This window comes from Bolinopsis microptera, chromosome 1 (assembly GCF_026151205.1).
Source record: "Bolinopsis microptera isolate Bmic1 chromosome 1, MBARI_Bmic_1.0, whole genome shotgun sequence".
Lineage (NCBI taxonomy): Eukaryota > Metazoa > Ctenophora > Tentaculata > Lobata > Bolinopsidae > Bolinopsis > Bolinopsis microptera.
Window position 1 is genome coordinate 13,096,109 of NC_087072.1, and position 116,651 is coordinate 13,212,759.

The window sequence follows — 116,651 nt, forward strand, 5'->3', positions numbered from 1 at the left end:
GGCCCAGTTCGTAGAGAAGATGGATTTGCTGTATTTTAAAACAAGTAACTCGGGCCCAGTTCGTAGAGAAGATGGATTTGCTGTATTTTAAAACAAGTAACTCGGGCCCAGTTCGTAGAGAAGATGGATTTGCTGTATTTTAAAACAAGTAACTCGGGCCCAGTTCGTAGAGAAGATGGATTTGCTGTATTTTAAAACAAGTAACTCGGGCCCAGTTCGTAGAGAAGATGGATTTGCTGTATTTTAAAACAAGTAACTCGGGCCCAGTTCGTAGAGAAGATGGATTTACTGTATTTTAAAACAAGTAACTCGGCCCCAGTTCGTAGAGAAGATGGATTTGCTGTATTTTAAAACAAGTAACTCGGGCCCAGTTCGTAGAGAAGATGGATTTGCTGTATTTTAAAACAATTAACTCGGGCCCAGTTCGTAGAGAAGATGGATTTGCTGTATTTTAAAACAAGTAACTCGGGCCCAGTTCGTAGAGAAGATGGATTTGCTGTATTTTAAAACAAGTAACTCGGGCCCAGTTCGTAGAGAAGATGGATTTGCTGTATTTTAAAACAAGTAACTCTGGCCCAGTTCGTAGAGAAGATGGATTTGCTGTATTTTAAAACAAGTAACTCGGGCCCAGTTCGTAGAGAAGATGGATTTGCTGTATTTTAAAACAAGTAACTCGGGCCCAGTTCGTAGAGAAGATGGATTTGCTGTATTTTAAAACAAGTAACTCGGGCCCAGTTCGTAGAGAAGATGGATTTGCTGTATTTTAAAACAAGTAACTCGGGCCCAGTTCGTAGAGAAGATGGATTTGCTGTATTTTAAAACAAGTAACTCGGCCCCAGTTCGTAGAGAAGATGGATTTGCTGTATTTTAAAACAAGTAACTTGGGCCCAGTTCGTAGAGAAGATGGATTTGCTGTATTTTAAAACAAGTAACTCGGGCCCAGTTCGTAGAGAAGATGGATTTGCTGTATTTTAAAACAAGTAACTCGGGCCCAGTTCGTAGAGAAGATGGATTTGCTGTATTTTAAAACAAGTAACTCGGGCCCAGTTCGTAGAGAAGATGGATTTGCTGTATTTTAAAACAAGTAACTCGGGCCCAGTTCGTAGAGAAGATGGATTTGCTGTATTTTAAAACAAGTAACTCGGGCCCAGTTCGTAGAGAAGATGGATTTGCTGTATTTTAAAACAAGTAACTCGGGCCCAGTTCGTAGAGAAGATGGATTTACTGTATTTTAAAACAAGTAACTCGGCCCCAGTTCGTAGAGAAGATGGATTTGCTGTATTTTAAAACAAGTAACTCGGGCCCAGTTCGTAGAGAAGATGGATTTGCTGTATTTTAAAACAATTAACTCGGGCCCAGTTCGTAGAGAAGATGGATTTGCTGTATTTTAAAACAAGTAACTCGGGCCCAGTTCGTAGAGAAGATGGATTTGCTGTATTTTAAAACAAGTAACTCGGGCCCAGTTCGTAGAGAAGATGGATTTGCTGTATTTTAAAACAAGTAACTCTGGCCCAGTTCGTAGAGAAGATGGATTTGCTGTATTTTAAAACAAGTAACTCGGGCCCAGTTCGTAGAGAAGATGGATTTGCTGTAGTTGTCAGTTTACGGACAAATAAAGTCGAAAAGCATTAATCAGAATATGTTTTAGGCTGTCCCAAAATTTCGGATTCTTTTTCTGGAGTTTGAAATTGGCGGGAATTTTAAAACTCTCGTTGTGATACCAAACCAATATTTTCAGCGCAGAGTTTTAGCGCGCGCCAAGAGCACACACGTATTTTTGCATTGAAGCTGCGCGTTATTTGCACGTGCACTTCTACAGATTAAAATTAGGAGAGGGCCCTTACTGCTTACATTACTAAGTTGTTATGTAGTAATATTGTGAATTTGTCCAAAACTGGAAACAAATCTTGTAAAATTTTACGAATAGAAGTTATAGTATTACTTGACTGTAAAAATTTACTGAGTTTCACTTCCATATTTCAGGATCCGACCGCTGATATTAAAATTGAAGAGTTAGATTTCATTGGAACATGGAATTACTGTAATGGAAAATAAAACAGGTCTTGCTGAGGATGAAGAAATGTTATATGGGGAGAAAATGGGCTACTGGAAGTGGACCTTCTTAAACAAAGACGACTTTCACAAAATGTTTAAAAGATCACGGTCGCGGCATCGAACCTTGGACGCTTCCCCTGCCACTGTCAGACACTCTAGAATAGTACTAGTAGTGTGCGCTACTCGAGCTGTTGATATATGAGTTCTTTGGTGTTATTTATATAATTGTAATATGTAGTGACTGACAGTGCGAGATATCTTTTTTTGTTTCTATTTGATGTGTTTAGTGTTTGTGTTGCATTCTAATATAAACCGCGTATTAGTTTCGTGTCAATTTTAAATTTGATAAGTTTATCTTTAAACTGTATTTATTAGCAGTAATAGTTACATTTTGGTATTTACCTATATTTATTATTGTAATACTGTTGTATAATGCTGTTTCTACCTCATTGTAGCTTACACATAGGATAGCATACTTTGCTATGATCTTTAATCACAGTTGACAATACTTGATTAGAGTTAATGATTGTACGCGTTTGAAATCTTGATTTGATATCATTATAACCTTTACTAATGTTCAGATGAATGAATTTGATGTTTTATTTTTCCTCGGCACTATTGAAAATCCTTTAAGGGATAGAATCGGCACTGTCAAATATCTTTAAAAGGTTCGTAAATGGAATTACAGTCGATCTCCTGACAAATTTATGCCGAAAATTTGTTTTAACACGCGCAGCAATATGAAGCCCGCGGCATTCGCCGGGGTGGTAAGAATAATTATTGAGTCCGCGGCGCGGCCGGCCCAGTAACACATTGTGCTACACTCGAGACCCTTTTAGAAAAATTTCTAAAATCGACTGTAATGATTTAGCACGCTCGAAATTTTTCCTTGTCACACAAATTGTTGATCATTGTTAATGATTTGGTCCGGCGCGCGCTAATTCGTAGCTCGTGCCACATTTCGAGAAGAAAGCGGCGCGCGCTACTTCGAAGAAATTTAGACGAGTAACATCCGTCAAACAAATTGGTGTTATTTTATTTGGTGTTATTTTATTTATCACGTATATTACTTTGGTCAAAATTATTATAATAACAAGACAAAAGGATTAAAAGTCCTAATTACTAATATATAAATAAACGCTATTCACTAAAAATAAAAAATAATGCATTTTTTGGGATGCCATAAGTACCCTTTTGTATCACGTTTTGTTGTATGTAGCGCGATGCACTACTGGGCCGCGCCGTGCATCAAATAATTCTTCGGTAGATCGGCGAGATGCACCACTGGGCCTCGCCGAGCTGCGAAGGATTGACATCGTGAATCAATATCACGTCGTGACCCCACGGTCGTTTCACTATGGTGAAACGTCCTGACGATACAGGGGGAGCTGCGCACTCGTGCGCGGCGGGTCATACAGCGTATGACAAGTACAACATTTGCAAGAACTTGATTTTGCCGTACCTTTGTTTTGTCCACAAAATAAAGCAATAACCCAGCCTCCAAAAGTTTAGTGAGAATAACGTGCCATGTATCTAAAACATGTCCAGAGAAAGATTTAATGTGTAGACAAGACACATTTGTTTTGCAGATAGAATCTAAGGCATGACACAACATTAGTAGTGAACACCATGCCTGTAAAAAGTTTAATTTGCAATGGAAGATGAAAGTCTGAAATTGAGGGGACACCTCGCATTCCACATTAGAGTGTGGGAGACTCACCTTTTGTTCCACACCAATGTGAGAGAGACACCTTGTGTTCCACATCAAAGTTAACATTCACATGCCACATTAAAGTGTGGGAGACACAGTGACGTAACGTTGCCTGTTACCCCCCCCCCCCCCGCTGAAATAGCGCCCCCTCCCATTTTGGAGCCCCTCCTTAAACTTGACCAAATTAAATGATTTCAAAGGATACGCCGGTAAAATCTCTAAAAAAGTGTGTTTCTAGAGCAAAACGTGCAGTTTTGCTAGTACCGTAGTTAAGTTTTTCGAAATTGTCCCACATTCAAAACGACGATTTGGCGCCCCCCTAAGATTGCGGGGTCAGCGGGGCTCTTCGTTACGCCACTGGGGAGATACCCCTGGAAAAATCGCTAATAAATTCATCCCACTTTTGGAAGAAATGCTGATCTGCACTAATGAATTTTATACATACATACATGTTACATGGCGAGATCTCCATCCAAAAGGATTAGTCTGCGTCATCTGCGTCATTACTTTGTATTATACAACTTCGGCGGGTAATATTTTTCCATCCTTTTCGATCTGAAAGCTGAAAAAGAAAAAGATTTTGCAGCAGAGAGACTCAGAATAGAAAACGCAATAAGTTCTCCAGCAAAGAAAAGATCGTTTTCACTGGCTACACAAAAAGGCAGTTCATCCTGGCTGTCAGCCCTCCCAATGCAGTCTTATTTTTTTATTTCAAAATTCAATTAATCATTATATATAAATCAAGCGTTACATTTCAGCCATGCAAAATTACAATGACATATTTTGATATACTAAATGATAAATGGTACTGCAATATAAGTTGCTTAATGTTTGGCCGGATGACAACTAACGAGAAAAATAAACTTGATTATATAATAATTAATTCGGCTGAACCAACACATAGCAAGATCCACATTAACGTTGGGGCCGTCTACCAAATTTGAATGACAAACATTAACAAGAAATCAAACATATCATAAATAATTATAAGGATTTTGTTCATTACAATTCCGTCACAACTGATAAAGAAAAAAGAAAAGGACAAGCAGATAGGAAATTGGACGGACAGAATTGTAACCAACAAAAACAAATTTCTGAGACTCATAAGACTGATGAGCTAATCTGGCCAGACTGTATCGGCAGCCCAGAGGTACTTGATCAGTTTGGCCTTAAAAGTAGAAATCCGCTCTGACTGCCGGATACATACTGGTAGACTATTCCATTTCAGCATAGATCTATGAAAAAAGCTATTTCGGTTCAAGGCATCCGAGCAGGGCACAGTGGTACTCATGTAAGTTGAAGTATCCGACATATCAATTATTTGAGCATTGTGCCTAGTGTATCGGGTGCCCTCTGGACGGCATAGGACTATATATGTAGGGAGCGAAACTGGAATTATGCTATTCACTATTTTATAGAAGGTCATAAGATCGTTATAAATAAACTTCTGTTTAACAGGGAGAATATTTAGTTTCTTTTGCTCTGTAGCAAGTTTATCGTCATTATAACTGGAGTAAGGTTCACCATTGATCCATTTAACAGCCCTCTTTTGGATAGCAACAAACTGTTGAAGATGAGTTGCAGATTGAGGGGACCATATGACAGAACAATGTTCAAATATAGACCTAATTAACGCTAAATAGAACGATCTTTTCTGCCTTTTATCAGTAGTGAAATGACATGTTCTCTTAAGTAGTCCAAGTCTAGAGGTAGCTTTGGAAACAAGCGCTTTACATTGTGCACCCCAATTAAACCTGGAGTTTATTGCGACTCCTAAATCTGACTGAGAGGGCACAAAGTCAATATCACTTCCAGAAAGTTTATAAAAGAAGGTATTGAATGGCAAGTTATCCAGCACGTTTCTTTGCAGGGACACAGAGAGGGCTTTGCACTTTTGTGGGTGGAACTTCATTCGATTTCTCACTGACCAATCATATAATCTGTTGATGTCATTTTGGATTATGTGATGGTCAGGGTAACCAAGGATCTCCCTCCAAATTTTAGTGTCATCTGCATAAAGGGCGATATTGGTGCCTTCAGAGACACAGGAGAACATGTCATTTATAAATATTACAAACAATAAAGGGCCAAGTATAGAACCTTGAGGGACACCAGACCGAACTGGTAGAGAAGAAGACGTTTGGCCTCCTATCACTACTTGTTGTTGTCGCCCCTCAAGATAGGACTTAATAAATTTAAGCATTAGTCCATCGACATTAAAAATATTCTTTAATTTACTTAAAATGAGGTCATGCGAAACGCTATCAAAAGCTTTCGCAAAATCAAAATATATTATATCAGTCCTGGACCTGTTATTCAATGCAAGTGCAAGATTGTCCGTGAAAGGTATCATTTGGGTTGTGCATGAACGTTCATTAACAAAACCGTGTTGTCGGTCATCCAACAGATCAGAACATGCAGCGTATAATGCAGTCTTTATGCACCTTTCAAAGACTTTCATTACAAGAGATGTTAACGAGATAGGCCTGTAGTTCTCAACCGAAGACTTATCGCCCTTTTTGTGCACTGGTACTACAAGTGCCAGCTTCCAATCAGGGGGTATGCATCCGCTCGAGAAAGACAGGTTAAATAAAACACTAAGTGGGTATGCAAGGCTTTGGGCACAGTTTTTGAGGACTCTCCCATGAATCCCATCAGGGCCAGGGGCCTTGTTGGGATTTAACTTTTTAAGAATCAACAGAACATCTTCTCTACTAAACACAAGACTTGAAAAACAATCATCACGAAAATCTATGTCAATGCCATAATCGCTCTCTTGAGAAAACTGCTCATAAAAATATTCGTTAAAAAGGGCAGCTTGATCAGATGGATTGTTTCGAAAGCGATTATGATATTTGACAGTTTCAGGGATCCTGGTTGACTTTGATTTAGATTTAACGTAGGTCCAGAATTTCTTGGAGATAAGAGCATCATCGGAGTCATCCTCAACACTGAGTCTCATTCTTTCGTCCATCAAATTTTTAAATTTTGTGCGAAATGCACGAAACTTTTGTTTATGAGACTCAGAGTTGCTCCCATTATGCCTTATTCTCCATTTCTCCTTATTTCGTAGGAGACGATCACATTCGGAGTCATACCATGGGGGCTGGAACTGAGACTTAATGGTCTTTTTAGGGATCCATCGGTCACAGGCTGCACCGAGAACTCCTCTGAATCGACTCCAGGCAAGATAAGGATCATTACACTCAAATATACTATCCCAATCGATGCTAAATAACTCAGAATTCAGGCCCCTAAAATTACCTTTACTATAATTAAAGATCTTTCTTTTAGGTTGCTTAATATACTTGGTCTTAATATCAATGTCAAATGTGATACAAAAGTGGTCGGACATACACATTTCGTTTTGATCTAAAACTTTAACATTCTTAATAAGGTTTTGAATGTTAGTGAACACAAGATCTAAGGTGTTGCCTGACTTGTGAGTAGGGGAGCTAATAAGTTGTGTATGTCCGAGGTCATCAGTGAGAAAATTTACAAAGCTAGAATGTAGCTGGCAAGATGACTGACCATCTGGCCAGGAAATCGAAGCCAAATTAAAGTCACCTACCAGAATGTGCCTTTGCAATTTTCTGGCAGATGCTAAAGTAACAAAATGTTTCTTGAAAGATTCAAAATTATCTAAGCCAAGCGTTCCTACTCTATAAAATGTTGATATACAAAAGTTTCTTCCACACTGAGTCTTAATTATGATGGATAATAATTCAGCTTGAACACTAACTTTAGAGAACTTTAGACTCGAGATATCAATGTCTGTTCTATGGGCAATCAGAACACCACCACCGTTTTTTCTGAATTTCTTGGGCTGGGTTGCATCCACTGGATGCGATCTTAAGGATCGGTCAAGCCTAAATACTTTGTATTTGTCAGGGAGCACCTCATTACTGAGAATGGAATTTTTTCAGCCATGTCTCGTTTAGAATAATGATGTGAGGCTTATGTTTGTAGATATAACCATGGAATTCATGTATGGTGGTTACTGCTTGAACAAGAAGGACTTTAGAGATGGTATATGTTTGCGATATGGCTGGCCTATACAAGATATTGCTAAACACTGTGCGTGTAGAGAAAGAAACTCCGTCGATCATGCCCTTTCTTGTAAAAAAGGAGGGTATGTTTCCTTTAGACATACAGTGCTTGTAGAAACCGAAGCAGATCTACTACGTGAGGCTAAATGTAGAAACGTTTATACTGAGCCAGCTCTCTTACCAACGTCTCCAGAACTTCATCCCAAAGGAACTACTACTGACAGCGGAGCAAGGCTAGATATTGTTGCAACTGGATTATATGGCAGGAATGCCAGGACTTTCATGGATGTAAGAATAACACACCCAAATGCACCATCAAACCTTAATGTTCCCCTGGACAAGTTGTACAAGAGAAATGAGGAAGAAAAAAAAACTAAGTATAACTCACGAGTCATCAACACTGAAAGAGCGTCTTTCATTCCTCTAGTGTTTTCTACAGTAGGGACTACAGCACCAGAATGTGACAGATTTCACAAACGTCTTGCTAGATTGATATCAAAGAAGAGAAAGGAGAGCTACACAGATGTTATCAACTACATCAGGACCAAGATATGCTTTGCTATGCTTAAAAGCATAGTGGTATCAGTTCATGGTGTGAGGAGTCAAGAAGAAAAGAAAGTAACAAAAACGGTTGCTGACACAGCATTTGGACTTATACCTAGTATGACCTCTTATGAGTGCCGTTAAATTATTAACAGGAAAATTGTCTTAATTTTGGTTGATCAAATGTTTTATATCAGATGTTGATTTCTTAAAGATAGGTGTATATTTTTGCTATTATTTCTATGAAAGGGGAGGTACAGATAAAGTACCAAACCTTATTGTGTATATTTGGTTGCAACTCCGGTAAATGATGAAACAAGTCTCTTATGAGAGTGATACCGTGAGTTGCTTCCTTTTTTTTTTTTTTCCTTTTCGATCTGCAGCCAATCTTCTCATACAATCAATCGTGAGTCCATTACGATCCAATCTCTGCTCAGCATCTTCAATAAATACATCATTTAAGCTCTTCCTAGGCCTGCCTCTTGATCGTTTCCCATGCTTGGGTTTCCATTCAAGTAGATAGTTAGGTAACCGATCTTCAGGCATTATACTGACATGTCCAAACCAACGTAGCCGTTTTGTTGCTATTATGTCAGTAGGAGCAGTTATTGAAGCCCTTCTTAAAACATCTTCATTTCTTACTCGATGGAACCACCTCACTCTCAGGATTCTGCGTAAGCAGTACTGATGGAAAGACTCTAATCTTCTTGTCTGCACTTGAGTCGTGTTCCATATCTCACTTCCATAGGTCAGAATGGTAAGAACAGCTGCGATGTAGATTCGCACTTTGTTGTTAATGCTTATGTTCTTATTCTTCCAAATGTTAGGAAAGAAAAATTTTTTTAGGAAAGAAAAATTTATTGAGTTGGTTAAAAGCTCCGGTTGCTTTTCCAATCCTGACACTTATTTCTTTATCGATCTTGCCATCCGATGTAATTTTGGCACCCAAATAAGTGAATTGAGTGACCTGCTTTGCAGAGTTTCCATCGACAGTAATATCTATGGTCCTATTCTCTGGGAGTGGGTGCTGCGACGTATCTTTCCCAATTACCATGATCTCTGTTTTCTTTGCGTTCATCTTTAAACCCCCAAGCCCACAGTATTTCGCAATATTGTCCGTTGTTTCTTGCAGTCCCTCGACAGTGTCATCCATGCCTGCTATGTCATCAGCATAGTCCAAATCAATGACACATTTTTCCGGTTGTCTGGAACTTTGTCTGTACTGAAGAGTAAAACCACGCGATATATTTTTAAACTTCTCGGCAAGTTCTAATCCCCAGTTAAGTACAAGGTTGAAAATGGGAGGCCCTTGCACATCACCTTGTCCAGTCCCCGAATCGACATCAAACCATCTTGTCAATTCCCCATTGACACGAACTGCACTTTCAGTTGCTCTAAAGAACGCTTTGAAAACATTGATGTATTTTGTTGGAAGACCATAATGTTCAAAATGAACTTTATACTCTTTTCTAATAAGTGGCACTGGTAATTTTGATTGGGTTGTTAAAGGCAGAGCATATTAGGGCAACATTAACTCTCATTTTAAACTTATTCTCTTCTCTGCTTCTCCAATCATGGAAATCAAGGATGGATCTATTTTGATTTGATTCTTTAAATATTTAACCTCATCAAGGAGCTTGTTTTTTATGGTTTAAACGGCACTGCTTAGACGATTAAATATTTTTAAAAGATAGTAATATATTTTAGCATGCGGATAAAGGAGGTTGTAAGAACCAGCAATCTTTCATGGAGTCCTGGACAGGTTCATCCTTTGTATATTGCTGCTGGGACAAGCGCAAAGCAGCTTGATGCATCCTTCAGGTAACAAGCTTTGTTAAAAACTATCATTTCTTTATTCTCAATAACGTAAGATTATTTAGAACTAATAATGATATAATATGTCTCCATTTCAGTTCATCGTCAGTGTTAGAGATCCTTGAGGTTGAAACTGCTTCCAAAGGATGGGACATGCCAGTTAGAGGGACTCTGTCTGTTGCCTCCAGGTAATTTTATCAACTGTGACTTTGGTGAACTTTCTTTTGATGAAATCTACCGCGAGCTTGACTTTAACATGAAACACCCGGGGGGCCGTTCAACGTCATATTTTGGCTCGGTACCTTACAGTTATGGCAGAACCAACCACCGTGCAACCCATGATAAGCCCTTGCCACCTGTCCTACAGCGCATTTTTGATTGTTTGCATAAATCCGATCCTGACATTACTCCCACGAACTACACCTGCCTCTGTACTTACTATAAGGACGGGTCAGTTGGTATTCCATTGCATAGTGACAGCGAATCTAGCATTGTAGAAGATAGTCTGATTTACACTGCATCATTTGGCTCTACCAGAATTATGAGAATGTCAACGTCGACAGGCCCTTTCGTTGAGCATAACATCCCGCTCGAGCACGGCTCTGTCTTTGCAATGTCTCGATCTGATCAGAACCACTGGCAGCACGGCATTGAACGTGATCCTATGTTAAGGCAGCCACGAATCTCGTTCACTCTTCGCAAGTTGAAACAGCCTGATCCCACGGCCTTGCCAGCACCTGCAGCACCTACTCGGGTCCCGCCTGTTGCACCACCTACACAGATACAGTCACCAACGTCCCGTCACTCCAGAGTCCTCTTCATTCACGACTCAATACACCGAGAAACACCAGAATGGCTGTTCGACCAGATACCTGGCCACCGATGTCAAAAGCGCCTTAACTATCAACTAGTGAACTCACTGGAACATCAACATGAGTTCAAACATTCTAAAGCAGTCGTACTTTCCTGCGGCATTAATGACCTAGCTAGGTATGGGCAGTCGGCCAGGAGTCTTGCGGACAATTTCTGTCCCCGTTTTATAGACTCTTGTAACAATAACAAGAATACCGAGTTTATGTTTTGTGCTTTATCTATGACTAAATTTAACTGGTTGAATGCAGAGATTGACGCTTTTAATATCATAATGTTGAACCTGGCTAAGGATATTCCAAATCTGAGTTTTTTCGATGCCCATGCCGTGATCAAGCGTGTTAACTCATACTACGTATGGGACCGCAACGACAGACATGGCATCCACTTATATCACGAGGTGCAAAGGGTAATGGCACATGAACTTGTTAACTGCGTTGGCAAGTTATGTGGATCTGAACAGAGACGTCACAGGAACTGTGAGTGGCTCTATCACCACAAGCCTAACAGTCTCTCCAGATATAACCGAAGCTGAGCGCTTTACAAATCATTGATACCATTCTGATTAAAAAATACGATTCAATTTTTTCTCAACTTCCAGTCCACCTTTAACAGATCGTTACCAAGATAGATCATATAATGAAATGATCTGATTGGTGGAATTTTTCTCATTATCTGATAAGCTCATCCATTATCAGTATCTCTTATCACCCGATCGCACACAAAACATTTTACTCTACAAATCTGTATCATCCTTAAATCAATGAGATTTCATAACTCTATACAACATTCAAAATTCACATACAAATCTATAAATAATCAAGTGCGTTCTCTTCAGTATTACTTAAGTTCAGTGCGATAGTCCCTTATTACGTAAACGCTACAAACAAATCAAATACAAATAACACCTCACAAAACTACACAACACAAAAGCAACCACTTTATTCGATTTCTATTTTTTAGCCAAATCAGTTATTTAAATCATACTGATAAGGCCCTAGATAAAGACACTTTATTTCACTTAATTATCCGATGTTAATATAATTTACTTTTAAATCATATCACGATTCTGTAGCATACAGGACCTCCGGTTCTCGTGAAAGAATCTGATTTGAACTATAGTTTTATATACTATCAGTATCATAATCATAATATTTAGTTATAAATGGAACCCACTGTTACATCTGAAAACAAAGTCAAGATCAAATGTTCAAGCTGCAGCGGCTGGTGTTACTCTATTAGAAATATTCGCACATGCTCATGGTGTCAAAGTAATGTCCATGTCAAATGTTTTAAGGATAATTTAGGCTGTACGAGTTGCTGTGAAAGTATCATTCCTGGATTTCACGCAACCTACTATGAAATCTATGACGACTACAGTAAACTTAATAGTGACATATTTAATCCGTACGATCAGAATAGTCGATTTAATCTTATTGGCGACGCCATGACCAACGAAGAGCATCAAGATTCAACTTGGAGCAATATTTCATCTTTCCTAACTAGTTGTCAGTATAAACAACAACGTAACGTGAAAAAATCTACCTGCTCTCAACTTAAAACATTTTCTATGAACATAAGATCCCTTATTAAGAATATAGATCAACTACGTGATGATATTGAGACTTATGATAAGTATGATATATTGTGTTTTAACGAAACTAATTGCACTTTAGGGAAATTACCGAACGGAATAAACGACGTTACCTTAGATGGATTTCATGAACCATTTATCCAGGATCCAATTCGCCCATCTGGAAAAGGTGGGGGGCTAGCCACTTATGTACACAAACGTGTAGTCGATTATGATAAAATTGATATTTTCACTCCAAACCCTGAACCAACTAATACTAGTGGCGAATTCCAATTTATCAAGCTCCATCAGTGCAAAGGATACAACAGAACGAAAATAATTGGCAATGTTTACCGTTCTCCCGCTAGGAGACCTGAAGCGTTTCTAGAAATTTTCAAAAATACGCTGCACAACCTAGGGAGACACACCCGTAAACATATGACGCTTCATGGAGATTTCAACCTTGATTTACTGAAGCACAGCAGCGACCAAGCATGTCAGAACATTATAGATATTGCGTCCTCTTACGGTTTTATTCAAATTGTATCACGCCCAACTCGCCTAACGGACCATAGTGCCACGCTTATTGACCACATCTACACAAACAATCTTGAGGATACAATAAGCTGTAACGTCTTAACGACAGATATGTCTGATCACTTAGCAATAGTCACTACAATAAATCTTGATAACACGCCAACCAGCAGCTACCGCTCTGCGTCTAACTCACAAAATGTATCTCAAACTGAAACACGTAGATTTAACGACACCAACAATCAAAAATTCAGAGACTTAATTACAGATGAAAGTTGGTCAGAAATTTTTAACAATACCAATGATGCCAACGAACAGTTCAATAATTTAAATACGGCTTATAATAAGATTTACGAGTCTGCCTATCCCACAAAAAGACAATCACGAAGACAAAATGAACGTGTTAATCCGAAACCATGGATGCTGCCCTGGCTCGAAGAAGCTATAGAACGTAAAAATGAGTCATATTATGATTTTGTTAAGGAACCATCTGATAGTAACCGCAGTAAATATGACCGTCTGAAGAAGTTTTGTAATAAACACATCGATAAAGCTAAAAACAAGCACTTCAAAAAATTTTTTGAGCAAAACAAAGAAAATTCTAAGAAGCAGTGGCAAATGATAAACAGTCTTCTTAATAGGAAAAAATCTAAACCTACTTCAATTAAACTGACTGACGAAGACGGCTCAATCAGCACTCCGGCAGCTGTAGCAGAAAAATTTAACGATTACTTCTCAAACATCGCTCCTAAAATCAAGTCTGAAATTAGTAGTAGGACCACTTTTGATCCTGGTGGAACCCATAGCACACTTCGCAACGCCACTCCAAGTAGTATTTACTTAAAGCCAGTCACTGCCACAGAAATTCAGGACGTCATAAACCTGCTTAAGAATAAAGCCACACTAGACACTAAAATTGAACCTCTAAAAATCGCTAACAGCTGTCCCAGTTTTACTAGTGTACTAGCCCACGTTGTCAACAGTTCTTTTGAACAGGGGATCTTTCCACAGGCTTTGAAAGAAGCGAAGGTGGTCCCAATTCACAAAGGTGGATCTAAATCTGACATAAAAAATTACAGGCCAATATCTCTTCTTGCTTCTTTCTCTAAAGTATTTGAAAAGCTAATGCATAACCGAGTTATAAGTTTTTTAGATAAATACAGCATACTATGTGAAAACCAATACGGTTTTCGCCCGGGTAGGTCTTGTGAACATGCTCTTCTCAACGCAAAAGACACCATTCTTAATTCAATGTCTAAAAAGCAGGTAACTTTACTTCTTTTAATCGACTTCAGCAAAGCTTTCGACCTTGTGGATCATTCCATACTCTTGCGCAAGCTGGACCATTACGGCATAAGGGGTCAAGCCTTAAACTGGTTTAAGTCATATCTCACTAACAGGAAACAGTTTGTATCAATTGGCTCGTCAAAATCTTCAACCAACCAAATTTTATACGGCGTGCCTCAAGGGTCAATATTAGGACCTTTACTTTTTATAATCTACATAAACGACCTACCTCAAATATCAGATATAGCAAATTTCATTATGTACGCAGATGATGCCAACATCTTCCTGATAGGAGAAAATCTTAATGAAGTTTACGATAAACTAATAACTCTTAGCGATGCTTTAGTTAAATGGGTAGATAATAATGGTTTAGCTCTCAACCTTAAGAAAACAAATTATATGATCTTCTCTCGACAAAGAAATCTTAATTATCGTGATGTGGCAATTTCTGGTGTCACAATTGAGAGAAAAACAGAAGCCCGTTTTTTAGGAGTTATAATAGATGATAAACTAAACTGGTCCCATCATATTTCTGCCATGAAAATGAAAATGTCCAGATACATAGGAGTCATGTACAAACTTAAAAAATATCTGCCTCTCGAAGCACGTCTTCAAATTTATCAAAGTTTTGTGCAGTCACACCTTAATTATTGCAGCCTTGTATGGGGTTTTGCTGCCAAGTCTCATATTGAATCGCTTTTTGTAAAACAGAAAATGGGCCTTCGAGCAGTATTACCTGGTTTCGTCAATTACTGGTACAAGGACGGTATCCCCCCAGCAAGTACCAAGTCTGGCTTTTATTCACATAAAATATTGACAGTACACAGTATCATTGTAAAGAACGCACTCATTTTAATGCATAAATTGAAAAACTTTCCTAATCTAGTACCATTGTCTCTCAAGAAAACAATTCCCAAAAGTGCACCATTATTTAATACTAACCTGGATTCTATTCTCACTACACAATGGTCAGAAAAGTATGGTCAACACCCTTACAACAACTCAGTATTTTTTAAAGGTCCATTATTAGCAATAAACCGATATAATGTTGCAGCAACTTCCCCGCCTAGTCTACTTAACCTTAACATTTACAAAACTTGTATAAAAACTATGCTCATCGATCAGCAAAATGAAAACATCGAAGACGATTGGCCTAATTTCATGTTATATTGTATAACAGGACTAAGAAAATCAAAGCGTAACATAAACCAAAATGCCGATAATAACCTTGTCTCTACATCTTAGATTATATGCACACACTTATGCATCACTCAATAAACGTCGCATATCTCATCAATTACACTGCCAACATAGGACATTCTTTTTTATCGCCGCGATTTCAAATCAAGTTACAAATTCTACAAATTTTGAAGTGCTCAGTCTTGTTTTACTTTTCTTATCTTTACCTATTAACCATTGGAAAATAAAACTTTAAATTATAAACCTTCATTGCATACTTTACCGGTAGAATCTAAATTGAATAGTTTGAGATTTCCTTTACATTTTATATTTATGCATGTGCCCCACGGGGATGAATTTCTTATTACCATTGATATTATATATATTTTTTGAGTAAACATTGGCTGGTACCACGGGCCAGTCCCCAACAAAAAAACACCATATTGACTCACACACTAAATTTCATGAGAATTCAATATAAAGTTTCTTCAGAATTTATCTTTTAATTTTATATTTATACTTCTTTCATTTTTATGTTTCCTTGTTTATGATCATGGATTCAATATTAGATTTTCACTGTTCATCTTTTCAGGTTTAATGTTATTGAGTGGGGAAGTGTCGAGAGGGAGATGGGTTTGATAGCTGGTGGTGGCGACAATGGAGTTATTTCTCTCTGGGACCCCGTTAAAATTCTAAGGTACTGTACACGATGTTCAGTCATTTTGCATCATGGGGAAATTTCTAAATCGTTCATTTCAATCTGAGCTCGTTAACACTAATACTTTAGAAATAATTTTATTTTATTCCACAGTGGAGAAGAAGATGCCTTGGAATGTGAGCTCCCAAAACATTGTGGTCCTGTACGCTCAATGGATTTCAATCCTGCCAAGAAATGTTTGTTGGCATCTGGAGCTAGTGCTAGTGAGATTCATATTGTTGACATCAACAAACCTGATGTTCTCATGACACCTGGCCCAAAAGCACAGGTAAGCTCATCTTTGCTATGATACCTAACATTTGTGACAATAGTATTTTATACTGGGGCTCTTTGTCGACAATTTAAGAAGCAACTATTAATGTATCATCTGATGCAGCTATAAATTTCTGTTTTAAGAGTATCATCGAATCTTATGTTTTCCGGACATGTATTCATATATATATTCCCAACGTTACTCAGCCAGAAGATGATGTGGTAGCTCTAGCATGGAACCAGCAAGTGGAGCACATCCTAGCATCTGCACACCCCAACTCAGCGCGCTCCATTGTATGGGACCTCAGGAAGAACGAGCCTATAATCCAAGTAACTGATGCCTCAAACCGTGTGAGATGCAGCTGCATTGCCTGGCACCCTGACGTAGCCACACAACTCCTAACTTGTTCAGACGAGGACAGATATCCTGTTATTCAGATGTGGGATCTCAGATTCGCTTCTGCTCCTACTATGGTTAGTTTGTCATCCGGCTCCTTTGTACAAAGTGATAATTAACGAAAAATAGGAAATATTGCCAAATCAAATATCTGAATTTTTAGCATTTTTAAAATTTTTACCATCAGGTATTTGAAGGACATGGTCGAGGTATCCAGACATTGGCTTGGTGTGGATGTGACAGCAGTATGTTACTTTCCAGCAGTAGAGATGATCACATGATCTGTTGGAATCCTAACAATACTAGTGTTCCTGGAGGAGAGGTGAGTTTTTGTCGGAATACAAAACGATTTAAGTACATAAGGGGTCGTTCACATATTACGTAATCAATATTTTAGAAATTTTTACCCCCTTCCCCCCTTCCGTAATCAACCGTAATCAAGACCCAACCCCCCCCCCCCCCCCCCCCCCCCCCTTGACTTTTTTCCTAGAAAACACTTTTCTCTACGTTTCATGCTACCCTGATCATGCTATCATGATGAGCCGAAATCATTGTTATAATATCCGGCCAAGCACCTTCTAAATTACTTATTATTATAGCAGGATATTCGATAAATTTCTAAATTTTATCACTATCAGAGTGAAATTGAGTGGAATTTGAATTAAAATATTGTCAAATTGTTATTATTCTAGAGAGTAAAAAAGAAAATTTTGATTACGTAATCAACGACCGAAACCCCCCCCCCCCCCCCACCCGTAATCAACCGTAAGCATTTGGAAACCCCCCTCCCCCCTCGGCTGATTACGTAATATGTGAACGACCCCTAATTGATAATTATTAATTATGTATGTAAAGGATATAATTATGTAAAGATCTGAATACTGGTTGCAGGAGGTGAGTCATAATTGTCTCAACCTGGATAAAGTTGTTTAATAAGTAACTATTCATCAACTTATTAAAATGAAAGTTATAATATTATTGACCAACTATTCTTTTCAGAAACTGGTAGAGTTCAATGCTCCAAGTCAGTGGACGTTTGATATGGGCTGGTGTGAAAGAAACCCTTATCTTGTTGCTTCCTCTGCGTTCTCTGGTAAACTTTCCGTGTTTTCTCTCTTTGGAGGACAAGAGGACATTCCTGAACAACCACAACGTGTAAGTGTGTTGCTTAATAAAGTGTTCTTCTGTCTGCTAGTTAGGTGTAAAGCACACCGAGATATTACTTTGTCCATTTTTATTTATTATTTCAGAACGTTGTAAATAACTTATTAATTAACAACTAATTATCCACATGCCAGGTGCGAGTTAGCAGTGACCCATTTGCCCCTGGTCCACCCCCACCGTCTCTGCCAATGCACATTCCACTCCTTTCTCAGGCGCCCAAGTGGCTGATGAAACCTTGTGGTGGCTCGTTCGGTTTCGGTGGAAAACTCATCTCTTTTGACTCCAACTCTAATGAGGTAACTTACCACAAAAATTCCATATTTGCAATAGTTCGTGTGTCTTCTGAACTAACAACTCAAATATTTAGTTTATTTCATAATAGAAATTTCAGATAACAGTGATGCAAGTTACAACGGAATCAGAGTTGCTAGAAAGATCCGAGAAGTTAGAACAAGCTCTGCAGGAGAATACACTGCTTCAGTTCTGTAGTGAGAAAGCTGACGCTACTAACGATACAAATGATAAACAGATATGGAGCTTTTTGAAGGTATGAGTTGTTGACTGTATAATGTATATTATTATAATCAGCTACTAGTGCTGGTTATACAACAGGCGCAAGGTTCCTGTACTATATTTCTGCAACACTATATTTAACAGGCGCAAGGTTCCTGCACTATATTTCTGCAACACTATATTTAACAGGCGCAAGGTTCCTGCACTATATTTCTGCAACACTATATTTAACAGGCGCAAGGTTCCTGCACTATATTTCTGCAACACTATATATAACAGACGCAAGGTTCCTGCACTATATTTCTGCAACACTATATACAACAGGCGCAAGGTTCCTGCACTATATTTCTGCAACACTATATATAACAGGCGCAAGGTTCCTGCACTATATTTCTGCAACACTATATATAATTGCGACACGCATATATCACAATGTTATATCTTTGTCTTAATATATCTCTGTCACAATATAGTGCGGTAAGCTAATTAGTAATTACTTTAACATTTTATTTTCTCATCAGTCTACATTTGACGGTAAGCCGAGACAGCGATATCTAGAACTTCTTGGTTACAAAGCTGGAGACTTGAAGGAAATGGTAGAAAACTTAGCTGAGAGCGCTCCCACCTTATCAGAAAGTGTTGGTGAACTAACACTTGACAGTGACACCGCTATCATCAACAAGAGCGATGCTGAATCTAGTTCCAGTTCCGAGAAGGTATGATTTTACGTGTGTCTGTTTGTCAGTCAGCTCGTGACACTGACAGAAACGTGCTAGCTTTTCATGTGGTAAAGCACTTAACACGTGCTCAACACGTGCTCAACACGTGCTTAACACGTGCTTAACACGTGTTTAACACGTGCTTAACATGTGTCCGCTCTTGACTCCCTTACTTGGCGGTCTCATGTATTCAGTACTATCTAGATGTTGTGGCCCCTAATCCTTGCCCATTAGTTGAGTCAAGAGCAAGCATGTCTGTTAGCAAGCATCTATCTTTAATGTTTCTCATTCCATCCTGTAAAAATGGTTATTATCTATCCATTGATGTGGCTAGATTACCATTTTATTTGGTATTCTTTTCTCTTGGGGCCATGATTTATATCTAATTTTGGGTCTGACATGTTGAAATGGAAATTATATTTTGGGTAAACCTTTTGTAGGATTCAGACAAAGAAGAAGTATCTTCTGAAACTGAAGATGATGTTGTTAAGGTAACGCAAATGGATCTGTTTAATATTCTGTACAGGCATCATGATCTTGGGGCTTTACTTTGTATTTTCTTTTAAATAATATTGTAATCCAGCTGTAGTGACTTGCTATCATGGAATACAAGTTTCCTGCTTGGTCTTATTTCTTATTTTCGTTGCATGGAGTTATAAGCCTGAAACTAATTGTACTTTCAGCTGGTGTTCAATGTGTGTGTGCTGTTTACTAATTTTCATAGCTTAAAATCTGTAACGCTGTAATGCTGACTGCTGTAGAGTATTACAGTAACTGGATAGTAACAATAACCATTGTAACCATAGTAGAGCCGGGTTATATACTACACAGTGCAATATATTCAAACGCTGAATACAACTGAAAGTTCATGCAGTTTACGTTTAAGGTTTTGTGTGTGATACTGAGTAATATATAATCTACAGTCAGTAATATACCTGTTTTCGTAATCATAATCATTGTTATCTAATTTTATTTTATTCACTATATAATAATTTAATAGCAAGTAGTTCGAGGTATCGTCAGAGCTTAGTGATTATTTAATTTGGTTGACTAATGTTTCTGTTTCAGGTGACGGCGCCGAAACCGTTAGTAATAGACACCAGCATTGGAGTTGACGGTCTCATCTGCCGTGCAATGCTTCTAGGTAATCTTATTTCTTATCTATTGCTTGTTTTGTTATGTGTGTGTTTGTTGGTGTTTCAGTTTGATTGACCTGGTATATTTATAATTGGTTGTGTGATCCATGGCACTGCACGCGAATAACAATTCAATTTGCTAAGCAACATAAAACTATTTTATTCTTTTATTGATAAAATGAGACCTCTTAAACCCAACTAAGAATCATCGAGAGTTTTAATTTACATCTCAATTTCAAGATCCAGCGTGTAGCCTGGTTGAGGGAAGGACTCAGCCTCCATTGACACGTAGATAGCATAGTTACCGTACACTGGTCCGTTCTTGTACTTGTGCCCGTGGTCCTTACCCTGAACTTTAACATCATCTTCTCTGCAGCCATTCTTCCAGCTGCAATCCTGGATGACAGAGGCGTCAGCTGTCCTGCTAGTACTGAATCTGTTGTTGGTTATTGGGTTGCAGTAGTAGTTGTTTCCAAGTCCGTGAGTGTTATCGTCATTTTCATTAGCTCCAGAGAGGTGTCCTCCAGTGAGGACTATTCTGCAGCCGTTATCACCAAACGCCCAGTTGAAAGCCAAGTCTCCGTCCACAGAGAAGATTGGGTCATCTTCCAAGTTTGTGGCGTTTACTGAGATAGATTCCTGGATAGGTCCTCCTTTTGTTACTATCTGTCTGCCAGGGTTCTGGTTCTTGGTTCCGAACCTGTATTAAAATATTGAGTAACATTGTTGTACAAAAGTGGTTGTGTCAGTCTGATATTATTCATATAGAATGCAATAATAACAAGAACAATATTTCATCTTGAAGCAGAGTTTACCTGGTATAAAGAGAAGCGCCCCAGTATCTGAACTTGAAGACCTTGACAGCGTCCAGGACGCCCTGTTGATGTCTGACAATAGCGATGTATTTAGCTGGTTCATCCCAAACTCCTCCACTCAGATAGTCCTTAGTCAGGGCTTCTTCCTCACTTCCAATGTTGTCTCCTGTTGCCCACCCTGAGAAGTTATGAATGTTGAATGTCACTGTGTTGTGATTAGTTTATAATTTAGATTCATTTTCAAGGAAATATGTCAGAATATTGTCATAACTCTCTAATTTACTTACCAACAGTGTATCCAAATATGTGTCCATCAGATGGATTTATGTTCATTCCCAGACGCCATGTTCCACCATTTTCATTGTCCTTGTCTGCTTCAAGTTCTCCAATTCGTTTCTCCAATTTGACTTGGGTTTCTTCGAGTGCTTCTAGTTTGTTCTCCAACTCCACAAGTTCTCCCTCATAATGTTCTTGAACCTTTTCGAACTTGTCCTCCATATCTTCTTGAAGTTCCTCCACTACGCCATCAAGATTAGTCAGGTTTTTGTTGATTGCCTGTAGATTGTTATCGAGTGCCTCATATTTCTTCTCCAAGTTCTCTTCAACAAGACCTACTTTCATGTGTAGCTGTGTGATAGTCGTGTTCAGTTCCTTTTTTATATCGTCAACTTTTTCCTCCAGTTTCAAATGATTTTCTGCATTTGATGCAATCTCGTCTGTCACTGCGTCATACTTTTGCTCCAACTGTTCCGAAACTGTAGTTATGCTGCCGTTCAGTTTCTTTTCTACATTCTCTAAATTCGTCTGCACTTGTTTCACATCTACTTCCAGTTGACTAGAAGTACTGTTCAGAACATTCACATCATTTCTTAGATCCTCCAAAATGCAGCCCAAGCAACTGCTCGCTAGAAATACCAGGGCAATTCCACCGTGACGGACACCACGATTATGCCATTTTTTAAAGTTCAAACGAATGTTGTGCTCAGGATGTTGCTTCTTTATCAGCTTAAACTATTTATTAGTCCACAGTTAACCTTTCTATAGGTTGTGTGAAAATTTCAGACCCCTACCATTATTACTTTCTGAGATAGCACCCCTGTGACGGACGCGACTTAAATATGACACTTTTTTTGGGTGTCTACTCAGAAGGTACCCAAATCTATCTCAAAACGTTATCTATTATCTCTAATTTGGACATGCAGTGATAGAAAAAGGTTTAGGGATTTCTGAGATACCATTTTTTTGGAGATTGCTCAGTTTTTGTTTGCGTGGCGCCATTTTCAAATTGTGACGGACGTGACTGTGACGGACACACGTTTTTTTTTCAATTTCTCCAAATCTTCTATTTGACACTATTATCTTGTTCAGTGACCTTCATTCTATATTTATGCCAATTTTTAGGCCGCTAGTACTTCCACGAGGTCTGCAAAAGCCAAAATCGTCCATTTTGGGCATACGCGAGGGTATCAATCTAGGGGCAGCAATTATTTCTCTACTTGAACAAATTTATAACTCTGGTAAAACATTCATCTCTGTTCAACACATCACACTGTTGAGACCATCTCCCAAAAGTTTCATTACTTTAGTGTTTAAAATGTGGAAGATATTGAATTTTTACTTCAAAAATATGCGAAAATAGGGTTAAGTCCATTTTTTGTGCCTTTTACCCCTGAAAAAGGTTAAGGCAAATAAAATGGCAAAACTCAGTAAATTTAATTATTGAATTGCATATGATGTTATTTGATAGTCTAGTCAACATAGTCAAACCTTATTTGACTTCAATTTGTCTTGGTTTTAGTCAAAATAATGGAAATATGGATAAAAATGGCTAAAAGTGAGCCGTACGCCCATATATGGGCATATACAAAATTATACATAACTCAGTCATTTTCTGTCCAATTTTCGATTTGACAACATCGTTTTGTTAAGAACGGTCTCAGCTTTAACAAAAATGCATTTAAAGTCTGTTAAAAGATTTTTTGGAGCATTTTCAAAAAAATGTGACGGACGCGACAAGTTGGGACCCCCCTTCCAAAAATTTTTTCTTAAAAGATAGAAGCCTGATAATTTCTACGGTACTCCCTTACCTTCAGAAGGGATAGGTTACAGTGGTTTTTTGAATATAAATAGCACTATGTGGCTCTGAAAAAACTTTTTTGCTTAATTTTGTGACGGACGCGACACCATCTTTGTGGAAATTTTTTAGAAAAATTATTTGAGTAACGGTTTTGAAACTTTGCATGGCTCTCATTCTTATGCCTATGCTTAAGTGTATGGAATTTCATAGAGAAATATTCCTGCATACCCAAACTATGGCCCTTTGAAAATTTGAATGATTTTTTTCATTTCCGAGTAATGTTCCTTTGAATGAGAAAAATCAAAAGTTAATGCAATATGAAACAAAAAACTTTTGTTGACCTGTAAGGTTAAGAGTCTAATGAACATATTTTAACCAAAATTAGGTGCCTATCTTAACATTTTTCATTTTCACCAAGTGGAACCTTACCGTGGAATTGCCCACCAGACATACAGCAACTCTCATTCTGTACTAATAACTGAAATAGTGGATTAGTTTTTTTCTTTCTAATAACAGCCAAGAAGATGGTCGTGCCTAAACAGCTTAATCTGAAACATTTTAGCATCTTAACATGCTATTATGATTGACAACAAATCTATTAAATCAGTTAATAAGTACTTTAGCTGAGTTCAAATATGATGAAAATATTTTTAACAAGATTCTAGTCTTGACATCTTTTCTTCTTCTTCTTCTGGGGTCACGAGTTTCCGGCCTCCAACATCAATCGTATCACTTAGTGTTTTATTAAAGGCAATTCCTTTACATCTCAATTTCAAGATCCAGCTTGTAGCCTGGTTGAGGGAAGGACTCAGCCTCCATTGACACGTAGATAGCATAGTTACCGTACACTGGTCCGTCTGAGAACTGGATCCCGTGATCTGTACCCTGGATCTTTACATTCTTGTCTGTGCAGCCCTTCTTCCAGCTGCAATCTTGGATGTTGGACACATCGTGATTTCTATATTTGCTGAACGGGATATTTGTTCTTGGGTTGCAATGGAAGTCATTACCCAGTCCGTGGGTGTTATCGTCATTTTCATTAGCTCCAGAGAGGTGTCCTCCAGTGAGGACTATTCTGCAGCCGTTATCACCAAACGCCCAGTTGAAGGCCAAGTCTCCGTCCACAGAGAAGATTGGATCATCTTCCAAGTTTGTGGCGTTTACTGAGATAGATTCCTGGATAGGTCCTCCTTTTGTTACTATCTGTCTGCCAGGGTTCTGGTTCTTGGTACTGAATCTGTATTAAAATATTGAGTAAATAAGGAAAGTAAGATTGTTGTACAAAAGTGGTTGTGTCAGTCTGATATTATTCATATAGAATGCAATAATAACAAGAACAATATTTCATCTTGAAGCCATATTTGTAACCTGCGGAATTGAATTGTTTATTTGAATTTATCTGAAACTTATTTAACTTTTGACCTTCCGTTATTATAAAGTTTACCTGGTATAAAGAGAAGCTCCCCAGTATCTGAACTTGAAGACCTTGACAGCGTCCAGGACGCCTTGTTGATGTCTGACAATAGCGATGTATTTAGCTGGTTCATCCCAAACTCCTCCACTCAGATAGTCCTTAGTCAGGGCTTCTTCCTCACTTCCAATGTTGTCTCCTGTTGCCCACCCTGAGAAGTTATGAATGTTTAATGTCACTGTGTTGTGACTTGTGACACAGTTAATTGCTTCTTATGGAAATATTGAATATTGTTAAATTCTTCTTCTCAACTAAAATAATTTGCCTCTAAACTTACCAACAGTATATCCGAATATGTGTCCATCTGATGGATTAATGTTCATGCCTAAGTGCCATGTGCCACTATTTTCATTATCATTATGTGCTTCAAGTTCTTCTGTTATTTGCTCCAGCTTGACTAGAGTTTCTTCGATTGCCTCTATTTGTACTTCCAGTTCATCAAGTTCTTCCTCAAAATGTTCTTGAACTTTTCGAACTTGTCCTCCATGTCTTCGTGAAGTTCCTCCGCTTTGCCATCAAGATTAGTCAGGTTTTTGTTGATTGCCTGTAGATTGTTCTCGAGTGCTTCATATTTCTTCTCCAAGTTCTCTTCAACAAGACCTACTTTCATGTGTAGCTGTGTGATAGTGGTGTTCAGTTCCTTTTTTATATCGTCAACTTTTTCCTCCAGTTTCAAATGATTTTCTGCATTTGATGCAATCTCGTCTGTCGCTGCATCATACTTTTGCTCCAATTGTTCCGAAACTGAAGTTATGCTGCCGTTCAGTTTCTTTTCTACATTTTCTAAATTCATCTGCACTTGTTTCAAATCTATTTCCAGTTGACTAGAAGTACTGTTCAGAACATTCACATCATTTCTTAGATCCTCCAAAATGCAGCCCAAGCAACTGCTCGCTAGAAATACCAGACATACAGCAACTCTCATCCTGTACTAATAACTGAAATAGTGGATTAGTTTTTTTAATAGCAGCCAAGAAGATTGTAAGCATCCTAACATAATAATATAATCGACTACAAATCTAATCTGAAGTGAAATCTCTAAGTAGTTAATTGTCGAAGGTGTCTGTCTTGACACTGTGTTTGACTAGTGGACCCTAATTCATTGCACTAAATTCTGGCTTCCCAAACTGTCAATGACCCAGATCTTACAATATATTTAATGTCCTAGTAGGTGCATAGTAAGGGCTCGGCTGCAGCTGGAGTCAAAAGCAGAGTCAAAATCAAAGCATAAGCGTTCATGGACTTCTGCTGGTTACTAAATTCAAACTAATATCAATGTGCTGGTTTAACTCTGAACTACATATTTGCAGATGTGAGCAAAACTCTAATGTGAACATACGTATACCTCTAATGTTAGCTTATCCTATTGCTAATATTGTTATACACTATTTCTGACTAGGAGTAGGAATAATATCCTTAATTTTTACAATGGCTAAAATTTGTTCACAAAAAATGTGTTATAAAATTTCGCGAATAATCAACAAGATTCTAGTCTTGAAATCTTTTCCTCTTCTTCTTCTGGGGTCACGAGTTTCCGACCTCCAACATCAATCTTATCACTTAGTGTTTTATAAGACAATTCCTTTACATCTCAATTTCAAGATCCAGCTTGTAGCCTGGTTGAGGGAAGGACTCAGCCTCCATTGACACGTAGATAGCATAGTTACCGTACACTGGTCCGTTCCTGTACTTGTGTCCGTGATCCTTACCCTGAACTTTAACATTCCAACAGCCCCTCTTCCAGCTGCAATCCTGGATGTTGGACACATCATTATTCCAACTGTTGCCGAAGCCTATCTTAATGTTGCTTGTTGGGTTGCAAAAGTAGTCATTACCCAGTCCGTGGGTGTTATCGTCATTGTCATCAGCTCCAGAGAGGTGTCCTCCAGTGAGGACTATTCTGCAGCCGTTATCACCAAACGCCCAGTTGAAGGCCAAGTCTCCGTCCACAGAGAAGATTGGGTCATCTTCCAAGTTTGTGGCGTTTACTGAGATAGATTCCTGGATAGGTCCTCCTTTTGTTACTATCTGTCTGCCAGGGTTCTGGTTCTTGGTTCCGAACCTGTATTTAAGCATAATGTTTGACAAATATCAGATTAAAAAATATTAACGTAGTTGCTCGCAAATTTACATTTTATCAGGGTTTATCTGAATTTTAGGTTCTAAAACAAAGTTTACCTGGTATAAAGAGAAGCGCCCCAGTGTTTGAACTTGAAGACCTTGACAGCGTCCAGGACGCCCTGTTGATGTCTGACAATAGCGATGTATTTAGCTGGTTCATCCCAAACTCCTCCACTCAGATAGTCCTTAGTCAGGGCTTCTTCCTCACTTCCAATGTTGTCTCCTGTTGCCCACCCTGAGAAGTTATGAATGTTGAATATCACTGTGTTGGTACTAGTCTGTATCGATTGAGTATCGTTCTAATTTCGGAAGTAAATTAAGTTTCTGTTCTCTACTTACCCTCAGTGTACCCGAATATGTGTCCATCTGATGGATTGATGTTCATCCCCAGGTGCCATGTGCCACGAACTTCTTTTTCCTTATTTGCTTGAATTAGTTTATCCACATCATCTCTGAGATCGTCCAATATACACCCCAAACAACCGCTACTCAGTAAAATCAAGCAAACGGAAAGTTTCATCCTGTCCTGATTTCTTCAATTGTTTCAGTCATAATTCAGAATAAGATCAAAGTTTTCAAATATTTAAACAGAATATTGTCGAAATTGAAGTCTGCAAAATAATCCCATTATTTTGGACGCGAAAAGGAATCAACAACGGAACTAGTTAGGGTCTAGTTAGACTAATTAGGGTCTAGTTGTGGTTCTGACCAGTTCCTGGAGTGACAGGTGTTTATAAGGGTGGCTGAGGAGTGCGGTAACAGCTTTCTGTAAAGGAACCTGTCCTTGAAGTGGCCCGTCAAAGAGGTGGTTATACTTAGACCGCCGTTTAGTTTCTTTTGTTCCCCCAGTTCACAGCTTCTGTGAACGGTATGGCCGATTGTTTGCAGTCTGGTACGAGGTCGTCTCTTTCACGCCAACTCGTTTCTCACTGACATGTCAGTGAATTGACTGCATCTGTTCTTAATAACTTTGCTAATTTAAATTAACGTCCCCTTGGAATAACACACAGTCTCGTACAAACGACACCATGTGTTGTTAGCCACTGTGAAACTCTACTACCGGACAGGGACTGTCCGGTAGTAGAGTTTCACAGTGGAGAGGAAATTAGAGCAAGCATTGTGATGGAGAATTTTAAAAACACGTACAATATTTCACGTACAGTAATTCTACTGATGATATTCGAACACGAAACACGTACGTCGTATCGAATTATCGAATTATTCTCCTAATATATATATATAACAGTAAGTTAGTAAGAAAGTAACATTAACTAGATAATATCTCATAACATTAACTAGATAATATCTCGTAGCATTAACTAGATAATATCTCCTAACAGGTCAGTTTGAAGTGGTGGTAGATCTGTGCCTGAAAGCTGGTAGGATGGCTGATGCTCTGGCTGTGGCTATGGCTGGGGGGAGAGAGTTGTTCCAGAAAACTCAACAGGAATACTTCAGACAAGCAACTTCGCCTTCCGCAGCTGTGAGTCAGAATTTTACTTTCTCTTTCTTTCATCTTGTTTTAAAACAAGACCTATATATATTTAACCGGACAAAAAGCGGCCCAATTTTTATGTTTTATTTTGATAAAGAACTGGAAACAAATTGATAATGTACGGAATAGATTTGGGAAAATTTTTAATGTCATTCAACATCAAATTTGGTATTTTCAACATCAGTTTTCTTCTTCAGAACGTAGTAAGAATATTCCTCGAGTCTGTTTAATTTCATCGCAAAATTTTAAAAGTAAACAGCTCAGACTTTCTTCCCGGCCGGTGCTCCTACCTAGCCAATATCCATTCGGTTTCACGGTACCTGCTTATCTTAGCAGTTAGCACAGTCGATAAGAGAGTCAGAAAACGAATACATTTATAGTATATTACGCACAATCAAAGTAATTTAAGAATATGCAATCAAAATAATATTAAAATAATGATACCCATCAATTCATAACATACAAGTTATTCAACCAAGAGTCTCATAATATTCTGGTGCCGAGCTGCAAACATTCCTCCAGATACCAACAGAATATCTGACAACCCTGCTGAATCTATCTCTGTATTTGTGTCTGAGTGAAGGTTTCCTTAGTATGATGATGAGAGGGTACACTGCTGCGTTTATCAGAGGGAATGTGTACTGAGATAGGAGAGCCGGGACTGTGGATTGGTAGGGGTCCAGATTATCATCTGAGGAATTTAGAAAATGTGAGATCACATTGTTCAACAACAGAAAATTAAATTAGATTTAGTTTGCAACGAATTCGGGTAAAGAATTTCAAAAAAGTTGACTGAATATTGTCAATGATAGCAATTAAGCTCACACTACCTTGGCCAGCAGCGCGAGCCAGTAAGAAAGCGATGTCCGGCGAATGAAAGAAAGTGCAGATGACAAACAACATGGACACTAAAAACACAGTCACGTTCACGTGATTGGACTCTGCTGACAGCTCAGCTCGTCCGTTTGAAAGAGATTTCTTGATATAGTGCATTTGAATCACCATACAAACCAACACAGCTACACAGGGCAACATAAACGCCACTATCTCAACTATTGATCGCAATATTACGGGATTATCATGGTGAATAGATCTAATAAAGAATATTCTAGCAAATCCGTATGCTATAAATGTCGAAGTACCTTCCATCAACTTGAACCATTGGGCTGGACAATGTCCCCTATCATCAATAAAGGCAGGTGAATTAGATAGAGCATCAGCGAACCCCACGACAGCGGTCACAGCCCAAATACAGGCTCCAAACATCATGGCAGAGTTCACTGCAGTACGGTTGATTCTAAAAAACGGGTTTTTAATGTTGATAGTCTTTGTAACTGATAGTACAACGTTGAAAAAGACGGAGCAAACGTAGCTAGTACCTGCGAGGGGAAAATGAAAGATATTGGACCATTTTGGCACAAAAGCTTGGCTGTTGAAAAGGCAGATAAGAGCTGGGATTGCCTCGAATATGGAGCCGAATGCTTGGACCATGTCAAATGCTGCTATCAGCATGAAAATAGAGGTAACAAACTTCCTTCTGTCTGGGAAGTAATCCACTACAATTATAGAGTTTTGAAGGAGGATGAAGGCAGAGAGAAGGAGGTTTCCTGGAAGCATGTATTTGAAAGTCGTTGAGATTGTTGCGTTTCCATCCTCAGTCATGGCCATCGTACTTGGGTGATAACTAAGTTTAATGATCAGTGGATCCCACTAAAATTAACTTATGGAAAGACTGGTTTATGTGGACGTGATTATCGAAAAGGTTTGCAAGCCACGATTTTAGCCATCAAAATCACGAGTTCAAAGCAGACACGCTCAAATGTATATTACCAATAATTCTTACAGCTTATTTCCTATTTGCTGTCATGACGTATGCGCGTAAGATGAAACCAAAGATAAGTCAACCAGCGTACGTTGCATAATTTCTGGGTACCATCGAGCTAGACCTGGAGGGGGATATTTAAAACATATAAGTGATACGAAAGGATTTTATAAGCAGGAGCTTTCAAAATACTTGTGTAAATCGTCTTCAGCTGGAGCTAGATGTTCAATGTTCATATTATGTTGATTTAAAATACCGGAGGGTAGAAGAAATTGCAAATATCTCACTAATTCTGGCAACCTCACAGCTGCTCTCATGCATCATCTCTCAACGTTGGGCTAACCTGGTAGAGACGGTAGAGTTGTCGAACTGGAAAGAAGCGCTGGCTATCCTCCTCTCTTACGCTAAACCAACCGAGTTCAATGGTCTTTGTGGTAAGTACGGCAGTCTAAAGTTGTGTCTTATATTATACATGTTATAGCTTTTATAAGGTGGTGTTATAGCGTTTATGATTTATTTATTTTATTATTATTTATTATTATTTTGCGTTATTGGTTTTTGAAGATTTCTGAAAGAGAAGATAGGCGAACTGTGGCTAATTTCTAACAACTGACAATAAGTTTGATACTGTAATGTAAGGGGTAATGATATATTGTATTGCTTAATATAGCCTCAGCACTCCTGCCTTTTGTTCGCCGCCTGAGATTTCCGGTAGCGAGAAAGTCCTTGTCCCTAATTGCTTTGTGCCCAGTTGATAATAACATTGTTTCAGATACACTTGCTGACAGATTGAGTGCAGATCCCAACTACACTTTGGAAGCTACGTTGTGTTATATTTGTAGTGGAAATGTGGCGGAACTGTTGGAATGTTGGCAGAGCGCCAATTCTGATGATACTTCCAGCCCTCTTCAACTTCAGGTTCACATTTTTTTAACGCGCTACTTGCTAACACTTACCTTGTAATAATTTCCATCAATTTATGATTTAGAATGATATAAGATCCTAGGTTTTTGTTCAAAGTTTGTCTCTAATTAGACACAACTTGACACCACACATGCCAGGAGTTGATAGAGAAAGTGATGTGTCTCCAGAGCACTAACAGCACTAACAGACCCCTGGAGGGGGAGAGGGTTGTAGCTAACCTCCTCAAGTACTCCCAACTTCTAGCTGAACAGGGCAAACTGTCCAATGCTCTCACTTACATCAGCGCTACCCCCACTGTAAGTACCCTGACCCTATAGTACACACTAAGTTTAAATTAAATCTGGGATTCACTTTTCTCCGAGTAAATATTATCTGTAACATTAATTGAAAGAAAACTCGTGTCAAGATTATCTTCTCTTTACTGCTGATTCTAATTACAATGAATATTGAATAATCTGTGATACTCAGTACTCTCTATAAAGTTTATTCTCGTAGGATGCAGCTGCAGAGTTCAAGTACAAGTTACATATGGCTATAAACGACCCCTCCCTACCCCGGCCCCCTGTACCCTACACTCGGGCCAGACTACCTTCTGCCGCCTCTAGTGTCACACCCAGTGTAAGTTATTATCGTGTGATTGTCATGTGATGATAATGTTATAATCATGCAATTGGTTTCTGTACTGTTTTTAAGTTAGAAGAATATCACTTTCACACCCTCTGATTTCAGTCTCCAGCAGCCAGCACATACACCGGTTACTCACACTCCACATATAACCCCTCGTCCTACGCGCCAACTAGCTATGCTCCTAGCTCTGTAGGAGGCCCTCCTAGCTCTGTTGGAGCTCCTCCTAGCTCTGTTGGAGCTCCTCCTAGCTCTTATACTCCTGCTGCTAGCATCGTGTCTGGTAACTCCTCCTTCGCTCCTCCGGCCAAGGTAATACGGCGGGCGCCAAATCATGCTGAACATTTGCAATCTGACGAAAACGGCTAATTAAAAGTTTCTTGTGAGATTTTTGACTATGACAGGTTGTTTAAACTGTTCATTCTGTTTTCAGATCGCATACCAACCTCCGACCTACAAAGCCCCAGAGCCGCAAGCTCCTACCCCAGCCCCTGCTCCAGATCCAGCTCCTGGTCCCCCTACCCAGCCTCCATTCTCCCAACCTCCTCCAGGCAGCTTCTCCCAACCCCCTCCGGGCAGCCTCTCCCAACCCCCTCCGGGCAGCCTCTCCCAACCCCCTCCAGGCAGTTTCTCCCAACCCCCTCCAGGCAGTTTCTCCCAACCCCCGGCCCCACCAACTAGTTATGCGCAACCTCCGACCAGTTACACTCCCCCTGCGCCAGGATCATACACTGGTTCCTCCGTATCTACATTTACTCCGTACATACCTGCCCCGGGAACTGAACCTTCTCCTCCTCCTGCTAGTAAGTCTTGTTTATGTCTTGTCAATTTAGATAACATCTTCTATTTTGTTTTCTGTAATCTAATTAAGTCGATATAATATGGTCAAACATACTGAATTGTTTTCATTGATGATATCTAAACAATTAACAATGTATATGTTTTAGAGCTTGCAGCGAGACCTAAGAGTGCATGGAACGATCCTCCGATGTTAAAAAAGAAGACCGCATCCAATGCTCCTGTAGCTACTCAAAAGATAACAACGCCGGTGGTCGGTCCTGTCAAAACAGGTAAAAATACTGCTGGAAAATTTGCTGACGTGACATAATGTACTTTTAGCAGCGCGCGTTGACAAGTTGTTTGGAATTCAGCACTCATTACACGAGCGAGTAACGTACGCGCACTGTAGAATTCTCATGTAGTACTATTTTCAGTGGACCTGGATCCTAATTCTGCAGCGAACTATGCCGGACAACCGCAGCCTGGCCCTGGAGCGTACAATGCACCCCAGCCTGTCCAGCAGCCTTACAATCCTAACAGTTACGCTGCAGCTCCGCCAGAGCCAGCCCCTGCACCGGTAAATATATTCAATATCCATTCATTGTCCTTACTGTTGAAAATGGGTGATTTGCTATTGAAATGGGAATTAAAAACAATCTCATGCTCACCAGGCTCCAGTCGAAAAACCCTCAGTTCCTGATCATTACCTCCCGATGTTAAATGCTCTCGAATCTGCTACCAACGATTGTAAAAACGTCTCGCAAAACCCTGTGAGTAGCCATTTAATACACGTCTATCTTAAAGTCAGTGGAAATAACACCGGGTTAAATTGAAACTCTGCTCGTCTACTACAGTACATCTGTAAACCTGACAACTCCCAATATTCACTTCAGACGCACCGTAGAAAATTGGAAGAAGTAACAGCGAAGCTAGAAGCGCTGAAGGATAGGCTGAGATACGACTGTGTTTCTGGTGCAGTAGTGGAGAATCTCAACAACATTGCTAGTGGTTCGTTACACCATTTGTACAGACATTACTTCTGTACTATGACGGATGCAATACTTCTTAAATAAACGGACTGTTTTCGAGTTATTTATTGTCTTACCAAATTGACGGCTGAATGATCTTATACCGCTAATGACACGTGTAACATGACATCTTGCTCAATGTCGACCGTCTCATTCGGTCAACTTATTCTAGAAATTAAGAGTCAAAGTATGGAAAACATTTAGATATCAACATTTTTCTCGTATTTCAGCTATAAGTGTGAAAGATTACAACCAAGCGCTGTACATCCACTCCCATGTTGCACAAACTGCAAACTTCAGCGAGGTTGGCTCATTCTTACCCGGCATCAAAGTACTGCTTCAGGTCTGTATAAATTAGTTGCTATTAGTTAAATGGTACTTTACATTCTTTGTGCTAATTTGGTAACCATCTTTGTTTTTACCATTAGAATTAGTTCCAATAAATTTAACATCCTCACACTTTGGCTATAAACTGACTGATGAGTTTCATCTCAATAATTTATCTTCTTTTCAGATTGGGGCTCAGTTGCACACAGTACACCACTACTAAAACCTGAGCTTGTCACTTGGGCTGTTCTTAACAATCTCACGAGCGGTCCTCTGTATTGTAGTGTTTTAATAACTTTTTCTAGCTGGTTTAGTGTATAATGTTAGATCTAATAATTTTTATAAACACAGAACGAATTTCTGATATCTATAAAATTTTACAGTTGACTTGTTAAAATTGCACCGTCATGATGATATGTAGCTAATAATGAATCAATTTTAACTGAATATTATGCAATTTGAACGAATGTGTGTTACATTATCTTTGAAATGTACATTTTTGACTAATGAGCAATAAAGTAAGTAAGTTTACAGTAATATGTACTATGTTTTACGGTTATGTACAATGTTTGCAGTAATGTACAAAGTTTCGGTAACTCGCGATGTGCAGAATTGTACAGTTGTGTAGCGAATGAAATACATTGCAGCGCTTTCTGCAGAATTTAGATTCAGTATATGCCGATGTGATTTATATAAAGTGCTAATTGTGATACGAAAAGCGGTTTAACTCATTTTTCAGTATAACTTTCAGAGTCTAATTTCGACAGAATTAACAAGTAAAACTCTTAAATTACGCGAATTCATCAGAAACCTGATGTAAAAGGAAATAATACAGAACTTTTGGTTAAACATTGTTATTCAAATCATGTTCTGGAGACCAGATAGATGGCCTTTAGGTCCTTTATTTCCAATAATAGACAAATCTGATGTCGCTGATTTATCACGTTTAAACAACTGGCAGCAGCAAGCTCCAATGGTCAAAGCAGAGGCTCGAATACCAGAAATAGGGGTGGGAGAATTATGTCGTCCTGTCTTCTGAAACTAGGTTAAAGGTCCTGATAGTAGGTCCAAAAGTTAAGAACTGACGACGATATTTCCCGGTGTTATTCTACTGCAAGGGAATACAGCTGTGTTAAGTAGTCCACTAAGTGAGGGTCACCGGACCCACTGTTTGCCGGTAGAATTGGCAAGTGGACTCCATTACGCAGGAGTTCCCCATATTATATAACTCATTCTCTTCACCGGCAGTGCATCATTTCATACACACAGCAGCTTCTTCTTCATAAATTAAGCATAACTAGGGGCTATTTAATATCAATTACTTAAAACCTATTTCCATACAAATTCGTTTGTGAACGAAAAAATCAGTGCTTTAATCAAGATAAAGGTGTCACAGTAAGTAAGCACGATTCTATTCCTCTAGGTCAGTAAAATCAATCCTTTCAATTGCGAACAGTCGGTCGGCTTATATAAATACATAGCGTGTTGTTAATTTGCCGGTGTAAGTGGAAACTTAATTAGAAATTACGTTGGCTTGCTGGTTTTATGGCGACCGACTGTTGCAGCTAATTCTGACTACAAAAAACATCAACCAAATTACACTCAATCTTAGCAATTCATCTCACATCAATAAATATATATGATATAAAAATTCCATAATTTACCCATACATTTGCATTCCGTAGAACAGAATCACAACACTTTGTTCAGTGAACAATGTTCACAAAAATAGTTCCATAATTTTTAATATCCCTAGTCTAACTAAAGAAATATAATGTCGTGATTTTGCTCCTGTTGACTCTTATGTGAAACATTTCACCAGCAACAAGCACCGTTTTAGCACGAACAATCTACTTAATATAAATGGTTTGTTCGTTTAAGGCGGAGTAAATAACAAAGTTTAACTAACTTGAAATAAGATGCAATAAATTAAAAATAAGGTGCTTGTTGCGTTATCAGTAGCAGTCCACTCTGGGACTAGCTGAACTCAGTGTAAAACATGTCACGAATCAACTAACTAGGAAGCTTCTCCTAAAATGTGTCGTTGGTTAATTTGTACATAGTACAATTGAGACAATCTCGATCTTGTCCTAAAATACGTGTAACATTTTTAAAACCTATTTATAGGATATCTGACCAGGTTGAGCAAGTATATATCTTTAAAGAAATAATTTAATCATTCTAGATCGAGATTACCTCATGACTCAAAAATCTCTCATTAATGGGAATTCCTGGGAAGCACTACACGTATTGAATATTTTAAGTTTAATCCTCACGTTCCTAGATAATATTTTATTAACTTATATTATATAATAGTAGTGGAAGGCATTTTTAATTGGGTCTTTTTACCTAGCATTTTAGTTTATAGTTTATTAATCTTTATAGGAATATTTATGATGACGTGTGATTTGATTTGATTTCCTTTTGATTTAGGAAAGGTGGCGCCGAATAGAACGAAACAGGACTTTTCAAGGTTATGATTTGGTGCGTGATAATGCAGCGAGTTTAAAGTGGGCCTAGGTTTTATCTATACCAAAATTCTTATCGGTAGGTCAGGCTTATCTTCATATAAATTCAGTTCCAAAGAATTACGAAATTATGGCCACTTCCCAGCAATTCCTTCAACTCATAAATTAAATCACAGCGGTTAAATGAGCTGCCTCCATATCAGAACACCATATCTTCAAGAACAAGCTACACCAACGAGGACTTATTATCAGGTACTATTATTGTAATAAGATAAACCAGAATCAAGGCACTGTAATCAGGACAGGCTCACTGAACTGATCAAGAGAACAGACTTGATCCCGGGTCGGATATATTCTTATACTTCAAATACTACAAAATCTACAAAAAAACTAAGTTAACATACTTAAAATATTAATTATCAGACAAGCTAAACTTGAACATTTCATAAATCCACCAACATATGGCGGTTGAGGGTGCGATTGTTAACACTCGGGGAGCCCAGCCCTTGAAATAACCGGTAGGACCGGCCACACGGTATATCGTCGTTAGACCGTTTGTTAATCCTCTTATGGCCGGTTGTTTGGTGTCCGATATCTGAAAAAGATAAGGCTGTTTTTAGGTTCAGGATGTGAATATTACGAGGATATCGCATATAATTTCGTTATATATTGATAAAACTAGTGTAAGGCTAGGTTGGATATTAGTATCATTGAATCACAATGTAAGATGTGTGATATACACGAATAATATGGCTGAAGTTAGGTAACAGTAAACAGTTACAAGTACTGTTAGTTAAACTCCAAAGTAACAGCTCCATACCGTGGGTTGGGTGTTGAGAAGGGTTTTACACACGTCCAGTGGTGTGGTGATAACAGCAGCTAAGCCACCAGCCATCCCCCCGCTTACAATGTGTATCAGTGGTCTGAGAGGGTTTCTGTTATCTGATGATTGGCAAAAATGCAAAACAGAAAGTCCGGAATATAAGAACTGAATTAGGTTATCTGTTCCAGTTTAATTACAGAAATTATCAACCTGTATTCGTTGCTAGGATTGAGGTATCGCTTTATCCGCTCGTACGCCATGAAATGTACGCACTGCTGAGGTACATTCATACAAATCTGCGTACCGTACGATCTGTAAAACGAACGGACACCCTCATCCTTCCACATCGACTTGGAACACTGCCAGCTCGACTTGTAGGTTGACTTTAACTTCTGCATCCTCTGCTTAACGGCTGTAATTAATGTACTTTAGTTCTTGTGGTATTTTTAGAAACCAGATATTGATTCAGCAGCCGTTATTCGAGTTAGAATAGGAAATACAAGTTGAGAAATTGCGGAGAAGCATAGCAATGCTTGTTTCTACAAAGTTAAAATAGGTACGTACGTAGCGCGCACGCAATTTTCGTGGGAAAATACCACGAAATAGCCAAAATCGGTAGACCGTCAATAAAAGTGTGACTGAATTGCCATTACGTGCAGTGACGCAATTAGGTTTCAGTTTCTAGTTTCTACGCCCATAATTTTTAAACAACATAACTGAGCGTTGCAGGGAAAAGCTTTGGAGTGCTTCGTTCGTACAAAAATTACGTAAAGTCTCTTGAGGGTATTAAAGAATTCGCCCTGAAACTTCCACGTGCCAAAAAAGTCAACGTTACTCGAAAAAGTGAACTGCTTGCCACGAACACAGTGATCACAAAATCTATACTAATATTAAACATAATTAATAACTCACCATCAACTGGGGTCATAACTGCATCGTGAACAAGCGAGGCTCCTCCGCCAGCAATCACTGAAAATTGTGATATAAAGAAAATGTCATGGTATGACGGATTTAACGGATCAAGTGGATGTGAAATTATTGTCAAGATCATAACGAATAATTTCTGCCTAAAAGCCGTCATTTTCATCGCCTACATATATATATATGTAATATGTATGTAGATATTAGTTTTCCTCATAGTACAAAATGACAAGAAATTAGATACATTTAGTCTAGCACCCTGTACATTTAGTCTAGCACCCTGTACATTTAGTCTAGCACCCTGTACATTTAGTCTAGCACCCTGTACATTTAGTCTAGCGCCCTGTACATTTAGTCTAGCGCCCTGTACATTTAGTCTAGCACCCTGTACATTTAATAGACAACTTCCAGATTACTTCTACCGAACTTCTTGGAACTATCACTAAACATATCACCCGCTGGGGACTAGCAGGACAGTAATCTGGACAGCCAACCGAGCTTGACAGCCAAGTTGCCAGCCATTCGGGGAAGGCAGCGGCACCATGCCAGCAATTCGGGGAGTCACCACAATTTGAAGGTAGAAATCGTTTATATTGTAAGCTAAGGATATTTCTTGGCTGTTGGATACTGAGCTGTGGGGGGAGGGGGGGGGGGGGCAGCCCCATTTTTGCTTATGCCCATTTAACTAAAAGTTGAGGAATTAATTGGTCGATACCAATCAATACCCATGCACATTGCACATTTGACTAAAAATTTGGGAATAAATTGGCATGAGTTTGCCCCCCCCCCCCCCCCGGCCCCACCCCCAAAGAAAAAAAAAGACAAATCCATATATTGGAAAACTTACTGTGTCCCATCATGTTATTCCGTCCCAACTTAGTGCCCATATATCTCTTGGAAGCCTCGTAAGAAGCGAAGTAAGCTCCGTGAGCAGGTCCCGCACAGGTAAACACCACGGGCATCCCGCGCCACAAACTCCGCATACCCTCAGTTGCCAGGATGGACCGGAACGCGTTGAGCATTGAAGTGTAGCGCATTTCTATCGGCGTGGTGACTGCCATCATACGAGTCTGTAAATAAACAAGGAGATGTTATAATTATGTTACTTCTGCTAGATATGTCAACTTACACAGCTTTAAACCAGGATCAAATCCTCGCATCATGCCTTGACCACCATTTCTCAAAAGTCACACTTTCTGTGGTACACCCTGTATAGTGTATACACACATTGTACCATGTTAGCTGGTAATATTTAACTGGCAAAGTTACCATCAAATGTAAATGTACACACCACATGACATGAGACAAGCACGATATTTATACAATCTCCTATAAAACCTGTCTAAAACGGGTCCCACCGCTAAATTATCATGTTTTCAGTATTTCGTAAGATTTGAGTTGCATACCTTGATGAGATCGACAGGGTACATGGCACAGTGTTCAGCGATACCGGCTGTACACCCAGCTGCTACGTGTACCATACTGTTCTCTGTTGGTAAATCCTCGTACTGGTCATCCGACTCTACAAACTTCTCTGTGGACAGGTGTGTTAATGTGTGTACTGTGTAGAGTGCTGTGTGTACTGTGTAGTGTATATACAATATGTATATATGTTATGTATAGCATAGTACTGTCATTATGTAACTTTTATTACTGTTTATGTGCAACAAATTTGATCAAATTCAACATATTATGGTTAACTCAGGTTAACAAGAAGCTAACTTCTGGTTATTGACGTGTACTATTGTTATAAATAGTTAAATCTCACCTATGAAGCTGTGGACAGTGTCGGGTATCTGGAACTGGTGAGGATGGTGATTTGTTTGATTGAGGGAATGTTGGATGGAATTGTCTGTTCGGTTGTCGGCTGTTTTGCTTCTGTCCGCTGCTGTGTGTAGCTGTATGTTCTCCGGTGATAAGGACATGGACACTCGCGAAACTGCCATAACTAGCAAGGAATTAGGTTATTAGGGTAACTAACAAGGAAATCAATTTAATATGATCAATAGAGTCCAATTATATAATGTGTATTATATTGTATATGTTAAAAAATGAATTGTAACTAGCATTTAGAAATTGAACAGTGTAATACGGTGAGACATGACACAGCAAATCCCGGATAAAATACTAGTCGAATAAACTTAATTTCAGAAATTACAAATTTCAGAGATTCACAAAATATAATACCATAATACCTTCACTCATGATGACTGCGTACGGAAACGCATGAACACAGCGAGGGCTAGTCTAGAGTGCAGCACGAAATTTAAGGTAAGCTATCATGTATTTGCCGAGGGTATCATGTATTCTGGAAGTAAGTTGACATTTCAACTGTTGAAAACCTCTTTTCTCATTTAGTCACGTGGTCAATCTGTCACGTGAGGGGGGGGGAGGTCACGTGACATTATATTGAGTTTGTACTGGGATATAATATCTTGGACGTGTGCCCACGCCCACACGTATTATTGTGAAATTTTCATTATCTAAAAACCTCCGTGCGTGACAGTTATCGGAAAACGGAATAACTTTTAATTGACAGTTCAGTATGAAGGTATTATGTGATATTATATGGTGCATTTAATGGTGCATGGTACTATGTCATACAGTGAAGAAGGACAGGAGCTGAGTTTGATAAATTTCTTCGGAGACTAATCAAGAGTTATCATGTCGGAAGTGTCCGGGATCTCGCACAAATAATTCCCGGAAGATATTATAATACGTACAGTGTACACATAAAACTTTACTCCATGCCGGTCTTGAACCAGTTATTCCTTTTGTTTGATTTGCATGATCGTATTATTATATCAAAAGATAATTATTTATATGAACTGTTTAAAAAAAAAGAAATTAAGTATGTCATTGAATTAATTTTATTTTCAAAAATTGTCATTCTAAAATAAACGGCATGAACTAAAATAAACTTCAAAATTTGTCCAGAATATGTATTTGATCGTTTCTTATTAATAAAAACAGCAAAATGTTTTATGAAATACTTCAAAAATAAAAAACCTCAACTACGACAAAGTTACAATGTGTAGTTAAATCACGAAGGCGATAAACCGGTATCTATTATCATCAACTAATTTTATCCAGGAATTCCACAAAATAAGTTCGTCATTTCCCCTCACTAAGTTTTCAAAATTAGTCTCCCTACTTTCAGTACAACATCCGTAATACATACAGCCCCAAAACCACGCTGATCTCGATGGTTCACAAGTGGGTTTACCTGACCATGTAATAGGAAATATGTTGGACACATCGCCATTCGGCTTCCTTCTTTCGATAGCGAAATGTAATTTGGGCAGTTGATCTAAAGGTTCTTTTAAGGAAGCCCATTTCATGGTGAAGGAGTCAGGGTTCTGCCCTCTCATCGCTGTAGTGGACAAGAGACACTGCAGATCAGCAAATTTAGGGTCGTTGATCGTAAACACAACATTCATATCTTTTTTAAATATCTCCTCAACGAACTCAGAGCCAAAGTATTCTCTTGTCAAAGCATGCGAAGTCCCTACACCTTTGATAACAAGTTTGTTGCAGTTTTTTAAAAGCTCACAAAATTTTGTACATCCCGGAGAACCTGAATTCACAAAGAGTTTATTGACATATTTATAATCAACATTTTTCCATCTTTTTTGTTCTTTGATTATAACCAACTTTTCAATAACTGACTCGTTAACAATATCACCTATGGAGTTGAAGGTTCTGAACCAGATACCATCAATTAGTTTGTAAAGGTTGTCAACCGTTTCACTTGCAACTAACATATCAATCGCACCATTCAACTGAGTGGGACCCAAAAACGGCGCAAAACAAGCCATGGTAACTGGAGTCATGGTAACTGTAGCCATGGTAACTGGAGACAACTCTCCCACTCCAATCGCTTTGTTGCGAGATGTATTTTGTTTAAGCTTCCCTAAAATAACCTGATAATCCTCTTTTTTAACATGATCTACATTTTCCAGCAAAGAGAATAGTTTCCTGTGTATATCTGGTCTCATTTCGTGACAAGAGCTCATATCCAAATTCGCGAACAAGTATCTGCTATTCTCATCAAGGACCAACTTCTCTTCTTTCTCAAAATGAGCAATCAGAATCTCAACTAAGACATGGACATCTGTCTTTACAATATCTATACAAGCATCAATCTGTATTAAAGTGGAAGCAGATAAATCAGACAAGTACTGGTTTATGAAGTTATCTCGTATTGTAACTGAGATAATGTTCATTTTCTTTACCACCAAGTTCAGGAAATCTCTTTTCTTCAGAGCAGATAGCAGGTACACAGCCTCCTCTACAGCAAACAACATATCAGGGTAGCTACTCTCACTGTCTAGTTTATCCAGATAGGATACAAAATACTCCTCACATCTGGCAACAAGCCAGCTCACATTGAACACAACACTCATTTTGTTCACATCTCTGAAGTTACCCAGGTTCAAAGCCTCCACTTCTCCCGTGTAGGAAGCCTCAATAAAACAGTCCACTGCCTCCCTGCTGAAGTCATTAGCTTCAAGTGACGTCAGGTGAAGGTCTGTGGTCAGGTCATCAATAACAGGGCTGTTCAGGGAGAGTATGATAGAGTTAGCCTTGATCTGCAGTCCTTGTTGGAGGTTGAAGGTGAGGTTACCGTGACTTGGTGCTCCGATGTGGTGTCTACCAAAATCTGCTGGTACACAAACTTTGGGGGCCATTGCTGAGCAGTTTAAACATTAGATAATTCACTTCTCATATGTTTTGAAGAGATCAGATAATTTTAGTGTAAATAAAGAACTGTAAGACATCAAATTCTAAGCCATGATTCTGAGTATTATTGCTCGCTTTCGAGAGCTTCTTAAATTGTTTGATATGAATTTTACCTTTCATGAATATTGAAACCTAGATGAATTTGATGTTTTACTGTTTCAGAGTATATACAAATTATGATATACCTAAGAGTTTGGGTGCCATTGATGAGTAATTCAAATATCTATACCCTATAGGAAAGTGTACTATTTTATTAAACTTTAATGCATCAGAAAGCAGTTAAGATATCGAATGACCATAGTTTATATACTTATACAGATAATTAATAATGTAATAAAATCCGAAATAGATTCAATGAATTATTATCAAAGCATTTAAAAACAATAAAAAAATTCATGTAAATATGACTTTATTATAAAACAAATGTTTATAACTCAAAAAAAAAAACAATCAGTTGAAGGATCCTACTATAATTCCGACCAATGTCTTCCTCATTTTCAAATTGTTTTTATCACTCCAAACATAACCCACCACCATCTCATGGTCACAAGTGGTTACCGACATGATGAAATGTACTCCATCTCTCAAGCAATGAATTTGGCTTACAGCTTTAGAGCCCATTCATGAAGGATAGTGTACTTATGGCAACATAGCACAAATTGGACTAAACAACTTTACTTTAAACCTAAAACAATATTCTGAAAGATCAAGTCCAATGTCATTCGTTTAAATCAAAATTGTCAGGATATCAATATGATATTTTATCATTTTGTCTTTACACTCAACCCTACAACTAGATTAAGTTAAAACCATTATGAAAGACCGTTCATTGACAATATTGAAAAGAGACAAAAAGGAAAGTGTCTGGTTTATGTATGTACGGATCTCCCCGCTTTAAATTTAGCAATATATATCTTTTTAATATATTCCAGGATATTTTGGTATGTCTTCACAAGTATATCAACCAAAAGTATGTTCGCCCTCAATGAAGCACAGATGACACCTATTCAAAGCAAACATAGTGCAAATGCATGTTATACTAAATAGTTATTTTAACAGTAATTTTTCTTCGGCAAAGAGCCACCTCTACAGCAACACTTGGTGCCTTCTGTTATTATGAGATAGGATAAAAATTAATCAACAAGCCATTAACACAACACATTGTCAATTTAGACTAAACCATGGACCAAAATCCATGTCTGGTTATATGACAGTAGTTATACAATAGGAGAGTATGTAAAGCTATGCTCTGTTGTGAAGTGGGTTCGGACTTCCATTGTGCACATGTGGACAAACTTGGGCATTAGCATTTAAACATATAATCATTCAATTTAGTCAATAATTATTAATAAGCTGTACACAAATCTAACTTCATTATGCCTTTCGATAAATTTAAGATTCCTTCATAATTGAATAATAATGTTTTATTGGTAAACAATTATACATTTGCCTTTTAACAATATTAACCCTAATACATTATTAAATTGCACAGTTAAATGAACCTGTAAATAACAAAATATATTATAATCGAGATATTCACCTTATCAATTAACCACCATAGATACAAATACCCATGTTAAAATTTGATATTTATATAATCATTAGATACTCATAAAAAACATATTCATGAGGTTAACCAAAATGGTTTTAACCACATGTGGCACAATACCACACAATTCCTACCGACACAGTTTTTCGCACCAATGATAAACATACTCAACATCAATTTAATCTCCAATCAAAATAATTTAGAAAGTAACATTTCAATTCTTGATAAAAGTCAATCAAAAGAGAACAGATTTGCTTCTGCATAATTGAGAGGGTGTAACTAATATCAACAAAGTCAAGATTATCAATCCGGAACTTAAGGTCGCTATCTTTCTTGAAAATCTCTCGATGAACTCCTCTGCCGAGTTATACTCTCTACTGGAAGCATGAAATGTGTTACCTCTTCTTGTAACAAGTCTCTTGCAGTTCTTCAGAAGGTTTAAAAACTTATCACATTGAGGAAGTTCTGATACAACAAATAACCTATCGACATATTCGTAATCAACATTTTTCCATCCATTCCGTTCTTTGATTTTAGCCAATTGTTCCAAAGTTGACTCGTTAACAGTATCGCCATGGCATAGCCGTAGTCTTAACCAAATGCCATCAATAAGTTTGTACAGATTATCAACCATTTGGCTGGAACTCAATATCTCAATCACATCTCCCAATGTTTCCCTAGGTTTTACATAGGGACTGAACGAGGCCAAGGCAACTGTTGAGAAAGGTCCCAGATGTGTTGCCTGATTTACAAGGGTCGACCGAGGGCAGGATTTACCACCGAGGCCGAGGAAATTTTGCTTCGGTAAAACCGAAGCCGAGGTCGAGGACTCGGTCGACCCTTGCTGATTTAGGGCAGTATTTTGTTCGAGTTTCCCCAAAAGAAGGTTGTAATCCTCTTTTTTAATATTATCAACACTTTCCAGCACAGAGAAGAGCTTCCTGTGAATTTCAGGTTTTTTTTCATAACAGAAGCTCAAATTCAAATTCTTGAAAAGGAGTCGGCTATTCTCATCTAGGTTCACCATATCTTTCTTCTTTAAATGAGCAATCAGTATCTCAACTAAAACATGGACATCTGTCTTTACAATATCTATACAAGCATCAATCTGTATTGAAGTAGAAGCAGATAAATCAGACAAGTACTGGTTCATGAAGTTATCTCGTATTATAACTGAGATAATGCTCATTTTCTTTACCACCAAGTTCAGGAAATCTCTTTTCTTCAGAGCAGATAGCAGGTACACAGCCTCCTCTACAGCAAACAACATATCAGGGTAGCTACTCTCACTGTCTAGTTTATCCAGATAGGATACAAAATACTTCTCACATCTGGCAACAAGCCAGCTCACATTGAACACAACACTCATTTTGTTCACATCTCTGAAGTTGCCCAGGTTCAAAGCCTCCACCTCCCCCGTGTAGGAAGCCTCAATAAAACAGTCCACTGCCTCCCTGCTAAAGTCCTCAGCTTCAAGTGAGGTCAGGTGAAGGTTTGTGGTCAGGTCATCAATAACAGGGCTGTTCAGGGACAGTATGATAGAGTTAGCCTTGATCTGCAGTCCTTGTTGGAGGTTGAAGGTGAGGTTACCGTGACTTGGTGCTCCAATGTGGTGTCTGCCAAAATCTGCTGGTACACAAACTTTGGGGGCCATTGCTGAGCAGTTTAAACATTAGATAATTCACTTCTCATATGTTTTGAAGAGATCGGACAATATTAGTGTAAATAAAGAACTGTAAGACATCAAATTGTAAGCCATGATTCTCAGTATTATTGCTCGCTTTCGAGAGCTACATAAATTGTTTAATATGAATTTTACCTTTCATGAATATTGAAACCTATATGAATTTGGCCAGCGAATTTGATGTTTTACTGTTTCAGAGTATATAACAATTGTGATATACCTAAGATTTTGGGTGCCATTGATGAGTAATTCAATTATCTATAGGAAAGTGTATTATTTTATCAAACTTTAATGCATCAGAAAGCAGTTAAGATTTAAGATATCGAATGATCACATGCACAGTTTATATACTTATACAGATAATTAATAATGTCCGAAGTATAATTTCAAGCACTGTATTCAATGAATCAAAACAGCCCAAATTTAGAATATTTTAAACAGAATATACAGAAATTACCATTGAAATGAAATAGAGCATTTATATCCCGCTTATATCAACAACCAATATTATTAAAAATAAAAATTGCCGACTTCAAAGCGGCTGGCGGTGTGACAAAAGTGATAATTTAAACTCCAGAATGCATGTATATTCCCAATAAATGTAAAGTATAAGAGTTCATACAAAAGGCCAAAAAAATATGTAATATCTATTTTATTAAATAAGAAATAAACTATTAATATTATATCTCACTCATCTTTCTCACAAATTTTACCAGTCCTGATAAAATAATGTTTATTAGGATTTTCCGTGACCTTCCTCTTCAAATCTAGAACCAACTGTTTATGTACTGCACGCTTCTCTGGCGACCGATCCGGTGAAACAAAGACAGTTTTGAAACACTGAGACAGTCTGAGTTCTTTAGCTTTAACCAGTATCTGATGAACGGTGCTAGAGCTTCCAAATGATACTTTGACAGCTCTATGTTTTTCAGCAGCTTTATTCCCAATTCGAGCAGCTTCGAAGCGTGGCTTCTCTGCCATTTGTTCAAACACATCACAAATTTTATCACCAAGTTTCTCTCCTGCATCCTCCTTGAGACCAAAAATCAACACATTTCTGCTGCGATCCTCTTCAGCTACCACATTCTGAACAACTTTCTTAAAATTCTCTGCCGTGAAAGTGGAGGCAGAGCTGGGGGAATTTTTTGACACAGCAGCACTGTAAGACTTAATCTCAGCTTGAACATTATTTTCTACAGCGGTTTTAACAGTTCTCTGGACTGATTCTAGATCTTTAGTCTTAATGTCCAAGAGTTCCCCTTGCAACTGAATAACTGATTTCTGAGCTTTAATCATGTCACTTTTCATTTCTTCAAGTTTTGTTTTCGCTTTTAGAAAGACTTCCTTATATGCAACAATACCCTTAAACCCATCAAAAAGGTGCTTTACCACAACGTCCTTGTATGGTTTCTTAAACTTGTCTAATGTTATATGACTATCTTCATCACAGTCTATTGTCTTCATCACTTCCTCAACCCAACAACCAAGATCATTAGCAACATCAGTAAACATGTCCAAATATTTATATGACCACATTGTAGAGTCAAAGTCCACATTTCCCATAATGTATTCAGAATTGTATAGCAGCAGACACAAACTAGCAGCTAAGTCGTCGTTAAATTGTAGCGATAAGAGATGAGATAAGAGAGCTCAATAATGAACACGTAACAAAACTATACACTACACACATTGCATAAAATTAAGTGAACAATATTTGATTACTTAAAATTATCGTATTGGTTTATCAAACTACAAATAAAACAAAACGATATTTACAGCCTTGATGGCTGCCAACACAAGGATGCCAATCGATCAATCTGTCATTTCCCTTGATCAAGTTTTCAAAATTTGAATCTTTGTATGTATGTAATGCTGCAAACCAAATATATCCCCAACACCAAGATTCTCTACTAGGTACACAAGTTGGTTTACCGCACCAAGTGATAGGTAATATACTCCATTTACCATCTCTCCATCTCTCCAAAGCAAAATGCAATTTAGGTACTTCATTCAGCACTTCCTTCGACGAAGCAGCCCATCTCATAGAAGAGGAGTCAGGATTGTTACCTTTCATAGCTGTAATCGAGAGGATGAAACTAATAATATCAACGAAGTCAGGATTATCAATCCAGAATTTAAGGTCGCTATCTTTCTTGAAAATATTCTCGACGAACTCCTCTGCCGAATTATACTCTGTGCAGGAAGCGTGAAATGTGTAACCTCTTCTTGTAACAAGTCTGTTGCAGTTCTTCAGAAGGTTTACAAACTTAGCGCCTATAGGATTGTGTGAACTTACCACAAATAGTCTATCGACATATTCGTAATCCACACTTTTCCATCCATTCCGTTCTTTGATTCTAACCAATTGTTCTAAAGTTGACTCGTTAACATTATCGACATTTTTCCGTAGTCTTAACCAAATGCCATCAATGAGTTTGTACAGGTTATCAACCATTTGGCTGGAAGTCAATACCTCAATCACATCTTCCAAATCTTCCATAGGATTTACATAGGGTATGAACGAGGCCAAGGCAACTGTTGAGAAAGGTCCCAGATGTATTGCCTGATTGAGGGCAGTATTTTGTTCGAGTTTCCCCAAAAGAAGCTTCAAATCCTCTTTTTTTATATTATCAATACTTTCCAGCACAGAGAAGAGCTTCCTGTGAATTTCAGGTTTCTTTTTATAGCAGAAGCTCAAATTCAAATTCTTGAAAAGGAGTCGGCTATTCTCATCTAGGTTCACCTTATCTTTCTTCTTTAAATGAGCAATCAGTATCTCAACCAGAACATGAACATCTGTCTTTACAATATCTATACAAGCATCAATCTGTATTGAAGTGGAAGTAGATAAATCAGACAGGTACTGGTTTATGAAGTTATCTCGTATTATAACTGAGATAATGTTCATTTTCTTTACCACCAAGTTCAGGAAATCTCTTTTCTTTAGAGCAGATAGCAGGTACACAGCCTCCTCTACAGCAAACAACATATCAGGGTAGCTACTCTCACTGTCTAGTTTATCCAGATAGGATACAAAATACTTCTCACATCTGGCAACAAGCCAGCTCACATTGAACACAACACTCATTTTGTTCACATCTCTGAAGTTGCCCAGGTTCAAAGCCTCCACTTCTCCCGTGTAGGAAGCCTCAATAAAACAGTCCACTGCCTCCCTACTAAAGTCCTCAGCTTCTAGTGAGGTCAGATGAAGGTCTGTGGTCAGGTCATCAATAACAGGGCTGTTCAGGGAGAGTATGATAGAGTTAGCTTTGATCTGCAGTCCTTGTTGGAGGTTGAAGGTGAGGTTACCGTGACTTGGTGATCCGATGTGGTGTCTGCCAAAATCTGCTGGTACACAAACTTTGGGGGCCATTGCTGAGCAGTTCAAACATTAGATAACTTATAACCCGTCTAACTTTTAATACAATGTAAAACATCAAATTCTGAACTTGTTTATTTTAGGCTGGCTTATTCGATTTAATTAAGGTGACATTTGACTCATAATAACGCTTTATTTGTTAACCGCTTAGGCCGTATAAGCGACCAAAGTCCCAAAAATGGGGTTGATACTGGCCAACAAAGCGGTGCAGATAATTATAGCTTAGTGGGGGGGGGTGTCATGTCCGTCTATGTCCGCCTATGTCCTGTCCTTTTTGGATTCTATGAGACAACGGACGTGTTTTTTGGGACATTGGCGGACACGGACGGACATTGGCGGACTCGGACGGACATTGGCGGACTCGGACGGACATTGCCGGACTCGGACGGACATTGGCGGACCCGGACGGACATTGGCGGACTTGGATGGACATTGGTGGACATTAGCAGACATTGGTGGACATTAGCGGACAAACATTTTGAGGACTGAAGAGTACTGAATAGTACTGAAGAGTACTGAGGAGGATGGCTGAGGAGGATGGCTGAGGAGGATGGCTGAGGAGGAGAACTGAGGAGGATGACTGAGGAGGAGGAGGACTGAGGAGGAGGACTGAGGAGGACTGAGAAGGAGGAGGACTGAGAAGGATGGCTGAGGAGGATGGCTGAGGAGGATGACTGAGAGGGAGGAGGAGCAGGAAGAGGAGGAAGAGGACTGAGGAGGAGGACTGAGGAGGAGAAGGACTGAGGAGGAGAAGGAGGACCCAGGAGGAGGAGGACTGGGGAGGAGGACCCAGGAAAAGGCCCCAGGAGGAGGAGGAGGACTGGGGAGGAGGAGAACTGTTGAGGACTGATGAGGAGGACTGAGGACGAGGAGGAGGAGTAGGAGGAGGACTGAGGAGGGGAGGAGGAAGAGGACTGGGGAGGATCAGGAAGACCCAGGAGGACCCAGGAGGAGGAGGAGGAGGAGGACCCAGGAGGAGGAGGAGGACTGAGGAGGACTGAGGAGGAGGACTGACGATGACTGAGAAGGAGGAGGACTGAGGAGGACTGAGGAGGATGGCTGGGGAGGATGGCTGAGGAGGATGACTGAGGAGGATGACTGAGAGGGAGGAGGAGGAGGACTCAGGAGGAGGACTCAGAAGGAAGAGGAGGAGGACTCAGGAGGAGGACTTAGGAGAAATGAGAAGGAGGACTGAGGAGAACTGAGGAGGAGGAGGAGGAGGACTGAATAGGAGGAGGAGAAGGAGGGGGACTGGGAGAGGACTGGGTAGGAGGACTGATGAGAAGGATGAGGAGGAGGACCCAGGAGGAGGAGGACTCAGGAGGAGGACTCAGAAGGAAGAGGAGAAGGACTCAGGAGGAGGACTTAGGAGAAATGAGAAGGAGGACTGAGGAGAACTGAGGAGAACTGAGGAGGAGGAGGAGGAGGAGGACTGAATAGGAGGAGGAGAAGGAGGGGGACTGGGAGAGGACTGGGGAGGATCAGGAAGACCCAGGAGGACCCAGGAGGAGGAGGAGGAGGAGGACCCAGGAGGAGGAGGAGGACTGAGGAGGACTGAGGAGGAGGACTGACGATGACTGAGAAGGAGGAGGACTGAGGAGGACTGAGGAGGATGGCTGGGGAGGATGGCTGAGGAGAAGGAGGAGCAGGAAGAGGAGGAAGAGGACTGAGGAGGAGGAGGAGAAGGACTGAGGAGGAGAAGGAGGACCCAGGAGGAGGAGGACTGGGGAGGAGGACCCAGGAAAAGGCCCCAGGAGGAGGAGGACTGGGGAGGAGGAGAACTGTTGAGGACTGATGAGGAGGACTGAGGACGAGGAGGAGGAGTAGGAGGAGGACTGAGGAGGGGAGGAGGAAGAGGACTGGGGAGGATCAGGAAGACCCAGGAGGACCCAGGAGGAGGAGGAGGAGGAGGACCCAGGAGGAGGAGGAGGACTGAGGAGGACTGAGGAGGAGGACTGACGATGACTGAGAAGGATGAGGACTGAGGAGGACTGAGGAGGATGGCTGGGGAGGATGGCTGAGGAGGATGACTGAGGAGGATGACTGAGAGGGAGGAGGAGGAGGACTCAGGAGGAGGACTCAGAAGGAAGAGGAGGAGGACTCAGGAGGAGGACTTAGGAGAAATGAGAAGGAGGACTGAGGAGAACTGAGGAGGAGGAGGAGGAGGAGGACTGAATAGGAGGAGGAGAAGGAGGGGGACTGGGAGAGGACTGGGGAGGAGGACTGATGAGAAGGATGAGGAGGAGGAGGAGGACTCAGGAGAAGGATGAGGAGGAGGACTGAGGACTGAGGAGGAAGAGGAGGAGGATGAAGAGGAGGAGGAGGACCCAGGAGGAGGACCCAGGAGGAGGACTCAGGAGGAGGAGGAGGACTGGGGAGGAGGAGGACTGATGAGGAGGACTGAGGACGAGGAGGAGGAGTAGGAGGAGGACTGAGGAGGGGAGGAGGAAGAGAACTGAGGAAGATCAGGAAGACCCAGGGGTAGGAGGAGGAAGAGTAGGAGGAGGAAGCATCTAAAAGTTATTTCCATTTTTGTCCGTTTTTGTCCATTTTTGTCCGTTTTTGTCCGCTCTATTTTTGTCTGTTTTGAAAATATAGGGTACCGAACGGACAAAAAACATGATCCCCCTATAACAGCAAAAATTGAACATTTTATTTAGCAATTTAGGTGTCCATTAATGTCCGCCTATGTCCGCCTATGTCCGTCTATGTCCGTCTATGTCCGCCTATGTCCGCCTATGTCCGTCTATGTCCGCCTATGTCCTGTCCTTTTTGGATTCTATGAGACAAGCGGACATAGACGGACGTGACACCCCCCCCCCCCCCCCCCCCCCCTTAGTAGTCCCATTTCTAATCAAAATTCAAATTTATAAATTGTAGATCGAACTTAAATATTTAAACTTATATTATTAGATGAATTTGGCCAGCGAATTTGATGTTTTACTGTTTCAGAGTATTATATTGGGGGGATCATACATGGTCAGAATCGTACGTGAAGGAAACTGCTCATTTCCCAGCAAAACAGTTAGTACATGGTACTAAGGTGTTCAACCCCAAAAAAACCCAATTACCCTCAAATTTCAATTTTGGAAATGGGTTTTGAGGTTTCTTTAAGTTTTTTTTTGGGTTTTTTGTAATTTTTTAAATTTGGTTTGTAACTTTTTATCTAATTCGACTACATTGAAAACAAAACCCCTACTAAATAGTGGGTATAATTTGCCCATTTCCAATGTTTAATGAGCGGTTTAAAGCAATTTATGGGTGAGTGTAATCATGATACAATTATGATATACCTAAGATTTTGGGTGCCATTGATGAGTAATTCAAATATCTTTAGGAAAGTGTATTATTTTATCAAACTTTATTGCATCAGAAAGCAGTTAAGATATAGAATGACCTCAGTTTATATACTTCTACAGATAATTAATAATGTCCGAAGTATAATTTCAAACACTGTATTCAATGAATCAAAACAGCCCAAATTTAGAATATTTATTAAAGGACCAGTTAACTGAAAAAAAAGTTATCCTCATATTTTGACAGATTGTGACAAATAGCAAACTAAGCAACGAGTCGAAATTCCTAAATCTCTAACTGCTCTCTAACGCGTGTAATTAGCGTTTGTATTATTTTGGCGATGACGTCATAAAGTCCCTTGCGCGCACAGAGTAGCTCGTGAGACTGTATTTTACAGGTAGAAAATGGACATAATACAATGTTTCTCCCCCAAATAACTCGAAAAGTAAGTATTTTAGGGTACATGTTGCTTCATAAGTTGTATATAAACATGGCAATTCTGCACAATTTGCACTCATTCAAAAATCTGTAGGGCCTTCATAGCCCAAGTAACGAGATGCCCATATTTTAGCATGATTTCTGGAACCGAAAATCAGTTTTTCGCCAATAACTGAAAAAAAAGACTCTATCACGATCCTATCGAAAATGGGCTCAGCACCACGCCCAAAATGGTTTTTGGCAAATTTCTCGAAAAGTAAGGATTTTAGGCCATGTGTTGCTCAGTAACTCCTATATAAACATGCATATGCCGCTTGGTCTAAGCCTATTTAGAAGTCTCTACGACCTTCAGAAGCAAGGGGTCGGTTACGTTATTGGGTCAATATGGGCGTGGCCCTCTTGGGTTTTCTCCACGGTCAAAAAATGTCTCCAAACGAAAATCGTTTATTCATACCTTCAGGAAGGTCTGTGCAAAGTTTCGTGAGTATTTGAACATTTGCAGGTTCATTTCCATAAATGTCCATAAATGACTGGACTACACAACTTTAGAGAAACTCATAAGTCATTCATCTCAAATTAAGCTGTTAGTGTCCATGATCAACCTGTGGCGACAATGTTTAACGTGAAATGTAAAAATCAGGAGTAATATAAAAAGTGTATTTTTAGATTAAAGTGCTAGGCGCTAGCTCATAGTTTTAGAATTGTATAGATTAACGTTGGTCGTTTAGCCATTTAACAATCGATCGTGCCGTAATATATGGCCAGAGAATAATAGGGTCTTGGAAATTCTATAGTTTTTCAGTGGGTCGATTGACTGAACACGTTTGCACTTGGTATTTAAACTTACCAGTAGTTTATTTATGTTATGTACCGATGATAATGCAATTAGGATAACAACTAGGTAAGCCGTAAGTCTAATTCAAAACACACCGCACACCGTACACACCAATCAGTATTACTATTTGGTAGACCGGGTATTTTGGCGGGAATTCTGTTCCCACGGCACTGTTCTGATAATAATAATAATAAGTAGGAATTTATACATCGCTTTATAGCCATAAAGAACTCAAAACCCAAAGATTCAGTTCAAACCATCTAAAGCGACTCATGAGTAACATGTACATAAGAACTTATTTTTATGAAGTATGGATTTTATGAGAAAGGTAATACATGATACTTATACAAATACGTTTTCAAAGAGATGACAGCAATAGCAGCAAATCTGGGGAAACTTGGTGGACATTGACTTTTTTCACATAATTTGAGTATGTTGACTTCAACATTATGTTGCAGCTCATTGTGGTTAATCTCAATGTTGGAGTGATGTTTTTCTGGTGCACAAAACACTACAGTATGGTTATGTTGAATAATTGTGGTTAATGGGTCATCTATGTGGCCACTATGGTGGTTAAAATACCAGTTTTAGGGTTAACCACCATTTCTAGATATGATATTATGAACTGAGTAGTCATTATATTGAGATCATATCATGGTGCAACTATCACAAAAGTTTTCAAACCTCATGGGGGGCATTTTGTGGTCCTAATGGTGGTTAAATTTAAGATGAACGGTGAGCTATAAATATTGCTCCGATTATAGATGTATAGTGGTGGTTGTTCATTTGTGCATGGATGATAATTTTTTATCACAAATGTGCAATTTAATAGTATGGTTGATTAGAGGTGGTTAATATTCGTAAAAAGTGCTAAAAAGATGGTTAAAATGTCAAAATTTGTTGTTAACCACCAATCAAAACATTATTAATGATTTTAGTCAACATTTTCTGGTCAACAAAGGACATTTGAAGGGTCTTGATAAAATTTTTCAAGAAATGTTGTCATAAAAGTGGTTAAAAGGGCTATATTACTTGCTAGGCTGTTGAACAAGGCATCTATTAAAGTGAAAATTAACCACAATATGAACTTCAGATAATGGTTTGCTATCCAAATGAGTGTATATTTGTTTGCAAATCCATAATTGACCCCAAGTTCATGCATTATGATCAATGTGCAGCTATGGTGGTTAAAATGTCTCGAAAATACCCTATATTTGCACTAATTAACCATTTTTAGAGCACATATTAGCTTTGTAAAGCTATAGCTGGCCATGCTACATTATCTAGATATAACTACCTGCTCATTTATATGACCAGAAACATTGCTGAGTCCTATGTTGTGTCCATCATGGTTAATAAAGGTCTAAAATTGACCAAAATCAGTGTTTTTGGTCGTTTTAACCACCATACGGCCACACATTTTGTTGCATTATCTTTAAAATCACTTATTATCCTCCAGCTATCTCTCATAATCAAATATCAAAACAAAATAAGGCACAAAAAGTTCGGAGGTTGCTGAATAATGGTTAATTTGTGATGGCTTCTGTTGACCGAAAGTCCAAAATAAACATGTTTTAACCACATTGAGGCCACATCTAAGGTTTTATGGTATTGGGACCATAGTCAAAAGTTTTGGGCACCTGAATGGTGACCTCTGCTTTTGAAATTATGGTGATATTTCAATGCTGTGCCATACCAGGTGGTTAAGTACGCGCTAGCGCGCGCACGCGTACAAACATGGTTTTTTTGATATACCACAGTTGGTGGTTAACTGTTCTACATCAAACCTTCACTAAAAGTATTGGGCACCATAGTGGTGACATAATATATAAAGAATTTAAGCCTAGACTAAATATGTTGGCCTACAGATGGTTAAGTACGCGCTAGCGCGCGCGCACGCGTACACTATAACATAAACAAATAAACCACTCCACAGACCACATTTATTAATTTTTTTAATTTCCTTCTTCAACTATGTGTCAATGAACCATTTTTGTTCAATAATGACCATCAATATTAACTGTAGTACTTATATCTTCACTGTAGTAAGGGTTTGGGTGTTAGAGGTATAAAAAATGTCCACTAACAAATCAGTCATTTTTCGACTACTTAACCACCTAACTCAGCACCATAATGTTCTGAGATTTTTTTCGTTGCACTATCATGAAGCTATGACATTTTTGGACCTATGTAAATAATCAGATTACTAAAATTCATAATCTTAGATTTTTAAGGGGGGGTTAAATGCTTCAAATTGGTGTATTTCAAAGTTTCCCCAGATTTGCTGCTATTGCTGATGAGTTTTTAGTTTCTTTTTAAATAAGACGATATCGGTTAGTGTTCTCAATTGATAAGGAAGCTTATTCCAAACAGAGGGTCCGCAGTAGCTGAAACTTCTCTCGGTTTTACTATAGTTTGAAATAGGAGAAACATTTAGGAGGAAATAGTCTTCTTCAGTTCTTAGTACACGTACAGGTTGACTTTTGATGTCAATACATTTGATGATATACTCCGGGGCTATGTTGTTAACGCATTTGAACACGGTTAGAGCAATCTTATACTCTATTCGTTGTCGTATCGGAAGAAAATGGGCTTTTTTCAGGAATGGAGTGACACTGTCCCATTTTTTGATAGCTTTCCAACCAAACAAGAATCGAACACAGGAATTTTGTACCTTCTGGAGTTTCTTTATTAGAAGATCAGGTAAACCGTATAAGAGTCCATTGCAGTAGTCTAGTTTTGAAAAGATCAAGCAGTGAATGAGCTGTCTTTTTAGATCATAGTTAAGCTTTGAGCCTATAACTCGAAGGTTTCTCAGATGGATGTTGCAGCAACTGATAATTGAATTTATTTGGTCTTCAAATGTTAGGAATTGATCAAATAGGACACCTAAACTTTTCACTGTGCGGGATGCATCCACAGGGTCAGCTGCATTGTCAAGTTGTATTGAATCGACTGGACATGAAGAGTAACTGTTCTTGGTCTGTACTACAAGAGCTTCTGTTTTGTTTTGGTTCAGTTTGAGTTTATTTTGGGTCATCCAGGTCTTAATATCTTCAAAACAATTTGTTATTCTCTCTTCGATTGTTGAGAGATCTCGAAATAGTGGGTTAAACTCAATGTACAGTTGAGTGTCATCTGCGTACATGTGGATGTTAAATCCATGTCTCTTTGCGATCTGATTGAGCTCCTTTGTGTAAAGTATAAACAGAATTGGACCTAGAATTGAACCTTGCGGGACTCCAATTCTAAGGAAGCATCTCTTTGATCTTGATTTATCAATAGTTACTGTGAAGGATCTGTTATTAAGGTATGATGTAAACCATTCGAGAACAGTACCTTCAAAACCAAAGTCCTTTTTTAGTTTTTTTAGGAGCAAGTGATGATTTACAGTATCAAAAGCAGCACTGAGGTCCAAAAGGAGGAGGATAACCTTACTTTTCATGTCACTGATACAAAGAAGATCATTGTAGATGGTAAGGGTCGCAGTTTCGCAGCTATGATTTGACCTATAACCACTTTGATGCTCAGCATGAAGATTGTGATAGTCAAGATGTTTGGTCATCTGTTTCTGGACGCTCTTTTCAATGAGTTTCGAGAGGAAAGGTAAGTTACTAATCGGTCTATAGTTGTTGAAGCTATTGACATCTCCTTTATCATCTTTGATGGCTGGTCTGACAAGAGCACTCTTTAGGACTGACGGAAATTTTCCAGTGACAAGTGAGTCATTGATAATAAATGACACAATTGGTTTAACTTCATTAAAACACTGCATTAGAAGTTTTAGAGGGATGGGATCCTCTTCACATTCTTTTTTGTTAAGGTCAGAAAGAATCTTTTTGAGATCATTGTCGCTTATGGTTTCAAATTGGCTCCAGGCTTCACCTTGAAATGGTTCAGAGTGGTCAAGAAGAATGTCAGCTGCAGTATCATTGTTAATGGCAGAGTAAATCTTTTCCACTTTATCATTGAAAAACTCTTTCATCTCCTCACATAGAGTTTCAGCAGGTTTGTTATTAGGCTTCAAGTTTTTAGATATGTCCCGATCCATCAGCTGATTGACTATTTTGTAGGTATCTTTTTTATTGTCCTCACAGCTTTGCAGACGATTTTCATAGTATAGCTGTCTAGTGGTGTTTATAACTGCCTCGGCATGCTTAACAGCTTTTTTATAGTCTAATTTTGAATCTGCAGTTTTAAGTCTCCTGTTGTCACGTTCAGCTTTTCTTCGTTTCCTTCTGGCAGTTTGACATTTTGTGTCCACCCACTTGCTTTGATCAGGATTAATGCTAAAACAGATAAGGGGAGCATGTTTATCAAGAATTCTGCGAAGTTCTTTGTTATAGAGTTCCGTGGCAGAGTTGCAGTCAATAAACTTGTTGGGGTCATTTATGTCAGATAGCAACAGATCATCCTTAAAAAGATTTATGTCTATATCTGATATCTTTCTGCCCACCATATCTTCTTTGTTGCTTCCTTTGGGGTGAGGAAAGGCAATAGAGAAATTTACGAAGTAGTGATCTGATGTTGTTACTGTTTTAGCTACATCTATATCTTTTATGTTCAACATATCACACGCATTGCTTCTAGTAAGAACAAGGTCTAAGATTCCACCCCCAATGTGTGTTGAACTGGAAATATGCTGGATGAGGCCATAGTTTGATATGAGATGGATAAAATTTATCGTATCAGGATCAGTGAGGTCTTCGACATGGATATTGAAGTCTCCAGCAATGATCAGTCTACCTGGAAGGTGAGTTAGACTGTCAAGATATTCATCAAATTCCCGTAAAAAGTCTGTCATTTTGGACATTTTAGCCGTACAAGATCGATAGACACAGCAGAAACGAAGAAGGTCATTGGAACTTGACTTCAGCACACTCTCAACATGTTCAAAGGATTTATGGGTCTTTGTAGGGCGTTTATTGAAGCTAAGATCTTTCTTAAAGGCAATAGCGACACCACCTCCTCTACCAGCTCTAGATTGGTGAACAATATTATAGCCTAGGTCTTTAATTTCCGCTATTTTTGACGTATCTCCCTTACGTAGCCAAGTTTCTGTCAGGAAACAGGCATTGATATTGGAGTCAGACAGTTGCTCAAATACTTGTGCAGTTTTATTACATAGTGACCTCGTGTTAAACAGTCCGACATTTAGGTTGAGAAGCGTAGATAGAAGCTACTTCTACTAATGGTCCCAGAGGAACGGCCGTAAAGTAGCCAGACTTCTTGTCTCCTGTACTGGCTGACACATGTGGATTAAAGTTAGAAATTCCGCTATGATATAAATATAATTGCTCTCGGAATTGAACAAACTCCTACTTATCTAGATCCTTTCTAAATTCGTTAGAGTTTCATGGACTGGGGAAAAATAATCGGTACAGTCTCCCTGCTTGTGTAATTAAGCAATGAAAACAATCCAAAATTATCACATTATATGACATAAGTTGTAATAGCAGAAACTTTCTAACCGTTATACATTCACCCGCCACTGTTCAAGAAATTATGTCACTGTTTAAAATCATGACGTGAGCACTGTACATACAATCAGCTATTCCTTTAGTTAGGATGATAGCCAAAACTATAAGGATTTTGGAGAACTTGGGTAATAGTCATAATTCTAAAATTTGAGTGAGTTACACGTGTTTTATTGACGATGATAAACATTTGCAATGTATTACGCTATGCAAGCGCGCACTGAGGGACTTTATGACGTCACGACGCCACAGCTTATTATTGCAATAACACTTGTTACACGTACGCTAGAGAATTGGTTCTTTCGGCGATACGATTCTTTACCAGTTTGTCACAGCTGATTTAAATCTTAGCCAAATTGGAGACTACAAATTTTTCAGTTAACTGGTCCTTTAAAACAAAATATACAAAAATTACCATTGTATAAAATTAAGTGAACAATATTTTATTACTTAAAATCATCATATTGGTGTAATCAAACTACAAATAAAACAAAACGATATTTACAGCCTTGATGGATGCCAACACAAGGATGCCAATTGGTCAATCTGTCATTTCCCTTGATCAAGTTTTCAAAATTTGAATCATTGTATACTCCAAACCAAATATATCCCCAACACCAAGTTTCTCTACTAGGTATACAAGTTGGTTTACCGCACCAAGTGATAGGTAATATACCCCATTTACCATCTTTCCATCTCTCCAAAGCAAAATGCAATTTAGGTACTTCATTCAGCACTTCCTTGGATGAAGCAGCCCATCTCATAGAAGAGGAGTCAGGATTGCTACCTTTCATGGCAGTAATCGAGAGGATGTAACTAATATTAACAAAGTCAGGATTATCAATCCAGAACTTAAGGTCGCTATCTTTTTTGAAAATCTCCTTGACGAACTCCTCTGCCGAACTATACTCTCTACTGGAAGCATGAAATGTGTTACCTCTTCTTGTAACAAGTCTCTTGCAGTTCTTCAGAAGGTTTAAAAACTTAGCACATTTACGATTATTGGTAACAAATAGTCTATCGACATATTCGTAATCAACACTTTTCCATCCATTCCGTTCTTTGATTCCAACCAATTTTTCTAAAGTTGATTCGTTAACAGTATCGTCATCGCATTGCCGTAGTCTTAACCAAATACCATCAATAAGTTTGTACAGATTATTAACCATTTGGCTGGTACTCAATATCTCAATTATATATCCCAAAGTGTACCTAGGACCTACATAAGGACTGAACGAAGCCAAGGCAACTGTTGAGAAAGGTCCCAGATGTGTTGCCTGAGGTTTCATTTTGTTGGCTGAGGCCGAGGAAAAGTCGCTATTCCCCGGTAAAACCGAGGCCGAGGACTCGGTCGATCCTTGATGATTTAGAGTAATATTTTGTTCGAGTTTCCCCAAAAGAAGTTTGTAATCCTCTTTTTTAATATTATCAACACTTTCCAGCACAGAGAAGAGCTTCCTGTGAATTTCAGGTTTCTTTTTATAACAGAAGCTCAAATTCAAATTCTTGAAAAGGAGTCGGCTATTCTCATCTAGGTTCACCGTATCTTTCTTCTTTAAATGAGCAATCAGTATCTCAACCAGAACATGGACATCTGTCTTTACAATATCTATACAAGCATCAATCTGTATTGAAGTGGAAGTAGATAAATCAGACAGGTACTGGTTTATGAAGTTATCTCGTATTATAACTGAGATAATGTTCATTTTCTTTACCACCAAGTTCAGGAAATCTTTTTTCTTCAGAGCAGATAGCAGGTACACAGCCTCCTCTACAGCAAACAACATATCAGGGTAGCTACTCTCACTGTCTAGTTTATCCAGATAGGATACAAAATACTTCTCACATCTGGCAACAAGCCAGCTCACATTGAACACAACACTCATTTTGTTCACATCTCTGAAGTTGCCCAGGTTCAAAGCCTCCACTTCTCCCGTGTAGGAAGCCTCAATAAAACAGTCCACTGCCTCCCTGCTAAAGTCCTCAGCTTCAAGTGACGTCAGGTGAAGGTCTGTGGTCAGGTCATCAATAACAGGGCTGTTCAGGGACATTATGATAGAGTTAGCTTTGATCTGCAGTCCTTGTTGGAGATTGAAGGTGAGGGGGGGGGGGTCAACCTCATTTTACCTCATTTTACCTCATCCCAATTTTGCCTTTTTTGGCTGGCCTCATGAGGTAAAATGAGGTAAATTTCGGCAAAAATTTTTAACAGGTAAAATTCTCTAAATCGTCAATTTAGTCACGAAGGAGTATGGAAGGAGTTCTAAATGTGTGCTCCTCTAATATAAACAGTAGGAAATGGTTAACTTTAGTCGAGGTCTCAGGTCTCTACAACGTCAGAAAGTTCCTGCAGGAATTTGCGCATTGCGCTTGAAGCGCAAGATTCACAGCGCCAAAAGCGAAGGTCGTAGAGACATGAGACCTTGACTAAAGTTAACCATTTCATACCATTGCTATAAGAGTACGCCACTTTCAGAGTCCTAAACACACTCCCATATCTCTTAATCGTCAATTGTATGAATTTTACCTGTTAAAATATATCATCTTTTACTAATATCAATTTATTTTAACACTGTTAGTTTTAAAAATGAAAATAATACTTCACACCAAACTAACACACAATATGAGAATATAAAGAGGAAGGTTTTCTTGGAGACCTGGACCATCAAAATAGTGTACATTGCTGCTGTCATTGTCAAGACTCCAGAATAAGAGGGTCTAGTTGTGGGATTACCTATGCTGGATAACAGATATATGATAAGTGGTAACATCCTACAAAAGAATGTTAGCTTACTAAGGAATTTTCCTCTTACCGAATTATACAAGAAGTTAACTAAGTTCCTCCTAGTCCAAAGCATTATATTGTTTCAGAGGGAATGAGTGATTTAAAAAGATGAGGCCAAAGAGTTATTAGTTGTGTCACTAAGTTGTTAAGAAGGCATTTGTACTCTGTAATTTCTAAGCTAATTTTTTTCGATATTTATAGCTATTTACTGATCTTGTTTTGACGTATCAGCAAGAGATCACTGGACCTCGTTAGTTGTTAGTCATGTTATGCTGATCCAGTTAGTGACAAGCTATGAAGTAATCATTCAACCTCATTTAATACTGATCCTATCAATGACGAGCTATGAAGTAATCAGTGGATCTCGTCAATGCTCATCCTGTCCGGACTGTCAGTGACGAGTTATGAAGAAATAAATGAAGACCTCATTAATTCCTTGTTCCAAGAAGATATTCCTCTGGTAACAACCCCTTCTGGCCTGCTTCTGAACATAATATGAAGATTCGAAAACCTAGTCTACCTAAATTTGAACTTGCTGACTGCATTGGAAAATGGAGAACAATCGAGAAATGATAATCAGTGCGAGGATATACTGATAGGTAATCAAAGTTGAATTCGGAATCCAAGGAAAACCTTCCTTTTTTATATTATCATATTGTGCGTTAGTTTGGTGTGAAGTAATATGTTCTTTTTTAAAACTAACAGTGTTTTAAACTAAATTGATATCAGTTAAAGATGATATATTTTAACAGGTAAAATTCATATAATTGACGATTAAGAGCTGTAGGAGTGTGTTCAGGACTCTGAAAGTGGCGTACTCTTATAGCAATGGTATGAAATGGTTAACTTTAGTCAAGGTCTCATGTCTCTACGACCTTCGCTTTTGGCGCTGTGAATCTTGCGCTTCAACTTTCTGACATTGTAGAGACCTGAGACCTCGACTAAAGTTAACCATTTCCTACTGTTTATATTAGAGGAGCACACATTTAGAACTCCTTCCAAACTCCTTCGTGACTAAATTGACGATTTAGATAATTTTACCTGTTAAAAATTGGTGAAAAATATGGGCGTGGCCCAAGTCAGTATTATACGAAACCGTAGACACAAAAATTGTTGGGTTGTTCCTGATCCTATAAAGCAACTAATTAGAGGTGATATCTAATTATTTGAACGAAAAGTGGTTTTGTGAACCGCCCTTTATTCTACAGCGAATCATGAACATTGAACATGTACATAAGAACTTAGAATTGTATGAAGTATGAGTTTATATGAGTAATTTGTTATGAAATGACCTTTCACTATGAATTTTCGACTAAATTCATGTAGAAATCCAATCCAATTCCATGCACAACTGTTGTTTACATTTGGTCTAGTTAGACACAATTTGTTTCAGAGTGACTCGATAATCGCAATATCAAACTAAGATATTATTTAAATGGTCCATGTCATGCAATGCGGAAATATCCCCATAAATTGGCAACTGCCAAAGTGACAGTAAAGTTATTGCTAATTCCTTTACAAAACTTAGCAAGTGCTATCAACAATTTCCTAATGGATCATGGAAATTGAAATGTTCAATTTTCTTTTCATAAATAATAATTATAATGCGAAGTTTTATTTACCCCAAGTTTGGAGAGTAAGTAGGTTAAACTGGGAATGCCCCTTCCACATCACCCCTAATAAACCATTAAATATCATGGGAGACCATGCACAGCCTCGAATTATAGTATAATGACTTCGAATAAACCTTTTTTGTCTCTAAAAAAAGGCTTAGAAAACTAGATTTATTTACCTCATTTTACCTCATTTTACCTCATCCCAATTTTGCCTTTTTTGGCTGGCCTCATGAGGTAAAATGAGGTTGACCCCCCCCGTGAGGTTACCGTGACTTGGTGCTCCAATGTGGTGTCTGCCAAAATCTGCTGGTACACAAACTTTGGGGGCCATTGCTGAGCAGTTTAAACATTAGATAACTTATAACCCGTCTAACTTTTAATACAATTTAAAACATCAAATCCTGAACTTATTTATTTTAGGCTGGCTTATTTGATTGAATTAAGGTGACATTTGACCTTTCTTGAATATTAAAACCTAGATGAATTTGGTCAGCGAATTTGATGTTTTACTGTTTCAGAGCATAATATTATAAGAATTATAAGATACCTAAGATTCTGAATGATGTCATCTTATCATTGAAAAGGCAAGGTTAAAAGAAATGTCCACAATGTACAGGAGATAATTATATTGTACAATGTACATGACTATGAGTGGGCTGACATCTGAGTCTATACATGTGAAATGAAATTTGTTTGGTTAAGCTATAAAAGGCTTAAATGTTTACATACACCATTTGTATTTCACATTAAATCTGTACGTGATAGATTTTGGAGGAAACCGAAAGAATACAATTTTTCACTGGAACAGGAAATATTCAAAATCTAATTTCGTGTTTCACGCTGTATTTTACATTGTAGGAGGTTCTGGACCAGGGTTCAGGTTTCAAATAGAAAATATAATAAAGGTGAACACTGTACAGCATGCAATTCCAAGAGATAACCTGAACTTGGATTACAGTTCTAGGCTTACAACGAGTAAAAAGAACTGTGAAATGAACTGTCAGATTTGTAATATAAGAGTTGGAAATATAAATGGAGAACAGTTCTTAGTTCAGTGCATTACACGCATGCTTGGTTACTGGTTACTAGGTTACTAGCTGGTTACTAGGTTACACGCATGAACTCATACATTTATTTTGTGCAATGAGTAATCAATCCAATAAAACAAACTACACTATTTTGGGAATTGTTTAATCATCAACGAAATTTATAAATAGCTCTACATATTGAATAAATTATAAAATCTTTTGTCATAAAATGTAAAAAAGGATTACAAATTCACGTTCCAGCGCGATTAGTTAAATTATTAACTAACAATTAAATCATACCTTAGTGGTATCTAGTTCCTTCTTATAGTCACCAGATCAATTAACTAAGAATAACCCTCATAACGAAACAGGTAAATCTAGGCGTACCATATGGGAGTAGTCACTTCAAACAGGTAAATCTAGGCGTACCATATGGGAGTAGTCACTTCAAACAGGTAAATCTAGGCGTACCAGATGGGAGTAGTCACTTCAAACAGGTAAATCTAGGCGTACCAGATGGGAGTAGTCACTTCAAACAGGTAAATCTAGGTGTACCATATGGGAGTTGTCACTTCAAACATGTAAATCTAGGCGTACCAGAGGGGAGTAGTCACTTCAAACAGGTAAATCTAGGCGTACCAGATGGGAGTTGTCACTTCAAACAGGTAAATCTAGGCGTACCAGATGGGAGTAGTCACTTCAAACAGGTAAATCTAGGTGTACCAGATGGGAGTAGTCACTTCAAACAGGTGAAGTCATGTCATTGCTCAAGAGGGCGTGGTCACGTCAGGAACAAATCTAACATCTCCATTTTCACAGCAAATACACAGTACCCCTCCCTGGAATGGCGAAGTGTTTAAATATATAAACCGTCTCTGAAACCAGACATTGAGCTGTCTTATCAATTGTGGATAGTTTAGATAAGAAGCCCTTATCCCGACTTTAGTGTGCTCTGCTATAATTAGATACAAATACGAGGTTTTTATCATCAACATCTAACAAACAAATATTGTAAATTATTTTCTAACGTTAGATTTATCAGCTTTTACAATAAATGTTTAACTTAATTTCATCTTCCTAGCGGCTAACTGAATATTTATCAAATATTCATACTTTCAAAATCAAAATTAGCGGGCCAGCGGCTTGTTCTTTGGACTGATTCCAAAAAATTAATTTAATTACATGTGAATATATAATAAGGCACAATGAATACCTCGACAAACAGACGTGATCCAGTCATGTTCTAGCTCGGTCAGGCAAGTTTATATATTATGTTTAGAAAGATAACCTTAAGATATCAGAGATTTCTTGGCACTAGCACGTTTCCGCTAGCTTACAACCAACCTGTTTGTTATTGCGTTGATAAAGTACACAGGTCGGATTAAGTGACTCTCCTATCACCTCGGACTCAAACACGGCCGTAGGTCGCAGAGTTATGCCGAATGTGAACACTTTAGATATCCCTGTAGTTTCGTCACGTGCGAGGAGGGCTAACTTTGTTCCTGTATCGTTCATACTCATATCTTCTGTTATCCAGTTCTCATCCTGGTAATAGATATCATGTTGCTTCAAAAGTCTTATTGAAATGCGGATAATGCTGTTTTAGGCGCTCTAAACTAACAATAATCTCCCCGCAATTTCTGGGATAAAACAGATGTACTACTGATGATGACGAGACAGGTGGCAGTATAAAAGCGCTATGCTAAATAGTATGTATGTACATTGTACATGGTCGCATATTATCTAACACTACCGTCTGGACCAATGCCAACATTTATAATGTTAAGAATTATCGACTTTAGAAAGTGTTTAAAATAACATCTTGCTTGACTAAAATAGCAAAATGTAATACATAAAACATCCGTCTGTTTCAACCGTTCTTAAAGTATAAAACATCTCACCTCATTATGTGACAAAGTCTTGTTTAAGTCTATTAATATTTCAGTTTCAGAAGCGATCTTGCTGTAAACTTCTCTGGGGTTGAATATCTCCAAAGTAAGAACTAGACTGGATCCTGCCATGGAGAAGAAGAGATGAGATGCAGTGGGGGACCAAGCAGCACACGTTACCGGGGACTGGAGTCGTGTGTACGAATCTTTACCCTCTGTTATTCCTCTCAGGATATGGAACCTGGTGTTGATTTCATTATACTACTGGACATTGTAAGCTCAGTAAACAGCCCTGAGTTGAAAACTCTCAGCGAAGAATTTGATAGTCCAGCACCATGACCATTCCCATTCCACACACTTACATATTTCTCATGTTTCATATTCAGTTACTTTTCACTGGTTATACTAACCACTGGAATATGTATATGCGGGGGGTATGCAACGACCATTAATGACCATTAATGACCATTAATGACCATTAATGACCATTAATGACCATTAATGACAATGTCAGTTTTGTCAAAATTTCATCTACTGACATTAATGGTCATGTTTTTTCCGGCACTTCTTAGAGCGAAAAGGACGGACGCCTGCATCACTTAGACCCTACCTAGTTAACTAACTACAAGTATATGTTATTATTTTACATTTACAATTAGAGATTCGAAAGAGAAAACTTAGAATAGAATCTTCCGTGGTTAGGCAGACCTTCCAGAATATCACTTGAGTGGATTCCAGAGTGAGTTAGGGATTACATTTATTAAGTTCGAATGTAATGAAGAACAAATTTTGCGGCCACGGGATTTAAACCAGATAACAGTTGGTGACTTATAGTTATCAATAATAATAATTCAAAGGGCAATTTAGGAGTATCAGATCGTATCAATAGTAAAATAACAATCAATAATAAAATAATAATAACACGGGTATTAAAATTAAATACTTCGTTCCCGTTCTTATATCATATCAAGATTTATATTTTAGCCAAATCATTATGCTAGTCGATTATATAGTAATTACACAGTAGATGAACTTATTCAACTTTAGCACTTCATGAAATACATCGTCATCAGTCTGAATCGGACAACAAAAAAGCTGATCTTTTTCTAGGATTAGATAGAACAATTCGTTTACAGTTCAATACTCTGCCTTTGGCAGTTTAAAGTTTTGACCCAAAATCGAGCACTGTCATCATGATAGGGACAAATTGATGCGGCAGGAATTCGTCTAGATCTGCAGTTGCCCTTTTTTGAAGCAGAGACACTCATTGATAAGATGGTACCGAGGCAACGAAGGGGACGTTTAGAATTTTTTGGAACGAAGGCCAAGGTAGCACTTAATGAGTCGCCCTTTCGAATTGTTCGACGTTGACAGGGCTTAGAAGAATTTTTGCAGCCCGGTTGGTATGGCACAGAACCCTCGAAACAGCCGCGCCGGTACCAAAAAATTTCGATCTCCGACTTTTATTTCCAAATATCGTCTTACGATGGCATAGAAGGTACTGTGAGGAGGTATTGAAAATCCAAATTATCAAAAGCAATCAACACAAATAAAGGAAATCAATGCAATTCAAATCCACGCAAACTGCAAACAAGCATGTATACTTAGTCAACTGCAAACAAGCATTTATACTAAGTCAACTGTAAACAAGCTTTTATACTAAGTCAACTGTAAACAAGCATTTATACTAAGTCAAATGCAAACAAGCAAACAGACAAGACAAGTTACCAACGTATAACAGAATGGTGCTTGGCACTCATTCCGAAACCGAGGTCCGAGCCTCTATTAAGCGAATATTAATTCGTTTTCTCAAACGAGACTCTGGCAATCGATGTAGGGGGCTGTGAGAAACTTTATAGAAGTGATACAAAGTGATCATAATTGTAAATTTCTTGGACATGTTGCTTCCAAGATAGTTCAGAATTTCAATTATTTAATGACCATTAATGACCATTAATGACCATTAATGACCATTAATGACCATTAATGACCATTAATGACCATTAATGACAATGTCAGTTTTGACAAAATTCCATCTACTGACATTAATGGTCGTTGCATCCCCCCCCGTATATGCTTAACAACTATTTAAGAATCATTTAAAAATAGTATATCCCACCTTTGTCTCTCAGCCAGAAGAGAAAAGCAATACTCTGAAGACATAAGAACAAAACCAGGATGCGCAACAGATCTGATCCAAGAAGGGGAATCACCTGAGACGCAGTCTAACAACAGTAAACTAGAAGTGGTGGTGACAAGACATTGTCTACCATCAGGGGTGTAGGAGAGAGAGGTGACAGGGTGACTGGTGCCATGCAGGGTGGTACGGGACGGCATGTTGGACCCTTTTTGGGATATCACCTGCAAATATAGGGACACACATGATACATAGTGCTATCAATGTTTGGTAAAATCAAATAATTACCAATGCAACAATTTTTATTTCCTGAGTATTATTTAAGCTGTAGTTGATATTATAAAGTAAGAATAAGACCAATAAAACAGTACCTCCCACACAAAAACACCACTAGAACTTCCAACAGACAATGATTTTAGTGAGTTGGGTTGCCAAGCTAGACACGTTATACCCCTCTGATGCTGATGCCTCAGAACAATTGGTTTGGATGAGGTTAAGATGAAAACTTGGACCACTCCATCTGACATACCAAATGCTATCTGATCACTGGAGGATGGGTGCCATGCTGCACACACTATTGGACCTGGTTTCTCTATCCGTTCTGTCCTGAACAGTTATGGGAATTATTAGAGTATTGATAGCCTGTAAATTACTGACCGCTGGATCAATGTTAAAAATTGACTTGACGATTTACAACTATCAATTCTCTTCATCCGAAAAGTTTCTGCATACTGCATAGTCATTCATTCTAGCTTCAGACGTCAGAGCTTAGTTTACAAAATTAAGGAATTCGGACCATGAGTACTTACTTGGTTCCAAAAATAGAAGGGTCTATAATTATTTGACGAACTCTGTTAACAATTGTCCCAAACCAATGAGCATCTTCGTCAGGCTTCACGAAATAATCTTCAGAAGAGTGAGATACCACATGACTCTTTAATGTCAATGCAGGATAGACTGACATACCCTATTAAATGTAAGTTATCACTATTTCATAACGGAATTCAAAAATAGATACATAAAGTAAATTGCATAAATCCCATATTAGGCTGAGAGTTAGTTTGTAACGTTATAGAATATAATGGAATAAAATAGAACCAAAATGGAATGTTATGTCACTGGATTCGGATTAAAGCCATGGGTAGAGGTCTCACTAATGAATCAGGAGCAATGTGTACAACTACACTATATTTTTAACTTGGCGAAATTACCAGGCCAATGCTACCAAAATTATCTGATATCACAATAATATGTTCATTCATGTCCCAAAGCAAATATCCAGTAAAATAAAAATTAAACAAGGAATTCATTTGAACAATATATACAAATAAATTCAGTGATATACCTAAAAGTAAACTTCTGTCAATAAGTTAATAATTTTTTTAATTAACAAAAAAGGAAAAAAAAGGGGGACCCCCAACCAGTGGCACGTCACCAAATCATCGTTTGAATGTGGGACAATTTTGAAAAACTTAACTGAGGTACTGGCAAAACTGCGCGTTTTGCTCAAGAAACACACTTTTTTAGAGATTTTACCGGCATATATCCTCTAATATCACCTAATTTGTTCAATTTCAGGGAGGGGCGCCAAAAGGGGGAGGGGGCGCCAACAGGGGGCGCATTTACGGCGGGGGGGCGCCAACAAGCGCCCCCGAAACGGTGGGTTGGAAGTCCCCCTGGTATCATTTCGTCCGCCAAATTGTACACAATATAAAATAGTACAGTAATAATAATAATAATTCTATATTACATAATTTAAAAATTATGGCCCCTTATTGTGGGCCATAATTTACAGTAAAATGTTACTGTAATGTTACAGTAAAATACCTACAAAATTTACATAAACAAATCTAAGAGACCTCAAAGCTCGTCTTCTGAGGGATGAGGTTAATAAATTAATACAAATTTGAATTTAAATTTAGTAAAATCTGAAAATCGTTCAGTTCTAAATTTAGTAAAATCTGAGGCTCTAAGCTATGTAGTAAAGAAGACATACAGCATCGTATAATCCTTGGAAATGTTGCATTCGAAAAATACAAGAAAGTTTGGATGCAAGGATCTAAGATTAATCTGAAGACCAAGATTAAGATATACGAAGCATACGTTACATCTGTTATGCTCTATAACTGCAATAGCTGGGCTACCCCTCAGAACCTATTTAACAAACTTGATGCATGTCATAGAAGACACCTGCGTCAAATATTGAAGATGACTTATCCCATTATTATCAGTAATAAAGCACTCTATGAACGCTGTGGTGTAACACTGTTGTCAGAGCGAGTGACATATGCTTGCTGGAAAATGCTTAGACATGTCCTTCGCAGTGACTGCTCATCACCAGCTCAGAGAGCTCTTCAATTTGCTGTTAATGCGTTATTTACCATGAAAGGACGCGTTGGTCGACACCAAAGTAATATTTTAAAGTTTATTATAAATGATTTGAATAAAAGAAACCTACCATTACGTGATATTAATGATCTTTATGATCTTAGGGCTACTGCCTCTAACAGAATTTTGTGGAGAAAATTATTTACCTCATAATTAACCTTTATTTTTCAGAGAACTGTTATGTTTTTTTGGGCACTTATCAGTCTCTTAAGATGTTTCTTTACTATTTCGAGATTGTTTTAAAAGTTAGATAATAATAATAATAAAATCTGAGTAAAAACGCCTTGAAAAATGATTTACCTAAAAACTAAGCCAAATTATAACTCAATGTACTGGCTCTAAATTTGTATATAAATAAATTTTGACTGCATTACTACTTTTCAACTTGCTTTCTCCTCCTAGAGCAATAACTGTTGTTCTCAGCATGTCAAATCTTACTATTTTCCTGATAAAAGTCATCGCCTCACTATATCTTTGACCTGTACCATCCAAATATGTTTAAAATGTGTTCTTGGTGATATTTTGCCCAAAAACGATTTAAACCAATTTCAATACCTGTTTAAACAAATTTCAATATACTTTGTCAATATAGACAATTTAGATTTGAACTTGGAGCCGCAAGGCCAAGAGTGATTTTCAAAATATTGAATTTTTGAAGGGTTATTTTTATATAGGGTCATTGTGACATTATGTGTATACTGTTTGAAACAATTTATATTATCTGTAATTTAATACCTGTTTACTGTTTACACAGAAACTGAGAAATTTGGGAATTACACTTTTTGAATTTTCAGCTCCAAACTGCCTAAAACATTAAAACGCATACTAATTAAACGCATACTAATTAAACGCATACTAATTAAATTAGACAGCTTTAAGACCTAGACCATAAATTGGCTAACGGGTGATACTCGTAAAATATTTGTTTCAAGATCTTGGAGTCGATGTTACTCCTAAGCTTAGTTGGAATAGTCAGTGCGACAGAATTTATACTAAGGCCTGCCAACAACTTGGTATGGTCAGAAGAGATGGCCATATTGTCATTGATCAGAAACGTCGCCGGGCGCTTTACCTCTCCCTGGTTCGTAGCCAATTCGAAAATTGTTCCATAATCTGGCGCCCTTGTAATAAATCACTTAGTGATAAATTAGAAAGTCTCCAAAAGAGAGCTATTAAATGGATTCTGTCTGAAGAGGGCCGCAGTTATCCACCTGAGCAATATGTCAAAAAGTGCAAGCTTGTCGACATTCTCCCTTTGTCTCAAAAGTTTGACTTGAATGATCTTATTTTTTTCCACAAAGTTCTTAACAATTTAATTCCTGTATCGCTGCCTCACTATCTCTCTTTATATCAGGGCACTTCTCGACTAAGACGTTGCCACCTCGACAGTCTGTCTATTGTGTCATCAATTTTACCTAAGTTAAGTCAGAATTCACACACCACATGTACCTCAAATAGCCCACTGGCAAAATCATTTTTCTACAGAACTCATATACTGTGGAATGGACTCCCTTTACAGGTAAGACAGATTGTGTCTACTAGTCTTTTCAAAGCTGAGGTCACTAAGCATCTCTGGAAATGTTTATTGGACAGTGAAACAACAGTCTAGCCTAGTCTCTTTGCTCCCCATATTATTATTATTTTTGTTTTATTAATTTTTTTAATCTACCTTCCTATACTTTCAACATCATATCACACTTCACCCGCACACCTTCTCACACATTAATGACCGTTTCAGACCTGTATCTAATGTATCTGGAATTTGACGTATTGAAATACCAATTTTGACTCTTTATCCACAGTTATTCACCATGGATTTGTTTGTTATTAATTAGTTTTTCATAAATTTTTGGATTTAGATTAATTCGATGTAATGGGTCCAAGTTACTGCGGACATAGTTCACTATGTGTTTACCGTGTTTGGGTGCCCATCATATTTTACAGATGGGGGCGATATTTTGAACGATTCTATTTTATATTCATCTATTGCTGTACTCTGTAAAATTTGAAAAGTATTTAATAAAAAAAATTGCAAATATTAGTATCAAATATTAATATCAAGACTGTCGACGCGACGAGTCCAACTCTAGTTGCTCTAACCAAAGCCCTCTCGCCTGCAGCGCGTATACACATGGCTATGTGAACAACTCGAGTATCACCCGTTAACTATGCGCAGCGCTGATCTTTTCGAGCTTAACTTCTCACATATATGTTCAAATGTAACCAAGCATGCTAAATGCTAAAGCTGCGGCATAATGACAGGCTGCGCTGAGCGCCGCCCAGCTCAGTAAGCTAATTTATTGTTTGCTTCTTGCGCAGATATGGAAGAAGCTCAACAACAAACAAGGCGCTGTGTTACTGGGCCGCGCTCAGCCTGTCATTCCGCCAAATCTTATTTATGTTAATGAACATAATAGCCTGGGGTCCTCAGGTAAGGCACTGTGCTTATAGCCACAGGTTTCACATTTGATTCACGATGTCAATCCTTCGCATCTCGCCGATCTGCATGTGGTTGCGAGAAGCATTATTGGATGCGCGCGCGCGACCCAGTAGTGCATCGCGCTACAACGCGCGCCGCTTTCTTCTCGAAATGCCCGATGGCAAGTGCTACGAAGTAGCGCGCGCCGGGCCAGACCATTATCAATGGTCAAGGTGGAAGGACTTCGCCACGACGCGCAAACTATCATTTTTATACTTTGCATCGTTGCTCTGTTAATTTAATTTGCAAAGCAACGATCTGAAAGGGTTGACATCGTCAATTAACCATACTAGGTAGTGCGCTATCGACATGACAGTGAGCCGCGCGTGCCGACTGTAGGATGGTTTTTTAGCGCTAATTTCGGCCAGCACAATTTTCTTCAGACAAATAAATATTAAGTATCCTTCCCGACCTCCAATTGCAACAAAAATTGGTAAGCTTACTCGTACTCATAGACTTACAAGGAAAGTGTCCTAAAAATTTAAAGCATATCCAATTAACAAACATTATGTTACAGCTAAAAGCAGCGTATTTTGCCCCATTTTGATCACTATATTAGGAGGTGCACGATAAAAATAAACTTGCTCGGATTTTAAAAATTTTTGTACCAGTGTTTTCTAGAGACTGTGAGAATTTTCACAATACCAAATTTGTCATACCTTCTTGGAAAGATCAGTGAATTTCGCCTAAGTGCCATATTTGATGGTGCGCGGCTTTTGGAGCAAAAGTAGCTGTAAAAGTCGCGTAATTTGACCAAATTCGTCCAAATTTGACCATTTTTGTCGTATTATTCGGATTTATCTTCAGTTCCTTAAATGAGATCATTCTGAAAATTGGCGACGACCTTCGATCCAATAGGGCTTTTACAACTGTCCGAAAAATTTGGTGGATATCGGAGTTGATATAGTGATCAAAATGGGGCAAAATACGCTGCTTTTAGCTGTAACATAATGTTTGTTAATTGGATATGCTTTAAATTTTTCGGACACTTTCCTTGTAAGTCTATGAGTAAGCTTACCAATTTTTGTTGCAATTGGAGGTCGGGAAGGATACTCAATATTTATTTGTTTGAAGAAAATTGTGCTGGCCGAAATTAGCGCTAAAAAACCATCCTACAGTCGGCACGCGCGGCTCACTGTCGATGGCGCACTACCTAACTATATCAACTCCGATATCCACCAAATTTTTCGGATAGTTGTAAAAGCCCTATTGGAAGGTCGTCGCCAATTTTCAGAATGATCTCATTTAAGGAACTGAAGATTAACCGAATAATACGACAAAAATGGTCAAATTTGGACGAATTTGGTCAAATTACGCGACTTTTACAGCTACTTTTGCTCCAAAAGCCGCGCACCATCAAATATGGCACTTAGGCGAAATTCACTGATCTTTCCAAAAAAGGTATGACAAATTTGGTATTGTGACAATTCTCACAGTCTCTAGAAAACACTGGTACAAAAATTTTAAAAATCCGAGCAAGTTTATTTTTATCGTGCACCTCCTAACCATACTTGATACTATATACGTTTTAGGCCCACTGCGCGGCTGTCGGGCTGTATCGTGGCTTTTGCCACGATACTAGTGAAAACTTTGACCATTGTTAATGATCTGGCCCGGCGCGCGCTACTTCGTAGCACTTGCCATCGGGCCACATTTCGAGAAGAAAGCGGCGCGCGCTACTTCGAAGAAATTTAGACGAGTAACATCCGTCAAGTGAAAACGACACTAAGTGAAACGACAATGGGAGTCATGACGACTTGATACAAAAACTAACGTGGTAATTCTTACTTAGTTTATAAATCTATTTTGAAGGACTTCAACGCTTCGACGCGCTAACTATCATTTTTATTTCGCATCGAAGTAAAAATGATCGTCGCTTTGTTAATTCGCATAGTAACGATATGGAAGGGTTGACATCGTCAATCAAAGATCTATCTAGCATCTAGATTATAGAGTACGCTATAAAAATTATAAATATAATATCTACCGCGCACATACCACGACACTTTGTCTTTATATTATTACAAACGACTAATAAGCGAGTACTGGTCTAACGACTTAGTTGCTGAACCGGAAACCTGCGCTAGTCTGATATCAATCTATTTTCTGGAATATGGGCGTGTTATAGTTAACTATAAGTATAATTACCTCGATAGAATCGAAAATTACGCATACTTGATAATTGATATTTGATATTGCATATGTTTAGTTGACGGATGTTACTCGTCTAAATTTATATTCGAAGTAGCGCGCGCCGGGCAAGTATTAACAATGGACAATGCATATGCAGAGCTTGTGTGGTTTTGGCTAATACTGAACGCGGCGCTCAGCCTGTCATTCCGCCATATATCTTCAATCGCCATATAAATATAATATCTAGCTGTAATTTTACCTGGGGACCCCAGGCTATAATGTTCATAAACATAATAGAGATTCGGCGGAATGACAGGCTGAGCGCCACCCAGTAAGAAATTCAATTGTGTTTATGAACACGAAAGTCAAGTCTGAGGTCCCCAAGTATTACTATTACCTGGGGACCTAAGGCTTTTCTGTTCATAAATAATAAACAGATTGAAGATGCAGCGGAATGGCATGGTGTTCCATGTTTTGTATCATGTGTGGTACGCAGTTTAATACTTATTATACTTATATTACAGCTATAAGTATAACAGTATGGACTATTACTGGGCGGCGCTCAGCCTGTCATTCCGCCGAATCTTTATTTTGTATATGTTTATGAACATAATAGCCTGGGGTCCCCAGGTAATATGGACTAGGGCTTCTCTCACGTCACGCAGTAGCAGGTCCCGCAACGTGTAGTGGGACAAATTAGCGATGGACCGTCGTGTGTACAGAGGGCGACAAAGAAAATGACTGCCCCTCCTCTAAAAATAGCTGCGGGAGCAACGTCAAACAATCGCATAGCGTTACATAATACTGAATACTGATACCATCATTAATAGAAAGGGAGTGGTTAATGGTGAGACTGAGAGCTTTTTTAATCACAGCACAGGTCCTTTGAATTGTGAATATTTGTACGTTATTGGGCTATATCACCACGCTGACGTATATCCAATATCTTGTATGGGATAACATGGTTTGGGCTTCTCTAATACGACTATTTCCCCTTTAAATTTGCAGCAAAGGCCTCTGTAGGATAGTCAATAGTGGTCAGATCTGTTCTTTTGATGTTTGGTTCTGTGGACGTTATAGATGTTGCATACTTAGTCGTGGCCTGGCAAGGTGAAGGGGTAGGTTAGGTGCAAATCTCACCAAACTTCATCGTCAACAATAAAAAATTGTATGATTTAAGTATAATTTAAGTATCAAATACATTTACACATTGTTTTAAGAACACTAGGATGTTGTTCTAAAAGACCAAAATAGAACCTCAGACCCGATCACTCGAAACTGTTACAAATACAATGACTTTACATTTTGTAATAAAGTCGGGGATGCAACGACAAATTTTGACAGCTAGAACAGAAATTATTTTATATCGTAAAATAACTCATTAATCGTTACTTTTAACATTTTCAGTCGTTACATAAAAACAAAACAATTTTAATTTCATCCCCACTTGTTCACGCGCCTCCTACTATATACATTAGGTGGTAAGGAAACATTTAGTATAATTATCAAGTATAAAGTTAAGTACAATTCAAGATGTGATCTTATCAAAACACTGAAACCACCGTTATTCCACTATATTCGACCACTTTTAACAACTTATCCCACCATCGAACCATTAGTCAATAGTCATAGATATCAAATATGAAATTAAAGTTAAAAACTAGAGCGTATTCACCATTAGATAACATAATTGTAATATAAGGAAATCACACTACTGCGGTTATGAATAAGATAAATCAGACTCTAAAGCTAGATCTGACGCTGACGTAATCATTTCTATCAACATAATGCATCTTGTTCGATTGATGATTAATAATTCTTCTGTCACACTGATACAGCTGCTGCAGCTAACCTGGTAACCTGGTAACCAGGTAACCAGGTAACCTGGTAACCTGGTAACAGTCCACTCCAACAATCCCGCCGTTATACAACCTCTGTTAATCCAAAGAGCGCAGTACACTCTGACCTAAGTCTGTCTTGCTGGCCGAGGGAAGTCGTTCACTTTAAGTTATAAATGAAAGGGCCACTTTTCAAATATAACTTCCGTAAGAAACCGTGTTATCAGACTTTTTTATCCTGAGCCTCCTGATAGTTTGACCAAGCTGAAAATATCAAACATTAGCTCTAGCTTGTACGCTGTAGTTGTAATGTGTCGGACAAAAATCTCAAAAGTCTCATAACAAACTTCATCACAACATGTTCTAATAACAACACCTAACAACACTTGGCAAGTTGGTAATCTAGCCAGGCACAGTTGGGGCACGATTAAAATTCCGTGGCAAAGTTGGGGTAAAAAGTTACTTGGGGCACACTTTGGGCATAGTCGGGGCAAAAACAGCTGGAGCACAGTTGGGGCACAGCTGGGGCACAGTTGGGGCACAGTTGGGGCACAGTTGGGGCACAGTTGGGGCACAGTTGGGTCACAGCTGGGTCACAGCTGGGGTACAGTTGGGGCACAGTTGGGGCACTTCACTACTAACCTCGAGCGTTCAAAGCACGTGTATCAATCTCAGAATTCTTCATTGCATCAGGAGATTGGACCATGTAGTAAGTAAAACTAGCAATAATAATAGCAAGAGTGCCGAACTGTCCCATAACTCGCTTCTGAAGCATCGCCGCTAGATTGAGGGACTCTCCCGCGCTGGCTGCCCTCATTCCTCTGTAGAAGAAGTATCCTGTTGCTCCCATTCCTGTTAGAGCACGGTTATTATTTCCCCTTATCACGTGATCAACTAGATTTTAGCGTATTTACAGTGTAAAAACACGTGCTTAAAACTGTAGAATCACTGACTAATACCTTAAATATTTACTGACGCCTGAATAAGAGGCCTTGAAAACAGATTTAAAAAGGAAGAAAATGAAAATATCAAACAATATAATAATTACTAATAATAGTATATAATAGTATATAATAGTATATAATAGTATATAATAGTATATAATAGTATATAATAGTATATAGAGACTTACCAGCTGCCATAAGGGGGTTCCTGATCAGAAACATGAAACCACCAGGTTTGGCAGATTCCTCCTTTTTAGCTTCATTTATATTGTCAAACAGTTCAATTAACTTCTCCGTACCTAAAAGTAGAAATTAATAAGAAAGATAATTAGATACGATAAAGTATGTTTAATTAACAATTGTACCATATTCTCATTTTGTTTGTAGGTTTATAACCTACCAAGACGCGCGCCGAGTTGGACTCGTCGACGGTCTTGTAATTTTTATATATGGAACAAATATTTTACGAGTATCACCCGTTAACATTTTGTTTGAAAAGAAAAGGATCCTGACCTGATATACATATGGGTCAAACTTAGATTTCCTGAAAGTTTCGTAAGCCACGCCCAATTACAGTGGGCGTGGCGTGACACTCCCTCTTTTTCACTATTGTCTTCATAAAATGAGAACGCTTTAAGCTAAGAACTCAAAATTTTTTGCACACATTTGGCTTGATAATTGAAAACTTTTCCAAAAGTTTCAAGTTCATTGGTTTAAATATGGCTGAGTTATGACCATTTTAAAATCCATCGGATATGTGATCCGAGCACTCAGTCAGTGATATTTGCACTCAATTAGTGATCTCGTCACCCAATCTGATCAAGAGTAAGGCGTTAGCGTGTATTAATGAGGTTCATTAGGCTTTGATTGGATACCGATGATGACTTTGCTAGAAAGGGAAACACAAATTTTTAGGATAAAAACCAGATCGTGACCTTTTCAGGAAAAGCCGTTCTCTCCACCACTTCATCCGGTCTAGTAGAGCCCCAGTGAATTGCATTCTGGGAGTTGACATATCCGTTTATATGGCCTTGTCGCTGTACCAGATTTCGTCCTCAAAGTAGGGATCCACATTCTGCTTGGACAGTTAAGCTAAGAACTCAAAAGGAACCTGTGACTAGCAGGGCTAACAAGCCCTGAAATGGTGACACCACCATAAATTCGTGTGATAGCGTTTTAGGTGCAGTCAGCTGTATAGGCCGGCCCATAAGCAGGCTGCAACCAATCAAGCGGTGCATGTGAGCCGAACAGGCCATTAACCAAGTGACGAGATCACTGACTGAGTGGCGAGTGCTCGGATCACGTATCCGATGAGTTTTGAAATGGTCATAACTTAGCCATATTTTAACCAATGAACTTGAAACTTTGGGAAAGGTTTTCAATTATCAAGCCAAATGTGTGCAAAAAATTTTGAGTTCTTAGCTTAAAGCGTTCTCATTTTATGAAGACAATAGTGAAAAAGAGGGAGTGTCACGCCACGCCCACTGTAATTGGGCGTGGCTTACGAAACTTTCAGGAAATCTAAGTTTGACCCATATCTATAATCTCTGAAATTTTGGTGCAATTTGGAGACGAATTACGTGAGTTATTAAGAGGTTGCGTGTGGGTAGTCACTTATGGGCCACCCTGTACATGTAGATCAATCGTCAAACTTAAAATAAGGTATTCAATATTCATTCTAATCGAAGATTTGAAAATGTGAATAATAATAGTCACCTGCATCTTCGTTTCCTGAATCACCACGTGGACCACTCATTCTACCTTAGGTGAGAAGTTAGGTTAAATCTGCTGAAACTACCATTTCAAGATAACTGACAAAATAATTCACAAAATATATTCGGAAATTTATAGAAAGTCAGTAGGTAGTTATGATCGAAACAAAGTCTTATAGTTTTAAAAAATGACAAATAAAAAACAACTTTACAAATATTTCGGGATTAGGTTAATAAAATTATGCAATGTCCGGACACCTGTCATCATGAACCTTGTTACCATGGTTACCATGGTTGCCATGGTTACCTTGTTACAATGTCCTCGTGTGTTACACAATGTCCTCGCCTGTTACATCCGTGTGTCACACGTCTGTTACACTCGTGAATGGTTCGTGTTCAAACTTCAATGTTCATCCTGTTTCGTTACTGGCAGATTCTGGTGCTGAACTTGGCGAAACTGAGTCCGCTATGTGTATCTCTGAAAATAAGCCCGATTATCAAAGGGGTTGCAAGAATCATGTGACAACTGACAATCACCGATCACGCATCATGAGACAAAAATATTCCGGTTTTAACTTTTGGTCTTGTAAAACCAGACTGTCAATTTTCATTTTCAATTGCAATTTTAAGCCTTCTAAATGCCGGAAAGTGAGAGCGGTAAAAATAAACGAATCATGGTAAATTTACACAATTTCCATGGTCCAATAAATGAAACTAAAGGTTTGCTATGCAACAATAAGTTATATTTTACATTCCTTTAATCACGGCAAGTGGTTGATTTCAGTGAGACAAGTTTCTCTATAATCTTAGAGATACGTCTACTTAACAGCTGACGATATGCTGTTTTCCGCCTAAAGACCACTCAAAGTTCTGACGTTTTTAAGCACTCATGACAAATTGTGACAAATTTTGGCATTTTAGGGGTCCCTAAAGGAGTTCCTGGGAACCGGCAATTGATTCTTAATCTTATGGTTTCTCATGGTTTGCAGGATTACCTTAACCCTAAAAATAAATTTGGGTTAAAGAATTCAGAACTTCAAAAAGTGGTATTTAAGCACATTTGTCAGAAAACGGTAGCAACGTCATGCCATATCACATAAATAATTGTTCAAATAGTCTGAAATACAGCATTCAGGGACTGAGAAGTGAGCCCAAACGATCGCACAATGATTTTTGAGCCTGCAATATTTTCACTTATATGAATGGACCTTGATTCACGATGTCAATCCTTCGCATCTCGCCGATCTGCATGTGGTTGCGAGAAGCATTATTTGATGCGCGCGCGACCCAGTAGTGCATCGCGCTACAAGAATGGACCCAATGTTGAATGTACATCGACCGTCTTCTTTCATCGAACCTACTTTTACTGATGTGTCTGTCTCGATGTAGCTATTGCATACTCTGGCGTTATTATTGAAGACTTGAGATGACTTAATTTGACTGCTAAAATCTGATCTATTGTCAAGTTTTTGACAACTAGCATTATGATTAATTTAATTTGATGTTTGTTTCTGTAAATTTGAGGAAAACTGACCAGGTGCGCCATGCGATGCTTTTTTAAAAGAATGCTACCATTTTTGAACGGGCATTACGTGGACGCTGGAGGCCCTAGCGCTTATATTTATGCCTGTTCAAATAAAGTCTGCCCGTTTGACTGGTGACCGTAATTCTGGAGTTTCATTGGTCAAAAGCGGATGCTGATTGGTCAAAAGCAAATGCTGATTGGTCAAAAGCAGATGCTGATTGGTTGATGTTGTCATGAGTAAATAAAAGCCTCACCTCCCCACCTGAATCCACCACATCTGTTGTCTTGATAATTATAATTGTGTTTTTTCCAAATTAAACGTTATCCTTGGTTTATTATATACTTTATCAATATTTCTGATGGGATTAAATATAATACATATATACAATGTGATGCAAAATGAATGTTAGGAGTTTAGATGGCTATAATTTCGGAGGCAAATTCCAATTTCACTGCATTTTTGCATTTTTGCCCTTCATAATTACTGTTTTCCCAGTGTCGCTATCCCTGATAACCTATCTTATCTAAACTATGACCTTTTTTATTTCCATTGGAGAGGATTAGTAGCGTGGGATTCTACTCTGATGTTTTGGATAGTTTCCCTGGAAAATTTGCTCCTCCACAATATATTTTATCATTTTTTACAATCCCAACATTCTTTGCATCACCCTGTGGCCTGTATATTTATCCACAAAATCTACAAAATATGTACATTTTGTTTTCTTGGGTTTCAATTTCTATTGATTCCGTTTGATGCGACAAGGAAAAGGCTCTTGTCAGGAAAGGAATTATTCAACGTTTTAATGTGACAAAATCGTATTCATGATCTCAAATTATTTGTTATATAGTAGTGTTGAAAGTAAAAAAGAGTAATTAAGAGCCTTTTCCTTGTCACATCAAACGGGATCAATAGAAATTTCAACTATGCGACTCATAAATAATATTCCAATCCGGATTTTACTATGTACATTTCAATTGATCAGAATGACCATTTCTTTCTATTGCAAGTGAATGGACTCAGCAACAGAAAGCCAGTAGGTAGTCATGACAACAACACTTCGAGGATTTGTCCTCAGTGCTATTCCTTTATTTCTTCTCGGCATAACTTTTATGCTAGTGGTGGCGTACTTCATATCTACTTATCGAAAAAGTGACGATGAAGTTGAAGAGAGATGCAAACTTAAAACAGAACCTGAAGATGCCGCAGATAAACAAGAGCGTTTAGAAATGATTATGATGTTTTTTGATGACAATTTTTAAAATAATCTAAAGCTGGATCTTTGATTAATATTGCTATTGTATTGCTCTTTTACGCTGAGTAAACAGAGATACCCATTTGCTTTAAATATCTTATATCAGAAATATCACAACCCAAAGGTTTATAGCTTTAAAAGTTTTAATTTCGACAGAGCAACTCTTTAAATGATTGTGTGGTATTGACGGGGATGCAGGCCACAGTTTGTGTTTGTTGTTTTGATCTACAAATAAAGAAGACTGTATAATGAAGTTTAATTAATTAAATTCTTTTGAATAAATAAAGGTAACCAATATGTGTCGAGATTATTATTTTTCTCTTATAGTTTATTCCATCTGATGTCTGATTGTACCACCATGTCTGTCGTATATAGTTTTTAAACGTTAGTGTTACCAATAAAGCAGCTTAAAGGAAAATGAGAATTTTTTGTTGGAGAATTCTAAATTATTATAGTTTTCTCTTTGTTATGAGAGCCGCTCTGACATTAGTAGCTAGTACCATTCTTGGTTACTAGTTGCTAATATGAGCGGGATATAAATACTTTGTTATTATTATTATTATTATCATTTAAAAAAAGGGCCTTCTTAGGTAAATTTCTATTGATCCCGTTTGATGCGACAAGGAAAAGGCTCTAATCAGGAAAGGAGTTATTCAACGTTTCAATGTGACAATATCGTATTCATGATCTCAAATTATTTGTTATATAGTAGTGTTGAAAGTATAAAAGCGTAATTAAGAGCCTTTTCCTTGTCACATCAAACGGGATCAATAGAAATTTACCCAAGAAAACATTTCAACTATGCGACTCATAAATAATATTCCAATCCGGATTTCACTATGTACATTTCAATTGATCAGAATGACAATTTCTTTCTATTGCAAGTGAATGGACTCAGCAACAGAAAGTCAGTAGGTAGTCATGACAAGTGCTATTCCTTTATTTCTTCTCGGCATAACTTTTATGCTACTAGTGGTGGCGTACTTCATATCTACTTATCGAAAAAGCGACGATGAAGTTGAAGAGAGATGCAAACTTAAAACAGAACCTGACGAATGATGACGCAGATAAACAAGAGCGTTTAGATAGAATTTTTTTTGATGACAATTCTTAAAATAATCTTAAGCTGAATCTTTGATTAATATTGCTCTTGTATTTCTCTTTCACGCTGAGTAAACAGAGATACCCATTTGCTTTAAATATCAGAAATATGACAACCCAAAGGTATATAGTTTTTAATTTCAACATTTAAAAAAAGGGCCTTCCTCAAAAGCTTTGCGTAATAGCTCATATATCAAAGAAAAGATTGCTCTGGCTGAAGATAGAATCAGTATATTTTAATAATTCAATAGGAAACATTTTGACTTCTCATTATACTCCATTCGTAGAGTACAAGTAAAGAGATTACGCAATATTACTCTTCTTTATCTATCGGGTAAGCGCTATCAGCTGCCCGATCACAACTTTAAATACCCACAAACTCCATTTTAGGCCCCCAGAAACTAATAAGCAACAGTTGCGCCCGTAGTTTTTATCGCAATATAAATATATTTTGGTAATTTTCCCTTGTGTTTCACAAAAAATACTAATTTTCTGTTTAATATTGTCCATAAATTGTGAAAATAAAGCCAAGTGCGTATTGGTTTCTTTTCAATTCAACTGAGATCAAAAACCTGTCTCAAACACGATAATAGCATCATTGTAGAATATTGTACATTTTGCTGCCAAATTGGACAATTTTTCGTAAAAATATTTTAAATTCGGTGATAAAAACGTCCCACCCCCGGCCCGCATAGCAAAAACGCTACTGTAGCAAAAACGTCTCTAAAGCTAATTGTAAATTGGGCGCATTTTTGTGGTGTTTTTTAAAAATTAGGATTTTTGTGAATATTTCCTTGTGTTTTACGAAGACTAAAGACTCCTTAGTCCTAGCCGAACATACAGAAATGTCATGTATTTTAGGGTTCAATAAAAGAAGCATGTATCGAGGACTTACCAGGTAGATTTTGGTTTCGTCTTAGACAATTCTTATTCATTCTTATTGAACTTATTAAGAGGCCCTTATTTCCCAATTAGGGCCACTCCAAAAACTAAAAAACAAGAATTTCGCCCGCGGTTATACCACTGGACTAAATCTTTCCTTGTGACAGAAGAGCAATTTATTAAAGAAAGAAAACTATTTCCTTGCGTTTCAAAACACATACCAGTTATAACTTCGTTCTCGATTTGGCGGAGGTAACTTTCCCGCTTGAGGCCCCAAGCGCCGAGTATAATGAATCCGACTGTAGCAGCCTGGGCTGAGATACGGCCTTTGAGGGCTTGGTTGAAACCCATGTGGTCGACTCCCATCAGTTTACCAGCTTTTATCAAATAGTATACCGTCGCCCCCATACCTGAACGAGATGATAAATTACATAATATAATGCAATTGTATTTCTAATAATATAATGAAGAGCACGAGTACAGCAGTAACTATTGATCGCATGAGTGTACAGTGTACAATGTACCCAGTGTACACAGTACCCAATGTACAGTGTACATGTGTCAACTGTCATGTATATCAAAATAAAAGTTCGGGTATCGCCATTTTGGTCATTGACTATTTAGGCATTTTAAAATAAAAATTGTAAATTTTGACCAACAATTTTCTTGTGAAAAAAGGGAACATCGTAGTTTGGCGATCAGATGTGACGCCCCTACCGTAAAACAAAGGGAACAATTAGGGAAGACATGAAGTAACGAAAATGTTGTGAAATAAAATAAAAGATGTAAAACCTGCTGTGACGAAAGGGTTGGAGACAAAGTACTCTAGCAGCCTAGATTTGGCCGATCTGTCCTGCGTGAACGTTATCTCATCGAACAAGTCGCCCAATTCATCTGAAACAAATGATTGTAATAGGAATATGTGTGTAGAGTACTCAAAGTAGAAGTTTAGGTTACATTATATGTATGGAGTTAAGGGGGGGGGGCCAATGGGTATTTTTTTGTGAAACTTGATTTCGAGATAGCAGTTGACCAACAAACTAGGACCAGTGACCGAACTTTTGAGGGGGTCCCGGACCCCAACCGCCAAACGGTGCGCGCAGGGCAGCCACGCCCATATTTGGTCCAAATTAGGCCCAATTTAGCCAAATACCCTGTACATGCCCCAAACCCAGGTTTATGGTGCTCTACTTGTAGCTAGTGGTCTCCTGAACTCGTATATGAAATTTCATCAAGATTGGACAAAAAATGACTGAGTTATGAGCCAAAAACCATATGCCCATATTTGGGCATACGCACCAAATTTGGTAGATTTCGTCCCATAAATTGGTCAAATATCAATATTTTTGAATGAAACTTACTTTATATGAAAGGTAAGCCTAAACTACATATTCTCTGTAATTTATAGCTTTATATCTGTTTAAATGTGGATACTAAGGCGAAAAAACCACAAAAAATGAACTAAATTGCCCATATCTCGGTTCGCGATATTCGCGGAATTGATCTCACCAAAATTGTAACAACTCAATCAGTTTTCAAAATTTTTGCATGAAATTTTTGGAATCGACTCGAAATCGCATTTCGACCTTATTTTAAGAACGGATTTTTGATTTAGGCCTCAAAAAAAATTTGGCGGCCAAATTCCAAAATTATATTACAGAAATTCAGAATTTGGCCGCCAAATTTTTTTTGAGGCCTAAATCAAAAATCCGTTCTTAAAATAAGGTCGAAATGCGATTTCGAGTCGATTTCAAAAATTTCATGCAAAAATTTTGAAAACTGATTGAGTTGTTACAATTTTGGTGAGATCAATTCCGCGAATATCGCGAACCGAGATATGGGCAATTTAGTTCATTTTTTGTGTTTTTTTCGCCTTAGTATCCACATTTAAACAGATATAAAGCTATAACTTACAGAGAATATGTAGTTTAGGCTTACCTTTCATATAAAGTAAGTCTCATCCAAAAATATTGATATTTGACCAATTTATGGGACGAAATCTACCAAATTTGGTGCGTATGCCCAAATATGGGCATATGGTTTTTGGCTCATAACTCAGTCATTTTTTGTCCAATCTTGATGAAATTTCATATACGAGTTCAGGAGACCACTAGCTACAAGTAGAGCACCATAAACCTGGGTTTTGGGCATGTTCAGGGAATTTGGCTAAATTGGGCCTAATTTGGACCAAATATGGGCGTGGCTGCCCTGCGCGCACCGTTTGGCGGTTGGGGTCCGGGACCCCCTCAAAAGTTCGGTCACTGGTCCTAGTTTGTTGGTCAACTACTATCTCGAAATCAAGTTTCACAAAAAAATACCCATTGACCCCCCCCCCCCCTTAAGTCATGTGTATAGCATATCAGAAGGGCGTGACGAATACGAGGGATGACAGGGGAATATTGAATAACCGATATTTTCGAGATGGATGTCGTTGAAGTTAAAATTACGAAGCCAAATCGAAATCTATTCTCGACGTTCTTGATATGTCGATTTGTCAAAAACCGAATAATTTCGAAAGTTCTTTACATTTGAAATATATAAAAATGATGAAACTGGTGACCAAATAGTTTTAAATATGATAACGAGACTGTTCAGAATGAGTTAAACAATGCAATTGCAAACTGTAATGATGTTCTCTCTTTAAACAAAACATGAAACTCACCGTCAATCTCCTCCTGGGGTGTTTTGCTCATAGCTACAAAATAGGAACATGTTGGTTACGAGAAACAAAGAAACCCTGGCGATTACTGAGTAAAGTGATCTCGAACACACCAGGCCATCTAAGTATTAAGTAGTATAATATGCACATATTAACGAACTTAATTATCACGTGTCAGTCACGTGCCAGTCACGTGAGAAAGGAGCAACCTGGTACACACCATGTGGTCAGACATTAAAGTTGACCGCCTTGCTAAGCCTTCACTGAATATTGGTAAAAGTCTGAAGAATAATCTTGAAAGGTCAAGAACATTATGGAAATTTGTTTGGAGATCTCGAGGGACGAGGTTTTATTATAGCTTGTAAGGAATCAAGAGCTATATTTATAAATTATATTACATATAACAACTAACTTAATCTAACATTCAAATTTCAAATATCATCGTATTACGCACAAAAATATTGATTTCAGACAAATCTAAATAACACAGCTCATTTCATTATCACAAAATGAAATAAAATACCATGACGGTTACGAGTGATGTACCAAACGATACTGCACGAGTTGGGGATTGTCATACCCGGCCCTTCTGTATGGTTAATCTAAATCATGGTCAAGCATATTACAACCATATCATTAGTAAAGCACATATAACCAAAAATTTAACATAATGACATTCAATATTCTTCAGGAATAAGAACCAACTTCCTTATATTATGGTCATTTCAAGTGATCAAAACAGTTGATAACTCGTCGATAACTCGACAGTGGAGAATTTTAGCCCTATGTCATGTGGGGTGATTCGGAATCAGAGTTCAAAAATACATCTGTTCGAGGAGGTTTCAACGGCAGGAAAATCTCGGAGTTCGAGTGTAAAGTGGTTTAGCATGATTTTCGTTAATATAATGATAATATTTATACGGATTTGCTGATAGATACGAAGTCGTTTTGGCGAAATTCCGGACATCGGAATTCCAAAAGCTGCTACTTTTGGAACTATATAACTTCCTTCTAGAATTAAACATTTCTTAAAGGAACATGTGGAAGGGTTATCTAAGGCTTGACTGTTGAAATATTGAAATATATTATAGTGACGATTACAGTAAAGTTGTTGGTTTAAAGTTGACGAGGTGGACAGATTGGGGTTTCGATTATTATCCCAATCTACCCTGTTTTAACTGGGCGAATCTGTCCGGCAGTATCTGATATCCACACTAAGACCGACGTCCCTGCCCACACTTGACAGCCAGGACACAAGATACGTATCCCCACCCTCCACCAACCCCATCATCTGCTCTGTTCTACAAGGGTGGAGCTCGTAGAAAGGTCTCGCTAATACAGGGTGATCTATCTGGGTGATGTAGCTGTATTTATCAGAACAGGGCGGAGCTAACTTCCAGATCTCGTCCGCCGAGAGGAGTTTACCAGTCGAGTGCCAGGCGTTGAAGTAGAGTACAGGAACTGTGTAGGAGCAACTGTAGGTCACGTGATACTCTAATGTTATCAGGTGAGATGTGGAGGCGATGGTAAGGGAGTCAGGGTCTTCTTCTAGTGTGATGTAGTCCTCTGACATATCATCTTCTGATTCAGCGCTGTTCTGGGATTGGTTTGTTTTTGAGATGGAGTTTGAATTGCTTCTGTCATCTTCTCTGAACGATATTGGAATTTTCACTGTCTTAACGATATAAACGTCATCTCTATCTTGCCTCAACTCCCATCCATCGCCTATTTTGTCTGATAAGGATACGAGATCTTTACATTGCTTCTTATAATCTTCTTCAGTCAAGGTTCCACTCATCTACTAGATAGTGGGGATTTAAACATTCTAAAATAATCTAAGCCAAAATCTATGTGTCATAATCTATGTGTAGCTTATAAAATAAAAAAACTTGAATATGAAAAGTGAACCAATCTATTCTGGTTAATAATTTAAAATCATTAAAATACCGATAAACAAAAATTGTAATAAACATAAAAATATAAAAATCAATTTACAAAACATGGAATAAACATGACATAAGCTCTGAAAAATAAGGGGTTCACTGTGAATAAAACCGGAAACCAACTGCTTTTCTATTTTAATAGAAGTCACTATCAAAGACATGTTTATCGTAATCAGACTTGTCCTCACTCCTCATCGTGGAGCCCACACTACCATCATCCTCTAGATGGAGTCTGTTCAGTTTTGGAACAAATGGCGGCTGTAACACTACACTTTGCTGTTCGGTTAGTTCCTTCGCCAGCTCCGCGTTCTTCTCGAAGTATCCCCGCCCGTATGCAAAGTTGGGAGGACAGAATCTGTAGAATACTGTCCTTCTAGATTCTGAAGTTCCCTTCCAAGGAAGGGCACCGTGTGTGGCTGCCTCGGTGAATATCAGCACATCTCCTGGGAGGCAACTAGTGTTATTCTATATTTTATGTTATTTAAATTTAAAAGCATACCTATGACATTTTCATTAAGAAATTCTCGATGTTTCCGCACTGGAAATAGCAGTATGTTGTAAAAGTTAAAACTTACATTAACTTTATAATTTTGACCATTAGCAAACCGCTTCTACTAATCGGTTACCTTTACAAAATCGTCTCAGGAGAGAAGTATAGTGATTTATATTAATAACAGTTTATTCGAAGTAAAACGGAAATTTATATGAACTGACCAGGATTAAGGGCAGGGTTGATAAGGTAATCATTCTTCTCCAACTTGTCACACCCAGCAATTTCAGGAGGAATGGGAAAGTTAGCTTTGTGAGAGCCTGGTAGGATCACGAACCCACCGTCTCCTGGCTCTGTCTTGTCTAACGGTATTGCTACGTTCAGTAAATTACACGATATCTTTCCATACCTGGGTTTGTCAGGTTAAAAAATACTGAAGTTAGCACAAAAGTTATGTTAGCACAGCCTCGGGTAACAATTTAAAAACATTAAAGAGTGCTTTGTTCAATCATTTAAAAAGATTAAGTAAAATAACACTTAAATGGTTTGAATGTGTCTTTTTGGGTATGTTTTTAATGTCGAAGCGTGGTATAAATACTAGATTTTATACTCTATTTATAGCAATAACATTTGAAGACTATTTGGTTCAAATATTATTCAGTTTGTACCTACAATCGTAACTGAGGTATGGCATCCACTGACCACTTTCGTTTACATTCCCACCATGGAGATCAGATCCTTCAGCATTTTTGTATTGAATTATTGCTACTGGCAAATGATCCAACCTGTTAAAATAACATTCAGTCAAATACCATGTTTAAAAAGACAATTACGGAGAAAATTCAGAAATCAGACTGAAGTTGTTGACACTATCGTGTCTAAATGAAAAGAAAAGTCTGCAACTAACCTATAACCTTTCCCACATAACTCATTCATCACAGGAATAAGTTGAGGAATGACAAGGAACTTCCTGAACACATCACAATACGGTTTATCCCAATTCAACACAGTTCCACAATCCAACCTTCCTTTAACTCCGTCCCCTTGGAACGCTTCTAATGTAGACTCCCTCATTTCCCCAGTTCTCTCCTTAAACCGGCGCAGATTAGCTGAGATTGCAGTTTGGGCAGCTGTCACGTGATCAGATGGGATGACGTTGCGTATGATCACGTACCCACACAGATCGAATAAGTAACGCTGATTTGCTGTTAATTTACTCATCTGTTTCTTTGATCATAGCCTAAATAAATAGTGGAATGTGAGAGTGTTGCCAATGAGTCAGATTATTGGAGAGCTGCAGCACTGAACAGATGGCAGTCACAATTCACAAACCCGAATACATATCATATGGTAGCAACTTTATGTTATAGTAACGAATCCTAACTAAAAATGTAAATTGGTTTACATTATATCAAACATCAAAGGTACGAACACAATTTACATGATAAATATACAACTTTTCTAAATATATCTATCTAAATGAAAAATGGGTCACTGTTCACATCAAATCAAAACCATTTTGTGAAGCAGATAGGGCTAAACAATTGTTAAATCAAGGGGTCACGGTAATCAGACCTAGCCGAAAGTGAAGTTCTTGGGGCGTCTGGGCCAAAACCTGTCCTTCAGAAATATTCACTATCAAATACTTGTCTGTCATAATCTAGCTTCATTTCACTCCTAACAGTGGTCCCTACACTCCCATCGTCCTCTAAATGAAGCCTGTTTAGCCGGGGAACAAATGGCGGCTGTAACACTACACTTTGCTGTTCGGTTAGTTCCTTCGCCAGCTCAGCGTTCTTCTCGAAGTATCCCCGCCCGTATGCAAAGTTGGGAGGACAGAATCTGTAGAATACTGTCCGTCTAGATTTTGAAGCCCCCCTCCAGGGGAAAGCTCCGTGAGTGGCAGCTTCTGTGAATATCAGTACATCTCCTGAACGAGTTAGGATACGTCAAAGAAGAGGAGGGAAATGAAAGGATTTGGATAGATTTAATAAGAACTTTCATGACGTATGGTCAGAACGGTTTACAGGATCAGATGGAAAAGTCAATAGTCAATGAACTCACCAGGATTAAGAGCGAGGTTTAAAAGATAATTATTCTCCTCCAACTTGTCACACTCAGCAATTTCAGGAGGAATGGGAAAGTTAGCTTTGTGAGAGCCTGGTAGGATCACGAACCCACCGTCCCCTGACTCTGTCTTGTCTAACGGTATTGCTACGTTCAGTAAATTACACGATATCTTTCCATACCTGCGATTATGCAGTTATTAAGTGCAGGTTCTACGTTATGTTATGTTCGATTACACGGTACCATTTCTAATCAACTATAAAATAAAATTTGGAGCTCTGCACCCGTATTGTGCCTAGAACCGAAACTAACCTGGAACGAAGTTCAGCAGTGTTAAGTTACAACCTTTTTCATAAACTTATGCAAATAAATGTTCTTAAGTACAACTATGCCGTGAATCCGATTACAAGGCCACACCTTGTTGATACTTAGCGAGATACGTTTTACTAACAGATTCAAATAACAAGTGTATCAGTACCTACAATCGTAACTAAGATCCTGCATCCACTGACCATTCTCATCAACATTTCCCCCATGAAGGTCGAACCCCTCAGCCTCTTTGTATTGGATTATTGTCAATGGAAGGTGGTCCAACCTGTGGTATTCTGTTCATTATTTGCTTTCAAATTTTTACATGATCCAATCTATCCATACCGTACTGTACAATTATACAATTCGTGATATTTAAATAGGTTATTCTAATCAACGAGTACAGGATTAAAAGCTTAATAAATTGTTTCTGATTTATTACTTTTATGCGATTTATTGAAAGGCCACTTGCCTATAACCTTTCCCACATAATTCATTCATCAAAGGAATAACTTGAGGAATAACAAGGAACTTTCTGAATATCTCACAGTGTGGCTTATCCCAACTCAACATGGTTCCACAATCCAACCTCCCTTTAACATGATCACCCTGAAACGCTTCCAATCTAGAGTTCCTCAGGGCTCCCTTCCGCTCGTGGAACTTATGAAGATTAGCCGATATAGCTTCTTTAGCTGCGTTGAGATCCTCGCTGGGTATGATATTTCGGAGTATGAGAAACCCTCGCAGGTCAAATAGATAACGTTGTTGAGCCGTCAAACCACCCATCCTACGTGACATGCTAGCAGGTTAGTTTATCAGCCAAATTAGTTAAGTAGGTAATTAGTGTAATCATACGTAACAGTTTGGTGAAATCTTATGTCCCAATAAACTTTTGTAAGTCGATATCAAGGTATTGATATCGACAAAATTAACGTTACAGTTTCAAAATCTTGAAATAAAACGACATCCTTAACGAAGAAAATGACACATTATATACCAAAAATGATACATTGTATACCAACAAATTTTACTGAATATATAAAAGATAAACTAAACATAGTAATATTCGTTTATGTCAAATCGCAATTTAAGGCGGCAATATCCTCTATCTACAGCTAAATATGTACTGACTGAAGGGGGTCGATGGAATGAAAGAAAGCAACGAATATAAATTACTGAACTTCCCCAATCTTGCTACCCAAGACTATTCAAAGATAATTAAACAAATCGCATAGAAATTTACAGAGTTCAAGATTTACACGAGTTTCTTAGCCTCGAAGAAGCCCTTGAGATGCCGCATCTGCCACGCTCCGACGAGAAGCAGAATACTGGTCTGAGCAACTGCCCACCACAGTACCCTGTTGTTGGTGCTCTCAGAGGTAAATCTGAATCTTTCCTCCCGACTCTGAAATAAAAATAAAATGTTATTCTAGATGTGGGAACCCATTATTAGTAGGGCCTTCTGTTGCGGAATCGTAATGATATCAAGAATAGGCTGACGTGGTACAGTCCCTTACTCATATTACTTATAGAAACGAAAATTTTGCGCGCCTTTGCGCAAACTTCGCTTTATTTCTGTTACAAAAAAGTCACGGCGCGTTACGCATATAAAATTTAAAGGTTGGACACATTTTGCCACACGTACGACGAAGAGGATGTATAACCTAAATAAACAACGCACCCTTTGATAATTCTGCTCCTTAGTTATCTGGTCAACTTGTTCCAGAAGCTGTCTTACTCTCAGTTGAAGCTCACTCAGCTTCTCCTTGGCTTGGATTTGTTTGTAATCGTTTGCGTGTTCTCCTACATCGATACTCAGATACACACGCTGAAAAGAACAAAAAAGCTAACAACTTTTAAAAAGATGATTAGTCTGTACAATAAATGCACTCTGCAGAAAAATGGTGTCGTGGAAATTATAGTACAAATGTATATCTGTTGAACATTATCCCAGTAAAGTAAGTAATCAAGATGAGCCAACTCAGAAGCAAGGAATTTATTGCTTCAAGAGGACAATGGAGAATTTTACTAACCAGGCGACTGCCGCCACTAAACCACCGAGTAGAGTTGGGACTGAGACAAATGTGGTGCTCCCCCGGGGTGTGCGTGGTGAAGACAAACTGTCCTTCGTTTGTGTAGTACTTCGAGAGAATTACTTTTGCTTCCGGGTCCTTGATGTCCACGTGCATGCCGATACCATCTTTGCTGACGAACTGTTCTGATTTATCGTCGTATACCTCTACTTTATATTTACCTGGTGGAAGATAGAGTTTTAATACAATAGCCTCATGTAATTAATAACAGTAAAAATTATCAACTCTACCACCTGCTCATCATTATCCTTTATCCACGTATACCATATACCTAAAATTAAACGTAAAAGCACACTCACCACTAATCATAGTAATTAATTAATTAATTAATTAATGTAAACTCACCACTAATCATAGTAATTAATTAATTAATTAATTAATTAAATGTAAATACACCACTAATCATAGTAATTAATTGATTAATTAATGTAAACTCACCACTAATCATAGTAATTAATTAATTAATTAATGTAAACTCACCACTAATCATAGTTTCATCAGGGACCTCCTCAACAAAACACTTAACATCTGTTTCCCACATGTGGAAATAAAGGGCACTAATTGAAGGCAGTATTAACACACATACCAACCAAGTGTAGGTGGACATGTCTACACTACAAAACTGTGGAGTGTTCAGGTTAGTTTGGATAATTTTATTTTTTAAACGTTCATAAAAGAAAGTTAGTTTACAAAATTAAAGTAACAATAGATTAACTAGAGTATAATGACAATATTTATTACAGAGTTTAATGAAAAAGAAAACATAGCCATTGTGCTATGTGCTACACAGAAACAAAAGATCTCGAATATTCAGAGACAGATGAAAATGTTATACACATTATATTATAGTTTGATTGAGTAAAGAATTGCTACACAACGATTTTCATTTTTTCAAGAACAATAATTTATAACAAAACAATCTGCAATGAAGTCACCGTAATTATCATGAAATGATAAATTGAAACAATGACAAAGTGAAAATTGAAATAACAATTTTCACCAGGACCGAGATTAATCGGGATCAATTTCGATCACTGGCCTCAAAATAATCGTCACATCTAGAAATAAATATACATTCACACAATTAAATATTCTTCAAAGAAAGTATCACAACGTCAAGCTTTTAAAGCTAGTCCAGCTAGCAAACAAACAATCACACTTACATGCTCAGGTTCACTTTTAAAGTATAATTAAAATTGTACCGCCAGCCTACAATAATACAACTAGAAGTTATTCCTGGGGTTTGCTGTGAAGATAGACAGAAGTAAACTCAGGATACGAAAACAGACGTGTAGGAGCACCGTAGAATCGGAGGCCACGTGACACGTACACGTGGGTGTCAGGTGTTACTTGGTACAGTCCAGCAAAGTACGGGTTAAGGCCACAGGGGGGGGTCCGAGGTCGAAAAAAAGTTTTTTGCCAGTTGGCAGACCACGTACTATCTGACGCTTGCACACCACCCTTAGCCCCCCAAAGCGCCTAGTTTGTCGTAAAATTGAGGTTAACTATTGCCTTTTTAATCAGTTAACCTCACAAATAACCAGTTCTTAACATTTTGTCGCTCTCGTCACAAGTTAAACTTATCAATGGGTATCAATTGGCCATCCAATGTGAACAGAACTATTATATGTCCTTTATTTGTTGGAAAATTGAGGTTAACATATTTTCTCAGAATCATGGTCTTTTGACTCTCCTGAACAATTTATTTACCACCTCAAAAACCTATCTTCTCCTAGAGCTTTTATCCATTTCACCTCAAATTTGGAACTTATGTTCCTGACATAAATTTAAAAGTTTGTTATGTAACGATTGTTGTAATTTTGCTCCTAACTCTTTTTATGAGGTTAACCATTTTAAATTTTGTAAATTTTGTAATTCTCACTCATGGTTAACCTCATATCTCAGCTTTGGAGCAAGATATCATAAATCGTTACATAACAAAAACTCAAAATACCTTTAAGAACATTGTTGGCAAGTTACAAGGTTCTAAGTCATAAACTAAAAAAGAAGATAGATTTTGAACACAATTGCATTTAAAGTTTTCATTTACAATAGAATTACAGGTAAACCTCAAAATTCAACGCGCGATATCTTCAAATAGGAAACTTTGTTTTCGGTAAGGACAAAAGCATTTGAAAATTTAGATCGAGCTCTACATCATATCTCAAAATCTCAAAATTGACCTCGGACCCCCCCCTGTGGCCTTAACAAGGTACACTGGAATGTGGATTGGGAAAAACTGTCCTCCGTGTGTGTGCCCTGAGGAAAAATTTATTGTTAAGGTAGTTCAATACAAAGCGTGTCTATGATTACCTAATATGGGCATTACGTGTCTCGTCTGAGGGGAAGTTGGATTCTTCACATTTTTTACTTCCACAGAATTTACATTTTCCTTTTTTTGGTTTAATTGCGTAAGTATTGTCTCGTTGTAACCATTTGTTGACAATTATTCACAGCACACTAATTGATGAGACACGCTTTGTATTGGACTACCTTAACAATCAGACAAAAGAGGCTGAGACTGACCAAGCATGAAGCATAAAATTTGAAGAATCTATAACATACATTTACTTATTTACAGTACATTGGAATTCATTTATAAGATTTAATTGAGTGTACAGACCTGACAAGACAAGATCAACTCGAGGGAGCAGTTTAATGGTGAGTTTAGCAGCTTTAGGTTGGTGAGCTAACATAATAATGGGGGTATCGTCAGGACACCCTGCTGCTGCTGCTACCGGGTCCGGACTGTGGTCTGTGTAACTGGAAGAGTGAAAGTATACACTAATTAATACGTTTTTAACATGAGACATTTTACTAAGATGATATTCAATCCGTATTATGAAATATAATGGTATTCACTATTCCTCGTAGTTTAAAAGTTTAAAAAGAAATCCGATCAAACGACATCCTAATTCCACGTACAGAGATTTCTAACCTCATTTTCTCGGCTTGAGGATCGTCAATACCAGTTACACACAAGGTAGCATTTCCTTCTTTTACAAGGTGGTGTTGGTTGTGAAGAGTGGTTAATCCTAATTGATCTCTCAAGTAATTTAACCAATTATCTACATCATTCGTGTAGTACTCGTGGTTTCCTGAGTTGGAAAATAGTAAATAACAAAAAGAGAAATAAGAGGAGTATTGTTTCGTTCAATCACTTAAAACGATCTGTTTCCCAGTCAAAAAGCGAATCAAATGATTGTAGAGCAACTACCTATAGAGTATAGAGTATATACCAACCTGTAACGTAGAATGTCCCGTACTTCGACTTCAGATTCTTGAGATTCCATACGGCATTCTTGAGATTCTTAACGGAACTATCAACCAAATCTCCCGTTATAAAGACCATGTCAGGATTATACGTGTTCACCTCGTTCACTAACCAGTCCACAAAGACCTTGCCCGTGGTCGGACCCACATGAATATCAGACAGGTGCATAATATGCATTTTGTCAAACTTAGGATCCAGTCCACTGATAGGAACATGAACTGTGCTGTGTTGAGGAGGGAGAACTGTGTTGACATACGACCATACCGTCAATATTATAGCACATATCGGAACAAAGTTCAACTTAAACTTCTGGTAAGTTATACTGATTTTCATTGTGAAGGGTATGAAGATGAATGTTCCGATATCTCCACAGAGAGTCCCTATAAATAAGAACACGTGGCATGACATTGCAAGGAATGGTATAATTGTTATTGGGGAGGGGTTATCTGATACAAACATGTACTGAGCAACGAAAGAGAAATGAGTCAGTAAGATGATGGGGACGATAAATTTCTTCCACAGGGAAGAAATTTTGTAAGATCTGTATAGGTAGTAGCTGCCGTAGGATAGAAGGGTTTGCAGAACCGTCATTATCTGTAGTCTCATGAGTTTGTATCTGTACCATGGTTTGTTGATGGAGATGTGAAGTTGAAGACAGAAGACGACCAGTACTGACAGAGCAGTTAACTTGAGGGCGGTTCTCAGGGTCCCTGCCATTTTACAACTGAGATATCAGACAATGTTATTGTTGTGTAACTTGAGCTGTATTTAATTAATTAATTTCTATCTTAATTATAATTAAAATAGAAAGTAATATTAATATTCAAGTAATAGGTTAAGATTATAATGATATTTTACTGAGATAGAGATTTGATTTTGATGTTTTTTGGAAGATCAACTAAAATAAATTGAAACATAACTCTGACTGATAAAAATAGTGATTCGTTACAAAAATCATAACATTCACCTATAAAGATATCTTCGCCTAGTAGCATATCATTTCCTATCCTAAGATAATTATCAAAAAATATTTGAACAATACACAAAAGATAATAAACTGGTAAAGAATAGCAAAATATAATAACATCTTACATTATTTTATCACGACTCAAAAAATAACTTGATATCTGTCATATACCAGATTTTGAAGAAAAAGCTGAAGAATAAAAAAATTTTCGCATGCAAGACTCAATTAGTCAACCCAAATCGTTTGTAAAACAATAAAAATCGAAAATGGATGATATTCATTTTTCCATAAAAATTTCTAAACTTTTGAGACAAGTTCTACCGATGTGATGACCTGTGGGAACCTCTATCTCTACCTCTGGAGGACTCCTCTGGGTATCTTGTCCTCTCCTCGGGGTGTCTCTCTCTCTCATCATCTTGTCTCTTACCCTCACAATTCCTTGTCCTATCACCTCTCTCACCTCCTTCTTGATATCTGGATCTGTCTGATTCTCCATGTCTGTTCTCACCAGGGGTTTTCCTCTCTGCATCACCCCTCCGACGATCTCCTTCATTCCGATTCCTTCTCCTACCTTCATCACTCCTTTGTTTATCCGCTGGTTCTGTTCTCCTCCTTCTGTCATCAGTTCGTGGTCTGTCTTTAACCTGGTCTCTGCGTGACCTACTACCCTCCCCGTCAGCTCGCTCATATTCAGGCACTAAACTGATCTTCTGTGTGGATTCAGTTGATTTTTTGTCAATTTGTATCGATGATGTAGATTTCGACCGTTTAGAACCATGATTTTCGGCTGATTTTTCTCTTGACTTGTCTCTTGATCTGTGTCTACGCCTTGACCCTGATCTAGATCTCGAAAGAGGCTTCTCTCCATTTGACGAAGAATCGTCTGCTTTCAGAGCTTTCTCCTCCGCTTTTTTCTTTTGATACTCCTTCTCCTCCTCTTCTCTCTTTTTCCAATATTCTTCTTCTTCCTTTTCCCACATTTGCCTCTTGAGCACCCTGAGCTCTTCAGCTCTCTCAAAAGCTTCTTGTTCTTTGGCTTCAATTTGAGCTTGCTCTTTTCTCTTTTCATCTCTCTGACGTTTTTTGAGTTGGCTCTGAAGCTTTAGTTTTAATCTTTCATGAGGTTTCAATGCTTTTAAAGAATCTGCTTTTTTCAATGGCATATCATTTACTTTGGGACGATTGTCAGGAGATTTAGGCCTAGAATCTTTTACAGGAGAAAGTTTTCTTCGAGGAGATATCCCTCTGCCACTCTTTGTTCTGCTCCTGCTTCTTTGTCTGCTAGAGGTTGAACTGTATTTCCTGCCTCTAGATCTTGAACGTGATCTACCCCTAGATCTTGTCCGGGATCTACTTCTGGATCTAGACCACCCTCGAGAACGTGATCGGCTCCTGGAACTGCTTCTAGAATAGCCATTGCCAGATCTTGATCTTCTTGACCGAGATTTATTTGGACTTCTACTGCGAGATCTACTGTTTAGGGCAGGTTTAGACTCTGGCGAAGTGTTGGATGCCTCCAATGGTACTGGGGCACTTGGTCCAACTCCAAAGTCAAACGCTTCATTGTTTTTTGACAGCAGCTGCTTTCTTGCAGCGACCAAATTTGATAATACTGTGCTAGTTGTTTTGGGCTGAAGAAAAACAGGGAGTGACTTTTTGACTGGTTTCTGGACGGATTTGACATTTTTGTAAGTGTTTGACCTGGCTGAAGAAATTTCTATATTCTGAACAGTCTTCTCCTCGTCTGATGAACTGTCTGTCTCATCTTTACGTCTGGAAGAAGATCTCCGTAAGTGTGGATTTCTGTAAGGATCATCAACTCTCATGTGAGGTGGAACATCTTTACTCTTTCTCCTCTCCTCTTTCTCTTTCCTTCTCTCAGTTTTACTTAATTTAGCAACACGCTCTGCTCTATTTTGCTCCTCCCGAATCTCAAACTCTCTCATTTCAGACTCAACTTTATCTTCAATGTGAAGACGAGTGAAGTCAGGAATTGCATAAGATTCAGCCGCAATCTCGTTGAGCTTTGATTTATTTTCTGCATCCAATTCCCGTACATCAAAAGTAATGTCCAGATCAGGATCCTGTGGAATTATAAAATGTGATATAAAACAAAGTTATCAAAAACAGCAGTTTGTAGTAATTCCTAGCACAATTTTTCATCATTATTTGTATTTATAATATTATACAGCCCCAGAATATTTTAGATCAGGGATTAAAGGACTTTCTGACAGTGACTGCACATTTTTATGTCATAAACTGACTTATTAACTATTTCTGTTTTCTATTTCACTCACTCTATATCATATTGCAATTGTGACCTACCACAGTCCAATGCTCTACAGATAAACCTATAACTAGTTGATGTCTAATGTAGGCATGAGATGTTCTTGTTGAATGATAAAATCAATAAATTTACATACAGTAGGCAAAAACTCCTTTGAATCAGCTTCGGAATCGTCACTTTCACTTTCACTTTCTGCATTGTTAGAGTCATAACTGAAGCCAATCTTAGCGCCACTAGATGATGCTGATTTCTTTGTTACTTTTGTTAAAACTGCAGACTCGTCCTCAGCAATTTGTGTGAGACACTCATCTTCACCGAGACCAACCTGTCAAAAAGATTATTAGCAAAACTGTTTATTTGTTCCTCTTAGTTGCTTCAGTTTAACTGCTTGTTCTTATGTTCATATTTAGGTTAACAACTTTCATACATAGTCTCAGGTTGTGGTTGAAGAAGATTTTTAGTGACTAGGCCATAATCAGCTTGGTCTCTTCAATTTAAGCATATAATGCATCTATTGGAAAGTTCATGTGAACAGTTTGTTGGGTTTTCAGATGTATAGATATGTTTGATGTCAATCTTTAAAAATGGTTTAAGGCCTATAATTGTTCCCCAAAAACAGTTTATTAGACCAATTGTAGATAGTGAGCAACTAGAGAGCTATTGGTTCAGGATCTCTGTCAGCTACACCAAGTCGTGAGACAGACAGACAAACATACAGACAATCCCACCAAATCATTAGTCGCAAGTGTTCTCCATCTTTCATACTGGCATTTCTGGTCAACCACTGCATTTTCCCCCAAATCAGATGATATCAAGATATTCCCAGGTTCAGGGATAATATCCAGGTTGGCCCTGACATCAAATCTATCAATCATGTTAGATCTCTGCCCTTGCCAAGGCATGAGAGCAGAAGCTGCTATCTCAATTTCAGTAGCTTCTTCCTCAACAAAGATTTTACAAGATGCTCCTTGAAGTCTCAAAAACTGGGTAGGATCAGCTTTAATTCTGTGATAGTATAGTCTGCGTCTTTCAGATCTTTTCTTGTAGTCCACCATCATTCCCCTTATCTTACGCTCTTGTTTACGAGCCTCGTGCCACATGTTGCTAAACAAAGATAAGATATTATTCAATGGATGTAACAACATTTAGAGCAATGCGACTCATTTTTTCTACCAATTATAAAATCTGATAGTTGGATAATATTTTTTTTAAAAGTTTTTCGGGATTGTCCCACATTCAAACGACAATTTGGCGCCCCCTAAGATTGCGCCCCCGCATGGCGGAGTCGGCGGGGCCCTTCGTAACGCCACTGGACAGAGGTTAGAAACATCTTATTAATAAACTTATTACTGTCGTCAGCTGATGGTGTGATGTGAAGACCGTTGAAGGAAAATAATGCTAATGAATAATGTAATAAAGGAAAACAAACATAAAATACAGCCAAGAAAGTACCTACACAATTAAAATGTACATACTACCGAAATTTTAGCAATCACTCAAAAATGTAACAAAAGCTTGAAACTATTACAACACTATTAATCTATTATATGTATAATTGAGGTGTGACAATGAACATAGAAGACTGCTATGACGATTAGTGACAGCCACATAGACAAGAGCAATGGTATAAGCCTTCACGAAAATCATGGCAGACCCAGAAGCTCTTTCGCAATCATGATCGAATTATAATGGGATTCATAACATATATGGGAAAATCGGTAGTGTTCCTTGGGAAATAGTCCAGGTAGTCAAGATTGCTTGAATTATTTACCATGGAAAGGGTCTAGGAGCCAGTTGCACTGGGAAGATTCGTCATCTTTGTTCCTTCAATGTTATGTAAGGAACGAATAATCCAAGAGCGCATTAAAAATGTCATATAACTGAAGACGGAGTCCAACAAGACATAGCATTCAGCAGACTTATGCTGCAGGGAAATATTTTAAAAGCTAAGAAATACATCGATAGTGACATGGACAGTTCTATAAATTTGGAGTTCAGTCAGTTGACAATCAAAATCTGGAAACACTGAAACAAGAGCATCTAACAACCCAGCCGTCGATTGAGAAATATGCCCAACGTCTGATATATCAGAGGGATCAGACGTAATATCAAAGTGTAACCAGTGATGTATGATTGGATTGCTACGATACTGCAAGCGCAAGGGCTCTGGTTAGAGCAAGGTGATACTCGTAACATATTTTTTTCAAAAACCGCGTCGCGGATGAGTTCAACTCGGCTCGCGCGTGTTTGGTGTTGGTAGATTATTAAACTACAATGTACAAGACAATCAACTGCTTCGAAATTGCGCGCCGCCAGGCCGGGTCATTCCACCAAATATTGCTTGGGGACTCAGGACTGGACCCCTCATCCCAATTAAGCTATTATGTTCATTAACATAAGCTGATTGATTGAAGCTTCGGTGGGATAACAGGCTAATTTAAGCACAGTCGCCAGAAAATGAAACGATGGGTAACAATCGTATTCGGAGGACTTTTGACTTTGCCGCTTCGAAATGCCTCGCAAACTATTATTTTTGCTTTGCATCCTGACGAGACTTTTACTCTACTTTCAGCTTTACAAGTTTCACGTGACACAATTCGGCCAATCATGAATCAGAGGACTGAAATCTTCAAAGTTGAAGCTGCGAACTTTTATTTGGCCTAAAAGATATTTTTTGGGATACCTCAAATCTAAATTATTTAAAATTTCCTTATTTAAAAAAAGTTATTTTTGTAGCGCAATGCAATACTGAGCCGCGCATCAAATAATTCTTCTCGCAACCACTTCGGTAGATCGGCGAAATGCACCACTAGGTCTCACCGAGCTGCGAAGGATTTACATCTTGAATCAAGCAGTAGCAAGTAATTAGCAGTAGTTAGCACATAGCAGCAGTTTCACCTAACCAGGTGCTTTCACGCCGCTGCTGGGCACGCGCTTGTTTCACAAGTAAAGCAGCAGTAAAGTGGTTAGCAGCAGTAAAGTAGTTAGCATCAGTTAGCAACAGTTTTCAGCAGTTGTGAATTGCGCCGCGCAGTCTAGTAATTTTTAAAGCGCTTTACTGCTGAAATGAAACAATTTGCAAATTCAAAATTTTATATTACCAGAATTTAGTTGAAAAATTGACAAATAATAATATTAATCCTTTGGCTAGGTAGTGCGCCATCGACAGTGAGCCGCACGTCAGCACGTGCCGACTGTAGGATGGTTTTTTAGCGCTAATTTCGGCCAGCACAATTTTCTTCAAACAAATAAATATTAAGTATCCTTCCCGACCTCCGATTGCAACAAAAATTGGTAAGCTTACTCATAGACTTACAAGGAAGGTGTCCGAAAAGTTTAAAGCATATCCAACCATCAGACATTATGTTACAGCTAAAAGCAGCGTATTTTGCCCCATTTTGATCACTATATCAACTCCAATATCCACCAAATTTTTCGGACAGTTGTGAAAGCCCTATTGGAAGGTCGTCGCCAATATTCGGAATGATCTCATTCAAGGAACTGAAGATATATCCAAATAATACGACAAAAATCAACGAATTTGGTCAAATTTGGTCAAATTACGCGACTTTTACAGCTAATTTTGCTCCAAAAGCCGCGCACCATCAAATATGACACCTAGGCGAAACCCACTGATCTTTCCAAAAAGGTATAACAAATTTGGTATTGTGAAAATTGAAAATTCTCACAGTCTCTAGAAAACAATGGCACACAAATTTTTAAAATCCGAGCAAGTTTATTTTGATGATGCACCCCTTACTTTGGCCGCGTCGCGGCCCAATAGTGCATTTTTATACCAAAATATTTGTATTTAATATTTGTAAGCGGCGTTTTAACAAATGATACTTGTGACTCGTACAATATTTATTCTAAATTTATTAAAGACCGTCGACGAGTCCAACTCGGCGCGCGTCGCGTCTTTGTTATAGGTTTTAAATCTACGACATACACAATACAAAGCGGTGCGGTGCTCTACTCAGCCTGTCATTCAGCCAAATTTCTTTATTTTTATGAACATAATAGCATGTTTAAAGGTTTTTAAACATACGGAAACAGATTTGCGCGTAAAACATATTGGCGCGCTTTGGAAACTTCCTGAACGGGTGATACTCGTAAAATTGCTCTAACCAGAGCCCTCTCGCTTGCAGTAGCGCGCGACCGCCGGAGGCGGCAAATATCCTACTTGTGAAACAAGCGCGTCACGCAGTACGCGTAGGCACATGGCTATGTGAACTCGTAAAATATCTGTTCCATATATCACAGGACCGTCAAAGAGTCCAACTCGGCGCTTGACGGATGTTACTCGTCTAAATTTCTTCGAAGTAGCGCGCGCCGGGCCAGACCATTAACAATGGTCAAACTCGGCGCGCGTGGTAGGTTATAGACCTACAAAAAATTCCAGACGTACGCCGAAATACAACTGTTAACTTCATTATTATAATTTTATAGTCATATTGTCATATTGTCATAATGCATAAGCTCCATCATCCATGTCCACCGGACTGGTCCGTCACCGTTAACCAGTAACATTAGTTTATAACTTGAACTGGTTGTAAAACGAATATGTTATAATTAAATATAATGTCCATCGATTTGCCAATCGGTCGGTAGAATCATCACGAGTTTCAGTTATCGACATTGAGACATGTTATAGTATTATACGTAATGCAAATGGAATTAATGGAACACCACGGTCAGAAAGAACTTGTAGTGTATGTACTAAGAGCATCAACTTGCGGGTGAACATTTTATGTTTCAAAACCCAACATATTATACATCATTGGAAAGGTCTCATTGAGTAGAGTCATATGGTACCAAGTTTTGGGGAAATGGCTGCTCCTAGCGAAAGTTATAGCCCGTCAAAGTCCCAAAATTGTCACTTTAGACAACGGGGCGGGGCATCGTGTTCTTAAAGTTTTTGACGAATTTTTTTTACAGCATATTGTTTATCACATTTTTTTACACAAGATTTGCTGTATGCCGTAATTTTTAATCCATTATTACAGTCACAATCAATTTATTTTGTCATCAGAGTTTGAATTACGTAAAGAGACAATCTGTATTCCGCATGGTTCCCGGCGCGCTAGTTTGTCTACAAATTATTAATTCGCGCGTTACAATACAGAAGATGAATCCGAGATTGTGGAACCAGATGATACGGTTTTTGAGGCATTTTAATACGGTCATTTTAGTCTGTTAAAGTAATTTCAGAGTGCTGGAAATGGTATCACGGTGTAGGGGGATGTGTTTACTAACTATTTTGACGTCAAAATTATCGCCAGAGGCTCCCTGAGTCATGGAATTGGGAATGAACGGAATGAACAAAAATGAAATTTTTTCTAAAACTTATCGGATTGCCCCAAAACAGGTCGGAATCGTTTGGTATTGACCCTTATAGTGTTCCTACAAAGTTTGGTGGCCCTAGCACTCCCAGAACGCCCACTAGAGACTTGATTCCATTTCCGTATCAAAAAGCTGGTTCCTGAGTATCCGATATTGATACGGTCATTTCAGTCTGTTAAAGGGGCTGCAGAGTGCTGGAGATGATTGTACGGTGTAGGGGGATGTGTTTACTAACTATTTTGACGTCAAAATAGTCGCCCAAGATTCCCTGAGTCATGGAATGAACGAAATGAACAAAAATGAACATTTTTCTAAAACTCGTCGGATTGCCCCAAAACAGGTAGGAATCGTTTGGTATTGACCCTAATAGTGTTCCTACAAATTTTGGTGGCCCTAGCACTCCCAGAACACCCATTATACCCTTGGCTGGATTCAAGAATTTAGAACCAGTTGAGCAGATAAAACGGATTTTGAGAAATGTTGTCTGCTTGTGTTGTTGCAGAGAGTTGAATTTGGTTCAACAGTATTCAAACAAGATGTGTTCCAACTTAGTTTTGTAGCCCTACTAGTTTCAGAACGTCCACTAGAATCCGGTTCCATTTTCTTCCAAGAAGCTGTAGACAAGGTTGTTTGAAATTTAAATTTAACCTCTCTGGTAATACAACTTTTTACTTGGATGGATTTCAATAATTAAAGAGAGCAGATTGTTACTTTGTTATTTTTGAGATTTGATTTTTTGATATCATATGTACAAATGTATAAATCAGTTTCTACAAATTGTAACAGCAATTGGCAGTAATAAAGCAGTAGTAATAGTTTTGCACAACATCAATCATAATATCATTCAATACTTCAATACCTTCAAAATAATTTAACTCGGTTATAATAATTTAAACGCAGATCTAAAAGAACTAAGCACAGTAGTAGGATGAAGTTCCAGGCAAGGTTGGAGGAAGGTAGAGGTGAAGCTGTGGGTAAGGATAGTAGGCTGGGAAGGATCCATTTCTGATCCCGCGAGAGCAAATCCAGTTCCAAGTGAGAGCAAATCCAGTTCCAAGTGAGAGCAAATCCAGTTCCAAGTGAGAGCAAATCCAGTTCCAAGTGAGAGCAAATCCAGTTCCAAGTCTCGACAAGCTGCTTATCATTTTGTTCAGGAGGTATGGGAGCCCGGAGGAAGAATTAGGGTTGGTTTCTGAAGAGGTAGTGATACCAAGATAGGGGATTAGGGGATGTTAGGTAAGTGCTGATAGGTGCTCCCTAGCTAGTTATAACAAGCTATTTGAAAATATTTGAAAATATATAACGCTCTTTTTTAATCACATCTCAGTTATGGTATAAGTGTTTGGGGTGTTGTCCTCAAAGAACGGTCCAATGATAGTCTTTTCATCACACAGAAGCACTGTATAAGGATCCTTTTTGGCGACCTTGACTCATATTTAGATAAACAATCAACATGTGCACGTACTAGACCATACGGTATGCAAAAACTAGACCATAAACACTTTGAAAAGGAGCATACAAAACCCATTTTTAATAGATTAAAAATTCTTACGGCTCAAAACTTGTACAAATATCACTGCATCTTAGAATTCTCTAAGATTATCAAGTACCACTGCCCATACTCCCTTTATGAGGCTATCAACATTTCAAACCGTGCAACGAGTCTCACGGTTATTCTCCTAAATAAATCAAATACCTTTTTGTTTAATGCAGCCAAGCTTTGGAACGCTGTTCATAAAAAAATTTTAACTTCAAGCAATTGCCTAGAAACGTCCATTAGCTTGATAAAACTGAGAACCAAAGCACTATTAATACAAGCACAGGCAGCTGACTTAAAAGATACTTGGACTTCAAACAATTTCAAATTGCAGTAATCAAATCTAATTGCAGCGGCACACACTTACTATTACTATCATGATTGTACTATAGACAGAAAATCTTTCAAATCGATTTTGGGCGCTTTTTAACCATTTGTTGTAATGTTTTTAGATACTAAATATCTAAATTTATAAAAAAAAATTTTATCGGAATGAATTAATTGATATTTAATAATTTATTCGGTAGGTTTATCTGGTATTGATATTGATTATATTGATATTGTTATTATTGAACGAAGCTAACTCTAGACATAGTTAATACTACTTCTTTTAAGAAAGGGACTTGGAGTATAAACGACCAAGTTTGCATAAATTTCTATCCACCCAAGAACTCAGGAGGCAAAGGTGGGTGCGTAAACTTTTGGTCTGCACTCTCCGATCCTGTATCACCCTGGATTCTTCTCGACGTATCTTTGTAAAAGGTATATACCTTCTAGTCAATCTCTTGCTACTCCAAGTCCCCTAAGATATCTGATCTAAAGTTCGTGCTAGTTATATATATATGAAATATATTTTTGTCTGCTTTAATTGATACTAAATAAAATTGTTGTTTTTCTTGAAATTGTTGTTTTTCTTTTTCTTGTCCCATTCGTAAATATCTAAGCTTTTGTTGATCTGAAACTCATTGTCTGGAACTGTTGTTATCAAATTCTGGAACTGTTGTAAGCTTTGTCTGGATCCAGCAGGAGAAGGGGGAAGAAGGAACTCTGTAGCAGGACAAGAAGGCGCAGTCTTCTTTCTTCACGACCAGTTGGCCGCACAAACAATCAGATCACATTCAAAATTACATCATATCTCTCATTGCCAGTAATAAATAATTTAAGTTTCACAGTTAACTCCATCCAGTAATTATTATGACAGTAGTTCAAAATACAAACCAATAGAGCAATGGTCTTTCAACGTTATCTATCTTTGCATCCTGAAGTGGGTTAGGTGAAAATTCGTCGACCGCACGTAATCGTAGATTCAGAGTGTAAACAAAATTTGTGAAAATGGGGATCGTACAGTTATTTTTCAAATCTGACAGTTGAGAAGTCAAGAAACGTTCTTTTATCAGGCTAAACGAAATATATCAAACTCGAAAAGCTGACATTTGCAAATTTATCGAATGAAAAACATTATTCATCTTTAGGTGTATATTTTCATGATATCTAGGATGCAACTTGGAATACTATATATTATATACCTTACTCGGGATTATTATAACCGGGATAAAGTGGTGGGTTTTGGAAGATTCCGCCATATTTTTCCCGGTCAAAAATTTTACCAGTCATAAAAAAACCCGCCGACTCAGATTATGGGGTTCCAAGGGGGTGGTGATCATCATATTTTACCTGAAGTCTCATATGTGCTAGAGAAGACTTTTGAAGCAGTGGATGGAGGGCTGTAACTTTATTGGCGGTTGCTACCATAATTTCGTTATAAAAATCACAATTTGGTTATAGAAATCAGATTTCAGGGTGGACCGTGATTCTCACTTTTCTTGCCCATGAAGTGAGTAAACTGTGCCACTATTTCATGGTCCACGGTGGATTGATTACTGGAGCAGTTGAAGATGCAAAGCCAAGACGTTCCCCAATACCAAGCGGTGGGCAGGAAATTAAGCTCCGGCTGACCTTCAGAGCAGTAGCCCCATTAGCGGACAAAATGAAAGTCTTGTTAAGACAACAATACAACTTCGAATTTGACGGTCAGCAGCAGGGGGATATAAATAATGATAATGGAGGGGAGTGGGGACATTAGCGATAATGAGAATGAGAATACGCTTTAATGAAGATTTGACTTATTATTGCTATATATTTATTTTCCTTTAAATACTAGACGTGTCTTTTTTTCTATTTCTGAGTAATATCAGTAACTGTAAATTGAAATAACTTCTTTAACAAGTAACAAAAACAGAAATTTCGGTTGAAAATTTGTTGACCTCTGAAAAAAAACTTGAAAGGTCGGCCACCGGTAAATACATGACCGGGATAATTTGGCGGGTTTTGGGAAATTCCGCCATATTTTTCCCGGTTATTAATTTTCCCAGTCATAAATTAACCCGCTATAATATTCCCGAGTAAGGTATATACTACAATGTCCTGCAATTCAGAAAATTCTAACGCCTAAGACTGATGAACGAAAGACTTAGACCTGAAATCAAGTTTAAAAGATCTCAATGTTACTTTATTGTGCATTCTAGGAGGCTTAGTGGTAGGAGGGACAAACCTATTCTCTATGAAGCTTTGCCTTACCTTAGAGCGGATCATTGGGCCTCTTAAGTGCTCGTACTGACGGGGATGATGTCCCTTAGATAATGCCCACAAGAAACCTAAAGCCAAAGGACCACAATCATAAGAATTACCCTGCACCTGCGTATCAATATACCTAACTAAAGTAGTGAGAGGTCTTAACTTAAGAATACAGTGAGTGATGGATTTATCTAAAACAGTACTGTTCTCTAAACTAGCTGAGGTTTTCATGGAATCAAAAATTTCTACAACATGAGGTTCACTTATGAAAGTAAGGGCGTTAGATATACAGAACCAATGTAAATTACTAGGATTAATTATCTGGATAAACTTACTGTCAACTGGACTAAAACTACTATAACTATAAGGACTGGATAAGCAAGTGTCTTGAAATGAAAATGAGTTGGAACGATGAATTTTACACATGTTGCTATAACTATTAACTATAATATCATCATACCATGTACTAGAACTTTGACAAATATCATATTGCTCCGAATACATACTAAGTCTTCCTGTGTCGGAGTGAGTGAGCCAGTTACTAGATACTGAAGTTGATTTTGATTCTGCACTAACCTTAATCTTCTTACGCTTAGCACCAGCTTGTGACGGCTGTGCTCTCTTAAAGCCTGAGGACGGTTCAAAATCAAATATATCAAGTACTGGGCGCTTACTTTTATCAACACTAGGTGCGGGCTTAGACTGATCAGAAACAGGGGTACTTAACTTAAAGATTACAAGACAGGCTGAACGTGAAAATTCTAGGAATGCATGTTTAGAGAGTAGATTAGACTTAGTGTTGGAAAACTCATAGCAATTTGTTTATCTCGTTGAGATGATTCTAACCATTGTAATGACCAAGATGACCACTTATTTCCCATCAAAAGACCGAAGCTGAGATATCTTGTATGAAGTGTGTCAATCGATGCTCGTGAGAGTGTAAAAATGGGGTCTGAACTGAAAACACAACAACCCGAAGTCTGAAGACTCTAAAACCATGATCATTTAAAATTAAATACACAAGACGAAAGTTTAGCTCTTATCAGAAGCAGAGATATCTTAAAACAAGTGAGATAAAGGGTGTGGTCATACATATAACTTTAGTCTAAGGGTCACGAAATCCTCTCCGAACCTCAGCGTGGTGTGGCCTGGTTGGCAGTAACGGGTGGTGTGCTCTCTTGTTGAGTACAAAGGTTGAGACTTGCCAACTCAAAGTTCCGATGTGGCCTGGTTGGCAGTAACGGGTGGTGTGCTCTCTTGTTGAGTACAAAGGTTGGGACTTGCCAACTCAAAGTTACCATAGGAACCAGGAAGTCGACACTAACAGCTACCAAGCATCAGGAAATTTCTCTTTCAGATATCAGGATACCAGATAGTACACGCACGAATGACGACACGTTAGACAAAGATACCTAGCTCTAAGAGCTATTAAATCACCAAGAAATTCTCCTTCGGCTTTTAGGTCCCAACGAAGTCACCCACCACAGAGCTACGGATTCCAATTCGCTCATTCTGACTACAAAGACACACTGATAATTAGTAGTCTTTGCACTCCCTCAAGTAACCACTATTCAGGTCTTTTTCAGTTAAGACAGGTAATGCATAAGGGCTGACACACGCTAGACACAGGCTCGTGATAAGACAGAGTTAGAGATTTCAAATCTCTCACTCTGACTATGAGGAGTGAGGACACACTGATAGCGAGAATCCTTAGCACTTCTCCCTCCAGTGACCATATTCCAGGTCATCTCAGCTAGACAGCTAAGGGCTCATCTTGAGGCCATCACATTTAACCTAGGATTAGGGGACCGGGTTAGCTTTGTCAAACTCTTCATTGAAGTGTGACAAAACGCTCTACAATCATCTAATAGCAGCAGAGTTCGACTGACACCATTACTGGTTCTAATCAGTTTATACAGCAGAAGTTCTTAACGTTCGAAAACAGTTCATCTTGGACATCCTCCAGAGATGCTCTATCATAGCCTGTCGCATTACACGGGGAACCCTTAGATCTACAGTACCCTGGTGGACAGCATAGCTCACTAAAGCATAATCGGACCAGGAACAAACAACAATGCAATGCCTCAGGGATGCAAATATTAGGACATCAAAATTTTAACGAATGCATTACTCAAACTTTGGATTCAATTTGTTAGCCCAACGTTAGATGGTAACAATACAGGACAGACAATCCTCCTTTACTTTCATTGAGAAAATAGTACCCACTATTTGCATTAGACATGGCAAGTATCTGGACTAATGATAACTTAGGATCCCCATCAATCATTAATTCCTCTCAGATTCCCAGGCTGCATTTAAAGCGCCTAACAGCACCAGTTTTAACTCCAGGTTCGTTCAGGGACGTAGCCAGGATTTTTCTTTGGGGGGGGGGGGCCTGTCGGCGAGCCAACGCGTCCATTCCAGCTGCGCAGCGAGCAAGCTGTGGCGGAGGTCGTGGGCCCAGGGCCCAGCGGGGCGGAGCCACTTGGCGGAGCCACTTGGCGGGGGCTAGGGTGGCGCAGGCCCCGGAAAATTTTGCAAAATAGATTTTGACATTTCCTACGGTCTAGGGGACACTAGCCCCCCCCCCCCCTGTCTACGTGCCTGGGTTCGTTCTGAACATCTCAGACCAACTCAATTCAATAGGTATTCACATCGAGTAGAACTTGGATGTTCCAGGGCATGAAGGAGTAACGGTAAAGAACTAGCGGACGAATTAGCAAGGGATGATCAATCCAACAACATCCCCATAGGACCAGAACCCTTTCTCCCAATTAGGCCAAACTCAGTGACAAAGGAAAATCACACTTGAGATGTTCCTTCACAAACATAAATACAGGTATTTTAATTTTTCTGGAACTCACATCAGATGGCTGACATGGCCACTGTCAGGATAGATCACAGCCCACTAGTTTAACAACGTCAACTTCGAGACACAAGATTGTGGACACTTTCAGGAGAAGCAGAAACATCCCAGCACCTCCTCTGCAAGGGCATCCATATCATGACACTCAGAATGAGGATAATTGGAAAACCACTAAGGACTACGGAGGATCTTAACTGTTCTAACCAATCTTTCCCCTTTAGCAAAGTCACCCTGAACTCTACTGTGGTGAGTAGAGTGTTACACTTTGTAACGGTGCTTAGCTTTTCTTAGTATTATAGCTTTCAGTTCATGTTTCTAGTAAGATAAGATCTGGTATTGATACTTCTAATTGCATTTATTCTATAATGAATTGCATTACACATTATATATGCTTTTAGATAGATACCAATCATCGTGATTCCATTGCATACATCAGACTAGAGCAATAAACATTAACAACAGTAAATTCAACCATATCTTCAAATTTGTGGAACAGTCGACAATACTGGATAGTATAGGGAAAACCCTGGATTCTTCCTTTAATAAGTGTATACATATTATTACTATCCAGAACTAACAATATTTGCATTATACTTTCAAACCAATTTCACAGTGTGATCATTTAAACTTCATGTTGTGGACGTCAGCTGAATTTGATGCAACCGAAAATGCGACATGAGCATGTAAATTTGATATGAGAAAAAAAAATTGCGCAACAAAAAATTTGGTTAAATCTCCTTATTGCGATTTCTAACTGCGCGGCGTAGCGCGTACTTTTAAATCCAAATAAAAATTATTTTTGATTAAAATATCAAAAAATAAAATTACGGCATACAGCAAATCTTGTGTAAAAAAATGTGATAAACAATATGCTGTAAAAAAAATTCGTCAAAAACTTTAAAAACACGATGCCCCGCCCCATTTTTTAAATGGTCATTTTTGGAACTTTGACGGGCTATAACTTTCGCTAAGAACAGCCATTTGCCCAAAACTTGGTACCAAACGACTCTACTCAATGAGACCTTTCCAATGATGTATAATATGTTGGGTTTTGAGACATAAAATGTTCACCCGCAAGTTGATGCTCTTAGTACATACACTATTGTGCTGACTGCTTGGTGCGAGTATGAGACCGTAGCTAGCGAAGCAGAGCAACGATTTTGTTTACTGGGCGGCGCTCAGCCTGTCATTCCGCCGAATCTCTATTCGGTTATTATGTTTATGAACACGATAGCCTGAGGTCCCCAGGTAACGATCTTGTCTTCGATTCGAAGCAAGAATGCTAGTTTGCGCGGCGATTCGAAGCGGCGAAGTCCTCCAATTTATCACCATGCGTTCAATTTGGATTGATGGCTGTAATTGCTCATTCGATCTGTAGTCGAAGAAAACACTCTGAATAAGTTTCAGCATATTAATATTATTATAAAACACAATTTATAAACGAACATAACAAATTTACATTCCCAAATGTAAATACAATTCTCCTCCGACATCCGACAAATCAGTATTTAGCACATTTGCGATCCTCTTCTCCTTATATTAGCTGAGAGTTCGGTCCGCTTTCTCTTCCTTGTCCGATTTGCCTCCTCGAGTGCTTTTTCCTTCGCTTCGTCGATGCTCTTCACTAGTTTTCTGTATTCTGCATCCTGGAAATGGTGCAACGAGGGCGATATCCTCCCTCGTCAGCAGGAAGAATAAGCACGCAGGATGATTGTAGCAACTAGTTGTTCGTCCCTGAAGGGTATGATGTGATTCAATTTCATGTGAAGGATCACCTTCCATTTTCCTTTTAGACGTCCGAATAGGGATTCTATTATCATACGAGCTCTGGACTGACGCCAGTTGAAGCGGCCTTCCCAGGGTTGCAGAAAGATGCCAGGAAATCTGTTCATGAGGTTCTGATGTAGAGTGAAGGCAGGATCTCCAACAATGTGGTATCTGTCAGGAATTCTGTCCCTTCTAGTTCTAAGAAGGTTGTTGAATCCACTCATCTCTGAAATTTGAGAGTGAGGGCGAGCCGAGCTCCTTAGCAGGGTCGATCGTATCTCCAGCTACCGATCTAGAAAAAATGGATGGGTATATTTTTTCCAGGATCTCGGCAAATACTGTCTTTGAGACTCGGTACATTTCCACAAACTTATCGTTCGGCATATGTTGGCAGTCTTCCTCCCATACCAAAAGATTAAAGTCTTCAGGAACCGCTTCTGACGTCGCTCGTGAATATTTTCAGTTTCTGGGAAATCCTCTTCCTCTATCCTAGAAGAAACTCGGTCATAAGATTTAATAAGGCTTCCCTTGTATTCTGTAGCATGTTTTTATCCTTATGTATCTTATCATACTATTATATTGTGTCCAATGGTCTAACTCTAAAAGGTCGCCAAATCTGTAGCAGAAAACACGACATTTTTCCCGTAAGGCCTTCTAGAAGGTGTTTTAGTGGTGAGTGTACATTTCGCGGTCATTTTTAATGGAATAACAGTAACCAAGATAGTATGTTCGATCAAAGAATGTAAAACAGGTGGTTTACTGTATACCGAGGCGGTGCTTATCAGTCTCATCGGAATAAGTGATTTTATCATAGGTGTCTACTTGATAGCACTCTAGCTGTCTTCGATAGTTTCATTCACGGACAAAGTTACTGTAGGAAACTACTACCACGCAGTCCGTTCTCCTAGGAGTTTTTAATATTCCACTAAACTGAAACATCAGGATTTCCAGACGTGACTATTAAAGCCTTCGTTATTAAAGTAACATCTCTGTGAGTTTAAAATATTAGCGTTATTCTGTTATTGCCTTTAATTATCTTTCTTGATACGTTACGCTCGCTTATTTCCAAAATTATTTAAGCGTCTCCTTGCAACTTCAAACTTACAGATTCAATATCGGAGGGAACATGTTAAAATAATTGATCTGAAGAAC

General features: G+C 38.3%; 13 protein-coding genes across 17 annotated transcripts; 1 reads left to right on the top strand and 12 right to left on the bottom strand.

The window, feature by feature from the left end:
• The first annotated feature begins 10,056 nt into the window (after positions 1-10,056).
• Positions 10,057-34,743, top strand: LOC134822300 (protein transport protein Sec31A-like). Of its 2 annotated transcripts, XM_063833259.1 has the most exons (25): positions 10,057-10,179; positions 10,272-10,361; positions 16,209-16,313; positions 16,428-16,602; positions 16,794-17,060; positions 17,171-17,305; positions 17,983-18,138; positions 18,282-18,443; positions 18,539-18,694; positions 19,182-19,376; positions 19,820-19,870; positions 20,448-20,523; positions 28,340-28,482; positions 30,624-30,750; positions 31,089-31,234; positions 31,378-31,536; positions 31,736-31,858; positions 31,970-32,176; positions 32,298-32,667; positions 32,812-32,934; positions 33,079-33,221; positions 33,316-33,414; positions 33,538-33,652; positions 33,903-34,015; positions 34,187-34,743. In XM_063833259.1, exons 1-25 carry the CDS (start codon positions 10,067-10,069, stop codon positions 34,220-34,222), a joined length of 3,585 nt encoding a protein of 1,194 aa, XP_063689329.1. In that variant the 5' UTR covers positions 10,057-10,066; the 3' UTR covers positions 34,223-34,743. The 2 variants fall into 2 exon arrangements, with proteins under 2 accessions (XP_063689329.1, XP_063689338.1); XM_063833268.1 differs by lacking the exon at positions 19,820-19,870 and having other exon boundaries at positions 10,060-10,179; positions 34,187-34,741.
• LOC134823142 (uncharacterized) lies at positions 20,702-23,872 on the bottom strand. The gene is made up of 4 exons (XM_063834492.1): positions 23,837-23,872; positions 21,618-22,341; positions 21,331-21,508; positions 20,702-21,215 (listed from the first exon to the last, which is right to left on the bottom strand). The coding sequence occupies exons 1-4, from the start codon at positions 23,870-23,872 to the stop codon at positions 20,738-20,740; spliced, it is 1,416 nt and encodes a 471-aa protein (XP_063690562.1). The 3' UTR covers positions 20,702-20,737.
• Positions 24,059-25,799, bottom strand: LOC134822313 (uncharacterized). The gene is made up of 3 exons (XM_063833296.1): positions 25,156-25,799; positions 24,852-25,029; positions 24,059-24,644 (listed from the first exon to the last, which is right to left on the bottom strand). Exons 1-3 carry the CDS (start codon positions 25,199-25,201, stop codon positions 24,167-24,169), a joined length of 702 nt encoding a protein of 233 aa, XP_063689366.1. The 5' UTR covers positions 25,202-25,799; the 3' UTR covers positions 24,059-24,166.
• On the bottom strand, positions 26,394-27,605 carry LOC134822306 (uncharacterized). The gene is made up of 3 exons (XM_063833284.1): positions 27,339-27,605; positions 27,057-27,234; positions 26,394-26,940 (listed from the first exon to the last, which is right to left on the bottom strand). Exons 1-3 carry the CDS (start codon positions 27,517-27,519, stop codon positions 26,463-26,465), a joined length of 837 nt encoding a protein of 278 aa, XP_063689354.1. The 5' UTR covers positions 27,520-27,605; the 3' UTR covers positions 26,394-26,462.
• A 46-nt stretch (positions 34,744-34,789) lies between the features above and the next one.
• On the bottom strand, positions 34,790-82,941 carry LOC134822335 (mitoferrin-1-like). 3 transcript variants are annotated; one of them, XM_063833359.1, is made up of 8 exons: positions 82,915-82,941; positions 39,980-40,159; positions 39,618-39,745; positions 39,059-39,281; positions 38,203-38,259; positions 37,501-37,702; positions 37,288-37,390; positions 34,790-37,062 (listed from the first exon to the last, which is right to left on the bottom strand). In XM_063833359.1, exons 2-8 carry the CDS (start codon positions 40,155-40,157, stop codon positions 36,880-36,882), a joined length of 1,074 nt encoding a protein of 357 aa, XP_063689429.1. In that variant the 5' UTR covers positions 40,158-40,159; positions 82,915-82,941; the 3' UTR covers positions 34,790-36,879. The 3 variants fall into 3 exon arrangements, with proteins under 3 accessions (XP_063689429.1, XP_063689440.1, XP_063689421.1); XM_063833370.1 differs by lacking the exon at positions 82,915-82,941 and adding an exon at positions 46,781-46,791 and having other exon boundaries at positions 39,980-40,161; XM_063833351.1 differs by lacking the exons at positions 34,790-37,062; positions 37,288-37,390; positions 37,501-37,702; ... (2 more) ...; positions 39,618-39,745; positions 39,980-40,159 and adding exons at positions 65,189-65,881; positions 66,387-66,587; positions 66,944-67,172; ... (1 more) ...; positions 69,440-69,674; positions 69,878-70,035 and having other exon boundaries at positions 82,915-82,938.
• On the bottom strand, positions 77,214-80,654 carry LOC134822386 (uncharacterized). Its single transcript, XM_063833417.1, has 4 exons — positions 80,567-80,654; positions 79,039-79,149; positions 78,549-78,758; positions 77,214-78,170 (listed from the first exon to the last, which is right to left on the bottom strand). Exons 1-4 carry the CDS (start codon positions 80,604-80,606, stop codon positions 78,130-78,132), a joined length of 402 nt encoding a protein of 133 aa, XP_063689487.1. The 5' UTR covers positions 80,607-80,654; the 3' UTR covers positions 77,214-78,129.
• On the bottom strand, positions 80,878-88,076 carry LOC134822393 (uncharacterized). The gene is made up of 4 exons (XM_063833432.1): positions 87,986-88,076; positions 86,116-86,217; positions 85,545-85,733; positions 80,878-81,040 (listed from the first exon to the last, which is right to left on the bottom strand). The coding sequence occupies exons 1-4, from the start codon at positions 88,014-88,016 to the stop codon at positions 80,973-80,975; spliced, it is 390 nt and encodes a 129-aa protein (XP_063689502.1). The 5' UTR covers positions 88,017-88,076; the 3' UTR covers positions 80,878-80,972.
• Positions 88,077-88,309: 233 nt separating this feature from the next.
• Positions 88,310-91,665, bottom strand: LOC134822359 (uncharacterized). The gene is made up of 4 exons (XM_063833392.1): positions 91,323-91,665; positions 91,084-91,200; positions 90,640-90,824; positions 88,310-90,368 (listed from the first exon to the last, which is right to left on the bottom strand). Exons 1-4 carry the CDS (start codon positions 91,634-91,636, stop codon positions 90,061-90,063), a joined length of 924 nt encoding a protein of 307 aa, XP_063689462.1. The 5' UTR covers positions 91,637-91,665; the 3' UTR covers positions 88,310-90,060.
• LOC134816487 (ubiquitin-like-conjugating enzyme ATG10) lies at positions 89,157-89,780 on the bottom strand. Its single transcript, XM_063825387.1, has one exon. It carries the CDS (start codon positions 89,778-89,780, stop codon positions 89,157-89,159), a length of 624 nt encoding a protein of 207 aa, XP_063681457.1.
• A 134-nt stretch (positions 91,666-91,799) lies between the features above and the next one.
• Positions 91,800-93,586, bottom strand: LOC134822352 (uncharacterized). Its single transcript, XM_063833379.1, has 4 exons — positions 93,264-93,586; positions 92,961-93,077; positions 92,480-92,664; positions 91,800-92,345 (listed from the first exon to the last, which is right to left on the bottom strand). The coding sequence occupies exons 1-4, from the start codon at positions 93,575-93,577 to the stop codon at positions 92,038-92,040; spliced, it is 924 nt and encodes a 307-aa protein (XP_063689449.1). The 5' UTR covers positions 93,578-93,586; the 3' UTR covers positions 91,800-92,037.
• Positions 93,587-93,760: 174 nt separating this feature from the next.
• On the bottom strand, positions 93,761-95,502 carry LOC134822368 (transmembrane emp24 domain-containing protein 4-like). 2 transcript variants are annotated; one of them, XM_063833401.1, is made up of 4 exons: positions 95,365-95,502; positions 94,825-95,045; positions 94,473-94,619; positions 93,761-94,196 (listed from the first exon to the last, which is right to left on the bottom strand). In XM_063833401.1, exons 1-4 carry the CDS (start codon positions 95,489-95,491, stop codon positions 94,047-94,049), a joined length of 645 nt encoding a protein of 214 aa, XP_063689471.1. In that variant the 5' UTR covers positions 95,492-95,502; the 3' UTR covers positions 93,761-94,046. The 2 variants fall into 2 exon arrangements, with proteins under 2 accessions (XP_063689471.1, XP_063689476.1); XM_063833406.1 differs by lacking the exon at positions 95,365-95,502 and adding an exon at positions 95,184-95,190 and having other exon boundaries at positions 93,884-94,196.
• Positions 95,503-96,020: 518 nt separating this feature from the next.
• LOC134822328 (transmembrane protein with metallophosphoesterase domain-like) lies at positions 96,021-98,883 on the bottom strand. The gene is made up of 5 exons (XM_063833338.1): positions 98,128-98,883; positions 97,823-97,982; positions 97,508-97,647; positions 97,089-97,143; positions 96,021-96,259 (listed from the first exon to the last, which is right to left on the bottom strand). The coding sequence occupies exons 1-5, from the start codon at positions 98,873-98,875 to the stop codon at positions 96,115-96,117; spliced, it is 1,248 nt and encodes a 415-aa protein (XP_063689408.1). The 5' UTR covers positions 98,876-98,883; the 3' UTR covers positions 96,021-96,114.
• Positions 98,884-99,215: 332 nt separating this feature from the next.
• On the bottom strand, positions 99,216-102,519 carry LOC134822318 (CLK4-associating serine/arginine rich protein-like). Its single transcript, XM_063833311.1, has 3 exons — positions 102,141-102,519; positions 101,549-101,737; positions 99,216-101,209 (listed from the first exon to the last, which is right to left on the bottom strand). The coding sequence occupies exons 1-3, from the start codon at positions 102,510-102,512 to the stop codon at positions 99,443-99,445; spliced, it is 2,328 nt and encodes a 775-aa protein (XP_063689381.1). The 5' UTR covers positions 102,513-102,519; the 3' UTR covers positions 99,216-99,442.
• Between the last annotated feature and the right edge of the window lie 14,132 nt (positions 102,520-116,651).

What these genes read in the sequence shown, in the direction of transcription:
- LOC134822300 (XM_063833259.1), top strand. Translation starts at nt 10,067, where the DNA reads ATGCGGATAAAGGAGGTTGTAAGAACCAGCAATCTTTCATGGAGTCCT. An exon ending in CACCTGGCCCAAAAGCACAG is followed by an intron (nt 16,603 to 16,793) that starts GTAAGCTCATCT and finishes AACGTTACTCAG; the next exon opens with CCAGAAGATGATGTGGTAGC. An exon ending in GCATCAAAGTACTGCTTCAG is followed by an intron (nt 34,016 to 34,186) that starts GTCTGTATAAAT and finishes TCTTCTTTTCAG; the next exon opens with ATTGGGGCTCAGTTGCACAC.
- LOC134823142 (XM_063834492.1), bottom strand. Translation starts at nt 23,872, where the DNA reads ATGAGAGTTGCTGTATGTCTGGTGGGCAATTCCACG. An exon ending in GTCTGGTGGGCAATTCCACG is followed by an intron (nt 22,342 to 23,836) that starts GTAAGGTTCCAC and finishes ACTAATAAATAG; the next exon opens with TTTAAGCTGATAAAGAAGCA. An exon ending in GGCGCTTCTCTTTATACCAG is followed by an intron (nt 21,216 to 21,330) that starts GTAAACTCTGCT and finishes ATTTTAATACAG; the next exon opens with GTTCGGAACCAAGAACCAGA.
- LOC134822313 (XM_063833296.1), bottom strand. Translation starts at nt 25,201, where the DNA reads ATGAACATTAATCCATCAGATGGACACATATTCGGATATACTGTTG. An exon ending in CATATTCGGATATACTGTTG is followed by an intron (nt 25,030 to 25,155) that starts GTAAGTTTAGAG and finishes ATAACTTCTCAG; the next exon opens with GGTGGGCAACAGGAGACAAC. An exon ending in GGAGCTTCTCTTTATACCAG is followed by an intron (nt 24,645 to 24,851) that starts GTAAACTTTATA and finishes ATTTTAATACAG; the next exon opens with ATTCAGTACCAAGAACCAGA.
- LOC134822306 (XM_063833284.1), bottom strand. Translation starts at nt 27,519, where the DNA reads ATGAAACTTTCCGTTTGCTTGATTTTACTGAGTAGCGGTTGTTTGGGG. An exon ending in CATATTCGGGTACACTGAGG is followed by an intron (nt 27,235 to 27,338) that starts GTAAGTAGAGAA and finishes ATAACTTCTCAG; the next exon opens with GGTGGGCAACAGGAGACAAC. An exon ending in GGCGCTTCTCTTTATACCAG is followed by an intron (nt 26,941 to 27,056) that starts GTAAACTTTGTT and finishes GCTTAAATACAG; the next exon opens with GTTCGGAACCAAGAACCAGA.
- LOC134822335 (XM_063833351.1), bottom strand. Translation starts at nt 70,032, where the DNA reads ATGTCAGTCTATCCTGCATTGACATTAAAGAGTCATGTGGTATCTCAC. An exon ending in AGACTTTGTCACATAATGAG is followed by an intron (nt 66,588 to 66,943) that starts GTGAGATGTTTT and finishes ATCTATTACCAG; the next exon opens with GATGAGAACTGGATAACAGA. An exon ending in ATCAACGCAATAACAAACAG is followed by an intron (nt 65,882 to 66,386) that starts GTTGGTTGTAAG and finishes TCGCCATTCCAG; the next exon opens with GGAGGGGTACTGTGTATTTG.
- LOC134822386 (XM_063833417.1), bottom strand. Translation starts at nt 80,606, where the DNA reads ATGAGTGGTCCACGTGGTGATTCAGGAAACGAAGATGCAG. An exon ending in TTCAGGAAACGAAGATGCAG is followed by an intron (nt 79,150 to 80,566) that starts GTGACTATTATT and finishes TTCTACTTTTAG; the next exon opens with GTACGGAGAAGTTAATTGAA. An exon ending in GAACCCCCTTATGGCAGCTG is followed by an intron (nt 78,759 to 79,038) that starts GTAAGTCTCTAT and finishes GTGCTCTAACAG; the next exon opens with GAATGGGAGCAACAGGATAC.
- LOC134822393 (XM_063833432.1), bottom strand. Translation starts at nt 88,016, where the DNA reads ATGAGCAAAACACCCCAGGAGGAGATTGACG. An exon ending in ACCCCAGGAGGAGATTGACG is followed by an intron (nt 86,218 to 87,985) that starts GTGAGTTTCATG and finishes CATTTGTTTCAG; the next exon opens with ATGAATTGGGCGACTTGTTC. An exon ending in CGAGAACGAAGTTATAACTG is followed by an intron (nt 81,041 to 85,544) that starts GTATGTGTTTTG and finishes GCTTATTTTCAG; the next exon opens with AGATACACATAGCGGACTCA.
- LOC134816487 (XM_063825387.1), bottom strand. Translation starts at nt 89,780, where the DNA reads ATGAGTGGAACCTTGACTGAAGAAGATTATAAGAAGCAATGTAAAGAT.
- LOC134822359 (XM_063833392.1), bottom strand. Translation starts at nt 91,636, where the DNA reads ATGAGTAAATTAACAGCAAATCAGCGTTACTTATTCGATCTGTGTGGG. An exon ending in TTATGTGGGAAAGGTTATAG is followed by an intron (nt 91,201 to 91,322) that starts GTTAGTTGCAGA and finishes TTATTTTAACAG; the next exon opens with GTTGGATCATTTGCCAGTAG. An exon ending in TACCTCAGTTACGATTGTAG is followed by an intron (nt 90,825 to 91,083) that starts GTACAAACTGAA and finishes TGACAAACCCAG; the next exon opens with GTATGGAAAGATATCGTGTA.
- LOC134822352 (XM_063833379.1), bottom strand. Translation starts at nt 93,577, where the DNA reads ATGGGTGGTTTGACGGCTCAACAACGTTATCTATTTGACCTGCGAGGG. An exon ending in TTATGTGGGAAAGGTTATAG is followed by an intron (nt 93,078 to 93,263) that starts GCAAGTGGCCTT and finishes AGAATACCACAG; the next exon opens with GTTGGACCACCTTCCATTGA. An exon ending in GATCTTAGTTACGATTGTAG is followed by an intron (nt 92,665 to 92,960) that starts GTACTGATACAC and finishes GCATAATCGCAG; the next exon opens with GTATGGAAAGATATCGTGTA.
- LOC134822368 (XM_063833401.1), bottom strand. Translation starts at nt 95,491, where the DNA reads ATGTCCACCTACACTTGGTTGGTATGTGTGTTAATACTGCCTTCAATT. An exon ending in TGATGAAACTATGATTAGTG is followed by an intron (nt 95,046 to 95,364) that starts GTGAGTTTACAT and finishes ATCTTCCACCAG; the next exon opens with GTAAATATAAAGTAGAGGTA. An exon ending in AGGAGCAGAATTATCAAAGG is followed by an intron (nt 94,197 to 94,472) that starts GTGCGTTGTTTA and finishes TTTTTATTTCAG; the next exon opens with AGTCGGGAGGAAAGATTCAG.
- LOC134822328 (XM_063833338.1), bottom strand. Translation starts at nt 98,875, where the DNA reads ATGGCAGGGACCCTGAGAACCGCCCTCAAGTTAACTGCTCTGTCAGTA. An exon ending in CGGGACATTCTACGTTACAG is followed by an intron (nt 97,983 to 98,127) that starts GTTGGTATATAC and finishes TTTCCAACTCAG; the next exon opens with GAAACCACGAGTACTACACG. An exon ending in ATTCCAGTGTACCTTGTTAA is followed by an intron (nt 96,260 to 97,088) that starts GGCCACAGGGGG and finishes CTGTGGCCTTAA; the next exon opens with CCCGTACTTTGCTGGACTGT.
- LOC134822318 (XM_063833311.1), bottom strand. Translation starts at nt 102,512, where the DNA reads ATGTGGCACGAGGCTCGTAAACAAGAGCGTAAGATAAGGGGAATGATG. An exon ending in CACTTGCGACTAATGATTTG is followed by an intron (nt 101,738 to 102,140) that starts GTGGGATTGTCT and finishes TCTTTTTGACAG; the next exon opens with GTTGGTCTCGGTGAAGATGA. An exon ending in CAAAGGAGTTTTTGCCTACT is followed by an intron (nt 101,210 to 101,548) that starts GTATGTAAATTT and finishes ATAATTCCACAG; the next exon opens with GATCCTGATCTGGACATTAC.